The sequence below is a fragment of the Scyliorhinus canicula genome, chromosome 12 (genome assembly GCF_902713615.1).
Source record: "Scyliorhinus canicula chromosome 12, sScyCan1.1, whole genome shotgun sequence".
NCBI lineage: Eukaryota > Metazoa > Chordata > Chondrichthyes > Carcharhiniformes > Scyliorhinidae > Scyliorhinus > Scyliorhinus canicula.
Genome location: NC_052157.1, coordinates 160,618,971 through 160,738,951, shown reverse-complemented (window position 1 = coordinate 160,738,951; position 119,981 = coordinate 160,618,971). Strand labels below are relative to the sequence as shown.

Sequence of the window (119,981 nt, the reverse complement as noted above, 5' to 3'; positions counted from 1 at the left end):
CACACACAGCGACACACCCTCACACACACAGCGACACACCCTCACACACAGCGACACACCCTCACACACAGCGACACACCCTCACACACACAGAGACACACCCTCACACACAGAGACACACCCTCACACACAGAGACACACCCTCACACACAGAGACACACCCTCACACACACAGCGACACACCCTCACACACAGCGACACACCCTCACACACACAGAGACACACCCTCACACACAGTGACACACCCTCACACACACAGCGACACACCCTCACACACAGTGACACACCCTCACACACACAGCGACACACCCTCACACACAGTGACACACCCTCACACACACAGTGACACACCCACACACACACAGCGACACACCCTCACACACACCCTCACACACAGTGACACACCCTCACACACAGCGACACCCTCACACACAGAGACACACCCTCACACACACAGCGACACACCCTCACACACAGCGACACACCCTCACACACAGAGACACACCCTCACACACAGTGACACACCCTCACACACACAGTGACACACCCTCACACACAGCGACACACCCTCACACACAGAGCGACACACCCTCACACAGAGCGACACACCCTCACACACAGCGACACACCCTCACACAGAGAGCGACACACCTCACACACAGCGACACACCCTCACACAGAGAGCGACACACCCTCACACAGAGAGCGACACACCCTCACACACAGTGACACACCCTCACACACACAGCGACACACCCTCACACACAGCGACACACCCTCACACACAGCGACACACCCTCACACACAGCGACACCCTCACACACAGCGACACACCCTCACACACAGCGACACACCCTCACACACACAGCGACACACCCTCACACACACAGTGACACACCCTCACACAGAGAGCGACACACCCTCACACACAGTGACACACCCCTCACACACAGCGACACACCCTCACACACAGCGACACACCCTCACACACACAGTGACACACCCACACACACAGCGACACACCCTCACACACAGCGACACACCCTCACACACACAGCGACACACCCTCACACACAGCGACACACCCTCACACACAGCGACACACCCACACACACAGCGACACACCCTCACACACACAGTGACACACCCTCACACACAGCGACACACCCTCACACAGAGCAGCGACACACCCTCACACACAGCGAACACCCTCACACAGAGAGCGACACACCCTCACACACAGCGACACACCCTCACACAGAGAGCGACACACCCTCACACACAGCGTGACACACCCTCACACAGAGAGCGACACACCCACACACACAGCGACACACCCTCACACACAGTGACACACCCTCACACACAGCGACACACCCTCACACAGAGCGCGACACACCCTCACACACAGGACACCACCATCACAGCAGAGAGCACACACACTCAACCAAGGACACACCCTCAACACAGCGACACACCCTCACACACCCAGTGACACACCCTCACACCCCCCCCCCCCCCTCCAGTGACACACCCTCACACACAGCGACAACCCTCACACAGAGAAGCGACACACCCTACACACAGAGAGAACCGACACACCCTCACACACAGATGACACACCCTCACACACAAGCGACACACCCTCACACACAGTGCCACACCCTCAAAACAGTGGACACACCCTCACCCAGAGTACACACCTCACACACGCCGACACACCTCACCACAGCGACACACCCCACAACACAGGTAAACACCCTCACACACAGTAGACACACCCTCACACACAGTGAACACCCTCACACACAGCGACACACCCTCACACACAGACGACACACCCTCACACACAGCGACACACCCTCACACACAGTGACACACCCACACACACAGCGACACACCCTCACACACAGCGACACACCCTCACACACAGCGACACACCCTCACACACAGCGACACACCCTCACACACAGTGACACACCCTCACACACAGTGACACACCCTCACACACAGCGACACACCCTCACACACAGCGACACACCCTCACACACACAGCGACACACCCTCACACACAGCGACACACCCTCACACAGAGCGACACACCCTCACACACAGCGACACACACACAGCGACACACCCTCACACACACAGTGACACACCCTCACACACAGTGACACACCCTCACACACAGAGCGACACACCCTCACACACAGCGACACACCCTCACACACAGCGACACACCCTCACACACAGTGACACACCCTCACACACAGTGACACACCCTCACACACAGTGACACACCCTCACACACAGAGCGACACACCCTCACACACAGCGACACACCCTCACACACAGCAACACACCCTCACACACAGCGCCACACCCACACACACAGTGACACTCCGTCACACACAGAGCGCACACACCCTCACACACAGCAACACACCCTCACACACAGCGACACACCCTCACACACAGCGACACACCCTCACACACAGTGACACACCCTCACACACACAGTGACACACCCTCACACACAGTGACACACCCTCACACACAGCGACACACCCTCACACACAGCAACACACCCTCACACACAGTGACACACCCCTCACACACAGCGACACACCCTCACACACAGCGACACACCCTCACACACAGCGACACACCCTCACACACAGCGACACCCCACACACACAGACACACACCCTCACACAGAGCGACACACCCCACACACAGAGAGGGACACACCCTCACACACAGCGACACACCCACACACACAGCTGACACACCCTCACACACACAGTGACACACCCTCACACACAGCGACACACCCTCACACACAGCGACACACCCTCACACAGAGCGACACACCCACACACAGAGAGCGACACACCCTCACACACAGCGACACACCCACACACACAGTGACACACCCTCACACACAGTGACACACCCACACACACAGTGACACACCCTCACACACAGACGACACACCTCACACACAGTGACACACCCTCACACACAGCGACACACCCTCACACACAGTGACACACCCTCACACACAGCGACACACCCTCACACACAGTGACACACCCTCCACACACGAGACACACCCTCAACACACAGCGACACACCCTCACACACAGTGACACACCCTCACACACAGTGACACACCCTCACACACAGCGACGCACCCTCACACACAGCGACACACCCTCACACACAGTGACACACCCTCACACACAGAGACACACCCTCACACACAGCGACACACCCTCACACACAGTGACACACCCTCACACACAGCGACACACCCTCACACACAGCGACGCACCCCTCACACACAGTGACACACCCTCACACACAGCAACACACCCTCACACACACAGCGACACACCCCTCACACACAGCGACACACCCTCACACACAGTGACACCACCCTCACACACACAGTGACACCACCCTCACACACAGCGAACACCTTCACCCCCACACAGCGACACACCCATCACACACAGCGGACACAACACTCACACACAGTGACACACCCTCACACACAGCGACGCACCCTCACACACAGTGACACACCCTCACACACAGTGGCACACCCCTCTACACACACTAGTGGACCACACCTCACACACACAGTGACCACACCCTCACCACACAGCGCCACACCCTCACCACACAGTGACACAACCTCACACACAGCGACCACACTCTCACAACAGCGACACACCCTCACCACACAGACTGACACACTCCACACACAGCGGACACAACCCTCACACCACCAGAGTGACACCCCCCTCACACACAGAGACCACACCCTCACACACAGCGACACCACCCTCACACACACAGTGACACACCCTCACACACAGAGACACACCCTCACACACAGCGACACACCCTCACACACAGTGACACACCCACACACACAGTGACACACCCTCACACACAGAACGACACACCCTCACACACAGACTGACACACTCACACACAGCGACACACCCTCACACACACAGAGTGACACACCCTCACACACAGTGACACACCCTCACACACAGCGACACACCCTCACACACAGTGACACACCCTCACACACAGCGACGCACCCTCACACACAGTGACACACCCTCACACACAGTGACACACCCTCACACACACAGTGACACACCCTCACACACAGAGCGACACACCCTCACACACAGACTGACACACTCACACACAGCGACACACCCTCACACACACAGAGTGACACACCCTCACACACAGTGACACACCCTCACACACAGTGACACACACCTCACACACACAGTGACACACCCTCACACACAGAGCGACACACCCTCACACACAGACTGACACACTCACACACAGCGACACACCCTCACACACACAGAGTGACACACCCTCACACACAGCAACACACCCACACACACAGCAACACACCCTCACACACAGTGACACACCCTCACACACAGTGACACACCCCTCACACACAGCGACACACCCTCACACACACAGCGACACACCCTCACACACAGAGCGACACACCCTCACACACACAGCAACACACCCTCACACACACAGTGACACACCCTCACACACAGAGCGACACACCCTCACACACAGCAACACACCCTCACACACACAGCGACACACCCTCACACACAGCAACACACCCTCACACACACAGTGATGCACCCTCACACACAGCGACACACCTACACACACACAGCGACACACCCTCACACACAGTGACGCACCCTCACACACAGCGACACACCTACACACACACAGCGACACACCCTCACACACAGCGACACACCCTCACACACAGTGACACACCCTCACACAGTGACACACCCTCACACACAGTGACACACCCTCACACAGAGCAACACACCCTCACACACAGCGACACACCCTCACACACAGCGACACACCCTCACACAGAGCGACACACCCTCACACACAGCGACACACCCTCACACACAGCGACACACCCTCACACACAGCGACACACCCTCACACACAGCGACACACCCTCACACACAGCGACACACCCTCACACACAGCGTCACACCCTCACACACAGCGTCACACCCTCACACACAGCGACACACCCTCACACACAGCGACACACCCTCACACACAGCGTCACACCCTCACACACAGTGACACACCCTCACACACACAGCGACACACCCTCACACACAGTGACACACCCTCACACACAGTGAAACACTGTACATTCCCTTTAAGATAATTCTGAAACTTTGAGCGATGAAACTCGAGGACAGATTCATTTCGATGGAAGATGAAACAACGGCACCGATTCTCTCTCTAGTCCCTCTTTAATATGAAGCAACATGAGGGGAATTGCTGATGACAAATAATCAGGAACTATAAAACCTAAAAACCCAGATAACAAATAACCCTGACATTCACCCAGACACACACCCTCAGACACACACACTCACCCTCACACACACACACACACTCACCTCACACCCTCGCACACACACTCACCCTCACACACACACACCACACTCACCCTCACACACACACACACACTCACCCTCACACACTCACACACTCCCACTCACTCATACACCCTCACACACACACTCACACTCACCCTCTCACACACACACACACACACTCACCCTCACACACTCACACTCTCCCACTCACTCACACTGACTCACTCACACATACCCACCACACACTCACACTCACTCATACACCCTCACACACACACTCACACTCACCCTCTCACACACACACACACACTCACCCTCACACACTCACACTCTCCCACTCACTCACACTGACTCACTCACACATACCCACCACACACTCACACTCACTCATACACCCTCACACACACACTCACACTCACTCATACACCCTCACACTCACACTCACTCACACACACACACACTCACCCTCACACACTCACACACTCCCACTCACTCATACACCCTCACACACACACTCATTCAGGCGCATTCACACTCACTCACACATTCACACACACACTCACACACCCTCACACACACTCACTCATTCAGACACATCCACACACTCACTCACTCACTCACACTCACTCATACACCCTCACTTACACACACACCCTCACTCACACACACTCATGCAGACACACACACACACTCACACACACTCATGCAGACACACACACACACTCACACACACTCATGCAGACACACATCCACACACTCACTCACTCACACTCACTCATACACCCTCACTCACACACACACCCTCACTCACACACACACCCTCACACACACTCATGCAGACACACACACACACTCACACACACTCATGCAGACACACACACACACACTCACTGACTCATTCACTCACACACTCTCACACAAACTCACTCACACACAAACCCTCACTCACACTCATTCACACACACACTCACACACAGACACACTCACACACTCGCACTCATGCACTCACTCACACACTCGTTCACACATACAGACACACACACACTGACACGGTCACACTCACTCACACACACACACTCACACGTTCATTCGCACACTCACACATGCACACACCCACTCACTCACACACACACACACACACAGACATACACTCACACGCATACACATACTCATACAAACACTCACACACACAGTGACACGGTCACACGCCCTCACTCACACACACACACATTTACACACACTCACTCACACATTTACACACACACACTCACTCACACACACTCACTCACACATTTACACACACACACTCACTCACACACTCCCACATACTCACACTGACATAGCCACACACACATTGCGGCGATATGTGGACAACAGGGGTTTGCAGAATTAACCGGAATGTTGTGGCTACAACCCCGTGCATCGTGGCTCAGTCAGCAAGTCGCTGTCTGCCACAGCTCACACTCTGCAATGTCCATCTTACACACACTCTCATCGTATTCAAATCTGTGACCAAATCAGGCAGCGAGGTAGCTTCATTTCAATAATCAAAATACAATTAAGAGTTCCATTGCAGATTCTGTACATTGCCACTGGTTTGAATGGCCTCTCGATGAGCAGCTGGTTTCTCATTCTCGCTTCTTCAGTTCATAAAGGCCCTGTGGCATTAGCCCATGCAGGAAAGGTTCCGAGGTCAAACATCACCTTACCCCAGGTGTTCACGGCGAGTGTGATCACCAGGACACCAATTAGATTCACAACAACTCCTGTTTTCGCCTGTGGGATATCAGAATAGAGCATGAGAATAATGTCAAAAATCTGAGCTGCACAAAGAGACTGAGAGGCGACTGTAGGTACAGCACGGGGTTAGATACAGAGTAAAGCTCCCTCTACACTGTCCCCATCAAACACTCCCAGGACAGGTACAGCACGGGGTTAGATACAGAGTAAAGCTCCCTCTACACTGTCCCCATCAAACACTCACAGGACAGGTACAGCACGGGTTAGATACAGAGTAAAGCTCCCTCTACACTGTCCCCATCAAACACTCCCAGGACAGGTACAGCACGGGATTAGATACAGAGTAAAGCTCCCTCTACACTGTCCCCATCAAACACTCCCAGGACAGGTACAGCACGGGGTTAGATACAGAGTAAAGCTCCCTCTACACTGTCCCCATCAAACACTCCCAGGACAGGTACAGCACGGGGTTAGATACAGAGTAAAGCTCCCTCTACACTGTCCCCATCAAACACTCCCAGGACAGGTACAGCACGGGGTTAGATACAGAGTAAAGCTCCCTCTACACTGTCCCCATCAAACACTCCCAGGACTGGTACAGCATGGAGTTAGATACAGAGTAATGCTCCCTCTACACTGTCCCCATCAAGCACTCCCAGGACAGGTACATCACGGGGTTAGATACAGAGTAAAGCTCCCTCGACACTGTCCCCATCAAACACTCCCAGGACAGGTACAGCATGGGGTTAGATACAGAGTAAAGCTCCCTCTACACTGTCCCCATCAAACACTCCCAGGACAGGTACAGCATGGGGTTAGATACAGGCATGGCAAGATATTGGCTGTGGGAGTTTTTATGCTGACCTGGACAGACAGACAGGGCATTGTTTTAATTTCTCGCCCCAATGACCATATTTCTGGTCCTGTGTAATGAGACAGGAATAATTAATGTTCGGGATCCTCTCGGAAGGAGCGATCACAATATGGTTGAATTTTAAATACAAATGTGCTTGAGAAGGTAAAATCCAATACCAGTGTCTTGTGCTTAAACAAAGGAGACGACAATGGGATGAGGGAGGAGTTGGCTGGGGTAGATTGGGAGCAAAGACTTTATGGTGGGACAATTGAGGAACAGTGGAGGAATTTCAAAGTGATTTTTCACAGTGCTCAGGGAAAGTATACACCAGGGAAAAGGAAGAACTGTAGGAAAAGAGATAATCAACCATGGATATCTCAGGAATTAAAGGAGCGTGTCAAATTGCATGAAAAGGCACACAATGTGGCCAAGATGAGTGGGAAACTAGAGGATTGGGAAATGTAGATAGTTTAAGTGAGTGGGCAAGGGTCTGGCAGATGGAGTTCAGTGTTGGTGAATGTGAGATCATCCATTTTGGTAGGAATAATAGCAAAATGGACTAATATTTAAATAGTTAAAAAAAATTGCAGCATGCTGCTGTGCAGAGGGATCTGGGTGTCCTTGTGCATGAGTCACAAAAAGTTGGTTTGCTGTTGCAGCAAGTAATTAAGGCGGCAAATGGAGTTTTGTCCTTCATTGCGAGAGGGATGGAGTTTGAAAACAGGGAGGTTATGTTGCAGCTGTATAGGGTGCTGGTGAGGCCACACCTGGAGCACTGTGTAAAGTTCTGGGCTGGGATTCTCCCCTACCCGGCGGGGCGGGGGGTCCCGCATGATGGAGTGGCATGAACCACTCCGGCGTCGGGCCGCCCCAAAGGTGCGAAGTCTCGCCACCTTTACGGGCCAAGCCCTAACATTGAGGGGCTAGGCCCGCGCCGGAGGGGTTGGCACTCCGCCGGCTGGCATGGACAGCCTTTGGCACCACGCCAGCCGGGGCTGAAGGGACTTCGCCGGCCGGCGGATGTCCGCGCATGCGCCGGAGCATCAGCGGCTGCTGACATCATCCCCGCACATGCGCAGGGGAGGGGGTCACTTCCGCCTCCGCCACGGTGAAGACCATGGCGAAGGCGAAAGAAAAAGAGTGACCCACGGCACAGGCCCGCCAGCCGATCGGTGGGCCCCGATCGCGGGCCAGGCCACCTTGCCCCCCCCCCCCCCCCCCGGGGCCAGATCGTCCAGCGCCCCCCCCCCCCCCAGGACCCCGGAGCCCGCCCGCGCCGCCTGGTCCTGCCGGTAAGGTATGTGGTTTGATCCACGCCAGCGGGAGAGGCTTGACAGCGGCGGGACTTCAGCCCATCGCGGGCCGGAGAATCGCCGGGGCGGAGGGGCACGCCGACCGGCGCGGAGCGATTCCCGCCCGTGCCGGAGAATTCGGGACACGGTGGGGGCGGGATTGACGCCGGCCCCCAGAGAATCCCGCCCCTGGTCTTAGTGAAAAAGGATGGACTGCCACTGGAAATGAAATGAAATGAAATGAAAATCGTTTATTGTCACGAGTAGGCTTCAATGAAGTTACTGTGAAAAGCCCCTAGTCGCCACATTCCGGTGCCTGTCCAGGGAGGCTGGTACGGGAATCGAACCGTGCTGCTGGCCTGCCTTGGTCTGCTTTCAAAGCCAGCGATTTAGCTCAGTGAGCTAAACCAGCCCCTGGAGCAGGTGCAGAGGAGATTCACTAGGTTGATTCAGGATTTGAGAGGATTGGCTTATGAGGAGAGGCTGAGTAGACTGGGACTATACTCATTGGAATTTAGAAGAATGAGGGGTGATCTCACAGAAACATATAAAATTATGAAGGGAATGGATAGGGTAGAATCAGGGAGGTTTTTTCCACTGGCGGGTGAAACTAGAACTAGGGGGCTTAGCCTCAAAATAAGGGGAAGTAGATTTAGGACTGAGTTTAGGAGGAACTTCTTCACCCAAAGGGTTGTGAATCTATGGAATTCCTCGCCCAGTGAAGCAGTTGAGGCTCCTTCATTAAATGTTTTTAAGGTAAAGGTAGATAGATTTTTGAACAGTAAAGGAATAAAAGGTTACGGTGAGCGGGCGGGTAAGTGGAGCTGAGTCCGCAAAAAGGTAAGCCATGATCTCATTGAATGGCGGAGCTCGAGGGGCCAGATGGCCGACTCCTGCTCCTAGTTCTTCTGTCCTTGTGCTCTGCCAGTGTCGCACCACTTATTCCGCACAGGACAGGGTGTGTCAGCCTCAATTCGGGAATGGGATTTGAACCCCCAACCTTCTGATTCAGAGGGGTTTGTGGTTTCCACTGAGTTGTAACTGATCCCTTTCACAGTAATGCATCATGCAAAACTCCCAGCATATATCAGACCCATTTATCCCCACTCTGCTGTTAGCTCACCAATCCTCTATCCATGCGAATATTTTACCCCGAAACCCATAAGCTCTTATTTTGTGTAATAACCTTTGATGTGGTACCTTTGGACTAAGTACAGCACATCTATAAGTTGCCTGTTACTCAGCTTGCTTATCTCTTCCTCAAAGAATTCAAATAAATTGGTCAAACATGATTTCACTTTCACAAAACCATGTTGACTGTGCCCGATTGTGTTTTTCGTTAAATCCTTCAGTTGCCTCCGAAATAATGGATTCTAGTGTTTTCCCAAGGTGTCATGCTCCAATATGACAATACTTTGAGTCAAAATTTAACATTTTTTAAACTGCAAAAGATGGCTGCCAATGGATCTATTGTGGGTTGAAATACTCCCTCCAGATTGATGTTGTATGAATGTCTTCCCTGAAATTAGTTCAAAAGGGTTATTTCCAATTGAATGGGTCATTCAAACACAAAAGCATTGGTTTCTCAAGCTCTTAAGGTGTCAAACAACGACACTGAACATGGAATCAACAAGTTTCTTTTCTTGGAACTTATTTTGGATTTTGAACTTATACAAGTGACACAATGAGAAGCGAAGATGTCAACTATTTCATTGTCTACTTCAAAAACACAACAAGAAGCTGCATGCAGACTGAACTCCAGTAAGAACTGTTGAACCAGCTAAAGGTCATCGAAGCAGCCGAGGTGATAAACAGCCAAAACCTCTCCAACTTGTTACAACTTAGAGATCACCTCAGAACCAGCACGCAAGAACTTCAAGAAGCTTTGCAATTCATTGAGAATCCTCTGTTTCATAAGAGCTTCGCTTCAACTAAAGCATCAACTTCATCTAAGAAACTACAGGTCTGCCACAAAAGATACTGAGATAATTATCAGTTGCTACAGTTTTTTTTTCACTTTAATCTGTATCCAATCTCGATGTGTGTTATGGTGTGTGAGAGATGTTGGATTTCAAACATCTGGGTTAAGTGAGTGCTAATAAATAACCTTTATTTTTAAACTCCCAAAACGCTTGCTGCTGGTGTAATTTGATTAGGACAATTACTCTGAAGGTAAGAAAGCACACACCTTTTACACATGCCTACATGACACTATGACAGATGTTCAGTTAACTAGCTTATAGTTACTTTCCTGTCATCTGTCCCCCTCTTGAATGGAGGCGTGAAAGGAGCGATTTTTTGCTGCATCTCTGGATCCTGCCCTTGAATCTGATTTCCCAACTCACTTTATTCAACTCTGTCCTCATATCCATAAAATTGCCTTTATTTACCTTTAAGACACTCGTCTCATCCTCTCTACTCACCCTCAAACTGAATGTGAAATTCTGGGGACAAATGGGAGACGCTGGCTGCCTGGACGCATTGCCAGTGGAGGTGGTGGATGCACGATAGCAACGTTTAAGATGCATTTTGAGAGGGGCGACGCGGTGGCGCAGTGGGTTAGCACTGATGCCTCACGGCGCCGAGGACCTGGGTTCAATCTCGGCCCCAGGTCACTGTCCGTGTGGAGTTTACACATTCTCCCCGTGTCTGCGTGGGTCTCACCCCCCCCCCCCCCCCCCCAACCCAAAGTTGAGCAGGCTGGGTAGATTGGCCACAATAAATTGTCCCGTAATTGGAAAAAAAGAATTGGGCACTGTAAATTAAAAAATAAAATAAAATAAGATGTATCTTGATAGACACATGGGGAATGGAGCGATGCAGATCATCTGGGCGATAAGTTGTAGGTCTAAATAAGGAATCTGGAACGGTACAGGCTTGGAGGGCCGAAGGGCCTGTTCCTGTGCTGTATTGTTCTTTGTTCTTTTGAACACCTACCATATCAGACACTTTCAGATACCCATAGGAGAAGACGATGGAGTTCGGAGGAGTTGCCACCGGCAACATAAAAGCAAACGACGCACAGAGCGTGCAGGGAAGCATGACGTAGAGTGGGTGTAGGTTAATACGCCTCGCCTGAAAACATAAAATAAAAACAGTCATTAAGCATTCAGCAAAACCACTCATTCAGGGGCACTTTAACACTGGTCCCTGAATGTATTCACAGCAGCGTCATCGCATGTAAAACTATGTCAGACATGTCACTAATGATTAATCATGTCCCTGTGGATTTCTGGGCTCTCTTTAAGTTATCTCTGTCACTCATTCCACCTATCTGATTTTCTACCTCAATCTGTTTCTATCTCTTTCTAATTTTTGCCTGTGTCACATTCTCCCTTTCCACCTGTCTATTGGGCGCTATTTCAATCACGGCTAATTTCCTCCATGTTGCTATCCCAGTTGGAACCTTGACAGAAGGTCGGGATATCGTCTGGATCAGCTGATAGTCTGGCAAGGTCACACCAGCAGAGCGTGGAGATTCCCCGGAGGCCCTCCCCCGATGCTCCGCCACGTTGGGACGAGTCCCCGAAGTCGTGGGACACGTGTGCTCACAACATGAGTCCAGCGGCGCCACAGTCGGGGGGGGGATGGAGCTGTTCCGCTGACGGGGGGGCTGGGGGGACTGGTCCCGGGGTGGCGAGGGGGGTAGGGACCGGGTGGAGGATCAGTGTTGGGATGGCACTGACTTTCTGGCCGTAAGACCAGACAGATCTTGCGGACATAGCCGCAGGGTCGGAGAATTAGCACAGTGGATACATTACAAGTAGCATAGTGGATAATCAAGACACTCAGGTGGCATTACCACAAGGGGGCACTTCACAACCCATATAAAAGGACAGGGCACACATGCTCTGCCTCTTTCCACAGACAGACATCTGGAGAGTACATCAGCGTTGATCAACAGCATCACACCCCAGCACGTGGCTTAGAGCAGGCCAGTAAAGATAGACTGAGTTACCGTAGCTAGATTAGCAGAGAGTCAAACTCATTTAAGAACTGTGTTAATAGTTCAATAAACATATTGAACTCATGACAAAGTCTGGAGCTTCCTTCGTCAAAGCACACATCAAGGAAGCAGCTTATGCTACACGATGCAGCATATCACAGCATGGTACCAGGAGTGCCTGTTACATCTATTTAGTTCAACTCAGCAAGATCCGTGACAACCAGCAACCGTACGCAGGCACGATGATCGAGATTCCGGTTCCTAATCCACTCGGGTACCACGGCAATCTCAGTGCCAACTGGCATGCATTCAAGCAACAATTTCAGCTTTACATGGAAGCATCCGACCTAATTGGCGTGGCCAATGCTGAGAAGTTTGCTCTTCTACTCACCATTGCGGGTGAACATGCAACAGAGATCTTCCGCTCCTTTAAATACTCCAAAGGGCAGGACAGAACATGATTCCAGACAGTCCTGGACAAATTTGAAAGCTACCGCGAGGTAAACACAAATGAAATTGGTACAACTGGCGCCAATGCTCACCATGAGGAAGAGGTAGGTTTGCAACAGAAGCAAACTGCAATTTTGATTGGCAGCCATCCTATGCATATCCAGCCGGCCCAATCCGCACATTCGCAGTTCCTGGGGAGAAGCGAACCAGCAAAACAATGTTTTGCGCATGCGCGGCTTCTCGGTTAGTATAATATCATAATTGACCACTAGATGGAGCTAGATGCAGAACTATGTAAAACACTGACTCTCAGGCTTTTGGGAGAGAGCTGGAGCGAGTGCAGAGGAAATGCCTAGAGAGTGTTGAGTATAGTTATAGATAGAGTGTAGAGACTACTGTCAATTGCAAAAAGAGCACACAGTAAAGGAAAAGCGATTTACGCATGTGCAATCCATTCCTACACTTTACATCACGAACGTCATGATGTCAGAGGCCCTGGACCACGCCCACTTAAAGGGGAAATGTCCGTAAATTACAAAGAATAGTTTTAATGCTGCAAAACACATTCCTTCACCTCGAAAAACAGATCAATGCCTGAACTTCGACCAGTAATTGAAATCAACCTCCGCAGAACCTTGCAACAAGCAGTTAGCATCGCCCAAGGAGATGATTTGGTCCTTGAAGACTACGATCAGACGATGATTTCTTTGTTGGACACAGAGAACACAATGACAATACGATAATTGAAGATAATTGGTTTATCGAAGGATACTACTCAGACATGGCTGAGTTATTCGGATATGATGATCAGACAAGCATCAGTGCCGCGGTTGAAAAGCTCAAAATGACTCTATTCATGGTAGATGAATCCAACACCATGATGCCATGGCAGATCGTCGATACATTGGATGACAGCAACCTGTCAAATACCCACAAAGAAGGCGAAGCCCACAGAGAGCGGCCTGATGCCGCACAAAAAGTGGTCCATGCACCACGAACAGTCCCCGACTCCACACAGAGAGCGATGAAAGACTCCACAGCGGGACCACTGCACGGCTCCACACAGGGAACGATGCCAGACTCCACAGAGAGAGCGATACAAGCCTCCACAGAGAGCCCATTGACAGACTCCACAATGGGAGCGATGCAAGACTCCAAAGCGCAATCTATGCATGAACAAGACCATGAAGGTCTATCCACCTTATCTGAGCAACCAGCAGCAGACGATGCAAGTCTGCCGCGCTCACGTGAACGACAGAAAGATTCTGACAGTCTACCCAGCTCATCTAACCGACAAGAAGACACTGAATGTCTACCCACTGTATGTGAGACAAGGGACGAAGAAATCACGATTCCCATACAAGATGTGCAACATCACAGCGAGACTGACAGATCTCAGCTTGTATGTACAGAAGCACTCGACAATCCAAGTGAAACTATTCGTGAATCCAGTGCAACCACATCAATTGAAACCTCATCCACTCGAGCCTCTCCACAAGGAAATTAAATCTTGAAGATTTTGACTCCAGACGAGGATCGTCAAGAAAAGATGATTCAGGTGAACCAGAACGGACTGCAGAAGGGGAGCATCAACAAGCCAAAGATGATTCAAGTGAACCGGACATGACTCCAGACGGAGAGCGCCGAGGAATCAGAGACGAAACGCTCAATGAAACAGCAGATGCCACAAAGGACACTGACACGAGTAACTTTGTGAAGGACTCGAATTCTCCACTCAGAATGGTCATTGAGCGCAACAAACACAACAACAAAACCTCCAAAAACAACAACAAAGACAACAACAAGAAGCGTACCAAAGGCACAAACGTCAACAACAAGCACGACAAAACCAACAACGCTGGAACAACGACTGGTACGACATGGTACAGCTCTGCAAATGCAGGACACTGACAGCACAGCTCAAGACAATGGCAAGTGTGTAGGTATACCATGGCATGATAACGCATCTTACAAATTCACATTTGCTACACTACAAACAAGCAGACCAGCTTTCAAGGCAGCTGACAGATGGCATCAATACCGCAAACACAGTCCAGGTCAGACAGGAAAGATGACATCAAGAATCGCTACCACAAGCATCAAAAAAAGAGTCCAAATCAGATAACGAAGGGATTTGACCATTTGAACACCTCCTGATGACTTCTTGGTTCCTTAAGCACAGGGACATTGACGGCGTTCACAAGGAAATGACAACATCGACATCGACACTTCAATAACAAAACAAGAAAGCCACTCGACCATATAAATTCTTGAACTTTGAACTCATAAGTATTATTTGGTACTGTATCATCATCACTGTCATCATGACTTGTACATGTCATCACTTATTTACCTATTTTGTTCAATTTTCTTCAACCAAGTACAGAAAATATGTAACGCTAAAAAAGGGGGGAATGTGGTGATATGCATCACTGTAAATATACAAGCGGTTAATATAAATACACTACAACTAAGTAACCACTAGAGGGAGCACCAGAGATGTCATGACATGCAGACATACAGCCAATGGGTCATTAGAACAGGACACAACCAATGGGTAATCAGGACACCCTGAGGTGGCATTACCACAAGGGGGCACTGCACAACCCATATAAAAGGACAGGGCACACAGGCTCTGCCTCTTCCCACAGACAGACATGTAGAGAGTACATCAGCATTGATCAACAGCATCACACCCAGCACGTGGCTTGGAGCAGGCTGGTAAAGATGGACTGAGTTACTACAGTTTGATTAGCAGAGAGTCAAACTCATTTAAGAACTGTGTTAATAGTTCAATAAGCAAGTTGAACACATTTCATAGTCTGGAGCTTCCTTTGTCAAAGCAGACATGAAGGAAGCAGTTTCTCCTACACGAAGCAGCGTAACACAACACATGGGATCTCTGGATTGTCATAAACACCCATCTGCTTCACTAATGTCTTTAGTGAAGGAAATCTGCTGTCCTCACCCAGCCTGGCCTACATGTGACCCTCAGCAATGTGCTTGGCTCTTAATAAGCAAGACTTTCAGTTTCCTTCAAGATGGAGTCTGCACAACTTTCTCAACGACATTGAGGGATAAATATTGGGACTGCCCGGGGACTCATCCCAAGAATGGTTTCCCACAGGTCACTAAGGGTGCAAAGCCGATGATCGTCAATGTCACAATGGTAGGTTTCGGAGAGAGTGACTGGACTCACCATAGCAGCCAGTATCGGCAGGAAGAGCGAAGTTGTTGCAACATTGCTCGCGCATTCGGTGAAGGTGGCGATCAAGAGGCAGAGGATCATGACGATAGCCCACGCTGGGATGGCCTCAAGTGGGGTGAGCTGATTCCCAAGCCACTGGGAAAGCCCGGATTCCTAAACGGGAAAAAAAAAACAGAAGCTGGAGCAGTCAGCCCAATTGCCACACTCATTTCCCCAGAATCTCAGGCTGTGTCTCCAATAGCGACAGAGTTACCTCGCTGCCTTTGGCCAGTGCAAAGCCCCCTCCCAGTAGCACAACTATGTTCCAGGCCAGGTTGTCTTGAACCGTTTTCCAGTTCAGTATCGCAGGAGCAGGGCCATACTTGCATTTTTTACCTGGGAAAACAAAATATCTGTCAGAAGTTACACCAGGGAATTGTCGTCCAGGATTAAACGAATTAAATTGGCTGCATAACCCTCCTGTTAGCCCCCCAACCCCCCCCCCCCCCCCTCCCCACCCCCCCCCCCAGCCTCCCTCGCCACGGGGTAATACCCGACACAATGGACCAGTGCAACAGAGCCACACCCAAAATATATCCTCCAGCTGCCTCTTCCAAGAGGCGTCCAATTATAGAATCTGCTTCCTCCAGGTTCTGTCCTTCTAGATTACACCAACAAAACTGCTTAAAGCTGCCGAGTCACAGAATCCCTTTAGTGCAGAAGGAGTCCATTTGGCCCATCGAGTCCACACCAACACTCTCCGCTCCCCCGCCCCGTCCCCATAACGTTGGCATTGTGGATAGCACAATTGCTTCACAGCGCCAGGGTCCCAGGTTCGATTCCGGCTTGGGTCACTGTCTGTGCGGAGTCTGCACGTTCTCCCCGTGTGTGCGTGGGTTTCCTCCGGGATCTCCGGTTTCCTCCCACAGTCGAAAGATGTGCAGGTTAGGTGGATTGGCCATGATAAATTGCCCTTAGTGTCCAAAATTGCCCTTAGTGTTGGGTGGGGTTACTGGGTTATGGGGATAGGGTGGAGGTGTTGACCTTGGGTAGGGTGCTCTTTCCAGGAGCCGGTGCAGACTCGATGGACCGAATGGCCTCCTTCTGCACTGTAAATTCTATGATAAATAACCCCGCCTCACCTGCACACCTCTGGACTGTGGGAGGAAACCAGAGCACCCGGAGGAAACCCACGCAGACACAGGGAGACGTGCAGACTCCGCACAGACAGTGACCCGAGGCCGGGAATCGAACCTGGGACCCTGGAGCTGAGAGGCGTCTGTGCCTCGTTAGACCATTATTTTGAATCTGTATCCATTTGGTTACCAATCCCCTGCCACTGAAGCATGGAGACAGGGGCCATTGGTACTCGGGGGGGGGGGGGGGGGGGGGGGGGGCAGGAGGCTGGTGTTCGTGATACTGGACAAAGAATCCAGAAATTCAACTCCCGCCGTGAGAAATCCAATTGCGTTTCTGAAATGCGCGAATAAAGAGCTGGAATCAGTAAGATTGGCCGTGAAACTGTTCGGTTACAACCCGCCTGGGTCACTAATATCCATTAGTGAAGAGAATATGCCATCCTGACCCCTTCTGGCCTACACGTGACTCCAGACCCACAGCAACGTAGCTGAGTCTTAACCGCCCTCTGAAATGGCCGAGAAAACCCACTCAGTTTACCAAAATCACCATCGGTGTTTCAAAATGGACACTTAATCTAGACCGACACACGGTACAGCACTGAGGGGACACAGCGTTGCCGCAAGTTCATCTTTCAAATGAGACGTTAAACCGCGGATCTTCTCAGGTAGGGCGAAAAGATGCCTCGTTCTGAAGAAGAAGTGGGGTGGGGTGGGGTGGGGGGGGGGGGGGGGGGGAGGTGGTTGGGGGGGGGGGGGGGGGGGGGGGGGGGGCAGGTTACCTGCACTGTCATTGTCCAAATCCCTGCCGTTGTTGAAACACGGGAGACGCGGTTTGTCGGACGGGACGATAAACATTATCATCGCGATGAACATCACCACAGTGGCATCAGTGACAAACCTGAGGACAGACAAAGGGACAACGAGCCATCAGAGAAAAGGGGATGGGAAATCCGAATGACAGAGAGGGGGGGAATGCGCGGGGGGAGGGGGGGGGGAGAGACAGAGACAGGAGGAGGAGAGGGGAACAGATTGACGGAGAGGGGGGAAAGCGAAGACATGGAAATCATGACGAGAAACGGAGGGTGGGGGGGGGAAGAGACAAGGCAGAGGAGAGCAAGGAGTAAGGGAGCAAGGCAGAGAAGGAGATGGAGGGAGAGAAAGAGAGGGAGATAGAGAGAGTAGGGAAAGATAGGGAAAGAGAGAGAGAGATAGAGTAGGGAAAGATAGAGAAAGAGAGAGATAGAGAGTAGGGAAAGATAGAGAGAGAGAGAGAGTAGGGAAAGATAGATAGAGAGAGAGAGAGAGAGATAGAGAGAGAGAGAGTAGGGAAAGATAGATAGAGAGAGAGAGAGATAGAGAGAGAGAGTAGGGAAAGATAGAGAGAGAGAGAGAGAGAGAGAGAGAGTAGGGAAAGAGAGATAGAGAGAGAGAGAGAGTAGGGAAAGATAGAGAGAGAGAGAGAGAGATAGAGTAGGGAAAGATAGAGAGAGAGAGAGGTATTACTTACTTTGTATTATTTTTATTAAAGAGGACGGATGCCCAGCCAGGTATGAAGCCAGGGTCTCTGGTGAACCACAGTAGGACCAATAGGATGAAGAGGATCAAAACTGCAATCTCTGCAAAGCTCATTTTCCCCAAGTTCTCAAACTCCATCTTCATCACTCGATAGGCAGAAACATCCTTTGCTGATTTTTTCGAGCCACAGCCAAAATTCTCCTTCAGACTGAAAGGACATCAGGGAGGAACATCAGCGTTAATGCAAGACCATAACAAATAGGAGGAGGTCATTCGGCCCATTAAACCTACTCTGATAGTCATTAAGATAATGGCCGATCGTCTACCTCAACACCACCCTCGCATTCCTCAATCTCCTAGTCTCTAACCATCCCATCAATCTCCATCTTGGATACAACCAAAGCCCCAACTCGAGAATTCCAAAGGCTCACAATCGCCCGAAGAAGTTTCTCTGTATCTCTGTCCTCAACAATTGGCTCCTTATCGTGTGGCAGCACCCAGTGCTCCAGCCAGGGGAAAACAGTTTCTCATTGACTGCCCAGGTTCGATTAGATTACCTCTCGTTTCTCTAAACCCCAGGCAGTATCGTCCGGATTTATTCAAACCCTCATCATAGGTTAACCCTCTGAATTTAGAAATTAGCCCAGAGGTTCCCAAGGCAAGTATGTGCTTCCTTCGGTAAGGAGATCAATAACTGCAGTAGGTGTAGTCAATCCAAATCCCATGGGCCCTTGGTGTTGATGTCACCGTGAAGTGTGCGCTATAGTTGTAAATGAGATTCATTGCTATTAATTAGGAAAGGTTATTCTTAAGTACATATGAGTATACATACTTGTGCAGGGAGGAAAAGGGAGTCCGTGTTCATAGACTCCTTACAGTGCAGAAGGAGGCAATTCGGCCCATCGAGACTGCACCGACCCTCTGAAAGAGAACCCTACCCAGGCCGACTCACGTGCCGTATCTGCATAACACTGTAATCCCACCAAACCTTTGGACAGAAGAGGCAATTTAACGCCGAACCTGTACATCTTTGGACTGTGGGAGGAAACCGGAGCACCCGGAGGAAACCCACACAGACACGGGGAGAACGTGCAGACTCCGCACAGTCACCCGAGGCCGGAATTGAACCCGGGTCCCTGGCTCTGTGAGGCAGCAGCGCTAACCCACTGTACCACCGTGTTCTGTGAATAAACATATCTTCAGGAACTGGCGCAGCCTCGATGGGCTGGATGGCCTCCTTCTGCATTCCTGTTGTCTCTCCTGTTCCATGAGTCGTGTTGTGTGAGGCTCTATCAAATTAACCAATTAGACAATTCTTGACTGAGAGTCAAACTCCAATTTTCGCCCCAAATCTCCGATATGCTTCCAATGATGTTGACGTTTACCGAGAAAATCAAAAACATTCCTGCAATTCTTTAGCCATTTACCTCCTGACCGTTCCTCACAGCAGATTAATCTTTAATTATGAGGAACACCAATTCTGAAGGATTGATAACCTATTAAAACATTCCATAAAAATTGTCCCAACCCCTCCAATTTATCCCGGGACCTGCCTAGAACAGTTTCTGCAGCAGGGTGAAGGGAAAATGATACTTACTTCAATCCCAAAAACATAATCTGGAGCCAAATCCACGTTACCAACAACATTATGAACATGCAAGGGAATGAAAACCCAAACCAGCTGGCAAAATTTATAACGTCTCCGTTTTCGGGGAAGAGGCTGAAAGCAAAGAAAGATGGTTTGTAAAGTATCTTCTCGGTTCTGGGGGACTAAATTGACCGGAATATATGAGACCGATCCCACTTTTTTTTTTTTTAAATTTAGATTAGCCAATTATTTTTTCCAATTAAGGGGCAATTTAGCGTGGCCAACCCACCTACTCTGCACATCTTTGGGTTGTGGGGGTGAAACCCACGCAGACACGGGGAGAATGTGCAAACTCCACACGGACAGTGACCCAGAGCCGGGATCGAACCTGGGACCTCAGCGCCGTGAGGCGGTTGTGCTAACCACTAGGCCACCGTGCTGCCCTTGACCGATCCCACTTAACCTCAACTAACTTCCATACAAAGGAAGATGGAGCTCAGGGACAGGAGGGGGTCATTCAGCCCCTCGAAGCTGCTCCTCCATTCAGTAGGATCAGGGCTGACCCGGTTGTGGGCTCAGTTCCACTTTCCCGTCTGTCCCCCACAACCCTTGACCCCCATCCGTCTCTCACAGATCTGTCTGACTCGACCTTGAATAGAGTGAATGGCTCCGCCTCTCCGCAGTCGGGAATTTCACCAACGAACCACTCGCCAAGGGAAAACGGGAAAACAATTCTCACCTCTGCCTTGACGGTGGTTCTCATTCTTAAACCATGTCCCCTCATTCATGCCCCCCCACCCACAAGTGGAAACATCCTCTCCTTACCTCTCCCATCAAGACAATCTCAGGACCTTATACGTTTCAAAGAACAAAGAACAAAGGAAAGTACAGCCCAGGAACAGGCCCTTCGGCCCTCCAAGCCTGTGCCGACCATGCTGCCCGTCTAAACTAAAATCTTCTACACTTCCGGGGTCCGTATAAGATCATTGATGGGATCATCTCTCATTCCTCCAAACATCAATGTGTGTGGGACTAACCTGTCCAACCTTTCCTCATAAAATAAGCCCTTCATCCCAGGAATGAATTGAGCCAACCTTCTCTGATCTGCTTCCAGCGCAGTTATATCCTTTTACAAATCAGGATCGGAAAACTGGACACAGTGCTCCAGGCCCTGATCAGCTGCAGGAAAACTTTTATGTCCCATTCCCTTTTACGATAAACGGCACCATTCCATTTATCTACCTGATCACTTGCTGTACCTGATGTTTTGTGATTCATGTACCAGGACACCCAGATCCCTCTATACCAGGACACCCAGATCCCCCTGTACCAGGACACACCCAGATCCCTCTGTACCAGGGCACCCAGATCCCTCTGTACCAGGACACACCCAGATCCCCCTGTACCAGGACACCCAGATCCCTCTGTACCAGGACACCCAGATCCTTCTGTACCAGGGCACCCAGATCCCTCTGTACCAGGACACACCCAGATCCCTCTGTACCAGGACACCCCGATCCCTCTGTACCAGGGCACCCAGATCCCTCTGTACCAGGGCACCCCCAGATCCCTCTGTACCAGGGCACCCAGATCCCTCTGTACCAGGGCACCCAGATCCCTCTGTACCAGGGCACCCAGATCCCTCTGTACCAGGGCACCCAGATCCCTCTGTACCAGGACACACCCAGATCCCTCTGTACCAGGGCACCCAGATCCCTCTGTACCAGGACACCCAGATCCCTCTGTACCAGGACACACCCAGATCCCTCTGTACCAGGGCACCCAGATCCCTCTGCACCAGGGCACCCAGATCCCTCTGTACCAGGGCACCCAGATCCCTCTGTACCAGGACACCCAGATCCCTCTGTACCAGGGCACCCAGATCCCTCTGTACCAAGGCACCCAGGTCCCTCTGTACCCGGACACCCAGATCCCTCTGTACCAGGGCACCCAGATCCCTCTGTACCAGGACACCCAGATCCCTCTGTACCAGGGCACCCAGATCCCTCTGTACCAGGGCACCCAGATCCCTCTGTACCAGGGCACCCCCAGATCCCTCTGTACCAGGGCACCCCAGATCCCTCTGTACCAGGGCACCCAGATCCCTCTGTACCAGGGCACCCAGATCCCTCTGTACCAGGACACACCCAGCTCCCTCTGTACCAGGGCACCCAGATCCCTCTGTACCAGGACACCCAGATCCCTCTGTACCAGGGCACCCAGATCCTTCTGTACCAGGGCACCCAGATCCCTCTGTATCAGGGCACCCAGATCCTTCTGTACCAGGGCACCCAGGTCCCTCTGTACCCGGACACCCAGATCCCTCTGTACCAGGACACACCCAGCTCCCTCTGTACCAGGGCACCCAGATCCCTCTGTACCAGGACACCCAGATCCCTCTGTACCAGGGCACCCAGATCCCTCTGTACCAGGACACCCAGATCCCTCTGTACCAGGACACACCCAGATCCCTCTGTACCAGGACACCCAGATCCCTCTGTACCAGGACACACCCAGATCCCTCTGTACCAGGGCACCCAGATCCCTCTGTACCAGGACACCCAGATCCCTCTGTACCCGGACACACCCAGATCCCTCTGTACCAGGACACACCCAGATCCCTCTGTACCAGGGCACCCAGATCCCTCTGTACCCGGACACCCAGATCCCTCTGTACCAGGACACCCAGGTCCCTCTGTACCAGGGCACCCAGATCCCTCTGTACCAGGACACCCAGATCCCTCTGTACCAGGACACCCAGATCCCTCTGTACCAGGGCACCCAGATCCCTCTGTACCAGGACACACCCAGATCCCTCTGTACCAGGGCACCCAGATCCCTCTGTACCAGGGCACCCAGATCCCTCTGTACCAGGGCACCCAGATCCCTCTGTACCAGGGCACCCAGATCCCTCTGTACCAGGACACACCCAGATCCCTCTGTACCAGGGCACCCAGATCCCTCTGTACCAGGGCACCCAGATCCCTCTGTACCCGGACACACCCAGATCCCTCTGTACCAGGACACCCAGATCCCTCTGTACCAGGGCACCCAGATCCCTCTGTACCAGGACACCCATATCCCTCTGTACCAGGGCACCCAGATCCCTCTGTGCCAGGGCACCCAGGTCCCTCTGTACCAGGACACACCCAGATCCCTCTGTACCAGGGCACCCAGATCCCTCTGTACCAGGGCACCCAGATCCCTCTGTACCAGAGCACCCAGATCCCTCTGTACCAGGGCACCCAGATCCCCCTGTACCAGGACACCCAGATCCCTCTGTACCAGGACACCCAGATCCCTCTGTACCAGGAGACCCAGATCCTTCTGTACCAGGACACCCAGATCCTTCTGTACCAGGACACCCAGGTCCCTCTGTACCAGGACACCCAGATCCCTCTGTACCAGGGCACCCAGATCCCTCTGTACCAGGGCACCCAGATCCCTCTGTACCAGGACACCCAGGTCCCTCTGTACCAGGGTACCCAGATCCCTCTGCACCAGGACACACCCAGATCCCTCTGTACCCGGACATCCAGGTCCCTCTGTACCAGGACACCCAGATCCCTCTGTACCAGGACACACCCAGATCCCTCTGTACCAGGGCACCCAGGTCCCTCTGTACCAGGACACCCAGATCCCTCTGTACCAGGACACACCCAGATCCCTCTGTACCAGGGCACCCAGATCCCTCTGTACCAGGGCACCCAGATCCCTCTGTACCAGGGCACCCAGATCCCTCTGTACCAGGACACACCCAGATCCCTCTGTACCAGGGCACCCAGATCCCTCTGTACCAGGGCACCCAGATCCCTCTGTACCCGGACACACCCAGATCCCTCTGTACCAGGACACCCAGATCCCTCTGTACCAGGGCACCCAGATCCCTCTGTACCAGGACACCCATATCCCTCTGTACCAGGGCACCCAGATCCCTCTGTACCAGAGCACCCAGATCCCTCTGTACCAGGGCACCCAGATCCCCCTGTACCAGGACACCCAGATCCCTCTGTACCAGGACACCCAGATCCCTCTGTACCAGGACACCCAGGTCCCTCTGTACCAGGACACCCAGATCCCTCTGTACCAGGGCACCCAGATCCCTCTGTACCAGGACACCCAGATCCCTCTGTACCAGGATACCCAGATCCCTCTGTACCAGGGCACCCAGACCCCTCTGTACCCGGACACCCAGATCCCTCTGTACCAGGGCACCCAGATCCCTCTGTACCAGGACACCCAGATCCCTCTGTACCAGGGCACCCAGGTCCCTCTGTACCAGGGCACCCAGATCCCTCTGTACCAGGGCACCCAGGTCCCTCTGTACCAGGACACCCAGATCCCTCTGTACCAGGGCACCCAGGTCCCTCTGTACCAGGACACCCAGATCCCTCTGTACCACTAATCTCTGCAGTCTCTGTCCATTTAAACAATATGCTGCATTTTTCTGCCAAAGTGGACTTCACATTTGTTCACATCTTACTCCATCTGCCAATGGTTTGCCCACTCAATGAACCTCTCTATATCCCAAACTCGACCCCTTCTTAACAACATACTTTCCGACCTATCTTGATGACTTCAGCATTCGGTCTCTTCGTCCATTGATATAAATTGTGAATGGTTGAGACACCAGCACTTATGCCTTTGACAGTGCACTAGTTACATCTTGCCAACCAGAAAATAAAACAATGTCCCTCCTCTCTGCTTCCTGTTAGCTAAACAATCCTTTATCCATGTTAATATGTTACCGCCAACACCATGTGCTCTTACCTTGTGTGGTATCTTTGACGTGGCACCTTATCAAACGCGTTTAGGAAATCCAAGTACACATATGTAAGTACCTTTTTTCCACCTTGCATTTTACGTCCTCAAATAACACTACTAAATTGTTAAATATAAGTTCCCTTCCATGGTTTTGTCCATTATGATTATCTAAATGTCCTGTAACCTCTAACCTGACTAATGGAATCTATCATTTTCTCTAGGACAGATATTTCTCTCTAGTTTCTTCCTTCCTGTGTCCATCCTTTTCTTGAACAAACGTGTTACATTTATTGTTTTCCAATCCACTTGGACCTTTCCCGAATCGAAGGAATTTTGGAAGATTCTAACCAATGTCTACTATCTCTGCAGCCAATTATTTTAATACCCTAAGATACAAGCCATCTGGTCCTGGGGACTTATTATCCTTTCAGTCGAATAGTTTTCCCAGGTGATGTGATTGTTTTAAGTTCCACTCTACCTTTCACCTCTTGATTGTCAAGTACCTTTGGGAAGTTTTCTAAGTATTTTATAGGAAAGACGGACACAAAAGAAACAAAGACGATTAAAAAGAGATTTTATAACGGTGTAAAAACATTAATGATAATCCTTATTATTGTCACAAGTAGGTTTGCATTAATGCTGCAATGCAGTTACTGTGAAAAGCCCCTAGTCGCCACATTCCGGCGCCTGTTCAGGTACACAGAGGGAGAATTCAGAATGTCCAAATTACCTAACAAGCACGTCTTTCGGGACTTGTGGGAGGAAACTGGAGCACCCGGAAGAAACCCACGCAGAGACGGGGAGAACGTGCAGACTCCGCACAGACAGTGACCCAAGCCGGGAATCGAACCTGGGTCTCAGATCTCAGATTAGAGTACCCGATTCACTTTTTCCAATTAAGGGGCAATTTAGCATGTTCAATCCACCTAACCTGCACATCTTTGGGTTGTGGGGGCGAAACACACACAGGCACGGGGAGAATGTGCGAACTCCACACGGACGGTGACCCAGGGCCAGGATCGAACCTGGGACCTCGGCGCCGTGAGACTGCAGTGCTAACCCACTGCGCCACCGTGCTGCCCTGGGTCTCAGATCATGAAGGATTTTGTCAAAGTAAAACTGAGGAGAAACTGGCAGAAGGTTTGGTGACCGGAGAGTCGAAGAGAATTGGCAAAAAAAAACACAGAGAGAGATGAGATTTTTTTATAATCACAGCGAGTTGATGTGATTTGGAATGTGCTGTCTGAAAGATGGTGGGAGCAGATTCCATAGGAACTCTCAAAAAGAGGTTTGGTAAATCCTTGAAAAACAAAAATGGCAGAGTCATGGGGAAGGAGTAAAGGAGTGGGACTAATAAAACTGCTCTGAGAGGAGCTGGTACTGGTTCAATAGGTGAAATGGCTTCCTTCTCTTTTGTATGATTCAGTAAAGGCATATTTGATATGGAACTTTCACTCTTGAGGTTAAATTGTGGAGTAGAGGCTGTGATTGGCTGTTGTGGACAAGGGCTGTGGAAGGAGTGGGTGAGTAGATTCTGTAATAGGTGGGGGTTAGGGTGAGAAGTGTTTTCTTATTTATTCAGTCGTGATCTCATTGAATGGTGGGACTGGCTTGAGGGGCTGAATGGCCTACTCCTGTCCTACTCCTGTTCCTCTGTCCCTAAAGAGGACAAATATTCAACCTTGCAACTTGTGTTTTGAAAAACCGATCAAAGGGCGTGAATTTAGCTTGGGTCCATGCAAGGAACCGCTTTCCAAACCTTGTTTTCCTTTTTAAATTCCTGCCTTTCTGACTACCTCACAATTGCCGACCTTTTAAAACGACTTACTTTTGGTTTCGAACTGAGCCCCCCACCCCCTCACAGCTGCAAGCTGCTATCGGCAGACCCATTGATCCAGTATGCTCTGCAGAAGGGTCCGTGAAACTATTTTAATGGATTTGGCTAACAGCCAATCCCCTCTTCTGAAATTCCGGGACATTTCATGTTTTCGATTGGGATTGGTTGAGCCTTTCGGAAGAATCTGGATCAGTCTCCATTTTGTCTCAGTTCTGTGAAAACCTCGGAAGCAGCAGGAACTGATTTAAATGCAATCTCCGTCAGGTCTGTGAAGGTTTAACTCATGATTTAAATGTGGCAAGCAATCTCCAGCCTGGTCTGTGAAAGCCTAATCTTTGTTTGGAAGGCTGGGAAAGGCACAGTGCTGATAGCTGTCCCTTGAAATCTCTAGAGGTCTGGAAGAAAGGGTATTTTACTTTCTCTTTACTACAGTTCATCTTGATCCACAGAAGGAGCAGACAAGCGTTCCAGAGGTAGAGTACACGGAAAACCTTGTTTTAAATTCTCAGGTAGAGAATTCTCAGAGAGCCAATCTGGCTGATGTTATTCAACTGAAAATGACTCCCCAGAGATAGTTCCACAGCCTGCATGTTCGAACTGAAGACAACCATTCGAAAATCCAAACCAGCCAATGATTTCAACACTTTGCAACCTTGGAAGATCACCAATTACAAAGACTACAACCTCAGCAGCAAAGAATAATCTCTTCTCTTCCTTCATTTTGGAAGGAGTAACAGGAAGACAGAGTACTGGGCTAATGGTAAGATTCTTGGTAGTGTGGATGAGCAGAGAGATCTCGGTGTCCCTGTACATAGATCCCTGAAAGTTGCCACCAAGGTTGATAGGGTTGTTAAGAATGCATAAGGTGTGTTAGCTTTTATTGGTAGAGGAATTGAGTTTCGGAGCCATGAGGTCATATTGCAGCTGTACAAAACTCTGGTGCTGCCGCATTTGGAGTATTACGTGCAATTCTGATCGCCACATTATAGGAAGGATGTGGAAGCATTGGAAAGGGTGCAGAGGAGATTTACCAGGATGTTGCCTGGTATGGAGGAAAGGCTGAGGGACTTACGGCTGTTTTCGTTAGAGAGAAGAAGGTTATGAGGTGACTTAATTGAGGCATACATGATGATCAGAGGATTAGATAGGGTGGACAGTGAGAGCCTTTTTCCTCGGTTGGTGATGTCCAGCACAAGGGGACACAGCTTTAAATTGAGGGGAGATAGATATAGGACAGATATCAGAGGTAGGTTCTTTACTCAGAGAGTAGTAAGGCCGTGGAATGCCCTGCCTGCAGTAGTGGACTCGCCAACACTAAGGGCATTTAAATGGCCATTGGATAAACATATGGATGATATGGGAATAGTGTAGATGGGCTTTAGAGTGGTTTCACAGGTCGGCGCAACATCGAGGGCTGAAGGGCCTGTACTGCGCTGTAAATGTTCTCTGTTCTATGTTCAACCCCAGTTTAATCCCTGTTATTTTCAACCTTTCCTCCCCCTCCCCCACCATGTGTCTGTCTTGTGTGTGTCTAGGTAGTATGTAGGATGGGATTAGCAGAACAATTAGATTAGCAGGTCATCGTTCTACCGTTGCCAATACATGTGTATCTTCCTCTTGTTATAAATAAACAGTTTTTAAAATATTTTACTTAAAATCTGGTGCCTGTAACTCATTGGGGCAGTCCGGGGTCAATGGTCTTAGGGGTCAATGGTCTCAGGGGTCAATGGTCTCAGAGGTCAATGGTCTCAGGGGTCAATGGTCTCAGGGGTCAATGGTCTCAGGGGTCAATGGTCTTAGGGGTCAATGGTCTCAGGGGTCAATGGTCTCAGGGGGTCAATGGCCTTAGGGGTCAATGGTCTCAGGGGTCAATGGTCTCAGGGGTCAATGGTCTCGGGGTCAATGGTCTCAGGGGTCAATGGTCTCAGGGGTCAATGGTCTCGGGGTCAATGGTCTCCGGGGTCAATGGTCTCAGGGGTCAATGGTCTCAGGGGTCAATGGTCTCAGGAGTCAATGGTCTCAGGGGTCAATGGCCTTAGGAAAACACACAGATTGTTGGTTAATTCCCTTATGTTGGGACTCTGGGGGGTGTGGGGCTGGAATTGACCGTGCCCCCACCCAGGGTGTTGTAACAACCAGGAGAAAGCCCCTACTCCTCATCAAACAATGCCCTGGCATACTTTAATCAACCTGAACAGATACACAAGGACTCGGTGAAACAATTCATCTGAAAGACAGCACGTCTGATAGTCCAGCACTCCTGTAGTCCAGCCCTCTCCTGCACGGGGTTAGATACAGAGTAAAGCTCCCTCTACGCCATTAAGGTATCTGCCTAGAATGTATGTTTAAGTCTTTCGTGGGACAGGTGACCTGATTCAGAGATGTGATTTGTATAATTAGTGAGAACCCGACACAGTGTAGCGCCAATTCCATTCAAAACACCCCTTGATCAAAGCAAAGGATCCGGTATCTGTAACACTGTCTCCAGACGATAGACACTGATGGGAGAGGAGGTGGCAGGGTCAACTTAGTCCTCAGAGGGAACTGTATACGAGGACAAGGGGTTTGAGTGTGATGTGTTAGACCTGGAAAGTCGATAAAAGTCATTAAGGTCAGAGGTGAAATAGTGGGTTTATTGGACAGAAGCTGATGGGGTTTTTCTGAGGCTGTTATCACAATGGCTGACCCAGAATGCTCTGCAGATACTCACTCGTTTAACTGGCCAACCATGATGAGGTTTGGAGTAGTACCGGTCAGGGTAGCTGTACCTCCGATACTGGCAGCATAACAAACACTGAGACTCATTCCCTTGGAGAGTTTCAAATGTCGCTGCAATTGATCATTTTCATTCTCTTCAATCCTGGGAGGAACCACTGGTGTTGGCAGCTGCCCGTTGCCTTAAACAGAGAGAAAATGACCATTTCAGCTTGGAAGCACAGTGGTTATCATTCAGTCAGCTTTCTCTGGACAAACTAAAACTCAAACACTCCCAGGACAGGTACAGCACGGGGTTAGATACAGAGTAAAGCTCCCTCTACACTGTCCCCATCCAACACTCCCAGGACAGGTACAGCACGGGGTTAGATACAGAGTAAAGCTCCCTCTACACTGTCCCCATTAAACACTCCCAGGACAGGTACAGCACGAGGTTAGATACAGAGTAAAGCTCCCTCTACACTGTCCCCATCAAACACTCCCAGGACAGGTACAGCACGGGGTTAGATACAGAGTAAAGCTCCCTCTACACTGTCCCCATCAAACACTCCCAGGACAGGTACAGCACGGGGTTAGATACAGAGTAAAGCTCCCTCTACACTGTCCCCATTAAACACTCCCAGGACAGGTACAGCACGAGGTTAGATACAGAGTAAAGCTCCCTCTACACTGTCCCCATCAAACACTCCCAGGACAGGTACAGCACGGGGTTAGATACAGAGTAAAGTTCCCTCTACACTGTCCCCATCAAACACTCCCAGGACAGGTACAGCACGGGGTTAGATACAGAGTAAAGCTCCCTCTACACTGTCCCCATCAAGCCCACGGATAACTTCACGATGCTCCACAACTCCAGCTTCCACCCTAAACACATTAAAGAAGCCATCCCCTATGGACAAGCCCTCCGTATACACAGGATCTGCTCAGACGAGGAGGAGAGTAACAGACATCTGCAGCCGCTGAAAGATGCCCTTGTACGAATGGGATATGGCGCTCGACTCATCGATCAACAGTTCCAACGTGTCACAGCAAAAAGCCGCTCCGACCTCCTCAGAAGACAAACACGGGCCACAACCGACAGAGTACCCTTCGTCTTCCAGTACTTTCCTGGGGCGGAGAAACTACAACATCTTCTTCACAGCTTTCAATACGTCATCAATGAAGACAAACATCTTGCCAAGGTCATCCCCACACCCCCACTACTTGCCTTCAAACAACCGCGCAACCTCAAACAAACCATTGTTTGCAGCAAACTACCCAGCCTTCAGAACAGCGACCACGACACCACACAACCCTGCCATGGCAATCTCTGCAAGTTGTGCCAGATCATCGACATGGATACCACCATTACACATGAGAACACCACCCACCAGGTACGCGGTACATACTCGTGCGACTCGGCCAACGTTGTCTACCTCATGAAAAATGAAAAAAATGAAAATCGCTTATTGTCACGAGTAGGCTTCAATTAAGTTACTGTGAAAAGCCCCTAGTCGCCACATTCCGGCACCTGTCCGGGGAGGCTTAGTCTGCTTTAAAAGCCAGCGATTTAGCTCAGTGAGCTAAACCAGCCCCTAAACGCTGCAGGAAAGGATGTCCCGAAGCGTGGTACATTGGCAGACCATGCAGACGCTGCGACAACGGATGAACGGACATCACCCGACAATCGCCAGGCAGGAATGTTCCCTTCCAGTCGGGGAACACTTCAGCAATCAAGGGCATTCCGCCTCTGATCTCCGGGTAAGCGTTCTCCAAGGCGGCCTTCAGGACGCGCGACAACGCAGAACCGCCGAGCAGAAACTTATAGCTAAGTTCCGCACGCATGAGTACGGCCTCAACCAGGACCTGGGATTCATGTCGCGTTACATTCACCCCCCACCATCTGGCCTGGGCTTGCAAAATCCTACCAACTGTCCTGGCTTGAGACAATTCACACCCCTTTAACCTGGGATTACCCCTCTCTCTGGATCTGTAAAGATTCAATTACCTGCTAATTCTCACATTCTAAACATTGTCTGGCATCTTTGAATTTGTCTATATATATGTTTCTGGGACAAACCTCTTCATTCACCTGAGGAAAGAGCAGTGCTCCGAAAGCTCTTGTTTGAAACAAACCTGTTGGACTTTAACCTGGTGTTGTAAGATTTCTTGAAAGAATCCAAACTATATTCGCCAGCCTGTCCGTGTTAGCGAGCTCCACATTCTAACCGCTCTCTGGGTAAAGGTGTTTATCTATTTGATTTACTGGTGACTATCATACATTAATGGCCATTGTTTTGCTTTTTTTTAAACTTTAGATTACCCAATTCATTTTTTCCAATTAAGGGGCAATTTAGCGTGGCCAATCCACCTACCCTGCACATTTTTGTGTTGTGGGGGCGAAACCCACGCAGACACGGGGAGAATGTGCAAACTCCACACGGACAGTGACCCAGAGCCGGGGTCGAACCTGGGACCTCGACACCGTGAGGCAGCTGTGCCTCACGTGTGTGTACTAGGCTACCGTGCTGCCCCTATTAATGGCCATTGTTTACAATTCCTCCACAAATGGAAATATTCTCATGGTGTCCATTCGGAATTTTCACAAACTCGGGTCCCCTTGAAAACGCCCCTTTGCCAACGATAATAAGCTCCCAGCTGTTCAACTGTCCCCGATAACTCTTATCCATCTGTTCTCATACCGTCTGTGTAAATCCTTTCTATCTATTGAGAGCAGAACCACAGAGTTTGAGGCTGGTTTAGCTCACTGTGCTAAATCTCTGGCTTTGAAAGCGGACCAAGGCAGGCCAGCAGCACGGGTTCAATTCCCGTACCAGCCTCCCCGAACAGGCGCTGGAATGTGGCGACTAGGGCGATATTTCCCGCTAGCGAGCAGGAAAGGTAGCTGGCACTTTCTCCGCCATGCGTTTTGGGAAAACACAAAGGGTCGGATCCCGCAACGTAACGCTTGTGAGGCGCGCCCTGCCAGCAACTCCGTCCCCCGGCACTGCCCCATGGAACTGCCAGGGCAGTGACCCTCTACCCCCTGAGCAGCACACTCACCTGACCTTCTCCGAGAGGTCACGGGCTAAACCTGTCCAGAGCAGCGGCGATAGAAGTTCAACATAATAGGACAACTTTTGAATTCCCTGCTCCTGGAATAAATCCCGTTGCTTTGTCCGCGTTTTAAATACAGAAAACAAAAGAAGACGTTTAAAAGCTGTTTAAACTGATGGCTCTTACATTTGTCAGCTCTCCCATTCTTGTCCTGCTCTGTCCTATTTGCTTGCTTGATGTTCTCTGTGTCAAAGTCGGTGTTGTAAAATTTCTCCGGCACAATGTCAACGGCGTGAGAATTGATGATGACTTTATCTTCGGAATTCAGCGTGCCCTTCTCTTGCAGTTCCACTTCCTGCTCCTTGTTGTTGTGATTCTGCTCCTCAGTGCTGCCCCCTACTTTGTGGAGTTGGTCTAGCACGGCCTGCGCGATGGGCACCATCATGGCGGTTGTGGCAGTGTTACTGATCCACATGGACAGGAAGGCTGTCACGATCATGAACCCCAACATTAACCTGGGAAGAAAGAACCAATCATGACACACATTGGCTCCAAGTCAAGGCTGCACCTCAATTTTAAACTTCCTCTCCTTGTTGTCGAACCTCCGCATGATCCTGCCCCCTCCCAATCTCTCTAATCATCTCCAACGCCTATAACCCTGCAATATCTACGCTCCTCCATTACCGACCTCCTGGGCATTCCTGGCTTCCTTTTCTCCTTTGCTGGTGATTGGCTGCCTGCCTCCCTCCCAAGCTCGGGAATTGCCTCGCTAAATCTCTCTGTCTTCCCTCTACTGAGGTGCTTCAGGAAACCAGCCCACTTGTCTAAGCCTGTTGGTCCCCTGTCCAAATGTCTCCTTGTTTGGCTCAATGTTAAATATCTACCTTGGGTTGGTTCCATCACATCCCAAGTCAGCTCTTCACTAACTCCATGAAGAATTCACGCTGATATCTGGCTGTTAATCATTATGGAAGAGGGAATAAAGATATGTCATTTCTATCGCAGGTTTTGTGACCAACCAGCATCCCAATGCCTTTACTAATGAAGAATTATTGAAGAGTGATCACTGTCATGTGGGAAATGTGGCAATCAATTTGCACACAGTCAGATCCCACGAACAACAATGCAATAACGACCAAATATTCTTGATTTTGTTTGGGGGGGTGGAAATATAATAATGATAATCTTTATTGTCACAAGTAGGCTTACATTAACAATGCAATGAAGTTACTGTGAAAAGCCCCTAGTCGCCACATTCCGGCTCCTGTTCGGGTACACAGAGGGAGAATTCAGAATGTCCAAATTACCTAACAGCATCTTTCGGGACTTGTGGGAGGAAACCGGAGCACCCGGAGGAAACCCACACAGACACGGGGAAAACGTGCAGACTCCGCACAGACAGTGACCCAAGCCGGGAATCGAACCTGGGTCCCTGGCACTGTGAAGCAACAGAGCTACCCACTGTGCTACCGTGACGCCCATAGGACAACTGTGAGAATCACCCCCACTCTTCTTCAAAATCCACCTGAAATGGCAGGTGTGATCTCTGTTTAACATCTCTTGCAAAGAAAACAGCAGCGTTGACTATGCAGCCTTCCGACAGCACTGCAGGGGAGTGGGACTTGAACCCATGACCTTTTGGCTTTGGCGGGAGTGCGGCCCACTGAGGCGCGGCTGACACAGTTTGGGGTGTGAGATGACGCTACGCAAATGCTCGTCCTCAAGGCGGCGCAGTGGGTTACACTGCAGTCTCACGGCGCCGAGGTCCCAGGTTCGATCCCGGCTCTGGGTCACTGTCCGTGTGGAGTTTGCACATTCTCCCCGTGTCTGCGTGGGTCTCACCCCCACAACCCAAAGATGTGCAGGGTAGGTGGATTGGCCACGCTAAATTGCCCCTTAATTGGGAAAAAAATGAATGAGATAGTTTCAAAAAAAAAAACCAAAAGCCCGTCATTGCTCACTTTGCAAAATCGAAAGGCTGAACCAGCAGGGGCTCTATTCCCCAGGAGAGAGAAGGGTGAGGAGATGGCCTGACCAACACCACCTGCAAGTTCCCCTTCCCCCTCACTACCCCGACTTAGAAATATATCGGCCGTTCCTTCACTGTCACTGGGTCAAAATCCTGCAACTCCCTCCCTAACAGCACAGTGGGTGTACCTACACCACACGGACTGCAGCGGGTTCAAGAAGGCAGCTCACCCACCACCTTCTCAAGGGCAATTAGGGTTGGGCAACAAGCGCTGGCCTAGTCAACGACGCCAACATCCCATGACAGCGACTAATCATTCACGGAGCCTTACAGAGCTGGTTTGACTCCAACAATGAGCAGCACCCTCAAAGCGATACGTTTGTGAAGATTCCAGTGTTCCACTGCTACGGCCACCATCAACCCCCCAACAAGCAACATGTTGGTGTCTTTCAGGTACTGCATACACACCTGGAATAAAACACACACAGCAACGGGATAAGGATAAGCTGGGGTTGTTTTCGCTGGAGCAGAGCAGGCTAAGGGGCGGCCTGATCGAGGTGGACAGGATTATGAGGGGCGCGGACAGGGTGGCGAGGGAGCAGCTCTTCCCCTTTAGTTGAAGGGCCGGTTACGAGGGAGACACAAGTTCAAGGTGAGGGGCAGGAGGTTTAGGGGGGGATATGAGGAAATCCCTTTCTACCCAGAGGGTGGTGAGGGTCTGGAACGCACTGCCTGGGAGGGGGGTAGAGGCGGGTTGCCTCACATCCTTTAAAATGTACCAGGATGAGTACCTGGCACATCCTAACATTCAAGGCTATGGGCCAAGTGCTGGTAAGTGGGATTAGGTGGGCAGGACAGATGTTATTCATGTGTTGGTGCAGACTTGATGGGCCGAAGGGCCTCCTCTGTATTCTGTAAATACAGCATCACAGTGCTGCAATATAACGGTGTGTTTGTGTGTTGGGAGACTGCATGTTTTTAAAAATATTTTAATTGATGTATTTGCAACATTTTTCGAACAATAACAAACAAAATAATAATTGAAGTGTTGGATGACGTAGACTTGCGAGGTTAACATATACCACCAACACTGAGGCAGGTTCAACTCTATTTTATTAACTAACTATGAACTAATCGACATACGAGAACTGTGGGTTTAAACAATGTTAGTTTAACTGGAGACCTAAGCCTCTCCGAACCAGTTGATTCTCTCAGCACGTGGCGTGAGTCTGTGCTGGGCTGGATGAGTTCTTGTTACTCTGAGAGGCAGCACCCAGAATGAGCGGGAACCGTGGTGCCCTCTGCCTTTATAGTGTGTGTATTCTAACTGGTGATTGGCTGCGGTGTTTGTACATGTTGATTTGTCCCTGTGTGTGTCCATCAGTGTGTGTCTGCACCATGATATACTGGTGTATATTATGACAATAATGACATAAACATCAACGTGGTAAACGAGACAGTTCCCACCCAACCCCTGCTGTAGATCCCTTAACCATATTGCACCTACCCGCCCCCCCCCCTCCCCTTCACAATGCTGCTTCTGCTGACATTTTAATTTTCCCCAAGTAAGTCGACGAAAGGCTGCCACCTCCGAGAGAACCCCAGCATTCACCCCCCGTGATGAATGTTATCAGTAGCTGATATAATGGTACCTTACCTTTAAAGCATTGGCCCTTTAAGACCGGGCTTGGAATCCTGCGGGACTCCGCCTCTGGCTCCGCCCCCAGGAAACGGTATATAAGATAAGGCTCACTCAGGCCACATGTGATGAGCACACTTCTCGGCTGCTGTACAGTTCTCAGATGATTAAAGCCTTTGAATCATCTATCTTCTCTCCTGTGTCATGATTGAGGGTGTCTCACCCCCCCCCCCCCCCTCAAGGCAAACTTTATTTTCTCCAGCTTGAGAAACCCAGCCATGTCACTGACCCAGGTCTCCACACTCGGGGGCTTCGAGTCCCTCCACATTAACATGATCCATCTCCGGGCTACCAGGGAGGCAAGGCCAGAACGTCGGCCTCTTTCACTCCCTGAACTCCCGGATCTTCCGACACTCCGAAGATCGCCACCTCTGGACTCGGCACCACCCGCGTACCTAGTACCCTGGACATCTTCCCAGCGCCTCCCACAGATACTCCCACTCCACCCGATCAAAAACCTTCTCTGCATCCATCGCTACCACCACCTCCGCCTCCTCTCCTTCCGAGAGCATCATAATTACATTCAGAAGCCTCCGAACATTAGCATTGAGCTGTCTATCATTAACAAATCTGGTTTGGTCCTCCCCTATCACCCCCGGGACACAGTCTTCCATCCTGTTGGCCCTCCAGTCCTTTAACAATTACCTCTACCTCATCAGGGCCTCCAGCCCCTCCACCAGGTCCTCCTCCACCCTCGGAAACCTCAACTGATCGAGGAATTGCCTCATCCCCTCCACCCCAGCCGGGGGTTCTGATTCATATAATTTGCTATAAAATTCTTTAAACCCCCCCCCCCCCCCCCCGGGTCCAAGACCACGTTACCCTCCCTATTCCTTACTCCCCCAATCTCCCTGGCCGCCTCTCTCTTCCTAAGCTGGTGCGCCAGCATCCTGCTCGCCTTTTCCCCGTACTCGTAAACCGCCCCCCTTGCCCTCCTCAACTGCTCCACCGCCCTCCCCGTGGTCAACAACTCAAACTCCGCCTGTCGCTTCCAACACTCCCTCAGGCGCCCAGCGTCCGGATCCTCCGCACATCTCCTATCCACTCGAAGTATCTCCTCCACTAATCTCTCCCTCTCTGCTCAGTCCACCTTTTCTCTGTGGGACCGAATCAAAATTAGTTCTCCCCTTACAACTGCTTTCAGAGCCTCCCAAACCATTGCTGCTGATACCTCTCCCGTATCGATTGTTTCCAGGTCATTCTGAATGGACTTATTCACCCACCCGCAGACCGCTTCGTCCGCTAACAACCCCACATCCAGTCTCCACAGCGGGCACTGCCCTCTCTCCTCACTCAACTGCAACTCCACCCACTGCGGGGCACGATCGGAGACTACAATCGCCGAACATTCCGTCTCCGCCACCTTCGGAATTAGCGCCCTGCTCAGAACAAAAAAAATCAATGCGGGAGTAAACTTTATGGACATGAGAAAAAACTGAAAACTCCTTCGCCCTCGGCCGCTCGAATCTCCACAGGCTTACCCCCCCCCCCCCCCCCGCCCCCCCACCCCCCCCCCCCCCCCCCCCCCCGCCCCCATCTGCTCCATAAACCCCTCAACTCCTTCACCGCGGCACGCCTCCTCTCGGTCCTGGATTTTGACCGGTCCAGTTCGGGATCAATGACCGTGTTAAAGACCCCCCCCCCATGATCAGGCCGTGAGACTCCAAGTCCAGGATTCATCCGAACACCCGCCTCATAAATCCCACATCGTCCCAGTTCGCCATATATACATTCACAAGCACCACCCGTACACCCTCCAACTTCCCACTCACCGTTATATATCTACCCCCCCCTTATCTGCCACAATTCTTCCAGCCTCAAACACCACCCCCTTCTGATCAATATCAGACCCCCCCCCCCCCCACCCGGCGGGAGACTGCATGTTTGTATGTGTGTGTGTGTTTGTACGTGTGTGTTTGTATATGTGTGTGTTTGTACATGTGTGTATGTTAATATACGTGTTTGTGTTTGTATGTGTGTGTTTGTACATGCGTGTGTGTTTGTACATGTGTGTGTATGTGATTGTACATTGTATGCATGTATTTGTACATCTGTAATTACAAACTGTATTTGTACAGTTGTGCCAACTGTGTGTTCAGACACATGTGCGTGTGCATGCATTTGGAGATGTGTGTTTGCACATGTGTGCATCTGTACATATGTATGTATGTGTACACGTGTATGTGTTTGTACATATAAGTGTTTGTGCATGCGTATTCCGTACATGTATTTGCATATGTGTGCCTGTGCATACATATGTGTTCATACATGTGTTTGTACATGTCTGAGTCCCATGTGTGTTTTGTACACATGTGTGTTTGGATATGTGTATGTCCTGTACATGTGTTTGTATACATGTGTGTGTGTTTGTATCGGTGTATATTTGTACATGTATGTTACGAAAACAAAGGTAGTTTATATTTGTATTGGAAAACATTGGAAATAAGTGTGTCCAATTTAATGTGTCTGAGCCTGGAAGTGTAAAACCTATAGTTAGATTCATGCTGGACAAAGGTGTTTGTATGTGTGGGATTTGGTTAAGTTCCAACTGTATTTCTATTATGTTTAGAGAAGCATGAAGAATACATAAAACACATAAGCATGTGGGTGTTGCTTAGCAATTGGGGCTTTGTAAGATTGAGAAACTTTAAAGTTTTAGTTTTAGCTGAATGTGTGGGCAGTTGGGGACAAGACACTGGGGGCTGGACAGGACAAGGGAGATGCAAAGTTTTCCGAAGTAACAAGATACATTCCAGATAACCATGGAATTTGGACAGGAAAAGCATTTCAGAGACATGAAGCTAAGAGAACAGAGACTAAGGTATTGTTCAGAAGAGTTCAAGAAAGAGTAAACAAAGTGTCCTGAGTTAACGAGAGAGTTGAAGTAACTAAATTTAAATTGGGTCAGCAGACTTTAGAGGTGAATGAAACATAATGATGTCATTTTAATACAGTCTGGGAATTGAGAGTTAAAGCAATTGTGAGCAGATTGTCATGTGAGAGTACCTTTAAGAAATGGATGTTTAAGCAATGTACCTTTAAGAAGTAGAGCAGCTCATATTACTGAAGTGATGTCAGAGGGGGGAGCTGAGCTGAGATCACTTCTGTTTTTTCTGCTTTTAGTTTCAGTTTGAGAAAGCAGCTGAAAAGTGCCTGGCTGGTTTGCTGTGAGTTGTTTTGAAAGGAGAAAGTCAGTTTTGAGAAAAGAGCTTGGGTGTGTCTGTGTTTGCAGTGAGCTGGATCTGCTGTGATCTCTGCCATGAAAGACTATCTCTGAATCATTTGGGTGATTTAAACTCATAATAGTGATGTCTTTAACCTGATGTGTTTCTGTTTAAAGGTGTTAAGTCTTTTGGAAGTTTGAAGGAACATTTTGAGAGATTATTTAGTGTTGCATTATTTTAAGTGGGGGGTGTTAAGGGAACCAATGTTTGTTTAAGAAGGTTACGTTGAATTCATGGAATAAACATTGTGTTGTGTTTAAAAACCCTCGTGTCCATAATTGTAATCCCACTTCAAAAGCAACAAACATTAAAGGGAAAGGTTGGTTGAACTCCATGATACATTTTGGGGTTCTGAAAACAACGCTCTCATAACAAGATCACACATCAGTCGAGACAAGGCAATCCTAAAGTGGCTGGTGTGAAATCCTGGACTGAATTGGCTGTTAAAGGTGGATCGGAAGCTTTGTTTAAAAGTATCAGTTGGAAAACCTGGTCTGGATTCTGGAATGCAAGCCACTAAATCAAATAGGATTTTAAAGCATGTCTTTGGGAGTGGAGTTTGGAAATTCTCATGTGACATTCTTCTGGGAGAATTCTGAAAAGACATCAACAAATATTCACCTGGGGTTCAGAGAGGGGTGCATGTATTTTCCCAAAGTCATTGTTGTGTTATGTTTCTTCGTGTAGTATAAGCTGCTTCCTTGATGTATGCTCTGATAACGGAAGGTCCAGACTTTGTAATGTGTTCAATATGTTTATTGAACTATTAACACAGTTCTTAAATGAGTTTGAGTCCCCTGCTAGTCTAACTGTAGTAACTCAGTCTAACTGGACCAGCTTGCTCTAAGCCACGTGCTGGGTGTGATGCTTCTGATCAACCCTGATGTACTCTCTAGATGTCTGTCTGTGGAAAGAGACAGAGCCTGTGTGGTGCCCTGTCCTTTTATATGGGTTGTGGAATGCCCCCTGGTGGTAATGCCACCTCTGGGTGTCTTGACTGCTCATTGGTTGTGTCCGAGTCGAAGTGTTCATTAGCTGCATGTTTGCATATCATGACACCTCCAGTGCTCCCTCTAGTGGTTACTTAGTTGCAGTGTATTTACATTAACCCCTTGTGTATTTACAGTGATGCATATCACCACAGTCATCTTGTGTGCTTAAAAGGGACTTTGTGTTAATGAGACCATTGTAGGTTAAGAGTTACTATGCAATCCCTAAAACCTGTGAGCAATTGTTAAAATAAGGGAGGAGTAAAGGAGTATTGTAAAATAATCCAACTTGTTCATGTTTAATATTTTCCCCCCTGTTGTACTAATTATTGGTCCTGTGACTCTGTCCCTCCACATTTGTAAAAAGAAAAGGTAAAAGTTGCGCTAATGTTCAATTCTGGGACCTTCCCATCCAGTTATAACATCAACTGTGTTTGTGTATGTCTGTGTGAGATTGGCTCACTGAACCATAAAGTGGTCACGGTAACAGTAATGTACGAGTTATCCTTGTCTAATCTTTCGGGATGTGAATCCTCATGTGGTCAAACAGAAAACAGAGAAATGGGGCGTGAATCCCACCGCCGCTGTCTCCCGAATTCTCCGGCACCGGAGATTCGGCGGGTGTGGGAATCCGCCGGTCGGTGCACCCCCCCCCCTCCCCCCCCCCCCCCCCCACCCCACACCCCCCCCCCCCACCCCCCCCCCCCCCCCCCCCCGGCGATTCTCTGGCCCGCGATAGGCCGAAGTCCCGCCGCTGTCAAGCCTCTCCCGCCGCCGTGGATCAAACCACCTACCTTACCGGCAGGACCAGGCGGCGCGGGCGGGCTCCGGGGTCCTAAGGGGGGGGGGGCACGGGGCGATCTGACCCCGGGGGGTGCCCCCACGGTGGCCTGGCCCGCGATCGGGGCCCACCGATCGGCGGGCGGGCCTGTGCCGTGGGTCACTCTTTTCCTTCCGCCTTCACAATGGTCTTCACCATGACGGAAGCGGAAGTGACTCCCTCCCCCGCGCATGCGCCGGGATGACATCAGCAGCCGCTGACGCTCCGGCGCATGCGCAGGCTTCCGCCGGCCGGCGAAGTCCCTTCGGCCCCGGCTGGCATGGCGCCAAAGGCCGTTCCTGCCAGCCGGCAGAGCGCCAACCACTCCGGCGCGGGCCGAGCCCCTCAAGGTTAGGGCTTGGCCCCTAAAGGTACAGAGACATCGCACCTTTGGGGCGGCCCGACGCCGGAGTGGTTCACGCCACTCCATCCCTCCGGGACCCCCGCCCCGCCGGGTAGGGGAGAATCCCGCCCTTGTTCTGTTATGCGTTAGTCATTTATCAGCTGATATAATTATATTTGGAAAGCGATAGCAGAAAGGAACAACAACATTACTTTATTACCCTGCTGATTACAGGTCGAATATTTGAACAGTGAAATCATCACCAGGCAATCGGCCCGAGGATTGAATCTCAAGAGTCAGCCAGGCCCAGATTCTTACCCCAGTGACAGAAGGGCGAGGGTTCAATCCCCACCCGGGAGATTTGAGGTGATAATCCAGGCACACACGCCAACGGCAGTGCTGAGGGAGTGCTGCACTGTCAGAGGGTCAGTACTGAGGGAGTTCTGCACTGTCAGAGGGTCAGCACTGAGGGAGTGCCGCACTGTCAGAGGGTCAGTACTGAGGGAGTGCTGCACTGTCAGAGGGTCAGTACTGAGGGAGTGCCGCACTGTCAGAGGGTCAGTACTGAGGGAGTGCCGCACTGTCAGAGGGTCAGTACTGAGGGAGTGCTGCACTGTCAGAGGGTCAGTACTGAGGGAGTGCCGCACAGTCAGAGGGTCAGTACTGAGGGAGTGCTGCACTGTCAGAGGGTCAGTACTGAGGGAGTGCTGCACTGTCAGAGGGTCAGTACTGAGGGAGTGCTGCACTGTCAGAGGGTCAGTACTGAGGGAGTGCTGCACTGTCAGAGGGTCAGTACTGAGGGAGTGCTGCACAGTCAGAGGGTCAGTACTGAGGGTGTGCCGCACTGTCAGAGGGCAAGTACTGAGGGAGTGCCGCACTGTCAGAGGGTCAGTACTGAGGGAGTGCCGCACTGTCAGAGGGTCAGTACTGAGAGAGTGCCGCACTGTCAGAGGGTCAGTACTGAGGGAGTGCCGCACTGTCAGAGGGTCAGTACTGAGGGAGTGCCGCACTGTCAGAGGGTCAGTACTGAGGGAGTGCTGCACTGTCAGAGGGTCAGTACTGAGGAGCGCTGCACTGTCAGAGGGTCAGTACTGAGGGAGTGCCGCACTGTCAGAGGGTCAGTACTGAGGGAGTGCTGCACTGTTAGAGGGTCAGGACTGAGGGAGTGCTGCACTGTCAGAGGGTCAGTACTGAGGGAGTGCTGCACTGTCAGAGGGTCAGTACTGAGGGAGTGCCGCACTGTCAGAGGGTCAGTACTGAGGGAGTGCCGCACTGTCAGAGGGTCAGTACTGAGGGTGTGCCGCACTGTCAGAGGGTCAGTACTGAGGGAGTGCCGCACTGTCAGAGGGTCAGTACTGAGGGTGTGCTGCACTGTCAGAGGGTCAGTACTGAGGGAGTGCTGCACTGTCAGAGGGTCAGTACTGAGGGTGTGCTGCACTGTCAGAGGGTCAGTACTGAGGGAGTGCCGCACTGTCAGAGGGTCAGTACTGAGGGAGTGCTGCACTGTCAGAGGGTCAGTACTGAGGGAGCGCTGCACTGTCAGAGGGTCAGTACTGAGGGATTGCCGCACTGTCAGAGGGTCAGTACTGAGGGATTGCCGCACTGTCAGAGGGTCTGTACTGAGGGAGTGCTGCACTGTCAGAGGGTCACTACTGAGGGAATGCTGCACTGTCAGAGGGTCAGTACTGAGGGAATGCTGCACTGTCAGAGGGTCAGTACTGAGGGAGTGCTGCACTGTCAGAGGGTGTGTACTGAGGGGGTGCTGCACTGTCAGAGGGTCAGGACTGAGGGAGTGCTACAACAGTCAGAGGGTCAGTACTGAGGGAGTGCTGCACTGTCAGAGGGTCAGTACTGAGGGAGTGCCGCACTGTCGGAGGGTCAGTACTGAGGGAGTGCCGCACTGTCAGTGGGTCAGTACTGAGGGAGTGCTGCACTGTCAGAGGGTCAGTACTGAGGGAATGCTGCACTGTCAGAGGGTCAGTACTGAGGGAGTGCTGAACTGTCAGAGGGTCAGTGCTGAGAGAGTGCTGCACTGTCAGAGGGTCAGTACTGAGCGAGTGCTGCATTGTCAGAGGGTCAGTGCTGAGGGAGTGCTACGCTGTCAGAGGGTCAGTACTGAGGGAGTGCCGCACTGTCAGAGGGTCAGTGCTGAGGGAGTGCTGTACTGTCAGAGGGACAGTACTGAGGGAGTGCTGCACTGTCAGAGGGTCAGTACTGAGGGAGTGCTGCACTGTCAGAGGGTCAGTACTGAGGGAGTGCTGCACTGTCAGAGGGTCAGTACTGAGGGAGTGCTGCACTGTCAGAGGGTCAGTACTGAGGGAGTGCTGCACTGTCAGAGGGTCAGTACTGAGGGAGTGCTGCACAGTCAGAGGGTCAGTACTGAGGGTGTGCCGCACTGTCAGAGGGCAAGTACTGAGGGAGTGCCGCACTGTCAGAGGGTCAGTACTGAGGGAGTGCCGCACTGTCAGGGGGTCAGTACTGAGAGAGTGCCGCACTGTCAGAGGGTCAGTACTGAGGGAGTGCCGCACTGTCAGAGGGCCAGTACTGAGGGAGTGCCGCACTGTCAGAGGGTCAGTACTGAGGGAGTGCTGCACTGTCAGAGGGTCAGTACTGAGGGAGCGCTGCACTGTCAGAGGGTCAGTACTGAGGGAGTGCCGCACTGTCAGAGGGTCAGTACTGAGGGAGTGCTGCACTGTTAGAGGGTCAGGACTGAGGGAGTGCTGCACTGTCAGAGGGTCAGTACTGAGGGAGTGCTGCACTGTCAGAGGGTCAGTACTGAGGGAGTGCCGCACTGTCAGAGGGTCAGTACTGAGGGAGTGCCGCACTGTCAGAGGGTCAGTACTGAGGGTGTGCCGCACTGTCAGAGGGTCAGTACTGAGGGAGTGCCGCACTGTCAGAGGGTCAGTACTGAGGGTGTGCTGCACTGTCAGAGGGTCAGTACTGAGGGAGTGCTGCACTGTCAGAGGGTCAGTACTGAGGGTGTGCTGCACTGTCAGAGGGTCAGTACTGAGGGAGTGCCGCACTGTCAGAGGGTCAGTACTGAGGGAGTGCTGCACTGTCAGAGGGTCAGTACTGAGGGAGCGCTGCACTGTCAGAGGGTCAGTACTGAGGGATTGCCGCACTGTCAGAGGGTCAGTACTGAGGGATTGCCGCACTGTCAGAGGGTCTGTACTGAGGGAGTGCTGCACTGTCAGAGGGTCACTACTGAGGGAATGCTGCACTGTCAGAGGGTCAGTACTGAGGGAATGCTGCACTGTCAGAGGGTCAGTACTGAGGGAGTGCTGCACTGTCAGAGGGTGTGTACTGAGGGAGTGCTGCACTGTCAGAGGGTCAGGACTGAGGGAGTGCTACACAGTCAGAGGGTCAGTACTGAGGGAGTGCTGCACTGTCAGAGGGTCAGTACTGAGGGAGTGCCGCACTGTCGGAGGGTCAGTACTGAGGGAGTGCCGCACTGTCAGTGGGTCAGTACTGAGGGAGTGCTGCACTGTCAGAGGGTCAGTACTGAGGGAATGCTGCACTGTCAGAGGGTCAGTACTGAGGGAGTGCTGAACTGTCAGAGGGTCAGTGCTGAGAGAGTGCTGCACTGTCAGAGGGTCAGTACTGAGCGAGTGCTGCATTGTCAGAGGGTCAGTGCTGAGGGAGTGCTACGCTGTCAGAGGGTCAGTACTGAGGGAGTGCCGCACTGTCAGAGGGTCAGTGCTGAGGGAGTGCTGTACTGTCAGAGGGACAGTACTGAGGGAGTGCTGCACTGTCAGAGGGTCAGTACTGAGGGAGTGCTGTACTGTCAGGGGGTCAGTAATGAGGGAGTGCTGCACTGTCAGAGGATCAGTACCGATGGAGTGCTGCACTGTCAGAGGGTCAGGACTGAGGGAGTGCTGCACTGTGAGAGGGTCAGTACTGAGGGAGTGCCGCACTGTCAGAGGGTCAGTACTGAGGGAGTGCCGCACTGTCAGAGGGACAGTACTGAGGGAGTGCTGCACTGTCAGAGGGTCAGTACTGAGGGAGTGCTGCACTGTCAGAGGGTCAGTACCGAGGGAGTGCCGCACTGTCAGAGGGTCAGCACAGAGGGAGTGCTGCACTGTCAGATGGTCAGTGCTGAGGGAGTGTTGCACAGTCAGAGGGTCAGCACAGAGGGAGTGCCGCACTGTCAGAGGGTCAGTACTGAGGGAGTGCTGCACTGTCAGACGGTCAGTACTGAGGGAGTGCCGCACTGTCAGAGGGTCAGTGCTGAGGGAGTGCTGCACTGTCAGAGGGTCAGTACTGAGGGAGTGCTGCACTGTCAGAGGGTCAGTACTGAGGAAGTGCCGCACTGTCAGAGGGTCAGTACTGAGGGAGTGCTGCACTGTCAGAGGGTCAGTACTGAGGGGGTGCTGCACTGTCAGAGGGTCAGTACTGAGGGAGTGCTGCACTGTCAGAGGGTCAGTACTGAGGGAGTGCCGCACGGTCAGAGGGTCAGTACTGAGGGAGTGCTGCATTGTCAGAGGGTCACTACTGAGGGAATGCTGCACTGTCAGAGGGTCAGTACTGAGGGAGTGCTGCACTGTCAGAGGGTCAGTACTGAGGGAGTGCTGCACTGTCAGAGGGTCAGTACTGAGGGAGTGCTGCACTGTCAGAGGGTCAGTACTGAGGGAGTGCTGCACTGTCAGAGGGTCAGTACTGAGGGAGTGCTGCACTGTCAGATGGTTTGTACTGAGGGAATGCTGCACTGTCAGATGGTCAGGACTGAGGGAGTGCCGCACTGTCAGAGGGTCAGTACTGAGGGAGTGCTGCACTGTCAGAGGGTCAGTACTGAGGGAGCGCTGCACTGTCAGAGGGTCTGTACTGAGGGAGTGCTGCACTGTCAGAGGGTCACTACTGAGGGAATGCTGCACTGTCAGAGGGTCAGTACTGAGGGAATGCTGCACTGTCAGAGGGTCAGTACTGAGGGAGTGCTGCACTGTCAGAGGGTGTGTACTGAGGGAGTGCTGCACTGTCAGAGGGTCAGGACTGAGGGAGTGCTACACAGTCAGAGGGTCAGTACTGAGGGAGTGCTGCACTGTCAGAGGGTCAGTACTGAGGGAGTGCCGCACTGTCGGAGGGTCAGTACTGAGGGAGTGCCGCACTGTCAGTGGGTCAGTACTGAGGGAGTGCTGCACTGTCAGAGGGTCAGTACTGAGGGAATGCTGCACTGTCAGAGGGTCAGTACTGAGGGAGTGCTGAACTGTCAGAGGGTCAGTGCTGAGAGAGTGCTGCACTGTCAGAGGGTCAGTACTGAGCGGTTGCTGCATTGTCAGAGGGTCAGTGCTGAGGGAGTGCTACGCTGTCAGAGGGTCAGTACTGAGGGAGTGCCGCACTGTCAGAGGGTCAGTGCTGAGGGAGTGCTGTACTGTCAGAGGGACAGTACTGAGGGAGTGCTGCACTGTCAGAGGGTCAGTACTGAGGGAGTGCTGTACTGTCAGGGGGTCAGTAATGAGGGAGTGCTGCACTGTCAGAGGGTCAGTACTGAGGGAGTGCCGCACTGTCAGAGGATCAGTACCGATGGAGTGCTGCACTGTCAGAGGGTCAGGACTGAGGGAGTGCTGCACTGTGAGAGGGTCAGTACTGAGGGAGTGCCGCACTGTCAGAGGGGCAGTACTGAGGGAGTGCTGCACTGTCAGAGGGTCAGTACTGAGGGAGTGCTGCACTGTCAGAGGGTCAGTACCGAGGGAGTGCCGCACTGTCAGAGGGTCAGCACAGAGGGAGTGCTGCACTGTCAGATGGTCAGTGCTGAGGGAGTGTTGCACAGTCAGAGGGTCAGCACAGAGGGAGTGCCGCACTGTCAGAGGGTCAGTACTGAGGGAGTGCTGCACTGTCAGACGGTCAGTGCTGAGGGAGTGCCGCACTGTCAGAGGGTCAGTACTGAGGGAGTGCCGCACTGTCAGAGGGTCAGTACTGAGGGAGTGCTGCACTGTGAGAGGGTCAGCACTGAGGGAGCGCTGCACTGTCAGAGGGTCAGTACTGAGGGAGTGCCGCATTGTCAGAGGGTCAGTACTGAGGGAGTGCTGCACTGTCAGAGGGTCAGTACTGAGGGAGTGCTGCACTGTCAGAGGGTCAGTACTGAGGGAGTGCCGCACTGTCAGAGGGTCAGTACTGAGGGAGCCCCGCACTGTCAGAGGGTCAGTACTGAGGGAGTGCTGCACTGTCAGAGGGTCAGTACTGAGGGAGTGCTGCACTGTCAGAGGGTCAGTACTGAGGGAGTGCTGCACTGTCAGAGGGTCAGTACTGAGGGAGTGCCGCACTGTCAGAGGGTCAGTACTGAGGGTGTGCTGCACTGTCAGAGGGTCAGTACTGAGGGAGTGCCACACTGTCAGAGGGTCAGTACTGAGGGAGTGCTGCACTGTCAGAGGGTCAGTACTGAGGGAGTGCTGCACTGTCAGAGAGTCAGTACTGAGGGAGTGCTGCCCTGTCAGAGGGTCAGCACTGAGGGAGTGCTGTGGGTAGGTGTGTCTTTCACACAAGACATTGAAGTAAAGCCTCAGATGCTCTTTGTAAAAGATTCTGTAATACTAATTGTGGTGGTATGAATGTGAGCACTGCCATTGGTGCAGAGCATTGGCTCTGGCTGGTCATGTGCCTCTCGTCTGATTGGCTTGGACTAGTCATGTGACTGCTCACCAATTGGTCGAGAGGCAAGTAGACCCGCCTCCGAGGCAGGGTATAAGCACCCAGAGTCCCTGGCGGTCAGCCTTTCTCTGTAGTCGACCACCGGGCTAACAACTAGCTGATTAAAGCCAAAGTTTGGACCTTCATCGTGCCTCGCGTCCAATTGATGGTACATCACTAATCGAGGAGCTGGGTAAATCCCTCCACACGTGGTAAATATTTAATTCTATGATCAGATGTTTGATTACTCGAGAACGTTGTGTCTGTTGTTTGTAGCCAGGGGGTCATTCAGCCACGGTTCCGTTTGCCGAGGACTATTGCACCGGCTCTCCTGTCTAACCTACCAAAAAGCGGCATTCCGAAAGCAGGATCCGGGACCCTCACCCAGGAAACAGGGCTGGAATTTTGTCCTGATGTGGTACTACGATCTGATGCAATATTTTGGGACCCTCTCCACGTCTTGATGTATTGCACCTCTTCCCAAAGAGCTGCAGCCGTTTGCGGTTGAAACCCTCCTCTTGCTGACACTGTGGTCGCAGCCAGTGTGCTCAATTCATTCTCAGGAGACTCAGTGGGTCCTCCAGGCTGGATATCGCGCACCCCACCTCAAAGGGGTCGATTTCTTGCAATTAATTATTTGCTCAAAGACTTGAGACCTACAGAACATTTTCGGAGTATGTTCAGGCGTTTAAAAGACTTTGGCTGATTCTCAGTGCAGCTCCAATACCATGTGGTGTGGCCTTGTCTGTGACCCCTGGGGTAATGGTGATGTTAACCGAACAGATTGATCACCTCGAAGGACTGGTTCAGCCGCAGAACTGAAGTCTTGCTCTGCCTTGCCAGCTTTTCCCCCCTCTGCAGACAGATATACGCATCGGCCATGATCTGATTATCTGATGGAACAGGCTGGAGGATCAGAGTGGCTTCCTTCAGTTCCTAATTCATTGACATCTGCAATGTCACAAGGCATGTCCTGTTTCCTTACCAAGATCAGTTTTCCTGAATCTACCTGCCCCAGCAGCAAAGGTTTTTCTACTCATTCCCAGGATGTTGGAGTTGCTGGCTAGGCCAGCATCGTTGTCCATCCCTAATTGCCCTTGAGTAGCTGGTGGTGAGCTGCCTTCTTGAACCCCTGCAGCCCCTGTGGTTATAAGTACACCCACCGTGCTGATAGGGAGGGAGTTCCAGATCAGTGCCGATATATTTTCACGTCAGGATGGTCAGTGGCTTGGAGCAGAACACTCCACTAGTGGAGTTTCCCATGTGTCTGCTGCTCTTGTCCTCCAAGATCATAGTGGTTGCGGGTTCTGTTGTAGGAGTCTTGGTAAGTTGCAGTTGTGCAACTTGTAGATGGTACACACGGCTGTCACTGTGTGGCGGTGGTGGAGGGAGTGAATGTTCAAACTGTTGGATGGGCTGCTTTGTCCTGGATGGTGTCGACCTTCTTGAGTGTTGGAGCTGCGCTCACCCAGGCAAGTGGAGAGTATTCCATTACACGCCTGACTTGTGCCTTGTAGATGGTGGACAGGCTTTGAGGGGTCAGGAGGTGAGTAACTCACTGCAGGATTCCTAACCTCTGACCTGCCCTGGTAGCCACAGTGTTAGGATAGCAAATGTTGTCCCCTTGTTCAAGAAGGGGAGTAGAGACAACCCTGGTAATTATAGACCTGTGAGCCTTACTTCGGTCGTGGGTAAAATGTTGGAAAAGGTTATAAGAGATAGGGTTTATAACCATCTTGAAAAGAACAAGTTGATTAGCAATAGTCAACACGGTTTTGTGAAGGGTAGGTCATGCCTCACAAACCTTATTGAGTTTTTTGAGAAGGTGGCCAAACAGGTGGATCAGGGTAAAGCTGTTGATGTAGTGTATATGGATTTCAGTAAGGCGTTTGATAAGGTTCCCCACGGTAGGCTATTGCAGAAAATAAGGAAGTATGGAATTGAAGGTGATTTAGCGGTTTGGATCAGTAATTGGCTAGCTGAAAGAAGACAGAGGGTGGTGGTTGATGGCAAATGTTCATCCTGGAGTTCAGTTACTAGTGGTGTACCGCAAGGATCTGTTTTGGGGCCACTGCTGTTTGCCATTTTTATAAATGACCTGGAAGAGGGTGTAGAAATGAAATGAAATGAAATGAAAATCGCTTATTGTCACGAGTAGGCTTCAATGAAGTTACTGTGAAAAGCCCCTAGTCGCCACATTCCGGCGCCTGTCTGGGGAGGCTGGTACAGGAATCGAACCGTGCTGCTGGCCTGCTTGGTCTGCTTTAAAAGCCAGCGATTTAGCTCGGTGAGCTAAACCAACCAACCAGAAGGATGGGTTAGTAAATTTGCAGATGACACGAAGGTCGGTGGAGTTGTGGATAGTGCTGAAGGATGTTATAGGATACAGAGGGACATAGATAAGCTGCAGAGCTGGGCTGAGAGGTGGGAGATGGAGTTTAATGCGGAAAAGTGTGAGGTGGTTCACTTTGGAAGGAGTAACAGGAATGCAGAGTACTGGGCTAATGGCAAGATTCTTGGTAGTGTAGATGAACAGAGAGATCTCGGCATCCAGGTACATAAATCCTTGAAAGTTGCCACCCAGGTTAATAGGGCTGTTAAGAAGGCATATGGTGTGCTAGCCTTTATCAGTAGGGGGATTGAGTTTCGGAACCACAGGGTCATGCTGCAGCTGTACAAAACTCTGGTGCGGCCGCACCTGGAGTACTGCGTGCAGTTCTGGTCACCACATTACAGGAAGGATGTGGAAGCTTTGGAAAGGGTTCAAAGGAGATTTACTAGGATGTTGACTGGTATGGAGGGAAGGTCTTACGAGGAAAGGCTCAGGGAATTGAGGTTGTTTTCGTTAGAGAGGAGAAGGCTGAGAGGTGACTTAATAGAGACATATAAGATAGTCAGAGGGTTAGATAGGGTGGAAAGTGAGAATCTTTTTCCTCGGATGGTGATGACCAACACGAGGGGACATAGCTTTAAATTGAGGGGTGAGAGATATAGGACAGATGTCAGAGGCAGTTTCCTTACTCAGAGAGTAGTAGGGGTGTGGAACGCCCTGCCTGCACCAGTAGTAGACTCGCCAACTTTAAGGGCATTTAAGTGGTCACTGGATAGACATATGGATGAAAATGGAATAGTGTAGGTCAGATAGGCTTCAGATGGTTTCACAGGTCGGCGCAACATCGAGGGCCGAAGGGCCCGTACTGCGCTGTAGTGTTCTATGTTCTATGTTCTATGTTAATGTGTCTGGTGCAGTTCCGTTTCTGATCAATGGTAACTCCCAGAGTGTTGATAGTGGAAGATGCAGCGAGGGTAATGCTTTGAATGTCAAGGGGAAATTAAATCTTGTTGGAGATGGTCGTTGTCTGCGACTTGCGTGATGCTAATGTTATTTGCCATACCAAGCCTGTATATTGTCCAGGTTCTGCTACATTTGGACAAGGACTGCTTCAGTATCTGAAGCCATGAATGTGCAGTCATTTGTGAACATCCCCATTTCGGACCTTATGTTGGAAGGAAGGTCATTGATGAAGCAGCTGATGTCCTGGGACTGAGGTGATTGACCTTCAACCACCACAACCATCAAAGTCACATTTGAGTAGCAGAATTAGGACATTCGCAGCCCGGCTCATCACCAACACAGATTGAACACACAGCATTTCTACCAACTGGAAACAAGTAACATAAACTCACCCCCTACTCTCCTTCAATGCCCCAACACTGACCATTTACCCCCAACACTGACCATTTACCCCAACACTGACCATTTACCCCTAACACTGACCATTTACCCCCAACACTGACCATTTACCCCCAACACTGACCATTTACCCCCAACACTGACCATTTACCCCCAACATTGACCATTTACCCCCAACACTGACCATTTACCCCCAACATTGACCATTTACCCCAACACTGACCATTTACCCCCAACATTGACCATTTACCCCAACACTGACCATTTACCCCCAACACTGACTATTTACCCCCAACACTGACCATTTACCCCCAACACTGACCATTTACCCCCAACACTGACCATTTACCCCCAACACTGACCATTTACCCCCAACACTGACCATTTACCCCCAACACTGACCATTTACCCCCAACACTGACCATTTACCCCAACACTGACCATTTACCCCCAACACTGACCATTTACCCCCAACACTGACCATTTACCCCCAACACTGACCATTTACCCCCAACACTGACCATTTACCCCCAACACTGACCATTACCCCCAACACTGACCATTTACCCCCAACACTGACCATTTACCCCAAACACTGACCATTTACACCCAACACTGACCATTTACGCCCCAACACTGACCATTTACCCCAACACTGACCATTTACCCCCAACACTGACCATTTACCCCCAACACTGACCATTTACCCCAAACACTGACCATTTACCCCCAACACTGACCATTTACCCCAAACACTGACCATTTACCCCAAACACTGACCATTTACCCCCAACACTGACCATTTACCCCAAACACTGACCATTTACCCCAAACACTGACCATTTACCCTCAACACTAACCATTTATCCCCAACACTGACCATTTACCCCCAACACTGACCATTTACCTTCAACACTGACCATTTACCCCAAACACTGACCATTTACCTTCAACACTGACCATTTACCCCCAACATTGACCATTTACCCCCAACACTGACCATTTACCCCCAACATTGACCATTTACCCCCAACACTGACCATTTACCCCCAACATTGACCATTTACCCCCAAACACTGACCATTTACCCCCAACATTGACCATTTACCCCCAACACTGACCATTTATCCCCAACACTGACCATTTACCCCCAACATTGACCATTTACCCCCAACACTGACCATTTACCCCAAACACTGTCCATTTACCCCCAACACTGACCATTTACCCCCAACATTGACCATTTACCCCCAACACTGACCATTTACCCCCAACACTGACCATTTACCCCCAACACTGACCATTTACCCCCAACACTGACCATTGATGCCCAACACTGACCATTTACCCCTAACACTGACCATTTACCCCCAACACTGACCATTTACCCCCAACACTGACCATTTACCCCCAACACTGACCATTGATGCCCAACACTGACCATTTACCCCCAACACTGACCATTTACCCCCAACACTGACCATTTACCCCCAACACTGACCATTTACCCCCAACACTGACCATTTACCCCCAACACTGACCATTTACCCCCAGCTCTGACCATTTACCCCAACACTAACCATTTATGCCCCAACACTGACCATTTACCCCAACACTGACCATTTACCCTCAACAGTGACCATTTACCCCCAACACTGACCATTTACCCCCAACACTGACCATTTACCCCCAACACTGACCATTTACCCCAAACACTGTCCATTTACCCCCAACACTGACCATTTACCCCCAACACTAACCATTTACCCCCAACACTGACCATTTACCCCCAACACTGACCATTTACCCCCAAAACTGACCATTTACCCCAACATTGACCATTTACCCCCAACACTGACTATTTACCCCCAACACTGACCATTTACGCCCAACACTGACCATTTACCCCCAACACTGACCATTTACCCCAACACTGACCATTTACCCCCAACACTAACCATTTACCCCAACACTGTCCATTTACCCCCAACATTGACCATTTACCCCCAACACTGACCATTTACCCCAACATTGACCATTTACCCCCAACACTGACTATTTACCCCCAACACTGACCATTTACCCCCAACACTAACCATTTACCCCCAACACTGACCATTTACCCCAACATTGACCATTTACCCCCAACACTGACCATTTACCCCCAACACTGTCCATTTACCCCCAACATTGACAATTTACCCCCAACACTAACCATTTACCCCAACATTGACCATTTACCCCCAACATTGACCATTTACCCTCAACATTGACCATTTACCCCTAACACTGACCATTTACCCCCAACACTGACCATTTACCCCTAACACTGACCATTTACCCCCAACACTGACCATTTACGCCCCAACACTGACTATTTACCCCCAACACTGACCATTTACCCCCAACACTGACCATTTACCCCCAACACTGACCATTTACCCCCAACACTGACCATTTACCCCCCAACACTGACCATTTACCCCCAACACTGACCATTTACCCCCAACACTGACCATTTACCCCCAACACTGACCATTTATCCCCAACACTGTCCATTTACCCCCAACACTGACCATTTACCCTCAACAGTGACCATTTACCCCCAACACTGACCATTTACCCCCAACACTGACCATTTACGCCCCAACACTGACCATTTACCCCCAACACTGACCATTTACCCTCAACATTGACCATTTACCCCCAACACTGACCATTTACCCCCAACATTGACCATTTACCCACAACACTGACAATATACCGGCTCCACTGTCCATTTTCCTTCCGTTCAGAGCATTTCCACCCCCCCCCCCCGCCCCCCCCCCCCCCCCCGCCCCCCCCCCCCCCCCCCCCCCCACCCGCCCCGCTCCACCCACACACCCGTTACTCTGACCAATGCCCAATTCTAACCTCCTTGCCCTTTTTGTCACCATTGAAAACACGAACCTTGCCCCCCCCCCCCCCCCCCCCACCCCCCCCGCACCGCCCTGGATATCAGCAACTCACCTGTGATGATTCCATGATTCCGAACATTGGGAAAAGTAGCACAGGGAGAAGGGCAGTGACAGCCAGTGGGAGTGCTTCTGTGCACCAGTATGTGGCCATGAGGATGATTGTAAAACCACAGGCAGCTTCCTAAAGGAGGAGAAGAGAAGATCTCTCAGTCACAACATCTGCCTTTCAACCTTTCAGAATGACATGGGGAATCTTACAAGACGGTGGGAAATCCTGGTGCCAGTTCTATATCAGAGATATCCATCGATGCCCACCCTATTCCCTTCTTCCCCCACCCTTTGCTTCAATATTTATCCAATTTTCTTTTGGAAGTTTTTCATTGAATCAGCTTCCACCTCCCTTTCGGGCAGCGCCTTCCGATTCGCAGCGTAGAAATATCCTCACCCCTTCCTCTGGATAGTCCTCGAGTCGCATTGCCCCTATCGCTGAGATGCATCTCCCGTGCCTCCTGCTGCCAATGATCTTAAACCCGTGTTCCTCTGATTGCTGCTCCTCAAACCACTGGAAACAGTTTCCCTTCTTTACTCAATCTAAACCCTTCTTGATTTTGAACACTTCACAGAATCGCAGAATGTTTACAGTACAGAAGGAGGCCGTTTGGCCCATCTGACAGAGCATTCTGCCAAGTCCCGCCCCCCTGCCTTATCCCCGGAACCTTGCACATTGTTTTCAGATAACAATCCAATTGCCTTTTGAATATCTCGATCGAACCTGCCTCCACCACCCTCTCAGGAAGTTCATTCCAGACTCCAACCACCCACAAAGTGAAAACAATTTCCTCACACATTTTTACTCATTTTGCCAATTATTGTGTATCTGTGTCTAGTTCTTGATGCTCTCTTGATTGAGCACAGTTTCTCACTATTTACCCTGTCCAAACCCCTCAGGATCTAGAATACCTCCATCCAGTCTCCTCTAAGCCTTCTTTTCTCCCAGGAAAACAATTCCAAACTCTCCAATCTATCCCCATAGCTACTGGTCTTTCTTGTGGAATCATTCTTGTGAATCTCCTCTGTGCTCTGTCCAATGTCTTCACATCCTTCCTCGGGTCTGGCACCCAGAACTGGACAGTGTCCAGATGAGGCCTAACGTGTGTTTAATACAAGTTTAACATGACCTCCTAACTCTTGTACTCAATGTCCCTATTAATTAAAGCTAAGATACAATCTGCTTTACTAACTGCTCTCTCAACATGCCCTGCCACCTTCAATGACTTGTGTAGATATACACCGAGGTCCCTCTGATCCTGCACCTCCTTTAGAGTTTCTCCCTTTATTTGAGACTGTTCCTCCATATTCTTCCTGCCAAAATAAATCACCTGTGTCATGTGAGAGTACCTTTAAGAAATGGGTGTTTACTACTGCAGTGATGTCAGAGAGTGGGTGGAGCTGGGCTGTCTGTCAGTTTTTTACTTTGGTTTTTGAGCAGGCTGCAGGATGTGATTCAGTTTTGTTTTCAGTGTTGGAGCTGAAGCCAGACCAAGCAGGTATACTGCTGATCTCTCTGCCATCAAAAGACTATCTCTTGATCATTTGGTGAATTCAGATTTATAACTGTTTTCAGTAGTAACTTTAACCTGATGTGCTTCTGATAAAGGTTTTGTTTTTAAGTTGCATTGATGTTAAAAAGGAAAGCTTAAAGGATTATTTAGTGTTGTAATCTTTGGGGGTTGTATTTGAATTGATGGTTGCTAAGATGTTCACTGGATGTTTCAAAATGGTTAACTTGAGTTCATAGAATAAACATTGTTTTGCTTTAAAAAATACTTTTCCATTTCTGCTGTACCACACCTGTAGAGTGGGCCGTGTGCTCCCCATACCACAATCTATTAAAAGTTGTGGGTCAGGTGAACTCCATGATACACTTTGGGGTTCTCTGAACCTTGGCCCAAAACAAATTGGGGGCTCGTCCGGGATAAAAGACTATCTATTGGATTGGCTTTGTGAACTTAAAAACAGTGAGGGGTACATAGAACTGTACAGCACAGTACAGGCCCTTCGGCCCATGATGTTGTGCCAAACTAGTCTGAAACTAGGATCAAATCAACCCACTCCCAATTATTCTAGTGCACTCTATCCATAACCGCTTGAAAGTTCCTAGGTGTCCGACTCCACTACCATAGCTGAGAGTGTGTTCCAAGCCCCAACCACTCTCTGAGTAAAGAACCTACCTCTGACATCCCTCCTATATCTTCCACCATGAACCTTATAGTTATGTCCCCTTGTAACAGCTACATCCACCCGAGGAAAAAGTCGCTGAACGTCCACCCTATCTATCCCTCTCATCATCTTATACACCTCAATTAAGTCACCTCTCATCCTCCTTCGCTCCAGTGAGAAAAGCCCTAGCTTCCTCAACCTTTCCTCATAAGACCTACCCTCCAATCTAGGCAGCAGCCTGGTAAATCTCCTTTGCACCCTTTCCAATGCTTCCACATCCTTCCTATAGTGAGGTGACCAGAACTGCACACAATACTCCAAATGTGGTCTAACCAAGGTCTTGTACAATTGCAGCATAACCTCACGGCTCTTAAACTCAATCCCCCTGTTAATAAACGCTAACACACCATAAGCCTTCTTCACGGCTCTATCCACTTGGGTGGAAACTTTCAGAGATCTATGGACGTGAACTCCGAGATCTCTCTGCGCCTCCACATTCTTCAGAACCCTGCCGTTGACCCTGTAATCCACATTCAAATTTCTCCTACCAAAATGAATCACTTCACACTTATCAGGGTTAAACTCCATCTGCCGCTTTTCAGCTCAGCTCTGCATCCTATCAATGTCTCTTTGCAGCCTCCAACAGCCCTCCACATTATCCACTACTCTATCAATCTTGGTGTCATCAGCAAATTTACTAACCCAACCTTAAACTCTATCATCCAAGTCATTGATATAAATCACAAATAGCAGAGGACCCAGCACTGATCCCTGTGGTACACCGCTGGTAACTGGGCTCCAGGATGAAAATTTACCATCTCCCACCACCCTCTGTCTTCTATGTGACAACCAGTTACTTATCCAATCGGCCAAATTTCCCTCTGTCCCACACCTCCTTACTTTCTGCATGAGCCGGCCATGGGGCACCTTATCAAACGCCTTACTAAAATCCATGTGTACAACATCAACTGCTCTACCTTCATCTCTGTCCTTAGTTACTTAGTTACTTAGTCAAAGAATACAATGAAACTTGTGAGGCAAGACTTACTCCTCATCAATCTGTGCTGACTATCCTGGATTAAGCTGTATCTTTCCAAATGACCATAAATCCTATCGCTCAGGACCCTTTTCAATAATTTTCCTATGACCAAAGTGAGACTAACCGGCCTATAATTCCCAGGGTTATACATATTCCCTTTCGTGAGCAAGGGGACAACATTCGCCTCTCTCCAGTCTTCTGCCACTATTCCTGTAGACAGTGAGGACATAAAGATCAAAGCCAAAGGCTCTTCAATCTCATCCTTCGTCTCCCAAAGAATCCTAGGATATATCCCATCAGGCTCAGGGGGCTTATCTATCCTCGGGCTTCTCAAAATTTCTAACACATCTTCCTTCCGAATATCTACCTCCTCCAGCCTACCAGCCTGTATCGCACTATCCTCCTCAACAACATGGGCCCTCTCCTTTGTGACACTGAAGAAAAGTATTCATTTAGGGCCTCTCCTATATCTTCAGACTCCATGCACAAGTTCCCACTACTGTCCTTGACCGGCCCTAACTTCACCTTGGTCATTCTTTTATTCCTCACATAAGTGTAAAAGGCCTTGAGGTTTTCCTTGATCCTACCCACCAAGGACTTCTCATGCCCCCTCCTAGCTCTCCTCAGCTCTTTCTTGAGCTCCTCCCAACTATCTTGTATCCTTCAAGTACCCAAACTGAACCTTGTTTTCTCATCCTTACATAAGCCCCCTTCTTCCTCATGACAAGACATTCAACCTCTTTAGTAAACCATGGTTCCATCACTCAACCATTTCCTCCCTGCCTGACTGGGACATACATATAGAACATACAGTACAGAAGGAGGCCATTCAGCCCATCGAGTCTGCACCGACCCACCCAAGCCCTCACTTCCACCCTAGCCCGGTAACCCAATAACCCCTCCTAATCTGGTTTGGTCACTAAGGGCAATTTATCATGGCCAATTCACCGAACCTGCACGTCTTTGTACTGTGGGAGAAAACCGGGGCACCCGGAGGAAACCCACGCAGACACGGGGAGAACGGTAGCATTGTGGATAGCACAATCGCTTCACAGCTCCAGGGTCCCAGGTTCGATTCCGGCTTGGGTCACTGTCTGTGCGGAGTCTGCATATCCTCCCCGTGTGTGCGTGGGTTTCCTCCGGGTGCTCCGGTTTCCTCCCACAGTCCAAAGATGTGCAGGTCAGGTGGATTGGCCATGATAAATTGCCCTTAGTGTCCAAAATTGCCCTTAGTGTTGGGTGGGGTTACTGGGTTAGGGGAATAGGGTGGAGGTGTTAACCCTGGGTAGGGTGCTCTTTCCAGGAGCCAGCGCAGACTCGATGGGCCGAATGGCCTCCTTCTGCACTGTAAATTCTATGATCTATGAACGTGCAGACTCCACACAGACAGTGACCCAGCGGGGAATCAAACCTGGGACCCTGGCGCTGTGAAGCCACAGTGCTAACCACTGTGCTACCGTGCTGCCATATCAAGGGCACGCAGTATTTGCTCCTTGAACAACTCCACATCTCAATTGTGCCTATCTCTGACACTTCCTGTTTCCATCCTATGCTCCCAAATTCTTGCCTAAACGCATCATAATTACCCTTCCCCCAGTTATAAACCTTGCCCTGCCATATGTTCCTATCCCTCTCCATTGGGTCATAGAATTTAAAGTGCAGAAGGAGGCCATTCGGCCCATCGAATCTGCACCAGCTCTTGGAAAGAGCACCCTACCCGAGGTCAACACCTCCACCCTATCCCCATAACCCAGTAACCCCACCCAACACTAAGATCAATTTTGGACACTAAGAGCAATTTATCATGGCCAATCCACCTAACCTGCACATCTTTGGACTGTGGGAGGAAACCGGAGCACCCGGAGGAAACCCATGCACACACGGGGAGGATGTGCAGACTCCGCACAGACAGTGACCCAGCCGGGAATCGAACCTGGGACCCTGGAGCTGTGAAGCGATTGTGCTAACCACAATGCTACCGTGCTGCCCTATGCCATTGCTATAGTGAAAGACATCAAATTGTGGTTTATCTCCAAAGTGCTCTTCCACAACCAAATCTAACACTTGGCCCGGCTCATTACCCAATACCAAATCCAATGTGGCCCCGCCTCTTGTCGGTGAGCATATTGTGGTTGCTTTTCAGGTGTGGTATTTTAGTTTAAGTAGGGAGTGTGTTGTGGATAATGGCTCTTTCAGAGGCTCTGAAGTTTTTGGGGGTGGAGACGGTCACACGCAGTACCTCACAGACAGAGGCGAAAAGCAGACTGTTAGATTTGACAAAAACATTGCAGTTAACATTACCTGACAAAATGTGAAAAAATTAGGTAATTATGGTGGTGGCTAAGCATTTAAAGTCACCTGAGATACAGTTTGACTCATTGGAAATGGCAAAAATACAGTTACAAATTAAACAAATGGACCATTTGAGGAAGAATTAAAGCGGCTTGAGTACGAAAGAGAGAGAGAGGAAAAAGAAAGAGAAAGAGTTAGAGAGGAAAAAGAGAGAGAAGAAAGGAAAACAGAAAGAATAGCCCTAGCAGAACAAAAATGAGGAGAAAGGGAGATACAGATCAGGGGAAAAGATAAAGAGAGAGAGTTTGAGCTTCAGAAAATGGCCATGAAACATGACAGTCAGTTAGAATTGTCAGGCGTAAAGGGAAATGTACAGTTGGATGATAGCGATGAGGATAGTGAGAAACATCATCTTAGTCGAAGGCTTGGTGGGAATCTATTTAAATATGTCCAAGCATTGTCAAGGTTTGATGAGAAGGAGGTAGAAGCCTTTTTCATTTCATTTGAGAAGGTAGCTAAACAAATGAAACGGCCACAGGACATGTGGGTATTACTGATTCAAACAAACCTGGTAGATAGAGCTAGTGAAGTGTTTGCATCACTACCGGAGGAGGTATCTGGGACATATGAGGAGGTGAAAAAATCCATATTAGGTGCATATGAACTCGTGCCTGAAGCTCACAGACAAAGGTTTAGAAATTTAAGAAAATAATTTGGTCAAATATATATGGAGTTTGAAAAGCACAAACAGAGTAATTTTGATAGGTGGATAAGGGCTTTGAAAATAGACCTAACCTATGAAGCTCTCAGAGAAATTATACTTTTGGAGGAGTTTAAAAATTCAATTCCTGATGCAGTTAGAACTCATGTGGAAGAACAAAGGGTTAAAACTGTGAGATTAGCAGCAGAAATGACAGATGATTATGAATTAGTTCATTAATCAAAGCTTGGTTTCCGATATCAGTTTCAGCCGGTGAGGGATAGAAACTGGGGACATGAGAAATACTCAAGTGGAAAAGGTAAAGGTGATATGATGGGAGATAATAAGGAGAGTGTACCTCAGATTAAAAAAGAAATCCAGGAGGGTGGAAGAGGCATGAAGGGCGGGATTCTCCGCTCCCGGGACTAAGTGAATGCCGTCGCATTTCACGACGGCGCGAGCAGGGCCCGGACATGACATATTCTGGCCCCCAGAGGGCTGCTGCGCCAACCCGCGCCTGCAGAGTTGGGCCGTGCCATCCTGTACATGCACGGGGAACTTGTTACGCATGCCGGTCCCCCACCAACATGGCGCCAGGGTTCTGGGGCCGACCGCGGAAGGGGGTAGGCCCGGGGGTGGGACAGGCCAGCCTGCCGATTGGTGGGCCCCGATCGTGGGCCAAACCCCATCGGAGCCGCCTCCTCCCCCACAGTGAAGGAGCACCCCCCCCCCCCACACTTTAGGTTATTCAAAGAAGTTATAGATAGCTCAGGAATAAAACAATTTAAATCAGCTGCGTTCCATCCAGAATCGCAGGGAGCGTTAGAAAGGTGGCATCAGACATGTTGAGGGTTTATTGTCAAGATTATCCAGAGGATTGGGATAAAGGAATTCCATTTGTACTGTTTGCAATTAGGGATGCACCTAATGAGTCAACCATATTTAGTCCTTTTGAACTAATTTTTGGTCATGAGGTAAGAGGACCACTTAAATTGATTAAGGAAAAATTGGTGAGAGAGAAATCAGAACTTACAAAATTGGATTACATGTTAAATTTTGGGGAACGATTAAATAGAGCAGGTGAATTGGCTAGACAACATTTGAAAGTTGCACAACATCTGATGATACGGATAGCGGACAAGAAATCCAAAGTTCGTAGTTTTGCCAGTGGAGATAAAGTTTTAGTGTTGTTACCAGTGGTAGGTGAATCTTTAAAAGCTCGGTTTTGTGGACTTCATTAGATTGAAAAGAAATTAAGTGAGGTGAATTATGTGGTAAAAACACCGGATAGAAGGAAGACTCACCGAGTGTGTCATGTGAATATGCTTAAAAGGTACTTTGAAAGGGAAGGAGAGAAAAAGGAGGTTTTAATGATTTGAACTCAAAGTGATGAACCAAATCCAGATGACTGTGAATCTGACATACCTCAAATTAAATTGGACAACGAGGACGTTCTTAAAAATTGGGAAAAATTGTTGAGTTACCTTCCAGAGGAAAAACAAACTGACCTGAAAGAGTTATTGATATCACGTGGGCAAGTTTGTGGAGATAAACTGGGAAGAACTAAAATGGCTATAAATGATGTCGATGTGGGAAATGCTGTTCCAATCAAACAACATCCATACCGACTTAACCCTTTAAAATTGGCGCAGGTTAACAAAGAGATGGAGAGTATGCTTAAAAAAGGCATAATTGAAATGGGTTGCAGCCAATGGAGCTCACCCATAGTGATGGTATCTAAACCAGATGGTACCCAACGGTTGTGTGTGGACTATAGAAAGATTACTGCAGTTGCAAGAACGGACTCTTATCCTATCCCACGTTTGGAGGATTGCATTGAAAAAGTGGGACAATCAGCTTTTATTTCCAAACTGGATTTATTTAAAGGTTACTGGCAGGTACCTTTATCCGAAAGGGCGAAGGAAATTTCAGCTTTTGAATGAAATGAAATGAAAATCGCTTATTGTCACGAGTAGGCTTCAATGAAGTTACTGTGAAAAGCCCCTAGTCGCCACATTCCGGCGCCTGTCCGGGGAGGCTGGTACGGGAATCGAACCGTGCTGCTGGCCTGCTTGGTCTGCTTTAAAAGCCAGCGATTTAGCCAAGTGAGCCATTTGGCATGAAAAATGCTCCAGCCACATTTCAACGGTTAACTAACAAAGTCATTTCAGGATTACCCAATTATGCGGTATACAATCGACGATCTGGTAATTTTCAGCCAGACATGGAAAGAACATTTAAAACATCTGATAGAGTTATTCAATCAATTTCAGGAGGTGGGTTTGGTGATAAACCTAGCCAAAAGTGCATTTGGAAAAGCTCAAGTCACTTTCCTTGAGGAGTTTTCGATACCCTTGAGACGAAGGGAAATAATGCGATTTCTTGGCATGAGTGGATTTGATCGAACATTTGTGCAAAATTTTTGTAGCGTGGTGGCTCCACTGATGGACTTGCTGAAGAAGCATCGAAAATTTCAGTAGACAGCAGAGTTTCAACAGGCATTTGACTGCCTGAAAGCTGTGATAACCAATGCCCCTGTGTTGGAGAATTGCAAGAGACTCTGCAATCAGATTGAACTAAAGTATCTGACTTTAAGGAGAAATGCCGAGGTGTAGAGAAATGGACAGAACGTGCAGAGACCTTCTTGTTCAAAGAGACTGTCAATTGAGAAGGATTTCAGTTGGAGGAAGAACGAAAGAAAATGGACTATATTATTATACCTGTTTGCCTGTGTTGTGTTTTTTGAAATGAAAAAGTATATTTACTGTGTGAATTTCTTAAAGGTTAGTGAAAAGGTGAAAAATGAAATCATCATGAAGTTGATGGTTTATTTTTTTCTTGGGGGGAGTTGTCATGTGAGAGTACCTTTAAGAAATAGGTGTTTAAGAAATGTACCTTTAAGAAATGGGTGTTTACTACTGCAGTGATGTCAGAGAGGGGGTGGAGCTGGGCTATCTGTCAGCATTTTACTTTCATTTTAGGCTGTTTGCTGCAGGGTGTATTGTAGTTTTGTTTTCAGTGTTGGAGCTGAAGCCAGTCAGAGCAGGTACACTGTTGATCTCGCTGCCATCAAAAGACTATCTCTTAATCATTTGGTTAATTCAGAATTATAAATGTTCTCAGTAGTGAATGTAAACCTAATGTGCTTCTGTTAAAAGGTGTTTCTTTTGTCTTCTGGATGTTTTTGGGAAGTTATTAAGGATTACTTAGTGTTGTATTCTTTGGGGGTTGTATTTGAATTAATGGTTGCTAAGATGTTCACTGTATGTTTTAAAAAGGTTAACTTGAGTTCATAGAATAAGCATTGTTTTGCTTTAAAAAACACTTTTCCATTTCTGCTGTACCACACCCGTAGAGTGGGCCGTGTGCTCCCCATAACACAATCTATTAAAAGTTGTGGGTCAGGTTAACTCCATGATACACTTTGGGGTTCTCTAAACCCTGGCCCATAACACAAAATCGGACATGATCATATTGCATGGCGGAACATACTCAATGGGCTGAATGGTCTATGCCTGCTCCTGTTTCTTGTGTTCAGTGTCAACACAGATTTAGCAAAAGAACAATTTAATAATAATAATCGCTTATTGTCACAAGTAGGCTTCAATGAAGCTACTGTGAAAAGTCCCTAGTCTCCACATTCCGGCGCCTGTTCGGGGAGGCTGGTACGGGAATTGAACCCGCGCTGCTGGCCTTGTTCTGCATTACAATCCAGCTGTTTAGCCCACTGTGCTAATCTGTGAGAGATTTTTGCTGTTGGAAAGGGGAACCAGCAGATGTTGTGCATTTTAATTTTCCAAAGGGTGTCACACAAAAGGTCATACGAACATACGCCTTAGAAGCAGGAGCCGGCCACCATACCCTGCCCTCTGCTTGACTCCAGAATGTGACTCCAATGAAGCTACTGTGAAAATCCCCTAGTCGCCACACTCCGGCGCCTGTTCGGGTTCACTGAGGGAGAATTCAGAATGTTCAATTCAACTAACAAGCACGTCTTTCGGGACTTGTGGGAGGAAACCGGAGCACCCGGAGGAAACCCACGCAGACACGGGGAGAACGTGTTGACTCCGCACAGACAGTGACCCATGGCCGGAATTGAACCTGGGACCCTGGCGCTGTGAAGCAACAGTGCTAACCACTTTGCTACTGATTTGAGGATGGCTTAACAGACAGAAAATAGAGTGTGTAGGAATAAACAGGTCATTTTCGTGTTGGCAGCTTGTTACTGGTGGGGTACTGCAAGGACCAGTATTGGCCCTCAGCTATTTACAATCAATATGTACAGGTGAGGGGACCGCGATCATGTATCCAAGTGTGCTGATGATACTAAACTAGACGGAAAATTAAGCTGTGTGGAGAATACAAAAAGGTTCCAAAGACACATACACAGGAAAAATGAATGGGTTAGAAGTGGTAGATGGAATATAATGTGTGACCCCTGTTGTGTTCCATGATCGTGTCTTGTAATGATTCCACCAAAGTGCTGGTGACTTAGCCAGAGCGATGATTTATTAATGTACACGTGGTAAGTTAACGATCAGAATCATATACAGACCGAGTTATTACAGAGTTACATGAGATTCTCCTGGAACAACCCTTATGTGCGACTGTCCTCGTCCTTACGTCCTTCTGCAGGTAGCCGGATGTCACCTGACTGATGTCTGACACCACCTGGTGGTGGGAGGTCATACTGCCGAGTACATGTAATATTACCTACAGGCATTTCACCACATCCTCCTTCCTTTGGCGATATTAATGTTTATGTAAAAACTTGATTCATATCTTTACTTTGCACATTTGGTACATGCATTCCAAATATCAGCACATTTAACTAGTGTGTCCGTAGAAACGATATGCCTGTTCGGTTTATGTCCCTTTCGCACAGAATAAAAAAACAAAATAGTTTTTGAAAGGCGTGAGAAATGTAAATGTTGATGTTCAGAGAGACTTGCACAAGGAACATAAAGTTAGCATGCAGGTACGGCAAGTATTCGGAAAGGAAATGGCATGTTGGCCTTTATTGCAAGAAATTGAAAGTGAAATGAACGGAAAATGAAAATCGCTTATTGTCACGAGTAGGCTTCAAATTAAGTTACTGTGAAAAGCCCCTAGTTGCCACATTCCGGCGCCTGTTCGGGGAGGCTGGTACGGGAAATGAACCGTGCTGCTGGCCTGCCTTGGTCTGCTTTAAAAGCCAGCGATTTAGCCCAGTGAGCTAAACCAGCCCCAAAAATTGGCAAACAAGAATAAAGTCTCACAAAAAATTGTGAAGGGGTTTGCTAAGAACACAATAATAATAATCTTTATTGTCACAAGTAGGCTTACATTAACACTGCAATGATTTACTGTGAAAATCCCCCGAGTCGCCATATTCCGGCGCCTGTTCGGGTACACAGAGGGAGAATTCAGAATGTCCAATTTACCTAACAGCACGTCTTTCGGGACTTGTGGGAGAAAACCGGAGTACCCGGAGGAAACCCACGCAAACACGGAGAGAACGTGCAGACTCCGCACAGACAGTGACCCAAACCGGGAATGGAACCTGGGACCCTGGCGCTGTGAAGCAACAGTGCTAATCATTGTGCTACCATGCCGATGTGCATTTGAACTTTCACAGGGTGCCACACAAAAGGTTATATGAAATACGACTTTGGAGCAGGAGCCAGCCACTGTAGCCTGCCCTCTGCTTGACTCCAGAACGTGCAGCTGTAAGAAACTATCCCACAAACATTGTGTAAACTCCTCGCCCCCACAGCCTTTGCTCAATGATTTTTCCAATCTATCTGTAGATTAAAGTGGCCCATTATTATCGCTGTACTTTCTGGCAAGCTCCCATTATCTCTTCTTTTGTACTCTGACCTATCGTATAGTTACACAATATTACACTCCATGGGAATGGGGTAATATATTAGCACGAATTGAGGATGGGTGAACAGACTGAAAACAGAGGATCGGAATAAACAGGTCATTTTCGTGTTGGCAGCTTGTTGCTGGTGGGGTACTGCAAGGACCAGTATTGGCCCTCAGCTATTTACAATCAATATGTACAGAATCGTATACAGACCGAGTTATTACAGAGTTACATGAGACTCTCCTGGAACAACCCTTATGTGCGACTGTCCTCGTCCTTACGTCCTTCTGCTGGTAGCCGGATGTCACCTGACTGGTGTCTGATGCCACCTGATGGTGGGAGGTCATACTGCTGAATACATGTAATATTATCTACAGGCGTATCACCAGATCCCCTTTCCTTTCGAGATATTGAGGCTTATGGACAAATATGTTACACATTTGTGATATACATAAACAATATAAACAAATTTAACTGGTGTGTCCATACACATGATATGCCTGTTCGGGATATCCGCCTTGCGCACAGAATTAAAAAAAACAAAATAGTTATTGAAAGGCGTGAAACATGTAAATGTTGATGTAAATGTGAAACTTGCAGAAGGAACAGTGCAGAGGGAGCTTTACTCTGTATCTAACCCCGTGCTGTACCTGTCCTGGGAGTGTTTGATGGGGACAGTGTAGAGGGAGCTTTACTCTGTATCTAACCCCATGCTGTACCTGTCCTGGGAGTGTTTGATGGGGACAGTGTAGAGGGAGCTTTACTCTGTATCTAACCCCGTGCTGTACCTGTCCTGGGAGTGTTTGATGGGGACAGTGCAGAGGGAGCTTTACTCTGTATCTAACCCCGTGCTGTACCTGTCCTGGGAGTGTTTGATGGGGACAGTGTAGAGGGAGTTATACTCTGTAGCTAACCCCGTGCTGTACCAGCTCTGGGAGTGTTTGATGGGGACAGTGTCGAGGGCGCTTTACTCTGTATCTAACCCCGTGCTGTACCTGTCCTGGGAGTGTTTTATGGGGACAGTGTAGAGGGAGCTTTACTCTGTATCTAACCCCGTGCTGTACCTGTGCTGGGAGTGTTTGATGGGGACAGCGTAGAGGGAGCTTTACTCTGTATCTAACCCCGTAGTGTACCTGCCCTGGGAGTGTTTGATGGGGACAGTGTAGAGGGAGCTTTACTCTGTATCTAACCCCGTGCTGTACCTGTCCTGGGCGTGTTTGATGGGGACAGTGTAGAGGGAGCTTTACTCTGTATCTAACCCCGTGCTGTACCTGTCCTGGGAGTGTTTGATGGGGACAGTGTAGAGGGAGCTTTACTCTGTATCTAACCCCGTGCTGTACCTGCCCTGGGAGTGTTTGATGGGGACAGTGTAGAGGGAGCTTTACTCTGTATCTAACCCCGTGCTGTACCTGTCCTGGGAGTGTTTGATGGGGACAGTGTAGAGGGAGCTTTACTCTGTATCTAACCCCGTGCTGTACCTGTCCTGGGAGTGTTTGATGGGGACAGTGTAGAGGGAGCTTTACTCTGTATCTAACCCCGTGCTGTACCTGTCCTGGGAGTGTTTGATGGGGACAGTGTAGAGGGAGCTTTACTCTGTATCTAACCCCGTGCTGTACGTGTCCTGGGAGTGTTTGATGGGGACAGTGTAGAGGGAGCTTTACTCTGTATCTAACCCCGTGCTGTACCTGTCCTGGGAGTGTTTGATGGGGACAGTGTAGAGGGAGCTTTACTCTGTATCTAACCCCGTGCTGGGAGTGTTTGATGGGGACAGTGTAGAGGGAGCTTTACTCTGTATCTAACCCCGTGCTGTACCTGTCCTGGGAGTGTTTGATGGGGACAGTGTAGAGGGAGCTTTACTCTGTATCTAACCCCGTGCTGGGAGTGTTTGATGGGGACAGTGTAGAGGGAGCTTTACTCTGTATCTAACCCCGTGCTGTACCTGTCCTGGGAGTGTTTGATGGGGACAGTGTAGAGGGAGCTTTACTCTGTATCTAACCCCGTGCTGTACCTGTCCTGTGAGTGTTTGATGGGGACAGTGTAGAGGGAGCTTTACTCTGTATCTAACCCCGTGCTGTACCTGTCCTGGGAGTGTTTGATGGGGACAGTGTAGAGGGAGCTTTACTCTGTATCTAACCCCGTGCTGTACCTGTCCTGGGAGTGTTTGATGGGGACAGTGTAGAGGGAGCTTTACTCTGTATCTAACCCCGTGCTGTACCTGTCCTGGGAGTGTTTGATGGGGACAGTGTAGAGGGAGCTTTACTCTGTATCTAACCCCGTGCTGTACCTGTCCTGTGAGTGTTTGATGGGGACAGTGTAGAGGGAGCTTTACTCTGTATCTAACCCCGTGCTGTACCTGTCCTGGGAGTGTTTGATGGGGACAGTGTAGAGGGAGCTTTACTCTGTATCTAACCCCGTGCTGTACCTGTCCTGGGAGTGTTTGATGGGGACAGTGTAGAGGGAGCTTTACTCTGTATCTAACCCCGTGCTGTACCTGTCCTGGGAGTGTTTGATGGGGACACTGTAGAGGGAGCTTTACTCTGTATCTAACCCCGTGCTGTACCTGTCCTGGGAGTGTTTGATGGGGACAGTGTAGAGGGAGCTTTACTCTGTATCTAACCCCGTGCTGTACCTGTTCTGGGAGTGTTTGATGGGGACAGTGTAGAGGGAGCTTTACTCTGTATCTAACCCCGTGCTGTACCTGTTCTGGGAGTGTTTGATGGGATTTTCTTGTCTGTTAAGGTCTCACCCAATTGTTGACCATCTGTTGGGAAGTTTTTAACGATGTGGATTGCTGATTTAGTTGCAGGCTGCTGATGTTTCCAGATATTTACGATTTGTTGGTGAGGATGATGCCCTGGTGATTCTAATATTTGTCAACCAGAGAATCAGCAAACGCTGTGGATCTTTGAGCAGATCTGGAATTCCTCAGTAATACTCGCCCTGTTGACCTGGCAAAAGTATTCATTGTGTCTGCACCTTCTCACATTATGTGAGGGCGGACAGACAGGATGTGACTGGGTGCCGACCTGCTTGCAGTGCAGTGCCCCTCCCTCCTCAATGAAGGCATTCAATAGAAGAAACTTCTCGATGAATGACTTTTTTTTCAAGAGTTTTTTCAGACATCCTACTTTACATTATAGGGTTCATTGGTCCTTGAAAGTGTTGAGTTGGTCAATGGGGCTGGATGTGCCATGGCTGACCCTGGGGCAGGAGCTGACGGGGGGTAGGCAAGGGAACACGGGGGACACGTGGGCCCTTGGGGGTTGGTTGACGCGATCAGTAGGCATGGATGGGTCGTGGGGAGTGTCTGAAGGATGAAGAGGCTGTGAGGGGTGAGGGATGGAGAGCCTTTGTGATTTTTATTTTGGATGAAAGAAGGTCCCACAGCACCAGGCAGCCCTCATGGCTGCCTCCATACTTCTTCCTGGGTTGACCTCCCTGCCCAAAAATGAAAATCCCATATGTGCAGACACTTTCTCCCAAGGTGGGTCAAGCTAAGTATGAGGATATTGATGATGAGTATGACGATATTGATGATAAGTATGACGATATTGATGGTGAGTATGAGGATATTGATGGTGAATATGAGGATATGGATGATCAGTAGGAGGATATTGATGATGAGTATGAGGATATTGATGGTGAGTATGAGGATATTGATGGTGAGTATGAGGATATTGATGATGAGTATGAGGATATTGATGATGAGTATGAGGATATTGATGATGAGTATGAGGATATTGATGATGAGTATGAGGATATTGATGATGAGTATGAGGCTATTGATGATGGGTACAAAGATATTGATGATGAGCTGGAGGATATTGATGATGAGTATGAGGATATTGATGATGAGTATGAGGATATTGATGATGAGTATGAGGATATTCATGATGAGTATGAGGCTATTGACGATGGGTACAAAGATATTGATGATGAGTACGAGGATATTGATGATGAGCACGAGGATATTGATGGTGAGGGTGAGGATATTGATAGTGAGTATGAGGATATTGATGATGAGTATGAGGGTATAGATGATGGGTACAAATATATTGATGATGAGCACGAGGATACTGCTGATGAGTATGAGGATATTGATGATGAGTACGAGGATATTGATGATGAGTATGAGGATATTGATAATGAGTATGAGGATATTGATGATGAGTATGAGGGTATTGATGATGAGTATGAGGATATTGATGATGAGGACGAGGATATTGATGATGAGTACGAGGATATTGATGATGAGTATGAGGATAATGATGATGAGTATGAGGATATTGATGATGAGTACGAGGATATTGATGATGAGTATGAGGATATTGATGATGAGTATGAGGATATTGATGGTGAATATGAGGATATTGATAATGAGTATGAGGATATTGATGATGAGTATGAGGATATTAATGGTGAATATGAGGATATTGATGATGAGTATGAGGATATTGATGGTGAGTATGAGGATATTGATGATGGGTATGAGGATATTGATGGTGAATATGAGGATATTGATGATGAGTACGAAGATATTGATGATGGGTACAAGGATAATGATGATAAGTATGAGGATATTGATGGTGAGTATGAGGATATTGATGATGAGTACGAGGATATTGATGATGAGTATGAGGATATTGATGATGAGTATGAGGATATTGATGATGAGTATGAGGGTATAGATGATGAGTATGAGGGTATAGATGATGGGTCCAAATATATTGATGATGAGCACGAGGATATTGATGATGAGTACGAGGATATTGATGATCAGTACGAGGATATTGATGATGAGTCTGAGGATATTGATGATGAGTATGAGGATAATGATGATGAGTATGAGGATATTGATGATGAGTATGAGGATATTGATGATGAGTACGAGGATATTGATGATGAGTGTGAGGATATTGATGATGAGTGTGAGGATATTAATGGTGAATATGAGGATATTGATGATGAGTATGAGGATATTGATGATGGGTACAAGGATATTGATGATGAGTATCAGGATATTGATGATCAGTATGGGGATATTGATGGTGAGTACGAGGATATTGATGATGAGTATGAGGATATTAATGGTGAATATGAGGATATTGATGATGAGTACGAGGATATTGATGATGAGTATGAGGATATTAATTGTGAATATGAGGATATTGATGTTGAGCATGAGGATATTGATGATAAGTATGGGGATATTGATGGTGAATACGAGGATATTGATGATGAGTATGAGGATATTAATTGTGAATATGAGGATATTGATGATGAGTCTGAGGATATTGATGATGAGTATGAGGATATTGATGATGAGTACGAGGATAGTGATGATGAGTATGAGGATATTGATGATAAGTACGAGGATAATGATGGTGAATATGAGGATATTGATGATGAGGACGAGGATATTGATGGTGAATTCGAGGATATTGATGCTGAGTAGGGCAGCATGGTAGTACAGTTGTTAGCACAGTTGCTTCACATCTCCAGGGTCCCAGGTTCAATTCCCAGCTTCGATCACCGTCTGTGCGGATTCTGCACGCTCTCCCTGTGTCTGCGTGGGTTTCTTCCGGGTGCTCCGGTTTCCTCCCACAGTCCAAAGATGTGCAGGTTAGGTGCATTGGCCAAGCTAAATTGTCCCTAGTGTCAAAAAAAGGTTAGGTGGGGTTGCTGGGTTATGGGGATAGGGTGTGGGCTGAGGTAGGGTGCTTGCTCTTTCCAAGGGCTGGTGCAGACTTGATAGGCCAAATGGCATCCTTCTGCACTGTAAATTCTGTGAACTCTATGATTCACTGCGCCAAGGTCCCAGGTTCAATTCCCGGCTTGGTCGCTGTCTGTGCAGAGTCTACACATTCTCCCCGTGTCTCCCCACTCCATGTGCTCCATGTTTTCTCCCATAAGTCACGAAAGCCGTGCTGTTAGGTAATTTGGAGATTCTGAATTCTCCCTCTGGTGGCGGAATGTGGCAACTAGGGGCTTTTCACAGTAACTTCATTGCAGTGTTAATACAAGCCTACTTGTGACAATAAAGATTATTATTAATATATTGATGATGGTACGAGGATATTCATGATGGGTACAAGGAAATTGATGATGAGTATGAGGATATTGATGATGAGTATGAGGATATTGATGATGAGTACGAGGATATTGATGATGAGTATGAGGATATTGATGATGAGTATGAGGATATTGATGATGAGTATGAGGATATTGATGATGAGTACGAGGATATTGATGATGAGTATGAGGATATTGATGATGAGTACGAGGATATTGATGATGAGTACGAGGATATTGATGATGAATACGAGGCTATTGATGGTGAGTACGATGATATTGATAATGAATATGAGGATATTGATGATGAGTACAAGGATATTAACTCTGATGAAGAGGACGATGAGGACACATCCGAAGAATATGAATATGATGAAGAAATTGACAACTGGGAGAGTGAGCCAGCGGAGGCCGATGACAAAGCGCTGGTAAGATGGTTTCAAGGGCATGATGAGGTGCTGGCACTGCACATAATGCCAATGGTGGAGAAACTGGCTCCAGAGGCAGATGGTGAATCGCCTCAGGCCTCTGAAATGGTTCCGGAGTCGATTCCCTGATCCTCGACTCGACCGGAAGGTGAGTTACAGGAGGTGATGACTAGATTGCACTGTAGCTCGACGGATCACACATGTATACTCGAGAAAGACCAGGATGACCCATCGCCTGAATCATCAGTGCCAGAGAACATTTGTATCATACTCTCCAGTGATGAGGAGCCATTAATCGCTGATCCAACAAGCGTAGAAGGGATAACACCTGATGTTATAGATGTGACCTCCACCCAGGCCCCCGGGAGCGAGGCTCCAGTTGAGGGCACAGAAATGGGTGTGGCTACGCAATCCCTGGGGAGCACGCCGGCACCACAGGACCCAATTGAGGATCCACACACTTCTGTGCACAGGGTGCAGACCAACACCGAAACACCAAACCTAAACATAAGAAGCAAACAGGCACCGGAAAGTGGCGACCAGGGGCTTTGCACAGTAACTTCATTGATAGCCGACTGGTGACAAGAAGCGATCTTTATTTCCATTTCATTTTCATTTGATTTTCAAAAGTACTCGACAGATGATCATTAAAACAGAAATAGACGAAGAGGAGAAGAGTGAGAGAGCTAGGTCATCCCGCTGATGAAAACAAAAGAAATGTTGGTGTTGTGACTGACCAGCCAGACACAGAGAACATCAAACGAAGGAACAAACAGCATTGTGGGAAGAAGCGAAAAAGGAAAAAGCTGGTGACATCAATGATGAGTGTCTTCAAAAGGCAATGTGTCAAAAGGATACAAAGCAAGTGACGGTCATGCAAACCAACCTTCAAAAAGGATGGGAACAGACCAAGTGACCACAGGGGTGATCCCGTGAGGGAGGCACAAAGGGCTGGGCGAAAGGGCAAAATTGCCATTTCCTTTCCCAATACTTGCCGGACGTGCATGTTAACGTTAAGTTCCTACAGGTACAGGACAGGGTTTGTAAAGCTCCCTCGACACTGTCCCCATCAAACACTCCCAGGACAGGTACAGCACGGGGTTAGATACAGAGTAAAGCTCCCTCCACACTATCCCCATCAAACACTCCCAGGACAGGTACAGCACGGGGTTAGATACAGAGTAAAGCTCCCTCTACACTGTCCCCATCAAACACTCCCAGGACAGGTACAGCACGGGGTTAGATACAGAGTAAAGCTCCCTCTACACTGTCCCCATCAAACACTCCCAGGGCAGGTACAGCACGGGGTTAGATACAGAGTAAAGCTCCCTCTACACTGTCCCCTTCAAACACTCCCAGGACAGGTACAGCACGGGGTTAGATACAGAGTAAAGCTCCCTCTACACTGTCCCCATCAAACACTCCCAGGACAGGTACAGCACGGGGTTAGATACAGAGTAAAGCTCCCTCTACACTGTCCCCATCAAACACTCCCAGGACAGGTACAACACGGGGTTAGATACAGAGTAAAGCTCCCTCTACACTGTCCCCATCAAACACTCCCAGGACAGGTACAGCACGGGGTTAGATACAGAGTAAAGCTCCCTCTACACTGTCCCCATCAAACACTCCCAGGACAGGTACAGCACGGGGTTAGATACAGATTAAAGCTCCCTCTACACTGTCCCCATCAAACACTCCCAGAACAGGTACAGCACGTGGTTAGATACAGAGTAAAGCTCCCTCTACACTGTCCCCATCAAACACTCCCAGGACAGGTACAGCACGGGGTTAGATACAGAGTAAAGCTCCCTCTACACTGTCCCCATCAAACACTCCCAGGATAGGTACAGCACGGGGTTAGATACAGAGTAAAGCTCCCTCTACACTGTCCCCATCAAACACCCCCAGGACAGGTACAGCACGGGGTTAGATACAGAGTAAAGCTCCCTCTACACTGTCCCCATCAAACACTCCCAGGACAGGTACAGCACGGGGTTAGATACAGAGTAAAGCTCCCTCTACACTGTCCCTATCAAACACTCCCAGGACAGGTACAGCACGGGGTTAGATACAGAGTACAGCTCCCTCTACACTGTCCACTTCAAACAATCCCAGAACAGGTACAGCATGGGGTTAGATACAGAGTAAACCTCCCTCTACACTGTCCCCATCAAACACTCCAGGGACAGGTACAGCACGGGGTTAGATACAGAGTAAAGCTCCCTCTACACTGTCCCCATCAAACACTCCCAGGACAGGTACAGCACGGGGTTAGGTACAGAGTAAAGCCCCCTCTACACTGCCCCCATCAAACACTCCCAGGACAGGTACAGCACGGGGTTAGATACAGAGGAAAGCTCCCTCTACACTGTCCCCATCAAACAACCCCAGGACAGGTACAGCACGGGGTTAGATACAGAGTAAAGCTCCCTCTACACTGTCCCCATCAAACACTCCCAGGACAGGTACAGCACGGGGTTAGATACAGAGTAAAGCTCCTTCTACACTGTCCCTATCAAACACTCCCAGGACAGGTACAGCACGGGGTTAGATACAGAGTAAAGCTCCCTCTACACTGTCCACATCAAACACTCCCAGGACAGGTACAGCATGGGGTTAGATACAGAGTAAAGCTCCCTCTACACTGTCCCCATCAAACACTACAGGGACAGGTACAGCACGGGGTTAGATACAGAGTAAAGCTCCCTCTACACTGTCCCCATCAAACACTCCCAGGACAGGTACAGCACGGGGTTAGGTACAGAGTAAAGCCCCCTCTACACTGTCCCCATCAAACACGCCCAGGACAGGTACAGCACGAGGTTAGATACAGAGTAAAGCTCCCTCTACACTGTCCCCATCAAACACTCCCAGGAAAGGTACAGCACAGGGTTAGATACAGAGTAAAGCTCCCTCCACACTGTCCCCATCAAACACTCCCAGGACAGGTACAGCACGGGGTTAGATACAGAGTAAAGCTCCTTCTACACTGTCCCCATCAAACACTCCCAGGACAGGTACAGCACGGGGTTAGATACAGGGTAAAGCTCCCTCCACACTGTCCCCATCAAACATTCCCAGGACAGGTACAGCACGGGGTTAGATACAGAGTAAAGCTCCCTCTACACTGTCCCCATCAAATACTCCCAGGACAGGTACAGCACGGGGTTAGGTACAGAGTAAAGCTCCCTCTACACTGTCCCCATCAAACACTCCCAGGACAGGTACAGCACGGGGTTAGATACAGAGTAAAGCTCCCTCTACACTGTCCCCATCAAACACGCCCAGGACAGGTACAGCACGAGGTTAGATACAGAGTAAAGCTCCCTCTACACTGTCCCCATCAAACATTCCCAGGACAGGTACAGCACGGGATTAGATACAGAGTAAAACTCCCTCTACACTGTCCCCATCAAACACTCCCAGGAGAGGTACAGCACGCGGTTAGATACAGAGTAAAGCTCCCTCTACACTGTCCCCATCAAACACTCCCAGGACAGGTACAGCACGTGATTAGATACAGAGTAAAGCTCCCTCTACACTGTCCCCATCAAACACTCCCAGGACAGGTACAGCCCGGGGTTAGATACAGAGTAAAGCTCCCTCTACACTGTCCCCATCAAACACGCCCAGGACAGGTACAGCACGGGGTTAGATACAGAGTAAAGCTCCCTCTACACTGTCCCCATCAAACACTCCCAGGACAGGTACAGCACGGGATTAGATACAGAGTAAAGCTCCCTCTACACTGTCCCCATCAAACACTCCCAGGACAGGTACAGCCCGATGTTAGATACAGAGTAAAGCTCCCTCTACACTGTCCCCATCAAACACGCCCAGGACAGGTACAGCACGGGGTTAGATACAGAGTAAAGCTCCCTCTACACTGTTCCCATCAAATACTCCCAGGACAGGTACAGCACGGGGTTAGGTACAGAGTAAAGCTCCCTCTACACTGTCCCCATCAAACACTCCCAGGACAGGTACAGCACGGGGTTAGATACAGAGTAAAGCTCCCTCTACACTGTCCCCATCAAACACGCCCAGGACAGGTACAGCACGAGGTTAGACACAGAGTAAAGCTCCCTCTACACTGTCCCCATCAAACACTCCCAGGACAGGTACAGCCCGATGTTAGATACAGAGTAAAGTTCCTTCCACACTGTCCCCATCAAATAGTCCCAGGACAGGTACAGCACGGGGTTAGATACAGAGTAAAGCTCCCTCTACACTGTTCCCATCAAATACTCCCAGGACAGGTACAGCACGGGGTTAGGTACAGAGTAAAGCTCCCTCTACACTGTCCCCATCAAACACTCCCAGGACAGGTACAGCACGGGGTTAGATACAGAGTAAAGCTCCCTCTACACTGTCCCCATCAAACACGCCCAGGACAGGTACAGCACGAGGTTAGACACAGAGTAAAGCTCCCTCTACACTGTCCCCATCAAACACTCCCAGGACAGGTACAGCACGGGGTTAGATACAGAGTAAAGCTCCTTCTACACTGTCCCTATCAAACACTCCCAGGACAGGTACAGCACGGGGTTAGATACAGCGTAAAGCTCCCTCTACACTGTCCACATCAAACACTCCCAGGACATCTACAGCATGGGGTTAGATACAGAGTAAAGCTCCCTCTACACTGTCCCCATCAAACACTACAGGGACAGGTACAGCACGGGGTTAGATACAGAGTAAAGCTCCCTCTACACTGTCCCCATCAAACACTCCCAGGACAGGTACAGCACGGGGTTAGGTACAGAGTAAAGCCCCCTCTACACTGTCCCCATCAAACACGCCCAGGACAGGTACAGCACGAGGTTAGATACAGAGTAAAGCTCCCTCTACACTGTCCCCATCAAACACTCCCAGGAAAGGTACAGCACAGGGTTAGATACAGAGTAAAGCTCCCTCCACACTGTCCCCATCAAACACTCCCAGGACAGGTACAGCACGGGGTTAGATACAGAGTAAAGCTCCTTCTACACTGTCCCCATCAAACACTCCCAGGACAGGTACAGCACGGGGTTAGATACAGAGTAAAGCTCCCTCTACACTGTCCCCATCAAACACTCCCAGGACAGGTACAGCACGGGATTAGATACAGAGTAAAGTTCCCTCTACACTGTCCCCATCAAACACTCCCAGGACAGGTACAGCCCGATGTTAGATACAGAGTAAAGTTCCCTCTACACTGTCCCCATCAAACACGCCCAGGACAGGTACAGCACGGGGTTAGATACAGAGTAAAGCTCCCTCTACACTGTCCCCATCAAATACTCCCAGGACAGGTACAGCAGAGGATAGATACAGAGTAAAGCTCCTTCCACACTGTCCCCATCAAACAGTCCCAGGACAGGTACAGCACGGGGTTAGATACAGAGTAAAGCTCCCTCTACACTGTTCCTATCAAATACTCCCAGGACAGGTACAGCACGGGGCTAGGTACAGAGTAAAGCTCCCTCTACACTGTCCCCATCAAACACTCCCAGGACAGGTACAGCACGGGGTTAGATACAGAGTAAAGCTCCCTCTACACTGTCCCCATCAAACACGCCCAGGACAGGTACAGCACGAGGTTAGATACAGAGTAAAGCTCCCTCTACACTGTCCCCATCTAACACTCCCAGGACAGGTACAGCACGGGGTTAGATACAGAGTAAAGCTCCCTCCACACTGTCCCCATCAAACACTCCCAGGACAGGTACAGCACGGGGTTAGATACAGAGTAAAGCTCCCTCTACACTGTCCCCATCAAACACTCCCAGGACAGGTACTGCACGGGATTAGATACAGAGTAAAGCTCCCTCTACACTGTCCCCATCAAACACTCCCAGGACAGGTACAGCCCGGGGTTAGATACAGAGTAAAGCTCCCTCTACACTGTCCCCATCAAACACGCCCAGGACAGGTACAGCACGGGGTTAGATACAGAGTAAAGCTCCCTCTACACTGTCCCCATCAAATACTCCCAGGACAGGTACAGCACAGGATAGATACAGAGTAATGCTCCCTCCACACTGTCCCCATCAAACATTCCCAGGACAGGTACAGCACGGGGTTAGATACAGAGTAAAGCTCCCTCTACACTGTCCCCATCAAATACTCCCAGGACAGGTACAGCACGGGGTTAGGTACAGAGTAAAGCTCCCTCTACACTGTCCCCATCAAACACTCCCAGGACAGGTACAGCACGGGGTTAGATACAGAGTAAAGCTCCCTCTACACTGTCCCCATCAAACACGCCCAGGACAGGTACAGCACGAGGTTAGATACAGAGTAAAGCTCCCTCTACACTGTCCCCATCAAACATTCCCAGGACAGGTACAGCACGGGATTAGATACAGAGTAAAACTCCCTCTACACTGTCCCCATCAAACACTCCCAGGAGAGGTACAGCACGCGGTTAGATACAGAGTAAAGCTCCCTCTACACTGTCCCCATCAAACACTCCCAGGACAGGTACAGCACGTGATTAGATACAGAGTAAAGCTCCCTCTACACTGTCCCCATCAAACACTCCCAGGACAGGTACAGCCCGGGGTTAGATACAGAGTAAAGCTCCCTCTACACTGTCCCCATCAAACACGCCCAGGACAGGTACAGCACGGGGTTAGATACAGAGTAAAGCTCCCTCTACACTGTCCCCATCAAATACTCCCAGGACAGGTACAGCACAGGATAGATACAGAGTAAAGCTCCCTCCACACTGTCCCCATCAAACATTCCCAGGACAGGTACAGCACGGGGTTAGATACAGAGTAAAGCTCCCTCTACACTGTCCCCATCAAACACGCCCAGGACCGGTACAGCTCGAGGTTAGATACAGAGTAAAGCTCCCTCTACACTGTCCCCATCCAACACTCCCAGGACAGGTAAAGCATGGGGTTAGATACAGAGTAAAGCTCCCTCTACACTGTCCCCATCAAACACTCCCAGGACAGGTACAGCACGGGGTTAGATACAGAGTAAAGCTCCCTCTACACTGTCCCCATCAAACACTCCCAGGATAGGTACAGCACGGGGTTAGATACAGAGTAAAGCTCCCTCTACACTGTCCCCATCAAACACTCCCAGGACAGGTACAGCATGGGGTTAGATACAGAGTAAAGCTCCCTCTACACTGTCCCCATCAAACACTCCCAGGACAGGTACAGCACGGGGTTAGATACAGAGTAAAGCTCCCTCTACACTGTCCCCATCAAACACTCCCAGGACAGGTACAGCACGGGGTTATGTACAGAGTAAAGTTTACTTTCTCTCACTTTCAATATTCTTTTTCTGTTCTGCTTTTATCCACTTCCAACAAACAGATAGCTCCCTCTCACCCTTTCTCCCCTTCTTTAAGATACTCCTTAAAACCCACCTCACTGACCCACGCTTTGATCATTTTCCCTGACATCGTCCTGCTTGGCCCAGTCGTCATGTATTGTTTTCGAACACTGAGAAGCCGCTGAGATGGTTTATTACGTTCAATGTGTTGCATATATACAGGATGTGAGCAATTTCTGTTCGCAGTAACCATAGTGCTTGAGTCTGGATGAAAAATTGCAGATTCACGTTTAAAAAGGGAAACACTCCTCCCCCCCACCCCCGGCCAACAGGCCGCATGAGCACCGGGAGTATTGCCAACCTCTCTCCCACATGTCGATACTGTCTCTTCTGAAACACGCACTGTTGCCAGCCGCTGCCCACGCATGAGGACGCTGGCATTCCCTGAGGGGTCGCTCCTTACCTTTGTTGGAATGACCACTGGCAGGGGTAGCAATAGAAGTGGAACCAGGAATATAATCAGCTGGTTCCGGAAGGCCCAAACTATTCTCCAACGGGAGCCCATTGCTTCAGGCTGTGTGTGAACACAGTCCTCTTCAACACTGTGTGAGCTCTATCAGAGCAGAGAGGGCAGCAGTGATTTATGTGTAACAGGAACACAATTAAACATTAACCTTCCCATTTTTTATCTGCAGAATATTGTAAGCTGAATGGAAGAGGCAGGCATTACAGAATTTATGAAATAGCTTCCCAGGGAGCAAAGTGTCACAAAGTTGGTTTCTGTTTTGTAGGAGTTTGTGGACTAGACTTTGGATTGAAGTTTTAATCTCCCAGAATGTCCGACTGTTCACACCGGCACCTCTACCTCCCTGGACTCATTCAAATGTCACTCCTTTACCCTCGGGGATTTCGGCTAAAGGTTTGTTTGGGTCATTTTCACTTCTTTTCCTTCTGTTCACAGGACGCAGACTGGGCACCCTTTCCTCTGGGCACGAGGCTGAGGAATGACCTGACAGAGGTCTGTAAACTGCAGAGCGAGGCCGGCAGCGCGGGTTCAATTCCTGTCCCCGCCAACGTTGCTCATGAAGCAACCCCATTCTCAACCTTGCCCCTCGCCTGAGGTGTGGTGACCCTCAGGTCAACTCACCACCAGTCAGCTCTCCCCCCTCAAAGGGGAAAGCAGCCGCTGGCCCGTGAGGACTATGGTGACTTTCGTATCAACAGACGGATTAGGAGCAGGCCATTCGGCCCTTTGAGCCTGCTATCCGTGTGGCTGATCTGATTGTAACTTCCACCCCTCATTTCTTCCTACCATTGTTAACCTTTCTCCCTTTTCTTAATCAAGAACCTATCCAACTCTCCCTTAAACTCTGCTTCCACTGCCCTTTGAGGGAGAGAGTTCCAGGAACTCACAAAGATTCTCCTATAATAAAAATAATAATCTTTATTAGTGTCACAAGTAGGCTTACACTAACATTGCAATGAAGTTACTGTGAAAATCCCCTAGTCGCCACATTCCGGCGCCTGTTCGGGTACACACAGAGGGAGAATTTGGAATTCACCTAACTGTGCGTCTTTCGGGACTTGTGGGAGGAAACCGGAGCACCCGGAGGAAACCCACGCAGACACATGGGCCGGGACTCTCCGCCAGCGACGCCGGCCTGCCTATTCTCCGGCGCCGTTTTTCCGGGCGGGGTCTGGATCACCACCACGTCGGTCAGGGGCATGCCCCGCCGGCCATTCACCAGGCCCCAAAGGGCCGAGTGGCCGACACGTTTTGCCCAGTCCCGCAGGCATGGATTACTCCGGCGCTGTTTTTCGGGCGGACTCTTGCGGGCCGTAAGCCGCGGGGACCACTCAGGGGCCCCAGGCCCCTAGCCCCCTAGGAAGGTGAGAATTCCTGACTTTCGGGGGCCGTTGACGCCGGAGTTGTTGGCGCCTGTTTTCCCGCCTGCATGGCGACATAGCCCCAATTTTCAGAGAATCCCACCCATGGAGAACATCCTCATCTCCATTTTAAATGGCCGACCCCTTATATTTAAGCAGTGACCCCTCATTCTAGATTCTCCCACAAGAGGAAACATCCTCTCCACATCCTCTGTCCATACCCCTCAGGGTTTTATATGTTTAGATCAAGTTGCCTTTTACTCATCTAAACGGTAGTGGATACAAACCCAACCTCTCCAAACTTTCCTCAGAAGGCAACCCACCCATTCCTGGTAAACCTTCTCTGAGCTGCTCCCAACCCATTTACACATTTCCTTAAATAAGGAGACCGGCACTGTCCACAATACTCCAGATGTGGTCAAAGTGTGACCCAGGACACACAGGGAAATACCAGGTCAGATGGACAAAGCTTGATAAACAAAATCGATTTTCAAGAAAATACACTTTAGAAAGTCTAGTGGACAACTGAAGACCCAACCACCAATGGTGGAGTGATTAAAATGAGGGCTCACCAAGAGGCAGTAATGGAGAAGTGCAGAGATCTCACAGGGTTGTTGGGTTGGAGGAGATGACAGAGGTGGGAAGGGACGAGGCCGTGTTGAGGATTTGAAAACGGTGAGAATTTTTAAATCCAGACCCAGCTTGACTGGGAGTGTACAGCAATCCCTCTGCTCTAACTCAGAATGTTTTTTTTCATAAATTTAGATTACCCAATTATTTTTCCCAATTAAGGGGCAATTTAGCGTGGCCAATCCACCTACTCTGCACATTTTTGGGTTGTAGGGGCGAAACCCACGCAGACACGGGGAGAATGTGCAAACTCCACACGGACAGTGACCCAGAGCTGGGATCGAACCTGGAACCTCAGCGCCGTGTGGCGGTTGTGCTAACCACTAGGCCACCGTGCTGACTCAGAATGTTGAGGGTTGAAGTCCCACTTGAGCATAGGAATCAAGGCTGACACTCCCGTACAGTACCGAGGGAGTTCTGCACTGTCACACGTCCTCTCTTTCAGGTGAGGTGTTAAACTGAGGCCCCGCCTGCCCTCTCAGATCCCTCTCTATTCTGGGTAAGAGGAGAGTTCTTCCCAGTGTCCTGGCCAATATCTACGTCTCAAACTGCCTGACACAAGCAGATTACGGGTGGGTGTGGACTAGAGGATGTCACTGTGCACAAATCGGCACCCATGACCCTTCCGTTACAACAGGGACGGCAAAGGTCCTCCGTCACCCATTGGGGCATCCAATAGATGTGAAAGGCGGCTATAGAAATGAAAATCTTTCTTTCTTTCTGCAGCCAATCCTGCGGAGAGGAGAGAGAGGGAAAGGGTTAAGCAAGCTGTCCCAGTCTGCTAACCCTTATTAGTATAATTATTAATGATTTCCTTTCACGTTGAACTTCTTGGGCAGAATTCTCCAACCCCCCGGGGGGGGTCGGAGAATCGCCCGGGGCCGGCGTCAATCCCGCCCCCGCATTGGCCCGAATTCTCCGCCACCCGGGAATCGGCGGGGGCGGGAATCGCGCCGCGCTGGTCGGCGGGCCCCCCGCAGCGATTCTCCGGCCCGCAATGGGCCGAAGTCCCGCCGCTGGCAACCCTTTCCCGCCGGCGGGAATCGAAGCACGTCTGGTGCCGGCGGGATTGGTGGCGTGGGCGGGCACTGGGTTCCGGGGGGGGGGGGGGGGTGCGCGGGGCGATCTGGCCCCAGGGGGCTCCCCCACAGTGGCCTGGCCCGCGATTGGGGCCCACCGATCGGCGGGCGGGCCTGTGCCGTGGGGGCACTCTTTTTCTTCCGCCCCGCCATGGCCTTCACCATGGTGGAGGCGGAAGAGACCCCCTCCCCCGCGTATGCGCCAGGATGACGTCAGCAGCCGCTGACGCGCCGGCGCATGCGCGGACTTCCGCCAGCCGGCGAAGGCCTTTCGGCCCCGGATGGCAGGGCGCCAAAGGCCGTTCGCGCCGGCTGGCGGAGCAGAAACCACTCTGGCGCGGGCCTAGCCCCTAAAGGTGGGGAGGCCCGATGCCAGTGTGGTTCTCACCACTCCGTCCCGCCGGGACCCCCAGCCCCGCCGGGTAGGGGAGAATCCCGGCCCTTGTCTTTTGCTCGTAAGTGAGAAAATATCAATCAGTTTAGACGCAGCGATCAGCACAGTTTAATCACTGGAGTGACACTATAAATGACCATCTATAAGAATAAAATGCTGTTTCTCTCGCTGTCCAGACTGTTGTGATTGGTCAGTCCAAGGGGTGTGTCCGTTGGGCAGTCTATTTGGTGGGTGGAGTCTGGCTGCTCTCAGTCCCAAATGTTACAATATTTTGAAACACCTAATTAACCAATCACCACCCCACTGGGGTGGAACAAACGCACCGAGCATAAATATGCAGGGCCAACAGTAAACCTGTGTGGCCGACATGAAGACATCGCAGGAGATTGTCAAACTGAAAACGAAAAGTTTACAGAGCGGGATAAGGGATTGAGGGTTTTAGCATTTTGAAAGAAGTGGATAGGGTGGTATAAAATCTTCAGGAGACCCGGGAAGGTGCTACAAACACAGGTTTATTCTTAAGGCAGAAGTAAAGGTGGCCGAGTGGCAGAACACATATCCATGGGGGGGGGCTCCCGATGGGCCTGAGATGGGGGGGAGGGTCTTTAATTTTACTTTGCGATTGGGGCATGCAGGGGTGGTGCAGTGGTTAGCACTGTTGCCTCACAGCGCTGAGGACCCGGGTTCAAATCCACACCCAAGTCGCTGCCTGTGTGGAGTTTGCACATTCCCCCAGTGTCTCCGTGAGTTTCACCCCCTCAACCCAAAGATGTGCAAGTTAGATTGGCCATGCTAAATTGCCCCTCAGTTGGAAAAACATAATTGGGTTCTCTAAACTTAGAAAAAGAGATTTGGGGCATGATTTAAAAATGGCACACAGCAAGTAGATCCGACCCGGGTCTACCGATCACGCTGGTCGCAATCCAGACCGGGATTTAGGTGTTAGTTTCACGCTCCCCAGTTGCAAGGTCACCCTCCCCCGCCACTCAGTGGGGGAGCCCATATACCATGGGCCCTACAGGGAGATCAATTAGGTCACCCCCATGGGGCTCATGAGGGTTATTAAAGAGGGACAGAGAGAAACACTTCTCACTCGTGGGAGAGTCTCGGACCAGGGGACTCAACCTCATAATCAAGACCCATTCAGGCGAGGAGTTTGGAAATACCTGTTCACACAAAAGAATAGTAAACTTGTGAAACTCTCTGCCGCACAAAGCAGTAGATTCTGGAGCAAATTAATCATTTTACATCTGAGGCTGATAATGTTTAGTTAGGCTCGAGTATCAAAGGTTACAGAACCTAGACAGCTGATTAAAGTTAGGGGGTGCAGGTCAGCCATGATCTTACTGGAGGGTGTAACGGGCTCGAGGGGCAGAATGGCCTCCGCCTATCCCGAAAGATGGGTTTTAACGGCAGGTGGAAGAATACATGGGGCCTGGTTCCGGGACAGGTAAGGTGAGCCCATTGCTGCTCCTCCACTCAATGAGCGGCCTTTGTAAATGCAAGAAAGGGCTTTAGCGGAATGGGGGAGCTGTTTACCCATGATGCACAGCGGTAGAGAAACCGCTCTATATCTGGGACCAAATCAAGCAAGCTTTCATATCGTGTGACCTGCATGCTCTTTGTTCTAAATATAGATACTTGATGGGATTTATGTTTAACTCCCAGTCAACATTACTGATAGAAAAAATGATATGGGCATAATCGCATTGCCGGGAGCTTGCTGTGCACAAATTAACTGTTGCGTTTCCTACATGACAACAGTAACTACACTCCAAATAACTGATTGGGTGTAAAGCACGTTGGGATATCCTGATATTCCACATGGCGCAATAGAAATGAAAGTCTTGCATTATACTGTTCATATCCTCCACATCCCTCATATTTTAAACCCCTCTGAACCTCCACTCACACATAAAGTGCCTCAGTTACTCTAACCTCGCCTCCTAACCCAGGCCTCTTGCCCCCCCGGTATCACCTCAATGAATCTTTACTGGATAGATATGCAAATACTGTGCTCAGCGATGCAGAGTGCTCCTGGAGGTTCCGAGGCACTAATCTGTAATAAAGGTCATTCACCAACTCACGATCTGACGTCCTCACCCGTAAAGGGAATTTTTCCTTCCTCAGAGTTACAAGTCTGAGTTCCGAGATGGCACTCTCTTTGCGACTGTGTCTAAGCTCTCTGGGCGTGAAGACATCGAAACAACATTTGACCAAGTGTGGCCTCAAGGAGCCCTCGCAATATGAAGTCAGTACGGATGGAGGGGAAGCTCTCCGCTGGTTGGAGTAACACCAACACAAGGGAAGATGAGACACGGGAGCAGAAGTAGGATATTCGGCCCAACAATTCTGCTCCGTCATTCACTGAGATCATGACTGACTTTCCTGTGATAATCCTCAACGCCACTTCCCCGCCTTATCCCCGTAACCTGAAAAAAGGGGGATGTGGTGATATGCATCACTGTAAATACACAAGGGGTTAATGTAAATACATTAAGACTAAGTAAACACTAGAGGGAGCACCAGAGGCATCATGACATGCAGACATACAGCGAATGACACATAGAATAGGACACGACCAATAGGCAGTCAAGACACCCAGAGGTGACACTACCACAAGGGGGCATTGCAAACCCCATATATAAGGACAGGGCACACATGCTCTGTCTTTTCCACAGGCCACACTCAGAGAGACAGGGGCAGATCAGAAGCATCACACCCACCGCATGGCTTAGAGCAGACTGGTTAGTTAGATTGAGTTACTATAGCAATATTAGCAGGAGAGCCGAACTCAAGTAGAAGAATTATTAACTGTTCAATAAATGTGTTAAACCTATCTCCAAGTCTGAACCTTCCTTTATCAGAGCGTACATCAAGGAAGCAGCTTATGCCACATGAAGAAGCAGAACACAACAATTCCCTCACTGATTAGAATTCTGCCTCTCTCAGCCTTGAACATACTGAACGGCCCGGCCTCTACAGCTCTCTGCGGTAAAGAATTCCACAGATTCACTCCCCTCTGACAGAAATTCCTCCTTATCTCGGTATTCAATGGGAGACCCCCCTCACTCTGATGGTTGTTGTTGGGAGGGTTACACATGTGTTGGTGTGGGGAGGGCCGGAGATTGTGAAAGGGGGGGAGGGGGTCAGTGCCAGTGGGGGAGGGGGCATGCTTTGAAAATAGTGCCCTCCCCCACAGAGTGCTGTTTAATCAGGCGGGAAAGGCGTCTGTGCGGCCGGGAGTGTGACACAGCTTTCCTCACCTGATCGAGCATTCTGTACAATTTGGGGACAAATCTGCCCAAGAGCACTGAAAGAGGCCCTTCAGCCCATCGTGTCTGTACTGGCCTTTAAGCACCTCTCTATTCTAATCCCATTTACCAGAACCTGATCCTTAGCCTTGCTTTGTGCTGTTCCAGGTAGTGAGTTCCAGATTCCCACCACCCCCTCGGCAAAAACATTTTTCCTCAAATCCTCGCTAAATCCCCAGGCCCCGATCTGAAATCCATACCCCTTGATTATTGGCCCCTCTACTGAGGGAAATATTCCTTCTTATTCACCCTATGGTGACGGCCATGCTGGGCCAGAAAAGCAGCCGGCCACTGTGCAGTGTGGCCGATAAAATCCGGGAGATCTCGCTCCCGGAATCTACCTGCTCGCATCGCCTCGCCGGACCAAACACGATCCCGCGAGATGTTGCGATGGGAATCTCGCCCACAACGTCTCTCGTAATTTTGTACCTCAATCAGGTTCCCGCTTCGGCCTTCTCTGCTCTCAGTCGAACCAGCCTCTCTCCATAGCGGAAACACTCCAGCCCAGCCAAGTCCCTCTGGTCCTCTGCGTTGTGGTCTAGCGCACGGACATTGATTGAGTCAGTGTGCCAAAGAAGGCCTAGTTCTATACTCGTCAAATTTATTATTGTGTAACAAACCGCGGGTTGGAAACTAATATTAACAAACTGGAACAATCACAAACACAACTAACCACAACAACTTATTTTACAGACTCCTCCTCGGTTGCTGTGTCACATGTTATAACTTGCCTGCCACCTAGTGGTCGGAGGTTGAACCTATTTACATGTACAATTGCTTATGCGTATCTCTACATCCCCTTTCCTTGAGATTTTGAACAAAAACACATATACGTAATTTCAATAAATATTATATATGATATGCATACACAATAATTTATATCATGAGCAGCTATATTGTCCAATTACAGATTCAGTCTTTCAGGTTTCTTTCTGTGTCTTGTGAGTTTTGGTAGATCTGATGAATCTGCTTGACAGTCTTGCATTTCTGTAGGTGTAACTGGTATGACCACATCACTGTTCGCAACTTCAGACTGCGCAATGAGATTTGATTATTCCTCTGGTTGTGTTGGTTTTGAAGAATATAAGTTTTCTTTTTTTATTATTACTTGATCAGAGTTACAAAGCCAGAGTGTGGAGAGGGGCAAACCCCTAATCCAGCTCTGTGCCTGTTCCAAAAAACAATTCAAATTGAATCCAATTCATGGTCCCCACAAGGGAGAGATATCAGATCCAGGCATTACACCTGACCTCGCGCTTAGCCAAAAGGCCGGGAAGCGATAGAATAGAAGTTTTCACAGACATTGTCCACTTGCAGTTGAATAACAGGTTGTTTAACTTACAGAAAAGCTCACCTGTTTCTCCGCAGTACCTGCCCGTGCTCTTTGATTAGCGTAAGATCTCAGACCTATTTTCTGTAATACGGTTGCACATTTTGACCAGCAATCGGGATCCTCCACCCTCACTACATCATTCAGATTTGAAGGTTTCAGAGCCTATGACTTGTCTCAGTACCTCTTCTGATTCTTCCATTGATATTGTAGCTGATTCCTTATCTTGTGATTTATTTGCTGTATGATTTGGCAAGTGTTTGTAGCTTTCGATTCATCAACAGTTCTGTTGGCGACAAACCACAATTTAAAGATGAGAGTACCTTTAAGAAATGGGTGTTTATAAATGGGTGTGTATATAAATATCTGTAGTGAAAGTACCTTTAAGAAATGGGTGTTTATTACTGCAGTGATGTGGGTGGAGTGGGCTGTCTGTCAGCTTTTTACTTTCGTTTTTGAGCAGGCTGCAGGGTGTGTTTTAGTTTCGTTTTCAGTGTTGGAGCTGAAGCCAGACCATGAAGGTGTACTGCTGTTCTCTCTGCCATCAAAAGACTATCTCTTGATCATTTGGTGAATTCAGAATTATAAATGTCCTAGTAGTGAATGTAAACCTAATGTGCTTCTGTTAAAAGGGGGTTCTTAAGTCGTCTGGATGTTAAAAGGACAGCCTACAGATTACTTAGTGTTGTAGTCTTTTCCGTTTCTGCTGTACCACACCTGTAGAGTGGGCCGTGTGCTCCCCATACCACAAACTATTAAAAGTTGTGGGTCAGGTGAACTCCATGAAACACTTTGGGGTTCTCTAAACCCTGGCCCATAACAAGTGGGAGCTCGAGGGGGATAAAAGTCTATCTATTGGATTGGCGTAGTGAACTTAAAGACAGTGAGGGGGTGAACATATTGTGGTTGCTTATCAGGGTTGGTATTCTAGTTTAAGTAGGGAGTGTGTTGTGGACAATGTCTCTTTCAGAGGCTCAGATGTTTTTGGGGGTGGAGATGGTCACACGCAGTACCTCACGGACAGAGACTAAAAGCAGACTGTTAGATTTGACAATAACATTGCAGTTAACATTACCTGACAAAATGTGAAAAGATGAGGTAATTATGGTGGTGGCTAAGCATTTAAAGTTGCCTGAGATACAGTTTGACTCATTGGAAATGGCACAAATTCAGTTGCAAATTAAACAAATGGAACATGAGAAAGAATTAAAGCGGCTTGAATATGAAAGAGAGAGAGGAAAAAGAAATAGAGAGAGAAAGAGATAGAGAGGAAATAGAAAGAGAGAGAGAGGAAAAAGAAAAGGAGAGAGAAGAAAGGTGAAAAGAAAGAATAGCCCTAGCAGAACAAAAAGAAAGAGAAAGGGAGATACAGATCAGGGAAAAAGATAAAGAGAGAGAGTTTGAACTTCAGAAAATGGCCTTGAAACATGACAGTCAGTTAAAATTGGCAGACGTAAAGGGAAATGTACAGTTGCATGATAGTGATGAGGATAATGAGAAAGAGCGTCACAGTCGAAGGCTTGGTGGGAGTCTATTTAAATATGTCCAAGCAGTGCCAAGGTTTGATGAAAAGGAGGTAGAAGCCTTTTTCATTTCATTTGAGAAGGTGGCTAAACAAATGAAATGGCCACAGGACATGTGGGTATTACTGATTCAAACAAAGCTGGTAGGTAGGGCTAGTGAAGTGTTTGCATCACTTCCGGAGGAGGTATCTGGGACATATGAGGAGGTGAAAAAATCCGTCTCAGGTGCATATGAACTAGTGCCTGAAGCCTACAGACAAAGGTTTAGAAATTGAAGGAAAGAATTTGGTTAAACATACATAGAGTTTGAAAGGCTCAAACAGAGTAATTTTGATAGGTGGATAAGGGCTTTGAAAATAGACCAAACGTATGAAGCTCTCAGAGAAATTATACATTTGGAGGAGTTTAAAAATTCAATTCCTGATGTAGTGATAACTCCTGTGGAAGAACAAAGGGTTAAAACTGCGAGATTAGCAGCAGAAATGGCAGATGATTATGAATTAGTTCATTAATCAAAGCTTGGTTTCCGACATCAGTTTCAGCCGGTGAGGGATAGAAACTGGGGACATGAGAAATACTCAAGTGGTAAAGGTAAAGGTGATCTGATGGGAGAGAATAAGGAGAGTGTACCTACAATTAAAAAAGAAATCCAGGAGGGTGGAAAAGAAATGAAAAGTTTCAAATGTTTTCACTGTAATAAACTAGGCCATGTAAAGTCACAGTGTTGGTGGTTGAAGAAAAGCACTGGGAAGGCTGATGTGGTAAAACAGGATAAGACAGTGGGGTTTGTTAGAGTGGTAAAGGAAAGCCCAAGTGAAGCGAAGGAGGTGCAAAAGATTGTACAGCCTGATCAAGAGGTGATTGATAAGGTGCCAGATCTCTTTAAAGAATTTACTTGTGTGGGTAAAGTTTACTCATGTGTATCAGGAGGAGCAGGTAAAGTAGTCACAATTTTAAGAGATACGGGAGCTAGTCAATCCTTAATGGTAAAAGATGAGGAGTTGTGTAGTTTGGGAAGAATGTTGCCAGAAAAGGTGGTAATATGTAGAATTCAGGGTGAGAGGAGTAGTGTTCCATTATATAAGGTAAGGTTGGAAAGTCCTGTGAAGAGTGGTGAAGTGGTAGTAGGAGTAATAGAGAAACTATCTTGTCCAGGAACACAGTTTATCTTGGGTCATGATATAGCTGAATCGCAGGTGGGAGTGATGCATACTGTGGTTGATAAGCCAGTGGAAAATCAGACAACTGAAGTGTTGAAGGACGAATATTCTGGGATTTTTCCGGATTGTGTAGTAACAAGGTCGCAAAGTCACAGGTTAAGACAAGAGGAGAAATCAAAGAGTGAAGATGAAGTTGAAGGGCAATTATCAGAAACGATTTTTGATCAGATGGTTGAAAAAGAACAAGAACAGGTGAAGGATGAGGCGGATATTTTTAGTTCAGGAAAATTGGCGGCGTTCCAACAAAAAGATGTAGAAATAAAATGGATGTATCAGAAAGCATATACGGAAGAGGAATCTGCATGTATACCAGAGTGTTATTACCGTAAAAGTGATGTCTTGATGAGAAAATGGAGACCTTTACATATGCAGGCGGATGAAAAGTGGGCAGAAGTTCATCAAGTAGTTTTGCCGGTAGGGTAAAGAAAGGAGGTGTTGCGAGTTGCACATGAGGTACCAGTGGGAGGTCATTTGCAAATAAGGAAAACTCAAGCTAAACTGCAAAAACATTTGTATTGGCCTGGACTACATAAAGATGTAGTTAAATTTTATCAATCATGTCACACATGTCAAGTGATAAGGAAACCTCAAGCAGTGATAAAGCCAGTGCCCTTCATACCCATTCCAGCATTTGAGGAACATTTTACAAGGGTCCTAATTGATTGCATAGGACCGCTTCCTAAAACAAAAAGTGGGAATCAATATCTTTTTGATGATAATGGATATGTCTACTAGGTTTCCAGAGGCCATTCCAGTATGTAATATTACAGCTAAAAAGATTGCGGAGGAGTCACTTAAATTCTTTACTAGATATGGACTACCCACAGAAATGTAATCGGATCAAGGATCGAATTTTACCTCAAGGTTATTCAAATAAGTTATAGATAGCTCAGGAATAAAACAATTTAAATCAACTGCATTCCATCCAGAATCGCAGGGAGCGTTAGAAAGGTGGCATCAGACATGTTGAGGGTTTATTGTCAAGATTATCCAGAGGATTGGGATAAAGGAATTCCATTCGTACTGTTTGCAATTAGGGATGCACCTAAAGAGGCAACCATATTTAGTCCTTTTGAACGAATTTTTGGTCATGAGGTAAGAGGACCACTTAAATTGATTAAGGAAAAATTGGTGAGAGAGAAATCAGAACTTACATTATTGGATTACATGTTAAATTTTGGGGAACGATTAAATAGAGCAGGTGAATTGGCTAGACAACATTTGAAAGTTGCACAACATCTGATGAAACGGATAGCGGACAAGAAATCCAAAGTTCGTAGTTTTGTCAGTGGAGATAAAGTTTTAGTGTTGTTACCAGTGGTAGGTGAATCTTTAAAAGCTCGGTTTAGTGGACCTTATCAGATTGAAAGGAAATTATGTGAGGTGAATTATGTGGTAAAATCACCAGATAGAAGGAAGACTCACCGAGTGTGTCATGTGAATATGCTTAAAAGGTGTTTTGAAAGGGAAGGAGAGAAAAAGGAGGTTTTAATGATTCTAACTCAAAGTGACAAACCAAATCCAGATGACTGTGAATTTGACTGTGAATTAAATTGGAAAACGAGGATGTTCTTAAAAATTGGGATAAATTGCTGAGTTACCTTCCAGAGGAAAAGCGGACTGACCTGAAAGAGTTATTGATATCACGTAGGCAAGTTTGTGGAGATAAATTGGAAAATATTAAAATGGCTATACATGATGTAGATGTGGGAAATGCTGCTCCAATCAAACAACGTCCATACAGACTTAAACCTTTAAAATTGGAACAGGTTAACAAAGAGATTGAGAGTATGCTTAAAAATGGCATTATTGAAGTGGGTTGCAGCCAATGGAGGTCACCCATAGTGATGGTACAAAAACCAGACGCTGCCCAACGGTTGTGTGTGGACTATAGAAAAGTTAATGCAGTTCCAAGGACGGACTCTTATCCTATCCCATGTTTGGAGGATTGCATTGAGAAAGTGGGACAATCCGCTTTTATTTCCAAACTGGATTTACTTAAAGGTTACTGGCAGGTACCTTTATCCGAAAGGGTGAAGGAGATTTCAGCTTTTGTGACTCCAGATGGTACATACCAATTCAAAGTTATGCCATTTGGCATGAAAAACGCACCCAGCCTCATTTCAATGGTTAACTAACAAAGTTGTTTCAGGATTACCCAATTGTGCGGAATACATCGACGATCTGGTAATTTTCAGCCAGACATGGAAAGAACATTTAAAACATCTGATGGAGTTTTTTGATCGACTTCAGGAGGCGAGTTTGGTGATGAACCTAGCCAAAAGTGAATTTGGAAAAGCCCAAGCCGCTTTCCTTGGCCATACAATTGGACAGGGTCGAATAGTCACACAGGATGTGAAACCAACAGTTATTGAGGAGTTTCCAATACCCTCAAGACAAAGGGAAATAATGCGATTTCTTGGCATGAGTGGATTTGATCGAACATTTGTGCAAAGGTTTTGTAGCGTGGTTGCTCCACTGATGGACTTGCTTAAGAAACGTCGAAAATTTCAGTGGACAGCAGAGTTTCAACAGGCATTTGACTGCCTGAAAGCTGTGATAACCAATGCTCCTGTGTTGGAGAATTACAAGGGACTCTGTGATCAGATTGAACTAAAGTATCTGACTTTAAACAGAAATGCCGAGGCGTAGAGAAATGGACGGATCGTGCAGAGACTTTTTGTCCAAAGAGACTGTCAATCAAGAAGGGTTTCAGTTGGAGGAAGGAAGAAAAATGGACTATATTATTATACCTGTTTGTGTGTGATGTTTTCTTTTGAACAAAAAGTATATTTACGGTGTGCATTTCTTAAAGGATAGTGGAAAGATGAAAAATGAAACCATCTTGAAGTTGACGGGTTTTTTTTTTCTTGGGGGAGGTGTCATGTGAGAGTACTCTGTTAGTTCCCCCAAGGCTCCCACTCTGCCATCTATATACAGGTCCCTGACCCATACCGGGGGAAATGGGAGTGGAGCGCCCACAGGGACGTTTCGATACAGGAGGATTCCTCCATCTGTATCCATTCTGCCCTGGGTCCCCCCCCTCCCCACACCCTTTGCTGCCCAGATGTAGAATAGGAGTTTGGTAGTGCTAAGGCACCCCCCCCCCATTCCCCCCGAGCACTGTCCTCTCTGTGGGATGGAGTTGCCGATCCTGGGGTTATTTCCCGCCCACACAAGGGCCGAGATTAATGGGCGGGATTCTCTGATCCTGTGTCTAAGTGTTGACGCCACCGTAAACGCCGTCGCCTTTTACGACGGTGTCAACAGGCCCCCTAGGAGCAGCGATCTTGTGCCGCACAGGGGGCCAGCACGGCACAGGGGGCCAGCACGGCACAGGGGGCCAGCACGGCACAGGGGGCCAGCACGGCACTGGTGCGATTCGCGCAGCTCCGGCTGCTGATACCGCCGTCAAACGGGCACCGCGGGTCTGCGCTAGTTTCCTTCTCCGCGCTGGCCCCGACGCAACATGGCGGAGAGTTACAGGGGCCCGGCGCGGAGGAACATAGGCCCCCACCAGGACAAGCCGACCCGCCGATCGGTAGGTCCTGATCGCGGGCCAGGCCGCAGTGGAGGCCTCCCCCCCCCCCGGGGTCAGATACCCCCTCGCGCCCCCCCCCCACCAGACTGTCCCCCCCCCCCCCCCCCGCAGGATGAACGCTGAGGTCCCATTGGGTAGGACCACACATGAACGGTGCCAGTGGGACCCGGCCTAACTCGGTGGGCATTCGGCCCATCGGGCACGGAGAATCGCCAGGGGGTTGGGCTGCGTAGAGCGGCCCCCTACTGGTCACCGGAGAATCGCCAGGGGGTGGGGCTGCGTAGAGCGGCCCCCTACTGGTCACCGGAGAATCGGCGGAGCAGCGTCAGAGCGGCATCGGAGCGGCATCGCATGAATTGTGCCCCCCCCCCCGGCGATTCTCCGACCCAGCCCGGGGTCGGAGAATCCCGGCCAGTTTGTCCACCTTAGGGAAGAAGGATTTGGGGATGAATATCGGGAGTGATCTAAATATGAACCTTGGCAGTACGTTCATTTTCATTGTGTGCACTCTCCCCACCCGGGAGAGAGGGTGTGATACCACCTCCGCCCGTCCCCTTTCACCTCCTACACCAGGCTGGACAGGTGCCAATTGTGGAGCCAGGTCCCAGTTGTGGGCCATCTGGATGCCCAGATATCTGAACTGGTTTGGGACAGATGAACAGCAGCTTTTCCAGCTCTGTTTCTCGCCCCTGCGGCTCATCAGGATGATTTTGCTGTTGCTCAGGTTGACTTTATACCCTGGAAAGGCTCTGAACTCTCTCAGGAGCATCCCCATGCTGGCTAGGGGATTGGTCATCCGCCTAGAAGGTGCTCCCTGTCTCCTCTGTGAATGCCTCCCGACCCGTCGGCTGATCTGAGTGCGATAGATAGTGGCTCAATAGACAGTGCGAACAGCAGTGGGGACAGAACCATGCCAGTGCTGTATAACAGGAGTGGGGCAGTTGGCAGAATGTTGTCTACCTGGAATTGCAGACAGTATTTGATAAAGTGCTACATGAAAGACTTATTGGTAAAGTTATGCCTGTGGGTTTCAAAGGTGAAATATGATGTGTTAGGGGATAGTTTATTAATAGTCCTGCTGTAGGAGGACAGATTGCATGCCCTGTACTGTTCCCCTGGCATACGGCCTTCCATTAACAATTAAATGTTTGCTCATCGCTCTGGTGGAAACATAGGGCGTGATTCTCCGAACCCGGGAGAAATCGTGAGGCTGGCGTCAAAAACGGGCAGGTTTGACGCCAGCCTCCGCCCCCCCGACCGGGAACCGATTCTGCTCCCCGGTCGGGGCTAGCATGCTGCGGCCGTGAACTCCGGCATCGCGGGCTTAACGAATTTCGTTAAGCCCGCTAGCCAGAATTAGCGACGGCTGACGCGTCACATGACGTCAGCCGCGCATGCGCGGATTGGAAGACTCCAACCCGCGCATGCGCGGATGACGTCATCACGCATTTGCGTGAAATCCGCCCATGCGCGGGCCGGTATGCCCCTCAGCCGCCCCGTGAATGGATACAACGGGGCGGCGGAAGGATAAAGAGTGCGCGGGGTAAGTACCGTGGTACTGCCGTGCCAATCGGTGCCATGGTTCCCCAGATCACGACTTTACGGCCGTTTTTACGAACGGTCAGACCAGGTATGTTTGACGTTCATAAAAACGGTCGTAAAGGACTTGGAATTCGGCCCATCGGCCAGCTGAGAATCGCTGCTCGCCGTAAAAAAACGGCGGGCAGCGATTCGTGTCGGGAGGCGGGCGTGGGGGGGGAGAGAATAGCGGGAGGTAGTCAGACCAGCGTGGCCGTAAAAATTTACTACCCCCGCTATTCTCCGCACCGTCGTGAGTGCGGAGAATCGCCCCCATAATTTTTGTTATTTGGTTGTTAAAGTTTATTACCTGCTGCAAACCAAGGACAAAAGACAGTTCAGAGGACACTTCTGTGAAACAGCTATCTCATAAAGCTGCTTAATGCCAGTCAGCTAAATTCACCCGAAACACCTATTACTCCTGGCCTGTCTCCCACTTCCACTCCCGCAAACTTCAGCTGAATGGAAAGGCTGATCCACGGGTCAGATTGCGCAGCAAGCCCTGTTTACCCATCACCCCCCTGTGCTCACTCAGCTCTATTGGCTTCCGGTCCAACAACTCCTCAATTTCAAGGTTCTCACCCTCATGACCGAATCCCTCTCTGGCCTCTGCTATCTCGTCCAGCCATGCAGCCCTCCGAGATCTCTGTGTTCCTCCCAATTCCAGGCTCTTGAGCAATCCTGAATTAAATTTCTCCATCTTTGCTGATCCAGCTCCCAAAGACCCAGGGACTGGATTCTCTGATCCTGCGGCTAAGTGCCGACGCCGGGGTGGGAACTGTGGCATTTTACGATGCCAAAATTGGCACCAAACTCTCACCGACTCAGGGACCGGTGAGGGTCCAGCAGCGGCGCCGGGTAAAACTCCTGGCTCCTGCGGCAAAAACAGCTGGGTCCGTGGCCGCGCGTGCGCACAGCGGCGACTTGCGGCGGTTGCGCCGTACAACGTGGTGCCGGCCGTGCGCAAACCCGACCTGCTCAATACGGCCCCACAGGACAACCCCTGGCCAGCCCCCGCCGGTCCACCCAGCCCTCGCGGAAGCATCCCCCCCGGCCCCCGCCCCCCCCCCACTGGCCCCCGGCCCCCCCCCCCCCCCCCCCCCCCCGGGCCAGTGGCACTGCTGGACACAGTCCGTGGCCGCCACGCCGGCTTCCCGACCATTGAGACCACGCGTTAACCATGCGGTCAGAGACTCAGCCCATCGGGGGCGGAGCATCAGGGGAGCGCCTTCCGATGACCCGCCAAACCCCGTTCCAACAGTATGAGGCGTGCGGCGCAGTGACACCGGTTTTGAGGGGGCAGGGACTCAGAAACCGGCGCCGCCCCCAATTTGGGTATCGGATGGGATTCTCTGCCCGATCACTGTCATAATATACATCCATGTATATGATGGAGTGCAGACAGGCAGTGATTGGCACACAGGATGACCAGTGAGCACACAGAACACAGCAGCCAATCACCAGACAGGACACCACCACTATAAAGCCAGAGGGCGCTAGGTTTCCCGCTCTCTCGGGATACAGCCTCTGAGACAGTCAGAGCCCACGAGCTAGTCAGTGCAAACACCATGCGGTAGTCAGTAAGTCTGGTCAGGCTAGTATCAGGTCTCCAGTCAAGTCAGCATAGTGTCAACCCACAGTTGAACATGTATAGTAGCTAAGACGTTAAATATAACCGTGTTGCACCTTATCAAGCGTTGGAGGTCTGTCTCTCGCTACACTGCATCAAGTGCAGTCCACATCGACCCAGCCTGCCCAACACATCAATCACTAACTACGATATCGGCGTCGGGCAACAGAGAATCCCCCCCCCCCCCCCCCCCAGCTTTGAAATTCCCTCCTGAAACGTCTCTATTTGACCACCTCCCTCCTCCTTTAAGACATCCCCTAGCACCAAGTGTGCGTCCAAGCCTTGAGTCAACTGGCCCTCATATCTCCTTATGGGGCTTTTTATTTGTTGGCCTTTACTCTTGGGAAGTGCATTGGGATTTTTGAGTACATTTAATTCCAATTCCAATCCTCGTCCCACACCTCATGGTCACTGAGCCAGACTTTTGGCTGTTTCCATCGCTAGTTATTCCTGGAACAGGTCACAAGTCACAGGTCGCCAGGGGTTATAGCTTGGGGCCGCCACTCCACCCCCGGAGTCCCTCTCGCTCTTACCTCCAGCCATTGGCTTGTGAAAGGATTTTGCAGGCTGACTCTCAATCTGTTTTCCCGCGATATGAACGCACCTTCATTGGCCGTCCCCTCCTGGGGTGGGACTCAAACCTGGAACTTCTGACTCAGAGGCAGGGATGCCACCTCACCTCGCCACAGGGCCTCCTTAGTAGATTCAAGGGGCTATATAAATGTAAGTTGTTGTTGTAAAAGTGTACGGCTGGTCAGGAGTTGGTAAGAGGCTGACCTGTGATTTATTTCCCATTTCGACAGTGACAAAATTGATGAGAAGGTGTAAACAATTTGCCAGGTGGAGGGTGCCTGGGGTGGGGTGGAGTGGGGAAGGATGTTTCCAGGTCCTACAAACTGGGGGGGGGGGGGGGGGGGGGCAAGCTATCACCCTGAGGCCCAAGAACCCCCCCCCCCCCCTCCTGATATTGGACCTCAAGTGTGGCTGGTTAGAGGCAGCGTGTCAGGTACGAGCGCGCAGTTTTGGGGGGAACAGGGGGATTGCAGGAGTGGGTGGGCGTGACTCGAATAGCGGAGAAGTTTGTGAAAGGAGGTGAGAGTGGAGGGGTGAGGGGTGATGGGGAAAGGGGAGGATAACCTCATGGTGCTGTGATTATTTTTTCATTTTCATTCATGGGCTGTGGAGCCGTTGGCCGGGCCCAGTATTTATTGCCCATCCCTAATTGCCCACTGAGAAGGTGGTGGGGAGCTGCCTTCTTGAACCGCTGCAGTCCATGTGGCGTAGGTCCACCCACTGTGCTGTTAGGGAGGGAGCTCCAGGATTTGAACCTAAAGTAGACGGATGGAGCGGTAAGTGGCCCGGTTAGACTTGGCCTGCTTTTCGTTCTCTCACTGAGGCCTAATCAGGCCTAATTATAAAGTGTCCTTGGTTTTGTACTCTGGGCCTTAAAACTGTGGGATAGCTCAGAATCGGGGCCTCCAGAGAGCTGCCAAGAGACCCGGGACATTCCCCAAAGCCAGGAATTAGGAGTGGGCCATTTGCCCCCCTCGAGCCTGCCCCGTCGCTCAATAATCTGATGCCTGAACTGATTGCTCCCTGAACTCCACTTCCCAGCCTTCCCCCTGTGGAGTCCAACAAAGAGACACAGGAACGCACGGAAGTATAATATCAACTCAGGTTCACTTAGCTGAGCACAACTGACTCTCCTCGGCCTGCACCCAGGTCGGGGGTTTTTATACAGTGAGGCTCCCCCTTGTTCAGGGGAAACCCCGCCCTGTTTCACCAGGGGCTTCATACTCCGTGGGTGTCACGGAGGTCCGGATGGTGCACAGTCCATGGTCCCACAGGAGGTCCTAACACCTCCCCTAACCCTCGACCTCCTTGTCCATCAAAAATCTGTGCAGCTCAGCCCGGAATATGTTCAATGACCCAAAGCCTCTGCTGACTGGGCAACAGAATCCCACAGACTAACCACCCTGTGAGAGAAAATAATCCGCCCGTCTCCGGCTGAAATGGGGGACCCCTAATTCTGAAACTGTGCCCCTGTGATGAATGGTATCAGTAACTGCTGTAACTGTACCTTACCTTTAATACATTGGCCCTTTAAGACCGGGCTTGGAACCCTGGGGGACTCCGCCTCTGGCTCCGCCCCAAGGAAACGGTATATAAGATGAGGCTCACTCGGCAGCATGTGGTGAGCACACTTCTCGGCTGCTGTTCAGTTCTCTGATGATTAAAGCCTTTGAATTACCAATCTTCTCTCCTGTGTCGTAATTGAGGGTATCTCAGCCCCTTAGTTCCAGATTCCCCAATGAGGAGAAACATTATCTCAGCCTCCAATCTGTGTCCTCACCCCCCCCACACACACCACCAACCCCCACACCACCCCTCCCATGCCCCCCCCCCCAATCCACCGCCCCATCCCCCCCCCCCCCCCCCCATCGCTACACAATCTTATATATTGTCCCTCTTATTTTTTCTAAACTTCAACGAGTATAGGCTCAACCTGTCCAATATTTCCTCTTTAGGATCAGGCTGAGCACTCAAAGGAACGGGGGCGGTAGCACGATTGGGGAAGACGGCAGGGATCCGGGATTTGATGCTCACCAGAAATTACAGAAACCAGGCCGGTAATCCGTGGAGGAGCAGAGGTGAAGAGAGGCTTTGATCGAGGATTTTAAAATCTTGAAAGGAAGAGATAAGGAGGATAGAGGGAAACACTTCTCGCTGGTGGAAGTGGGGGATGGGGATGGAGGATTGGGGGGGGGGGGGGCTTTAACAAGGGGACATGACCTCACAATCAGAGCCAGGCCAGTCAGGAGAGAAGTTGGGAAACACTCCCTCAGGCACAGGATGGTAACATTGACTAAACAAGGAAGGTCAAGGCAATATAAAGACAAGGACAAAGGCATACGGTGTTGCAAAGGCTGGAAGATTGGGAAACGCTGAGTTCCTAAAAAAGTCATAAAAAGAGCCAAGGTGCATTATGAAAGTAAACTGGTGCAAAATTTAAAAAGGGACATAAGTCTATCTATAAGTATATAAAAAGGAAGAGAGTAACTACAGTGAATGTTGGTCCCTCGGAGGAAGAGACTGAATAATTAATAATGGTATTGGAGGTAATAGAAAGGAAGGAACTTAGAACAATCATTATCAATAGGGACAAAGTATTAAACAGACTATAGGGATTGAAGGCAGAAACGTCCCCAGGGCTGATGGCCTACGTTCTAGGCTGTTAAAGGAAGTGGCAGCGGAGATAGGGGATCGACTGGTTAGAATATTCCAAAATTCCCTGGATGTGGGAAAGGTTCCAGTGGATCGGAAAAATGCTAATGTAACACCCTTATTCAAAAAGGGAGAATGTAGGAATCTATAGGCCAGTTAGTTTAACATCTGTCGCTGGGAAATGTTTAGAATCCACTATTAGAAGTAATAGCAGGACATTTGGAAAGTCAAAGCGCAATCCATCAGAGTCAATGCGGTTTTATGCAAGGTCAATTGGTTTTGACTAATTTGCTGGAGTTATTCGAAGATGTAACAAGCCAAGCGGATAGTGGACTTCCTACTTGGAGGCGCCTCCTGATTGAAGGGTCCCAATTCTTCGTGAATACCCGACAGCAAGAGGAGATCTGGAAAAGGAGCCTGGGAAAGGAATGCCGGTGATCTCGGGTTCAAGGACCGATCCCACCTCCTGGAAACACCTGCCAAGTGTGCGGTCAAAGATGCAGCTCTACAATCGGGCTCATCAGCCACACAGAACCCAGAACCAGTGACTCGGAGCTGCGTAGGTGGACAATCATACTCGTTAGCGAGTGATTGCTAATGAAGAAGAAGAGGATTCAAGGCCAGATCAGACAAGACATCTCTCATTGTCACTGTTTTTCCTTCTGAATACTGGGCTAATCTGGGCAGTATTGGAGTGTAATGGGCAGTACTGAAGTGTAATGGGCAATACTGGAGTGTAATGGGCTGTGCTGGAGTGCACTGGGCTGTGGTGGAGTGTACTGGCGTGTAATAGGCTGCGCTGGAGTGTCCTGGGCTGTAGTGGAGTGTACTGGAGTGCAATAGGTTGTGCTAGAGTGTACTGGGCTGTGTTGGAGTGTACTGGGCTGTACTGGAGTGTAATGGGCTGTGTTGGAGTGTACTGGGCTGTGTTGGAGTGTACTGGGCTGTGTTGGAGTGTACTGGGCTGTACTGGAGTGTAATGGGCTGTGTTGGAGTGTACTGGGCTGTGTTGGAGTGTACTGGGCTGTACTGGAGTGCACTGGGCTGTACAGGATTATACTGGGCTGTACTGGAGTGTACTGGGCTGTGTTGGAGTGTACTGGGCTGTACTGGAGTGTAATGGGCTGTGTTGGAGTGTACTGGGCTGTGTTGGAGTGTACTGGCTGTACTGGAGTGCACTGGGCTGTACAGGATTATACTGGGCTGTACTGGAGTGTAATGGGCTGTGCTGGAGTGCACTGGGCTGTACAGGATTATACTGGGCTGTGCTGGAGTGTACTGGGCTGTATTGGAGTGTAATGGGCTGTGCTGGAGTGTAATAGGCTGTACTGGAGAGTACTGGGCTGTGCTGGAGTGTAATGGGCTGTGTTGGAGAGTACTGGGCTGTACTGGAGTGTAATAGGCTCTGCTGGACTGTATTAGGCTGTGCTGGAGTCTACTGGGCTCTGCTGGAGTGCACTGGGCTGTACAGGGAAATTTTGAGTTATGCAGAATGAGGATTTTAAACTGATAAAAAAAAATGCCACACACAATATGAACATTACCCGACGATATTGTAACTGAATGCAATTACAAACCACATAAAACACAGACATTCAAAATTTATCAGCAACTTCCCGTGTGCTGGTGTGGTGAATGTATAATATAAATTCACACTGTGTATCACTGTGTCCCTGTGGGCTCCATCTGTGAGCCGTTGCGCGGCTCTGCCCACAGGGGGAGATGAGGAGCATGTACAGGGCTCCGCTCATGGCTCCACCCACAATCGGAAGTATAAAGTGCTGCGGTCTTGCGAGCCTGCCTTCAGTTCAGCTAGTCGCAGGCAGGCTCAGCTGTAAGTCGATTAAAGTCACAGTTTACTTCTACTCGTGTCCTTGAGTGAATTGATGGTCACATCAATTTAATCGACTTAAAACACTGCCATGGAATCAGCCCTCAAACCTGATCGACTGGAACTCGATCCACGGGCCGCAGAAGTGAAGGAAATATTTCTGCATTGGCTTCGGTGCTTCAAGGCCTACCTGGCTGCGGCGACTACCTCCGCTGTTACTGAACAACAGAAACTCAGTCTTCCACACGCACGGGTGAGCCATCGTATTTCAACTCAACGTGATAGTACCGACTCGTACACAGAGGCCCTCGCGATACTCGACCGCCTGTACGTGCGGCCCGTAAATGACGTTTACGCACGGCATATTCTTACTACCCTCCGCCAGCACCCTGCAGAGTCGCTAGAAGACTACCTGCGCGACCAGAAAGCTCTAGCACGAGAATGTAACTTCCAGGCCGTGACAGCCTCCCAGCACATGGAACTCGCCGTCCGAGACGTGTATGTTGCAGGGGTCCGGTCCAATTATGTGCGCCAGCGTCTCCTCGAAAAAGGGGCCCAGAACCTGGAGGACACAGTAACGCTAGCGACCTCGTTAGAGATCGCTTTTCAAAGCTTAAACTCGTTCCCAGCCGACCACGCGACCCTATCGTGGACCCCCGACCAGAGAATGCCACAGGCCTGCGCCGCGCGGCCACCCGGCCACCACGGCGCACCATCGTGCCACTTTTGCGGCCAGCCCCAACACCCCCGGCAGCACTGCCAGGCCCGAAACACGACCTGCAGCAGCTGCGGGCGGAAAGGACACTTTGCGAAGGTATGCCTGGCTAAAACCAAAAACTCAAACTCGAACGCTACCCAGAACAATCGCCCCTCCAACTCACAGGCCCGCAGACCCCACAATGTGGCAGCGTGTCTGCCGACCCCACCTCTGCACGACATGTGCGACTCATGGGGGCAGCCATCTTGGCAATCCTCCCCCACGCGGCCGGCCATGTGCGACTCATGGAGGCCGCCATCTTGGGCGCCATCTTCCTCGCTGCCCTCCACGAGCGATCAACGGGGGTGACCATCTTGGACGCCATCTTCCTCGCCACCCGCCACGTGCGATCAACGGGGGCCGCCATCTTGGCCATCACCCGATATGCAAATTGACGACTATAACCTCCGCGAACAGTCACCACGGGGCCGCTCCAGCATCGCTGACCACGCCACCGACTACCCGCAGCTCAGCGCAGTCACTTTGGACCAGTCGCGGCCAAAGCACCTCAGAAGCTCCATGATGTCCGTTCAAGTCAATGGATACAAGACACCGTGCCTCTTCGACTCCGGGAGCACCAAGAGCTTTGTTCACCCAGACCTGGGGCACTACCACGGGGGCCTCGCTTCCATCCTGGTTGAGGACACCGGGCCCTATCCTCCATCGGAAACACGTTCGGACACATCAAACAGACCCGCTGGTAGAGAGGGCCCTACTCCTGTATTCAAACCCCCACTACGCATTTATCGAGCACCCCGACGGCCGACAGGACACCATTTCCCTCCGGGACCTGGCGCTTGCAGTATCTACCACTACTACTACCACGACCGCCGAGGTACCCCTCACACCACACCCCACCCGACCCCCCCATGCCCTGCGCCCCTGCACCTACTGGCTTCCTGCGCCCCCTTTCACCCGTCACACCGGTCAGGAACGAAGCTCGGAAAGAACCGCCCCCCCCGGAGTCCACCCTCGGATTCCCACCGGACATCAGCACACAGCCATCCGAAGCGGCTGCAACTCCGGTGCTCCGCCGGTCCCAGCGAACGATTCGAGCACCGGACCGACTCAACTTATACACCCGTCACCCCCGCCGGACTTGATTTTTTTAACAGGGGGTGAATGTGGTGAATGTACAATATAAATTCACACTGTGTATCACTGTGTCCCTGTGGGCTCCATCTGTGAGCTGTTGCACGGCTCTGCCCACAGGGGGAGATGAGGAGCATGTACAGGGCTCCACCCTTGGCTCTGCCCATGGCTCCGCCCATGGCTCTACCCACAACCGGAAGTATAAAGTGCTGCGGTCTTGCGAGCCTGCCTTCACTTCAGCTAGTCGCAGGCAGGCTCAGTTGTAAGTCGATTAAAGCCACAGTTTACTTCTACTCGTGTCCTTGAGTGAATTGATGGTCGCATCAGCTGGTATGACTGCAACCAGCAGAGAACATTCACTCCATTCATACTGACTTCAATTCAGCTCGGGCTCCTTGGGGCCACACTTGTTCAAATGTTGTTTCGATGTCTTCACTCCCAGAGCTCTCATGGCACTTACACCTTTGGACTTAATCGAGGCACAGTCACAAAGATAGTGTGATCTCGGAATTCAAGCACAAGGAAGCAAAAATGTCCTTTTTAGGTGATGCTGCCAGATCTTGATGCCAATCACAAGTGTTAATATTTTCAGATAAATAGAGCTGACTGGCATGAAGGAGCTTCATGAGTTAGATATTGTTTGTCGGAAGTGCGTTCTGAATTGGCTTGTGTCCTTGGGTTTGTATCAGGTAATAAACTTTAACAACGCAAATAACTTGAATGAGCTTCAATCAATGATGATCAAACTTTTCATTGTTAATTCAAATCAGTACGCCAGAGGAACAGTACAGGGCACAGAATCTGTTGTCCTGCAGCAAGACTAACAATAAACCATCCCTTAACACGTCATATTTCACCTTTGAAACCCACAGACATACTTTTATAAAGAAGCCTCTCATGCAGCACTTTCTCAAATGTCTTCTGCAATTCCAGGAAGCCAACATTCTGTGAACTGCCCAGTCAGTTTGGTTGTTCTGTCCTTACATGCATCTATGCAGTTCTTCAACAAGGCACCTCCCTGAAAATAAATTTTGCATCATTTCTTTCTGTACTTCATGCCACTTCAGCCACCTCACTTTTGCTCATTGAACTGGTTCATTTTCCAATTATTGAAGTCAAAGTTCAACACCAGGCCTCTACTTTCCAGCTGCAACTTTCAAAATGGCCGCTAGCTGTCCTCGAAGTGTTTAATGAGGACATTGTAGAGGTACATTTACTCTGTATCTAATCCCGTGCTGTACCTATCCTAGGAGTGTTTGACGTGGTCAGTGTAGAGGGAGCTTTACTCTGTATCTAACCCCGTGCTGTACCTGTCCTTGGAGTGTTTGACGTGGTCAGTGTAGAGGGAGCTTTACTCTGTATCTAACCCCGTGCTGTACCTGTCCTTGGAGTGTTTGATGGGGACAGTGTGGAGGGAGCTTTACTCTGTATCTAACCCCGTGCTGTACCTGTCCTGGGAGTGAGGGGACAGTGTAGAGGGAGCTTTACTCTGTATCTAACCCCGTGCTGTACCTGTCCTGGGAGTGTTTGATGGGGACAGTGTAGAGGGAGCTTTACTCTGTATCTAACCCCGTGCTGTACCTGTCCTGGGAGTGTTTGATGGGGACAGTGTAGAGGGAGCTTTACTCTGTATCTAACCCCGTACTGCACCTGCCCTGGGAGTGTTTGATGGGGACAGTGTAGAGGGAGCTTTACTCTGTATCTAACCCCGTGCTGTACCTGTCCTGGGAGTGTTTGATGGGAACAGTGTAGAGGGAGCATTACTCTGTATCTAACCCCGTGCTGTACCTGTCCTGGGAGTGATTGATGGGGACAGTGTAGAGGGAGCTTTACTCTGTATCTAACCCCATGCTGTTCTGCCCTGGGTTGTGTTTGATGGGGACAGTTTAGAGGGAGTTTTACTCTGTATCTAACCCCATGCTGCTCTGCCCTGGGAGTGTTTCATGGGGACAGTTTAGAGGGAGCTTTACTCTGTATCTAACCCCGTGCTGTACCTGTCCTGGGAGTGTTTGATGGGGACAGTGTAGAGGGAGCTTTACTCTGAGTCTAACCCCGTGCTGTCCCTGTCCTGGGAGTGTTTGATGGGGACATTGTAGAGGGAGCTTAACTCTGTATTTAACCCCGTGCTGTACCTGTCCTGGGAATGTTTGATGGGGACAGTGTACAGGGAGCTTTACTCAGTATCTAACCCCGTGCTGTACCTGTCCTGGGAGTGTTTGATGGGAACAGTGCAGAGGGAGCATTACTCTGTATCTAACCCCGTGCTGTAACTGTCCTGGGAGTGTTTGATGAGGACAGTGTAGAGGGAGCTTTACTCAGTATCTAACCCCGTGCTGTACCTGTCCTGGGTGTGTTTAATGGGGCAGTGTAGAGGGAGCTTTACTCTGTATCTAACCCCGTGCTGTACCTGTCCTGGGAGTGATTGATGGGGACAGTGTAGAGTGCGCTTTACTCTGTATCTAACCCCGTGCTGTACCTGTCCTGGGAGTGTTTGATGGGTACAGTGTAGAGGGAGCTTTACTCTGTATCTAACCCCATGCTGTACCTGTCCTGGGAGTGTTTGATGGGGACAGTGTAGAGGGAGCTTAACTCTGTATCTAACCCCGTGCTGTACCTGTCCTGGGAATGTTTGATGGGGACAGTGTCGAGGGAGCTTTATTCTGTATCTAACCCCGTGCTGTACCTGTCCTGGGAGTGTTTGATGGGGACAGTGTAGAGGGAGCTTTACTCTGTATCTAACCCCGTGCTGTACCTGTCCTGGGAGTTTTTGATGGGGACAGTGTAGAGGGAGCTTTACTCTGTATCTAATGTTGGTCGTTCTAAGTTAGTGTGTTTAACACTCCTCCAATGGAGGCAATGTGCTTAACACTCGTTTGGCTCTGTTTCTTATTTCTATGCTCTGGAGTCGCCAGGTGCCGTAAGAGACACCGTCACAAGTGCTAAGGTCAAGCTCAAGTCAATAAAGTCATACACCAATTAGTAAGTCCAGTACAATTAGAGTTTATTATAGCAATTATAATAAATACTCATGCACACGCTAAAAGACTAATACTTATCTAAGTAGGAACAAGCAAGGTCAGGGGACAAGGCCTTTGTTCCTTTCTGGACTGCACCTTCTGTTCACTAATAGTCGGCAAGAGTACAAGCAATGCCTGGGTCACGTAGCGATCGTCGTTTTGGCACTTACTGATAGATGGCTGTTGCTCAACGGCCGGTGATGAAAGACAGGATCTGGAGGCTGGGGTCGGAGGCCGGAGTCGGGATGCAACAGGCAGAACCATGTGCGGGACCTTCTTTTTATAGGTCCCTAGAGGTCCGTGCCCCTTGGGGCGGGCTCTCTCTCACCTGCTGGGGATCGATTGGGTCTTTCCCAATCGATATGATTCGAACCCCCCCTATCCTGGGGTCGTTTCTCGATGGCTGGGGCGGTTCTGAGGGCTCATTGTTCTGGTTTCTCTGGCGCCATCCTGGCTGGGTAGCTATAGAAAAGTATCGATCGATACCTAAATGTGTCTATTGTATCTGGGACTGTCCCGGTATCACCTCATTAGTATGCAGATCGTTTTACCATTAACATCGCTGCCTGGACTCTGCAGCTGTGGGGAAACCGGTTTTTACGGGTGTCTCACTGTTGAAAGCTTCTGCAAGTTGTTTGGCCTGGACTATGTCCGTTTTTCCCTGCAGTCTTTGCAGTTCTCCATTTTGTATACTGGTGTCCATTTTAGATGGCTACACTAACCCAATGAAAATACTCATGACAAAGAGTCGTCCAGATTTAGCTCCATTCTCTGCCCACAGATGCTGTCAGACCTGCTGAAATTGTGCTGTATATTGTGTTTTTGATGTGAATATATAAGATGGAGCATGATCGAACCAAATTGGAACAGAATTGTGTTTAGCTGGGTGCCTGCGGGCACACGCAGCGCTGAACCACCACGTTACTCAACGGGTGTCTCAGCGCAGAACACCCCATCGAGGCCGTACTTCGTCCCGTTTCGTGCACTGGAAGGCTGGTTTAGCTCAGTGGGCTAGACAGCTGGTTTGTGATGCAAAGCGGGGCCAGCAGCGCGGTTTGAAATCCCGTACCAGCTTACCCGAACAGGCGCCGGAATGTGGCGACTCAGGGATTTTCACAGTAACTTCATTGCAGTGTTAATGTCAGCCTACTTGTGACAATAAAGATTATTTATTTCAGGAGCTCCGCTTGTCAGAACCTCAGTGCAGGAAATCGTGATGCTATGTTTAAAAAAGGGGGTCCTCGGGGCCCCTCCCGCACCCCACCTCGCATGCACAGGGCACACCGGATCCGATCGCGCTGTGGGGAAAATGCCAGCCTTGGCACCTTGGCAGTGCCCTGCTACCTGGCAGGGCCACCTGGGCACCCGCTGGCACTGCCAGGCTAGCAGTACCAGGGTGCCACCATGCCCAGAGGGCAAGCACCTGCGGCCTCCGATCCCCTGGGAGAGACCCACGAGTGTCATTCCGTCCAGCCCCTGTTTGAGGAGACAGCACGGAACATCCCGAGATCTCTGCGAGATCCCAGGGGATCCCAGTGGATCAGGGGAGAGCACATTAGAATGAGACTAGTTCTAATATGTAGATTTCCAAAAACGCAGATCGTTGCGATCGTTGCCTCACAAGATGGCGTTAGATCTCATGAGGTGTGGCAAGTCGGGTAAATCCCAGAACAGGAATCTCCCAGCATCTACTGGCTGCCCTGTGGGCACAACACAACCAGTAGATCGCGCCCATGGTTTCCCAATAACTGGGAGTGTTGAGCATTTCCAGCCCCATTTCCAATTGGTTCTGTATTTGTTTAATAAGCGTTAGACTTCTTTTAATCATTACATTTAAGGTATTAAATATTTTCGATTTTGGCGAAACATTTCTCCCTCTCCAGAAACTGCCTGACCTGCTGACGGGTCCCAATCATTTCTTCATTTTTATTTCAGATTTACAGCATTGAAAACGCTTTGTTCATGACATGAATTCGGAGAAAGAAAGATCGAATTTTGGGCCTGGAGTCTTGCTGTGCACTCTCGTTGTTTGCACGATTTAATGTGACAGGTCTGGCTGATTAATGAATGCATGATTGATTGGTCACGTGCGTGTTTTGGAAGCACGCACCTATGTCAGGGCAACCTCCAGAGTCACAGCATGTAGAGCAGGGACTGTGCTGTTTGCTTCATTGAACATAATTATTGTTTATTTTCCTGACTACTAGATTTAACAGCGACTGTGTTCAATGAAAAACTCAACGCAAACAGCTGAGGATCGGGGATTGTTTTGAACACATAATTAAACAGACGGCTACGCCACACTGCCCCATTTAGCTCGTTCCATTTTAGCAGTGCTGTCTTGTGCATTACCAGACAGACCCCACCTGGAGTCATGGATTCTGCAAAATCCGCCCCCTATAGTGAAGATTCATAGAATCCCAGCAGTGCAGAAGGAGGCTATTCGACCCATTGAGTCTTCTTCGAAAGAACACTTGACCCATGACCATTCCCCGACCACCTCGCTTATCCCTGCAACCTAACTTGCACACCGCTAGACACGAAGGCAGTTATTTTCAAAGTGGGGGTCGCAATGGGTCCGGGTACGGTGTCGAATGGGGCGCTAAACGTTCACCAAAAAGATCCCCACATACCTCCTGACCATGTTTTCCATAAATTCCCACTGCAGTGCAGTGTATGACCACATGAGGCTGATAGAGGCCGGTACCACGGACTTCCTTGCCTCTCTGGGCCAGAGTGTAGTTGTGCAGTTTGCAGCCAGAGATCTGTACAATTCTCTCTGGGTGGTATATCCTGCTTCTGTGTTCAGCGTCAGGATCTGTATTATTTCTTCAGTTCAGGGTGTCACTAACAAACCCCGTGCATCCTTTAACATTCTCTCAGTGAACCCGGACGTACAGTCTCCTCCAGCCCTACAAGCCGCAATGCCCACTCATTCCACTTCCGAATTGTCTCTCCACTTCGGGGCTCTTGTCCTTCAAGAACGTTCCCTTTTTTCATCACCTCCCTGCCGCTATCCACCCTCTCTTCCCAGGTACTCGTCCCCAAGCATCCGTCTCTGCCGTGTAGCTACATGGACTCCATCACTGAATCGGTTCCTCCACAGCAAGGACTCTTACCTTTATCGAGACTTCAATTGTTCGCCAAGGATGAGATTAGCTGGCGATTAAACTCCGCTCATGTATCCAGGAGCCGGTGAAATGTCGCGGGTGTGTGGATGGAATGCGTCTGCACGTTTTGCACATTGGTCGGCTGAGCTGTGGCCACCATTGTTTGGTTTTAAGCATGTTTTCAGTCTGTTACCTAATTGCCTGGGAAACGGTACTGGCAGGCGTCCAGTCACATTCTGCCTGACCGTGTTTTTAGTTCAGCCGTTAGGGCTCCTGTTTCTGAAGTGCAAGTTTTGAGTTTGGATTGGATTGGATTGGATTTGTTTATTGTCACGTGTACCGAGGTACAGTGAAAGGTATTTTTCTGCGAGCAGCTCAACAGATCATTCAGTACATAAGAAAAGGGAATTAAACAAAATTCAGGAAAATACAAGAAAATACATAATAGGGCAACACAAGATATACAATGTAACTCCATAAGCATTGGCATCGGATGAAGGTGGAGTGTTAATGAGGTCAGTCATAGAACATAGAACATAGAACGATACAGCGCAGTACAGGCCCTTCGGCCCTCGATGTTGCACCGACATGGAAAAAATCTAAAGGCCATCTAACCTACACTATGCCCTCATCATCCATATGCTTATCCAATAAATTTTTTAATGCCCTCAATGTTGGCGTGTTCACTACTGTTGCAGGTAGGGCATTCCACGGCCTCACCACTCTTTGCGTAAAAAACCCACCTCTGACCTCTGTCCTATATCTATTACCCCTCAATTTAAGGCTATGTCCCCTCGTGCTAGCCACCTCCATCCGCGGGAGAAGGCTCTCGCTGTCCACCCTATCTAACCCTCTGATAAGAGGGTCATTAAGGAGTCTGGTGACGGTGGGGAAGAAGCTGTTTTTGAGTCTGTTCGTGCGTGTTCTCAGACTTCTGTATCTCCTGCCCGATGGAAGAAGTTGGAAGAGTGAGTAAGCCGGGTGGGAGGGATCTTTGATTATGCTGCCCGCTTTCCCCCGGCAGCGGGAGGTGTAGATGGAGTCTATGGATGGCAGGCAGGTTCGTGTGATGGACTAGACGATATTCACGACTCTCTGAAGTTCCTTGCGGTCCTGGGCCGAGCAGTTGCCATACCAGGCTGTGATGCAGCCAGATAGGATGCTCTCTATAGTGCATCTGTAAAAGTTGGTAAGGGTTAATGTGGACATGCCGAATTTCCTTAGTTCCTTAGTTTCCTGAGGAAGTATAGGTGCTGTTGTGCTTTCTTGGTGATAGCGTCGATGTGAGTGGACCAGGACAGATTTTTGGTGATATGCACCCCTAGGAATTTGAAACTGCTAACCATCTCCACCTCGGCCCCGTTGATGCTGACAGGGGTGTGTACAGTACTTTGCTTCCTGAAGTCAATGACCAGCATGTTAGTTTTGCTGGCATTGAGGGAGAGATTGTTGTTGTTACACCACTCCACTAGGTTCTCTATCTCCCTCCTGTATTCGGACTTTCCTATCCGAGGTTGTGTTAGGTTTTGAACGCGTGAACATGACGTTGTTAAAACTGCAATTTTGAGCCTGTTAATCTTTCCAGCGCTTGCACACAATTCCCCAAATGCACATAATGGGTGTGAAGATATAAAATAATTAAATATTGCTGAGTTACACCCTTTAGCAAGGTGTCAGGGTGGAGCTGTCGTTGAAGGTGACACAGCAAAAGAGTAGAGACAGTAATACTGTCCTGGACCCAGTGGGGGTGAACAAGGTGTTTAAGGACTTTTATAGTAAATTATATGAGTCGGATCCCCCGGCTGGGGTGGAGGGGATGAGGCAATTTCTGGATAAGTTGAGGTTCCCGAGGGTGGAGGAGGACCTGGTGGAGGGGCTGGGAGCCCCAACTGAGATTGAGGAAATAATCAAGGGGCTGGAGGGCATGCAGTCGGGCAAGGCCCCGGGGACTGACGGCTACCCGGTGGAATTCAATAAGAGGTTTTCAGAGATATTGAGCCCACTGCTGGTGATCACATTTAACAAGGACATTGTGTGGGAGGGTAAAACCCCGCGAGTGAAGAAAGTGTTGCTGGAGCGCAGTCGGGGGGAGGGTGGGTTGGCGCTGCCCAACTTCTGCAATTACTACTAGGCGGCTAATATAGCCATGATTAGGAAGTGGGTAGTGGGGGAGGAGTCAGTGTGGGAGTGAATGGAGGTGGCGTCATGCAAAGATAACAGTTTGGGAACACTGATAACGGCACCTCTTCCGTTCTCGCCGGCCCGATACTCCACAAGTCCGGTGGTGGTGGCGACTCTGAGGATCTGGGGGCAATGGAGGAGATATAAGAGAGTGGAGGTAGCATTGGTTTGGACCCCGATTTATAATCGCTATAGGTTTGTACCGGGTAGGCTAGATGGCGGGTTCCGGAGTTGGCAGAGAGCAGGAATTAGAAGAATGGGGGATCTATTTATAGATGGGAGCTTTCCCAGCTTGAAAGCCTTGGAGGATAAATTTGAATTGCCAGAAGGGAATGGGTTTAGGTATTTGCAGGTGCGCGACTTCCTGAGAAAGCAGGTTCCGGCCTTTCCGCTGCTGTCGCCACGGGGGATACAGGATAGAGTAGTTTCCAGTACCTGGGTGGGAGAGGGGAAAGTCTTGGATATTTACCAGGAGCTTTCGGAGGTGGAGGAAACTCCGGTGGAGGAGCTTAAGGGCAAGTGGGAGGACAAGCTAGGGGGAGAGATAGAGGCGGGTCTATGGGTGGATGCCCTAAGCAGAGTTAATACCTCATCATGTGCCAGGCTCAGCCTGATACAATTTAAGATAGTCCACCAGGCACACATGGCAGTGGCTAGGATGAGTGTGATGATCCACTGTGTAATTGTGTGTGTGCATGTATTAGGGGATGTACAGCAGTACCTGTACTACAGGTTTGCCGGTAGCCCCTGCCGGCTAGCTCCGCCCACATGGAGCCGTATAAATATGTATGAGTTCTCCTGAGCAGCCATTCTACCAGCTGCAGTCGGAGAATAAACATCTAACTGTAATAAAGCCTCTCTTGTACCCATTCGTGTCTTTAGTACAATTGATAGCGCATCAATTTATTACAGTTAGATTTTCCGCATCATGGACATCAGGATCAAACCAGATCGCTTGCAGCTGGATCCGCAATCGCCGAACGCCAGAAAGGGCTTTAATCACTGGCTGGCTTGCTTCGAGGCCGATATCAACTCAGCGACCCCCGAGCCGACGGAAGCTCAGAAACTCCAGGTTCTCTACTCAAGGTTGAGCTCCAGTGTGTTCCCGCTGATACAGGACGCATCGAATTACGCAGGCGCCATGGAACTCCTTAAAGAAAACTACGTCCAGAAGACAAACACTCTATTTGCAACGCATGTACTCGCCACTCGCGTACAACTACCTGGTGAGTCGATTGAAGATTTCTGGCGGGCCCTTATCCCTCTCGTACGGGACTGCGGCTGCCAGGCCGTCACGGCCACGGAACATTCCAATCTCCTCATGCGTGATGCATTCGTGACGGGGATTGCATCGCACCCCATCCGGCAACGACTGCTGGAAGCTTTAGTGCTCTCCATGACGGTCGCTTCTCGTAATGTTCAGTCCTACCCCGCTCGCCGCACGGCCCACCCATCCTACCCCTCGTGGACCCCGCAACCGACCCCCCCCCCCCGACTGGGGCCGTTCCTGCACAATATGCCTGCGCTGCCCGCCACACCGCGCACTCTGGGGGTCCCCGCTGCTACTTCTGCGGCCAACAGAAGCACCCCCGCCAGCGCTGCCCAGCCCGCACCGCCACCTGCAAATCCTGCGGCAAGAAGGGCCGCTTTGCGGCGGTGTGCCAGGCCCGCGCAGTCGCCGCTATCGCGCCCGACTTCTCTCCCTTCCCTCAGCCGATCGCACAATGGGCGCCGCCATTCTCTGCTCCCGGGGCCACGTGCGACCAGTGGGCGTCGCCATCTTCTCCCCCAGGTCCACGTGCGGCCAGTGGGCGCCGCCATCTTCTCCCCCACAGGTCCTTCGGATGCCGCCATTTTGTCTGCCCCTCGGGATTGGACCGCTCCTCATCGAACTCCTCGGATGATCGCCCGCTGCTCGCCTCCATGACGCTGGACCAGTCCAGTCCTCACAACCTGGCTACTGCTTCGATGACGGTGCTAATCAACAGCCACGCGACCTCCTGCCTACTAGACTCCGGGAGCACCGATAGCTTCATCCACCCGGACACGGTAAGGCGCTGCTCCCTCGCGGTCCATCCCGCCAACCAGCGGATCTCCCTGGCCTCCGGATCCCACTCTGTCCCGATCCGGAGTTTCTGTGTGGTCAACCTCACCGTGCAAGGCGTAGAATTCAGCGGTTTCCGCCTGTACGTTCTCCCCAATCTCTGTGCTACACTATTACTGGGCCGGGATTTCCAATGTAACCTCCAGAGTTTTACCCTCAACTTCGGCGGGCCCCTACCCCCACTCACCGTTTGCGGCCTCACGACCCTCAAGGTTGACCCTCCCTCCCTCTTTGCCAATCTGACTGCAGATTGCAAACCCGTCGCCACCAGGAGCAGACGGTACAGCACCCAGGACAAGACCTTCATCAGGTCCGAAGTCCAGCGGCTGCTTCGGGAGGGTATTATTGAGGCCAGCAACAGCCCCTGGAGAGCCCAAGTGGTGGTGGTTAAAACTGGGGAGAAACACAGGATGGTCGTGGACTACAGCCAGGCCATCAACCGGTACACACAGCTCGACGCGTACCCCCTCCCTCGCATATCTGATATGGTCAATCAGATTGCACAGTACCGGGTCTTCTCAACGATTGACCTTAAATCCGCCTACCACCAGCTCCCCATCCGCAAATCGGACCGTCCCTACACTGCCTTCGAGGCAGACGGTCCATCAATTTCTTAGGGTTCCCTTCGGCGTCACTAACGGGGTCTCGGTATTCCAAAGAGAATTGGACCGAATGGTTGACCAGTACGGACTGGCGGCCACGTTTCCGTACTTAGATAATGTCACCATCTGCGGCCATGACCAGCAGGACCATGATGCCAACCTTGCCATATTTCTCCACACCGCATCTCTCCTCAACCTCACTTCCAACAAGGAGAAGTGCGTGTTCAGCACTAACCGTTTGGCCATCCTCGGCTACATAGTCCAAAACAGACTCCTGGGGCCCGATCCCGACCGCATGCGCCCCCTCATGGAGCTCCACCTTCCCCACTGCCATAAGGCCCTCAAACGCTGCCTGGGATTCTTCTCCTACTACGCCCAGTGGGTCCCACAATACGCGGACAAGGCCTGCCCACTGATACAGTCAACTCAATTTCCCCTCACGGCCGAGGCACAACAGGCCTTCACCCGTATTAGAGCAGATATAGCCAAGGCCGGGATGCATGCAGTAGACGAGACACTGCCCTTTCAAGTAGAGAGCGACGCTTCAGATGTCGCCCTTGCCGCCACGCTGAATCAGGCAGGCAGACCCATGGCATTCTTTTCCCGCACCCTCCATGCCTCCGAAATTTGACATTCGTCCGTTGCAAAAGAGGCCTAGGCCATCGTTGAAGCGGTGCGGCATTGGAGGCATTACCTGGCCGGCAGGAGATTCACTCTCCTCACTGACCAACGGTCGGTAGCCTTCATGTTCAACAACGCGCAGCGGGGCAAGATCAAAAATGATATCGAGCTCTCCACCTATAATTATGAGATCTTGTATCGCCCCAGCAAGCTCAACCAGCCCCCAGACACCCTCTCCCGAGGTACATGTGCCAGCTCACAAGTAGACCAGCTCCGTGCCTTGCACGACAGCCTTTGCCATCCGGGGGTCACTCGCTTGTACCATCTAATCAAAGCCCGCAATCTGCCCTACTCCATCGAGGAAGTACGGACAGTCACCAGAGACTGCCAGGTCTGTGCGGAGTGCAAGCCGCACTTCTACCGGCCAGACCGCGCGCGCCTGGTGAAAGCATCCCGCCCCTTTGAACGCCTCAGCGTGGATTTCAAAGGGCCCCTCCACTCCACCAACGGCAACACATATATCCTCAGTGTGGTCGATGAATTTTCTAGGTTCCCCTTCGCCATCCCATGCCCGGATATGACGTCTGCCACCGTCATCGAGGCCCTGGATTCCATATTCGCTCTGTTCGGTTTCCCCGACTACATCCACAGTGAAAGGGGATCCTCATTCATGAGCGATGAGCTGCGTCAGTTCCTGCTCAGCAGGGGTATCGCCTCCAGCAGGACGACCAGCTACAACCCCCGGGGAAACGGGCAGGTAGAGAGGGAGAACGGGACGGTATGGAGGGCAGTCCAGCTGGCCCTACGGTCCAGAAACCTCCCAGCCGCTCGCTGGCAGCAGGTCCTCTCGGATGCACTACACTCCATCCGGTCACTACTGTGCACTGCCACGAATAACACACCGCATGAGCGTGTTTTTACCTTCCCTAGGAAGTCCACATCCAGGGTGTCGTTCCCGACTTGGCTCGCAGCTCCAGGGCCGGTCCTACTACGTAGGCATGTCCGACTCCACAAGGCAGACCCCTTGGTGGACAGGGTACGCCTGCTCCACGTAAACCCCCAGTATGCCTACGTGGAGTTCCCCGACGGCCGCCAGGATACGGTCTCACTCAAGGACCTGGCTCCCTCGGGTGCCAATCCCACTCCCACACACCTCCCCACCCACGCGCCACCCGCGCTCCCAACACCAGCCCCACCAGGTCCATCCCTCCTTCCCCTGCCCACGCTAGAGGACAAGGAAGATTTCGGCACGCTCCCGGAGTCATCCAGCTACTGGCCAGCACCAACACCGCCAGCACCAACGCCGTCGATGCCGCCACCGCCTGTATAGACATCGCCACCACCGCTACGTCGCTCCCAGCGAACCGTCAGTCCACCGGACAGACTTAACCTCTGACGGGCACCAGGTTACAAGATGGACACATAATCTTTTTTTCCTCCCCTCTGTAAATAATTCACAATTTTGTATATAGTTCCACGTCACCCCCGCCGGAGTCATTTTTAATAGGGGGTGAATGTGGTGATCCACTGTGTAATTGTGTGTGTGCCTGTATTAGGGG

General features: G+C 49.9%; 1 protein-coding gene across 1 annotated transcript; it reads right to left on the bottom strand.

Moving 5' to 3' along the window:
- Positions 1-7,015: 7,015 nt before the first annotated feature.
- On the bottom strand, positions 7,016-82,367 carry LOC119975183 (solute carrier family 13 member 2-like). Its single transcript, XM_038814783.1, has 12 exons — positions 82,220-82,367; positions 55,929-56,057; positions 35,861-35,997; positions 33,747-34,075; positions 30,520-30,706; positions 21,218-21,340; positions 19,613-19,828; positions 18,885-19,003; positions 17,241-17,362; positions 16,979-17,140; positions 12,321-12,458; positions 7,016-7,271 (listed from the first exon to the last, which is right to left on the bottom strand). Exons 1-12 carry the CDS (start codon positions 82,319-82,321, stop codon positions 7,143-7,145), a joined length of 1,893 nt encoding a protein of 630 aa, XP_038670711.1. The 5' UTR covers positions 82,322-82,367; the 3' UTR covers positions 7,016-7,142.
- Positions 82,368-119,981: the final 37,614 nt, after the last annotated feature.

Bases quoted from the DNA above. Each gene is read 5' to 3' on its own strand.
- LOC119975183 (XM_038814783.1), bottom strand. From the start codon at position 82,321: ATGGGCTCCCGTTGGAGAATAGTTTGGGCCTTCCGGAACCAGCTGATT. The intron at 34,076-35,860 runs GTAAGGCTCCGT...CTTTCTTCCCAG, and splicing joins GTTGGAGTCAAACCAGCTCT to GTTAATGTTGGGGTTCATGA. The intron at 30,707-33,746 runs GTAAGAGCCATC...TCTCTGTTTAAG, and splicing joins GAATGGGAGAGCTGACAAAT to GCAACGGGCAGCTGCCAACA.